Source organism: Drosophila novamexicana, unplaced genomic scaffold, assembly GCF_003285875.2.
Source record: "Drosophila novamexicana strain 15010-1031.04,08,12 unplaced genomic scaffold, DnovRS2.1 tig00000193-arrow-pilon, whole genome shotgun sequence".
Taxonomy (NCBI): Eukaryota; Metazoa; Arthropoda; class Insecta; order Diptera; family Drosophilidae; genus Drosophila; species Drosophila novamexicana.
Genome location: NW_020824787.1, coordinates 6,925,167 through 7,047,275, shown reverse-complemented (window position 1 = coordinate 7,047,275; position 122,109 = coordinate 6,925,167). Strand labels below are relative to the sequence as shown.

Here is a 122,109-nt window from a genome sequence, read left to right as displayed (position 1 = left end):
TGTTGTTAACTCCCGACTTTGCAATACTCTTACTTGTGATCAAAGAAGAGAGCTTATTCGCTCTCGATCATAAAATGCCTTCGGTTAGATTAACTGTTAATTAAATCTCTTAAGCTGTCGGCAACAGAGATTTGCGGCATTTGCAAGAGAACAAAATCTTTAACACTATCAAACGCACGAATATATTAAGAATATGAAGGCTCAAGCTGTTGCCAACTCCTGTCTTTGCAATACTCTTAACTTGTAATCAAAGAAGAGAGCTTTCGCTCTCGATCATCAAAGGCCTTCGGTTGGATTAACTGTTATTTAAATCTCTTAAACTGTGGGGCACAGAGATTTGCGGCATTTGCAAGAGAACAAAATCTTTAACACTATCAAACGCACGAATATATTAAGAATATGAAGGCTCCAGCTTGGAAAAACTCTTTCATTCGCGCTGTTAACAGCGTACACAAAGGAAAAGAAAACGAAAACACGCAACGCATAAAAAAAAATTCAAAAAGAACAAAAACTCGCGCAAAATGCCAAACAGTTATCCGTTTGCTACGCCGGCTGGCTAAGTGAGGGTGGGAGGGCGCGGGGTAAAACTACAATGAACGGGATCTTGCCAGCATAGCAGCCCCCAAACCACACACCCCCCTCCCACTCAACCAATTCACAAATTCAAACGTAAATTTGAATGTGCGTGGACGTCAGAACTGTTTCTTGTTTTGCCTACTTTGTTGTTGCTCGTCAAAGCCGCATTTGAGCAACAACAACAACAGCGAGAGTGGCACTCGAAACCGTTATTTCATAATCGCTAAGAAGCGATTTAGGTTAAGCCAATGCCACAACAACAGCAAAAACAACGATAAATGCTTGTTGTGACTTTTTAGCATAGCACACTTTTTAGCGCGTAACTGTATTGTTTTTTCTTAGCTCATTTATTTGTATTATTTATCAAATACCACAAAATGTTCTAATAATTATTTAATGCGCACGCGGTTCAACACTCGTTTGCACGCTGGAAAATGCCGTCAGAGACTGAAATGACACGCAAATGTTGAACGAAGCGATTTTTCAACACGGCTGCACAACGAAAAGAGAGTGTGGTGAGTTTCACATTTATTGATTTTGTTGCGTGCGTATGCGTGTGCGTCTATACAAAGCGAGAAGCAACACAGAAACGCAAAATTTGTGTCGCCTTTTTTGTTTTCATACACGCTCTATGACAGCTCCATCAGGGGCGGGGGCATGGGCAGCGTGTCCGTGTTAAGGGAGCGCGGCTGCAGCATGCAAAAAGCCGGCAGATAACAAAGCAAAGCACAGAGCAAAGCGCGCAAAGAGCAAAAGCAAGAGTAAAGTGAAAAGCATTGCGCCAGCCAAAAAGAGCAAACATATGATGACGACTTTGTTTGTGCTCTTCCCCTTTCACTGAAGCGTTCGTTAACTGTTAATTATAACTGTAGAAAGCAACTTGAATATATGAAGGTCTGGTTATTAAAACTAGCATAAAAAAAAAATTTAAAAAAAACATTAAAAAAAAAATTTTAAAAAAAAGTTTAAAAAAAATAAAAAAAAAATATAAAATGCAATTAAAACTTAAAGTTGTCTGTGTTTTTATTTAATTTTATATTAATAAAATCAAACGAAATGCACAAGATGATTAAATTTAATGAAATTAATAATTTGAATGCAACATTCATTATTTGCATTGCCAATACAAATTATATGTAACTCATATAATATTGTTTTACGTATATATCAATGTTTATATAAGATTTACATAAATTATCTTTGTTCGCGATGAATTTTGTTTTTGTATGAAGAAAGCACAATTGAAATATTTGATAGATTTGTTGGGTTTTTGGGTGTGAAATATGATGAAGATCTAGTCAAAGTGCTTTAAAAGTATATGCATATTATATAGAATACTAATTTAATTCCATTCCTCCTCTTCCTCCAAGTTGTCAATGTGCCCGTTTTTAGCCTGTGGAAGGGAAAAAAAAAATTAATTTTTAGCAAACTGAAATTGAATACCCTTACGGCTAGCTTGGAAGAAAGCATCTTAAAAAGCCATATAGTATATACATATATATATATATATATATATATATATAGGTATGGTATGTTAAGATCATGTCAGAGCTCGCAAATGCCAAGTTTGATTAAAATATCAAACATAAATTGTTTATAAAGAAACTTAACTTTCGATCGCTTATTCCCATGACATGATTTTACATATTCATTAGGCTATAGATACTGATCAAGAATATATATAGTCATGACGTCAGTTACCATAATCTCTCTACAGGTAATAACAATAGATATTATAAAATAAATACTAACACCGCCGCGAACATCAATGCCGCCAAACTTGGAGCTACAATAGCTGCTGCTGCCGCCGCCAATTTCCTTAAGAAACTCCGGCACCTCTTGGCCGGAACCCTCCAAGATCTTGATCAGATCAGCGGCAAGTGTGCGATCCTGTTCTGGATCAAAGAATGATGTGGCACGTCCACTATTGCCCACACGACCAGTGCGTCCAATGCGATGCACATAATCATCAATATTGGTGGGCATATCATAGTTGATAACATGCTTTACATTCTTAATATCTGCAAAAGGATGCAATACGATAAGTATATGTATATTTTTGGAAGGGTGTAAAAGCCGACTAACCAAGACCACGCGAGGCAACCGATGTGGCAATGAGCACCTTCATGGTGCCAGTCTTAAAGTCGCGCAAAGCCTGCTCGCGCTGACTCTGCAGGCGATCGCCGTGTATGGAGGTGGTCGGGAATTCGGTTTCCGAAAAGAACGAGGCGAGAAAATCAGCGCCACGCTTTGTCTCCACAAAGACAATGGTGCCATCGGCGCCTTCGCGTAATATTTCCTACAAAATAAAACCAGACTAGTTAAAAGAAACAAATAAAGAATGTATACATTTGACTTGCCATCAATTTGGAGCGTTTGTTAAACTTGTTGACCTCGTAGACGGTCTGCTGCACATCGGAGCAGGCGCCGCCGACAACGCCAATGGTAACAAAGACATAATTTTTTAAAAATTCACCAGCCATGCGCTGGATTTCCTCCGGGAACGTAGCCGAGAACATCAATGTCTGATGCTCCGCACGCATGGTCTGATGATGCATTATCTTGCGCATACTATCCGAGAAGCCCATGTCCAGCATGCGATCGGCCTCGTCGAGAACAATGAAACGTGTATCATCGAATGTTATGAATGTGCGATCCACAAAATCAAGAAGACGACCCGGTGTGGCAATCAGCACATGACAACCCTTGGTAATGCACTCGTTCTGATATTTGAACGAGGTGCCGCCATAAACGAGACTTATCTTCAGATATGTGGTAAACGAAAATTTTCGAGCCTCGTTAAAGATCTGTATGGCGAGCTCACGCGTCGGCGAGACAATCACCGCCTGCGGCTTGCCAATCTCTAGATCATGACTCTCATCCAGAATGTTGTTGAGTATGGGCAGCAAAAAGGCGGCCGTTTTGCCGGAGCCCGTCTGGGCGCAGGCCATCAAATCACGTCCTTCGGCAATTACAGGTATCGATACCTTCTGTATGGGCGTGGGCACCACATAGCCCGATTTGACCACATTCTCCAGCACAATGCCGCGCAATCGCGCGCTCTCAAAGTTCTTAATGGGTTGCGGCACATTTTCGCCAGTCACCTGAAATGCATATCATGATTTGTGAGTTAAGTTACAGCAATTGCTTGACTCGACATACCTTGACGGGAATATTATCGTATTTGGCAAAATTAATGCCCGACGAGATGCCGGTGCTAAACATTTCGGTCTCGTCATTGGTCGGCTCGGGTGGTATATAAAACTCCCTGGCCTTCTTTTCACAATCCTCGCCGCCATCCTCCTGATTGTTGTTCATGTCGCCGTCGTCGCGACGGCGACGTTCAAAGCCACCGCGTTCACGAACAAAGCCGCCACGACGATCTTCGCCTAATGGATTTCAAAATTAGAATTATAATTAAATAGAAATTCACAAAGTACAACTACAATGCGATATTTGTTAAACATGCAAGCAAACGAGACAACATTAATATACGTTATTTATTGCTATACTTCTTTTTATTTATAAACTAAAATATAAAATCCAGTCGAAATCGAATAAAGTATACTTTTTTTTTAGATTGATCATTTTGGAACTAACTGCAAATTAGATATGTATAGATATATATCTTCTTTGATATCTATGCAAGGCTCGTCTTACGCTCTTAATATTTTTTTGTTGTTTTCTTTTTTATATTTATAAACTATATATATGAAATCCAAAGTCAAAGGACGTCATTTCGGCGACTTAAAGTAGCGAGGCATACCGCGCATCGGGGCTTAGACTAATTATATTGGCTGCCTTCAGCTCGAGGAGCACACGAAAAGCAAATGCTGCCTCCATGCGCGTCTCGATGAATCCAGTCGCACGCATGTCAATCTGGTCGTTCCTGATCAGTGCTCCGAGCAGATTGTGCACAACACGAGGCTTCCACTCGGGCATTTCCAAGATCATTTGCGGATCGTATGTGTATATAGCAGGCAATGCAACATACCGAATGTTCTGTGCTTCCCCGCTCTCATCGGCCTCCACTGTGGGATGGGATCTGTTTGCGAGCGATTGATAATTTCGTAGCTGATCTTCCCGCTGCTGTTTATCACTCAAATGCTTAGTTTGATCCACCATGACACGCAGCAAGTGCTTGTGCTCCACTAAAAAGCTTAGGTCTTCACGAAGCTCACGTTCTACACGTTCCGATTTGGTGAATTGTCTCATTTCCGCACATTGATCAGCGTCCACCAAGATCGGGCTACCAGTGGTGCTTACTTCTGTCAGATTAACTAATTGTCCAGCATCTGAAATTGCACTGGGCGGTTTGCATATAACTTCAATGGCCGTCACAATCGGTCTTTCCGGCAAATCAGCCAAATTTATAGAGGTTGTTGCCAGCTTTATGGCTTCTGCCATTGCTGGTAGCTTTTCAGTCAGCCCATCCGTCTGCATTGGTAATACCTGCGGCTCTATGCCTTCTGCCGCTGCTGCTGACCTGTCGGGAAGCTCATCGGTCTGCATGGGTAATGCCGGCGGCTCCGTGCCAGCTGTTGGCTCAGTCGGCGGCGGCAGCGGCACTTCTGCTGGCATTTCATCCGCTTGATGCGGGACGACGTCGACTGCATTCGTTTGTTGCTCTATTTGTGACCATCTTTCCTGGAACATATTATTCAAAAATCCGAGCATAACCTCATCATCGCTGGGCGGCTGTGCTACCGTCGCTGGACGCCTGCGTCTGCGTCGGCGTCTGGGAGGAAGTTGAGGTGTTGTTGTTGTTGTTGAGCTAGGACTGAGTACATAATTTGGAAACTCTGTGCGTTGACGAAAAATTGAGGCCCAATCGCGAGTCAATGGTGGTGTAGTATTTGCTGGCGGCGCAAATGAAATTGGAGTATTGGGAGCAATTGCATCAGCTTGATCCGTTGTTGCTGCTGCTGCTGCTGCTACTGTTTCTGCTGTTGCTGTTTCTGCCGTGTAATCCTCATTCAATTCAAGCACACGCGGCGTTGTGACTCGTTTCTGATTCTGTTGCTCCTCATCGATGGCCGGCAACTGGGTGCGATACGCTTGCAATAGGGACGATGCGAGCGCATGACGTGAACGCAACGGCAGCGACGTTGAGGTATTGTTCTCCCCACCAGTAGCACCTCTCTCGCCCAACATAGGCGATACCACTGGCACTGGTGGGTACAAAGTATGCAGACCTTCGTCCGTTAAGCTGGCTGCCTGACTCTCGCCAGTCGGTATGGAAAGTAGGCTGTGAATTGTGTGAGTGTTTGTGAGTACCAATCATGAATATCAACATTGAAATAGAAATGTGAAGTTGAGCGAAAATAGATGAGCATGCGAGATATACAAATGGGAAGTATCAATTGTTAGATATAACTGATAGTTGAAGCGGTTTTTAAGGTATTCGTTTAAGCTCAATTTAAAGCTCTTCGCTTGAAGGCGTGAGCACCAAATGTTGGCATTAAAAGCTGGCAAAAAGAAAATTGTACTTTATACTTCTTATTTGAAGGCCGAAAATCTTAGTAAATGCCAAAGCGAGACTATGGGATTTGTGGGAATGGTTGTATCCAACTTTTTCTTACTCATTCCTCCAAACGGCTTACAGATCTTACAGAGAAAATAGAGTGTCACAAGACGTTCACTCGATAAGTTAAATGGCAAAACAGACTCAGCTTAGTATTCCCACGGGTGAAATATAAAATCCGAGCTTAGCCGGTTAATACCTGACAATATGTATATATATATATATATAGTAAGTGTTTCTGGCAATACACACAAACATAAACACATTTAATTCATTTTCAAGTTTGTCACAAATGTTTCGAGTGTATGTCAAAATTGTTAGTACCCAAAATAAAAGTTGTGTGTGTGTAAGAATATACCATTCCATCGAATTGGCTGTTGTTTCCATATCTAGACTAATGCAGGCAAGGCAGTTGGCATAAGGTAAGTGCAAAGAGACACACTGCCAGAGACAGAGATTGGGAGATACAATAGAAAGCGAGAGAAAAAGAGAGAGAGAAAGAGAGAGAGAGAGAGAGAGATAGCGAATTGTTTGCGTTGTATACCCAACATTGGAGATTAGTTGTGCGACATTTCTGGGTGCGAGTGGTGTGGCACCAGCTTGACTGTCCTGAACATCCGACAGCAATCTGTCCCGGTCTGGTGTGTACTGACTGTGCGATTGTAGAACCCGGCTCGGTAAAGGCGCTACACTGATTGCCTCATCTTGGTCCCGAACCAGCTCCAGCTGCTGCTGCTGCCGCATTTGCTGCTGCTCTGGCGCCGTTGGCACAAGCCAAGCTCTTGCTGATACCGGCGGCTGTTTGTTGTACATCCAGACCGGATTGTCTTCCAGATCCGGCCAGGGCAGCTCCTCGCACATTTCGCTGGGATTATAAGAGCGCAGCTTACGCATTTCGCGCAGCTGCATAAAATTCTCAGATAGCCACCGTACTGGAAATTCTTGTTGTCGCTGCTCGTCGCTTGGCATTGGTGTCATTGTTGGCATTGCCTCGTCCGTTGCAAGCTCCAGTTTGCCACCATTTAGTTCATACTCAGATGCGGCTCTCTTGAGCACTTTTCTGATGAGCTGTATGGCCTGATCCAAGCTTTTTTGGGGCGCAGCAACAGTTTCTTCGCGTCGTGCCCGTACATTGGACATTCTAACAGGCGTTCTTGTTTCTGATGCTCTTCTGTCAGGTGTTGCTGTTGTTGTTGTTTCTGGCGCTTTTGTTATTGGAATTGTTGACGCAGCCATTGACATTTCGCGTCTTTGCTGGGCGCACGGCACCACAATTGCGTCGTCAATGAACTGCTCGGCACGTGTTCCCCCTCCAAACGGCAAACCCCTAAACTGCTGCAGCTCTTTTTCGGATGCTTCCAGCAATTGAGCCACCTCTGCCATAACACGATCCGAACTGACGGCAGCTGCGGCGCACAACTTTTTAAACTTCTCCTGGCGCTGCTTACGCTCGGATTCCTGAACCGAATTCCATTCACTGTTCACCAGCGAACTGAAAGATTTTAGCAAATAGTCGCGCTGCTCACGCAGCTTGACCAGCGACTGGTTGGGTACATTTAGGTTGAGACTCTCAATATATTTAGACACCGTGTCCGCATCGTAGCTGTTCGGCACGCGCGGGCCATGGCCGGTTCCACTGAGCATCAGCTGAGCCACTGTTAGCGTTACAATAGTTGAGACGAGATACAAGAACAAACGACACACAAACATATAGTTCGACATATAGATATTCAGTTACATCACATGAGAAACTATCTTACGATAGTTGCTGCTTTTGCTAAATGCACAAAGACGAACAACAGCTACTAAAAGTATATCTACACCCTTACGGACCACATTGAAAATATTATTATCTTCTAAGCATATATTATCTTGAGTAGCAAACGGTCATTCATTTAGTATACCCCGACTACCTCTATGGAAGCTCCATGCATATGCTTATTTTGCTTATTTTATTCATTTTGTTTACCAATTACAAGACTTGATGATAGTAATTCGAATTCGAAGTTAATGACAAAATTTAAATACCCCCTACAAATACTGATAAATGTTCATGTAAGTTTCTATTATATGAAATCGAAACAAGGCTCCTTGAATTAGATAATTTCGTAAATTTCGAGACAAAACTTTAATAACCTTCAAAAGATCCATACTTTGTTGTTATGGTTCAAATGTAGAACACTATCTTAATAGTTGGTCTAAACCGTTCCCGAGTCAATTTGGAGTTAAACCCAAATTATTTCCTAGCCCTCATGGTTTTATGGAATATCATGTAGTTTACTCACCATCGTCGTTGTCACGTTTATCGCGGTAGCCACCTCCGTCGCCGTCATCCCGGCGTCCGCGATAGCCTCCGCCTTCGCCGTCGTCACGACGTCCACGATAGCCTCCTCCTTCGCCGTCGTCACGGCGTCCACGAAAGCCTCCTCCTTCGCCGCCATCACGTCGTCCACGATAGCCGCCTGCATCAGCGTCTTCACGCCGTCCTCGATAGCCGCCTCCTTGGCCATCATCGCGACGTCCGCGATAGCCACCTCCTTGGCCATCCCCACGATAGCCCTTGCCATTGCCATTGCCATCGGCACCTTGACGATTGTCAACAGCTACTTCTTCATCGCTCCATTCCGACACTGTCTTCTTATTGGATGATGCCTCCCCTTTGCTTTCCCACTTATCATCAACGTGGGGTTTGTGTATAGGCTGATTGGTGCAGTCAGGCTAAGCATTAATGTAAATTGTAACTATAGTACACTTTTTGTATTATGCCCTTCTTTTTAACTTACCTCATCATCCCAGTCGGACATGGTTTTAGTTCGTCGTTAACTGCTTTGGGAAGATAACATATATTAATATAATTATATTCAAATTGTAAATAAACGACAGCTTCAACAGTTTAGCAATAGTTTCAACTAAATTAGTCTATATGCAAATAAATGAATTGTAGAATTTGTATATCGCTCACTAAACACAGCAACATATATATCAGAGCGCAAAAATTCAAATGCAACGCTTTTAACAGCAATGCTAACAGTCTACTAAACACAACACTGCATTCTGTTTTTGCCATTCACAAACGCAAACGAGCGCAATGTTAAGCGCTGAGGCGCAATTATGTTAAACGAAAAACGTGAGTTGCTCTGTTCTGTGTATGTATACACAGCATGCTTGCGTTTTTTTTCGCCTTGCCTTCTTTTGGTAGTAGAACACATGTGCGTTTGAGTGGTATATGTATATGTGCACGTTAGTGTGTAGCAGCCAAAGCAGAAACGCAGAAAATTAAGGTTAGAGCGCAGCCAGGCAACCACACGACGACGAAGAAAAGAAAAAATAGCAAAAAGCAAGACTAAAAAAACGTATTTCTTCTATATTCTCACATACACCAACACACAACACACATACAGACACACACAAATACAGGCGCAGCAGCAGCGACCAAACACACACGAGTTTTTTCCTGACAGAAACACTCTTGAAATTCTGTGTGTGATTTTTGCATAAAATCAGTTGTGTGTGGAAAAATCAATTGGAAGATATATTGCCATACAATAATAACAGCAGCAGCAGCAACAGCAGCCCAACAACAACATGGATAGCGCCGGTAATAATCGTTATGAACTTTTGTTCATGGACGATGATGTTAGCGATCCATTAGATAATCTTGTCGCGGCCAAGAAGAAGCAGCAGCCAGCGACTGGCGCCGCAGCAGCCACCACAAAAACGGCGCCAACGGCAAAGGCACCAAAAGCAGCAGCGGCAACAGCAGCATCAGCAGCAGGAGCCAAAAAGCCAAATCAAGCCGAAAAGGAAAACAAACCAGGTGCATTGAACAAAAATGATGGCAAGAAGAATGCAGCTGGCAACAACAATGACAAACTTAACAACAACAAGCAAGGTGGGGCTGCTGTCGCTACGCGCAATGCTGGCAGCGCTGCTGCGGGCAAAACACGTGAAACTGGTCAAGGGCAGCAGCAGCAGCAACAGCGTAATGTCAATTTTCGTCAACAGAACGGAGGCGGCGGCGGGGGCAGCGAGGTAACGCGCGAGCAGCGCAACAATCGCCGCAATGTGCGCGAGAATGGCGCTCCAGGTGGCAACTCTGGCAACGCTGCTGCCGATGGCAATCCTAGATCATATCGCACACCCGGCGGCGCCGGCGGCAGCGGCGGCTTTGGCGGCGATCGTCCACCACGTCAGAATCGCAACTTTGATGGCGCCAATCGTAAACGTGAATTTGATCGTCAATCGGGCTCCGACAAAACTGGTGAGCATCCAATATATACATACATATATACACATGCATTTATGCTGGGGTTTACACCCTAACCCCAAAACAAAAGGTTGGCCACAAAATTAACTACTCGCTCTTCTACAAAATTAATATCTTTAGAAATGTATTAAAAAAAAAAATAATAATAAGAAACGAGTAGGCACCAACTAAATTGAGTGTTGCGCGCACATTTCATTAGTCTGATATGTTGTTGTATAGAAAAATATGTTTAAAAATAGTTTGATTCCTCTGCAGGCGCCCCCGTCCCTCTGCCCCACACTGCACTGAATGTAGGCAGGCCCACACAGTTTTCCACGCCATGGAACATTATGATTGAAGACAGGGGCGCACAGAAGGGGGGGCCCTTAGTGTGGGCGGGCAGCAGGGGGCGTGTGTTGCTAATATATACTCAACCACAACGTTACATGCTCTAAACTGGAATTTCTATTAACTATTTAAATACTTTTTCTAACATTTTAGATGATCTTACTTTAAAAAAAACCCTATTAAAACGAAAGCTACATTTGGTTACGGCGTAGATAAGAAAATCGAATAGCCCGTTCCTTATCTGAGATTTTCCAACACTATATCTACAAGTGTTGATTAGTTACATTTTTCACTTACCGATTTGTCGTAAGAAATTTCTGATAAAAAAAGCGAACTTTGCCAATGCTGTAAAAGAAAAGAAAAACAGAAATATTTTATTAGATTGAAAGTATAGTCCGAATTTAAAATAAAACCAAATTCGAATATTTCGTTAAAACAGGTGTAAAGTCAATCGACAAACGCGACGGAGCTGGCGCCCACAATTGGGGATCAGTTAAGGAAGCCATCGATGATGTGAACAAGAGCAACGAGGGCGGCGAGACCAATGCGAACAATACCAATGCCGATGGAAAGGCCGATGAGTCCGGCAATGAGCAAACCAATGAGCAGCAGACACCGCCAGAGGAGGAGACCAAAGAGCTAACCCTGGACGAATGGAAGGCACAGCAGCAGCAGCGCATTAAGCCCAAGTTCAACATACGCAAGGCGGGCGAAGGTGGGTAACATGACAACGAAATAGATCTAAGCATCTAATCTACCTTTTCATGAATGAAAATAAGGAATCGTGGGATCACCCCCTTTGACTATATCTAGCAAAATCGATCAATATCAAATTAATTTGTAGGAGATAAGCTAGAAAAGACAGTGCTGTGAAATAGAAAAATATATTTGCCCGTTAATTAGCAAGCTTTAATTCCATCCATTCCAGTGCTGTGAAATTTGTATATATAGAAATTTTTGTATATTTCAGACGTTTCCATTTTCTATTTCCATTTCTAAGCTAACAAATAAGCTAATGTATGAGTAGCATATGCCTTCTGAGAATTTCAAGTGTTTCAAAACGGTTAAAAAAAAGTTTGTCAAATGAATACGAATGTAAATTTTAAATATCCGAGCGCATCACATTTTGAGTTTATATTTCATCGATATTAAATTGGATTGAAAACTAAATGAACCTAAACGCTTTTACAGGTGAGGACACCTCGCAATGGAAGAAAATGATTGTGCTGAACAATAACAAAAAGAAGGAGAACGAAAGCGAAGAGGAACTTGAATACGATCCTGCCATGTATCCGCAGCGCGTGGGCCGCCAGCAGCGCGTCCTTGACATTCAGTTCAATTTCAATGACGGTCGTCGCGGCGGCGGCAGCGGTTTCGGTGGTCGCGGCCGTGGTGGACCACGTCCGGGCGGACCACGCAACGAGGGCAATCGCGGCGGACCACAAGGCGGCGGCGGCGGCGGTGGCGGCGCTGGCAATGCCGATGGCGGCAATATTGGCGGCGGCGGCGGCGGTCCATCGGCTCGTCTTGAGGGCGGCAGCCGGCCACCAATTGAACGTCGCGGCTTGGGCGGCGGCATTGGCGGTGGTCATGCTGGCAAGCGTTTTGGCAACGAGCGGCAACAGAATGCCGCACCCAAGGTCAACGATGAGCGCCAATTCCCAACGCTCGCCTAAGCAGCGCGATTGGAGATTAGGCTAGAGGAGGAGGAGGGCGCTTCTGCTTCTGTTGCTGCTGTGGCAGGCGCCGGGAGTGCATTCAATTTTAGAGTTGGTGTCTGTATTAGGAGCAGGAGGAGGAGAACAGTTTACCAATATATCAAACACACACACACACACACACCAACACACACACACCCACACACAAACATACGAATTGTAAGCGAGAGTTAAATTTTCATTATAAGGCGGCCGCAGCGCAGCCAAAGCCAAAAGCAAACAAAAAAATAAATAAATAAAAACAATAACAAAAAACAACAACACAGCAAATGAGAGAAATTAAATATATATATACACAATAAATTAAATATGGAGATAAAAAAAAAAAACTAACAAAAAGCAAACTGTAAATCTAAGCAAAGGCAATTTAGAGAGCAAAGTTTCTATTTCTATGATACATTGTAAATTTGTTGGTTCTCTTTTATATTTTTACCCCAACGCCGCCCCCTCCCCCACCCCTCTAACAATCATTTTCTTAACCCAACACAAGGTTCATTAAAACTCACCACACGCACACACAGACACAGTACACTTCCCGCTTTCCAGTGACAAAAAAAAGAGAGAATATTAATAACAAGAAGAAGAAGATAAACATCACGAGTTTCTCATTGTTGGAGGCAAAGTTTTTAGAAGCGCATTTTCATGCACACATACGCATACAAAACACTTACACATACATACATATATTTTTGTTAAACATTTTTATATGCCATGCCCTCATATAAAAATGCATTTTTTTTTTTAATTTTTACTGTGTTACACTTGTATTTTAAAAATTAATAAATGAACAAAAAAAACAATAATAAATAGAAAACGATGGAAAAAAACTATAAAAAAAAACGCGGTAGTACGGAAATTAAAACAAAATATGCTAAAAGAAAAAATAGAGGAAAAAAAAAACAAATGTGTTGAAAAACTTGTAATTTTGTTTCTTAAAAAAAAAAAAATAATGCTATATATATATATGCACACAAGTATATATATGTATATGTATACGTATACCGCTATGATGCATACTCTATTATATTAATTATAAATCCAATTATGTGCATCGTATATACTAAATTTAATCAAAGCACACACTGAAAATGAAACAATTTTAATTTAAGCATTATTCAAAACAACAAATCTATATTAACTATCGGAGAAAAACTATATAAAAACCTTATTAAGTAGAGTTGAACACACGCGACTTATGATAAAATCAGTTTGAAAAAAAATCGCTTAAAAAAAAATAAAAAAACAAGAAAAACATAATAAAACCAAATCCTGTAAAACCTGTAAAGTTTTATGCTATTACAATTAGAAATTGTATAAATAATCTATATATATATATATATTAACATATATATACTTCTATATATGTATGTGCATGCTCACGTATGTGTGCATGTATTTGCATGATAAAAAGTTGGTAACGAGAAAAAAAAACATGGAACGGCAACAAAATTTTACGACTAATCCATTTAGAGATGAACAAATCCAAAAAAAATACAACATACATTTTTTGACTAATATTGTATTGTATTTTGAGCCCAAAGAATGAAACAAAACACAAGCCCAATTCAACAAAATCGTTGAGAGAAACTCGTTTAAAATAACATGAAAAAAAAACACAAAACTTATTTGATAAAAATAAAGAAAAACACACAAAAAAAAACTCTCAATTGGTGTTTCGATTGACAATTAACAATTGATAAAAGCGTAGAACCGCTATTTTGATTGTATTTTGTTCGGAATTATACGAATTTTACTTTTTTTGAGGTTAGTTTTTTCTATTCTGTTGAAACGTTTTTGAATGGGAAAAACTTATTTATTTTTAGCAAGTGAAATTACACTAAACGATCCAAAAGCTGTTCAACTTAATTCGTTTATTGTCTTGGCCTTCTCTCTGAGCACTCTTCGCCAATTCACAATGCGCGCGCGTTTATCCTGAACGAATTTTGCTGGTTCACAATTGACTCAACTGCACAAGAACTGTTGCTCTCAAAATTAAGCAAACGTGAAAGCAAAAGGGAATGCCGAAATAGTACAATTAAAACGGAGCTCCAAAGAAGAAGAAAAGTATGCACAAGCGCGAATGCCAAAACATGTAGTAAAATCAAATTGAAGGTTACAATATGTAATTTCACATAATTCAACACACTTTAGTATTAATGTAATATAGCGTTATTTCACCGTTTTCTTTGCAATTTTAAATTCTTGTGTTAAGCACTCACCTCCTGTATGTATATTTGCAAGCTGTTAACGTCCAAGCTGGACGACTGAAAAATTAGAATGAAAGCCTTAGAGAGAAATATGAAACGACAGATCGGAGAGTAACCGATATATTTATTTGCAAAATTCAGTGTTGTCATCAGCTGCCGAGCTATGCAGAATTGTCAGAATACCAAGAAACATAGGCACTTCTGTCGTCGTTTGACAACCCTAATATATAACGGTGAAATACAAGCGAGACACGAGAATGCCGATTGGGATTAAAAGAAATTGAAAGAGAGCACTTCGGCAGCGATTGTGAAACGCATTTTAAGCCATGTATGTGCATGCATGCTTTAAGTTGTGCACTAATTTAAATACATACAAAAAACATATTTGCCGATTAACTAAGTAGGCTTGCTCATCACACGAAATGGTATTTTTGTAATTGACATTGGAGAACCACTTAATAAAATGAAACTTCATAATCCAAATTTATGATAATTCCAAATTTGGCTTAACCACAAGCGTATAAAAAGAAACCGAAAGAAATTTGAGTCTTTTTTGCCATCAATCATATGTTAACTTTAAATGCACTTTTAATAAACATTATGCACACTCACCAAAAGTTCAGAAATATATATTTTTGCAAACACCAGCGTAAATTGAATAATATATTAATGCTACCGCGCCCGTTCGAAACTTTACGTCCTTAATGGCTGTTGATGTTTAACAGAGTGTGGCAGTGCGACCGACGTTCAACGATCACAAAAATACCATACCGTTAACAGTAGGACAACTAATGTTAAACTCAAAATGGCACTCTTACGTGTGCAGAAAATGAGCAGTGTGTGCGACACTGGAACTAGCTCCGAAATAGAATCACGCAACTCTAGAGAATACATAAAAGAAAAATTAGTAAACAACATTTATTGGAGGGAAATAATGTAATAGACCAATTATGCCTATTTATTCTAGCCAAGCAACTAAAAAACAAAAGCCAATCAATTAACATAACCTCTGTTCTAACATACTCTCATATATAGATTCTATCCGCAGCGGCTGTCAAAATGAGCGTCGAGGATGAAGTGTTTCGAATTCAGAAAAAAATTGGCAAAATATCGACGTCCAGCGATGGCGCAGTGAGTAAATAAAATAATTCAAATGCAGCAATGTACAAGTGCAAGTTGCTTTTTGATTAATAAATTGATTGTGCAGGGCCAGGACCAGGCACTGGATCTCTTGAAGGCGCTGCAGACACTCAATATCAATCTGGAGATATTGACAAAGACGCGCATCGGCATGACGGTGAACGAGCTGCGCAAGAGCAGCAAGGACGACGAGGTGATTGCGCTGGCCAAGACGCTGATCAAGAATTGGAAACGTTTTCTAGCCAGCCCGGCGCCGCCCGGCACGCCCAAGGAGAGCGCCGCCAGCAAGGATAGCAGCAATAGCAATAGCGGCTCCAGCGCAACAAAATCCTCGAGTGCCAGCAAGTCGAATTCATCGAGTGGCAAGGACAAATCGAGCAGCAGCAGCAGCAACTCCACAAAGGATAAGCGCGAGGAGAAGAAGCCCGCCGCGGCACAAACATCATTTCCAGCGGGCGGCATGACGGACGCCGTGCGGCTCAAGTGCCGCGAGATGCTGGCGAATGCATTAAAAATTGGCGAAGTGCCGGACGGTTGTGCCGAGCCTGAAGAGATGGCCGCCGAGCTGGAGGAGGCCATCTACATGGAGTTCAAGAACACCGATATGAAGTACAAGAATCGCATACGATCGCGTGTCGCCAATCTGAAGGATCCAAAGAATCCCGGCTTGCGCAGCAATTTCATGTGCGGCGCCGTCTCGGCCAAGCAATTGGCCAAAATGACGCCCGAGGAAATGGCCAGCGATGAGATGAAGAAGCTGCGCGAAAAGTTCGTCAAGGAGGCAATCAACGATGCCCAATTGGCCACCGTTCAGGGCACCAAAACCGATCTGCTCAAGTGCGGCAAATGCAAAAAGCGCAACTGCACCTACAATCAGCTACAGACACGCTCTGCGGACGAGCCGATGACCACGTTTGTCATGTGCAACGAGTGCGGCAATCGTTGGAAGTTCTGCTAAGCTCGAGTCCGAGTCCCAGTCCTTCAATTCATTTACACCAAATTCTTACAAGCACACACCCCCCCCCCCCCCCCCCCCCCCCCGCGCGACCCCTTTAAGATTAATTCAAGATATTGCATGTGCGCACGAGAAGGAATACACTTTATATTTGAACGCATTCACTGACCACCTAAATTACAAAATTTCAATAAAAACAAAAATATATAAATATATAATATATAAATATGTTTTGTTTTTTTTTTATCAGTTTTAAGTCGCCTGCAGTTGGGGTACAGCATGCACGCCACCAGGGTTGTCAAACGTTTCTTTAGCGGCTAAAAATTGAATTTTATTGGAGTGTAATATGTGTATTTCGACCATTTATGTATCTCTTAACTTGAATAGCTGCCACATTAAATCAAGAATATGCATTTAAATTTTCTAGTTTGCTGCACTAACTTAATTGGAAATAATAAAACAGCTGCATGACGTCAGAAATTGTTGGTGCACTTGAGTAACAAGCAGTTCGGTCACATTGCTGCGCCGTTTTTACGCTAACCAAGTCCGGTCACATTGCCGACAGTCCACAATTTTTGTTTGCAGCGATCGGTCGTGTTCGGTTTTGTGCTCGGCTGGTTATTTTGGTTGTTGAGGTAACTACCGTTAAAAAAAAAGAAAGAAAAAAAAAATCACCCAAGCCAATAACAAATTAGCTAAGCGAATGTGTGAACGCGTGTGCTTGCGCTACCGAAAGTGGCAATAATTTAAGTTTAAGTTAAAGTCCAAACTGCCATTGTTAACCTGTTGCGCGCTGCACTCGATGGTGCGTGACCTATTTATGTAACCTGTTTTTAAAAGAATATACCGCTTTAACTAAGCTCCCAAAGCTACAAGTTTTGCCTGGTTCTGGTACCTGGGACTGTGCACCTCGAACTGGAACTGGTACTAATACGGGCTAAAAGTGTACAAAGTGTTAATTATATACGTTAATGGTCGCTAGCTGAGAACTTGGCAAAAATAAATTTATTATCGAGCGCTGTTTAAAAAATCAAAAGCTCTCTTCTAACTTTTCAACAGTGAAGAAAAAAAAATGAGTGCATTCACCCTGCAAGCCATGTGTTAGTGTGTGTGTGTGTGAGTGTGTGTATGATGTGTCTGTGTGAAACTAGAAAAGTGCGCTGAAAATCGAATAAGAGTATCAAAGCTTGCCAAGGGCGTAGTTATTTGTGTTTTTTTAAGGGTCACAAGTGAAACTGACACCCAACATGTTTTCATCTCTTTATATGCTGTATATGCGTCTGTGTGAGGGTGTGTGTGTGTGTGTCAACAGATGAGCTTTGGTCTGTGGCTGAGACGTGGCTGCATTCTGGCTAAGCCTCTGACCAAATTATGGTTAGCTACGCTTCAGGTTTCGTTGTCTAGAACGGTACTAATATGCGCACACACACACACATAGGCGCAGAGAGAGTACAGCAAACACCAATACACTAACTCATACACACACTTGCGCACCTGTTAAAGAGCCCATAAAAGAGAGAGCCGTGTACAAAGAGCGGCTCACATTGCAGCCGCCGCACATTCATATCCCATGGGTGCCCCTTGCTCCCCCTCTCTCTCTATGTCTTTCTCTTTTACTCACGCATTCAATTCATAGAAAAGAAAAAACTAGATAACTCGCTCGCAAGCCTTGAGCTTGCGCTTGAGCCGGGGCCAGAATTAAATTCAACGACAACAAAAACAACACTTGCTTGGCCGGTTTGTTGCACAACGGGATATTTTGTAGCTTGCAGCGCTGAGAACCCTTTTCAATAAAAACACCTAAAAGGCCCCACTTTGTATGTGTGTGTGTGTGTGTGTGTGTGTGTGTGTTTCTTTACGTTTCTGCTAACATAGTTATTGTTGTTGGCTGCGCAGCTTTCGCGACTTTGCAGCAGCAACAGCAGCCGCACACGCAGCCAGCGGCTGCGACTTTCTGTTTGTTTGGTGAAACTTTTTTTAAGGTCGGCATCGGCATAATAATAATAAAAAAAATAAAAAAAAAAACACACACACATATACATAACTCATACAACGCACTTTGTACATTTTGGAAGATTTAAAAGAGCAGCTGTAAATGCGCTCTGCACTGCAGTTTAACAGTTGAAGCGCTGTTAATGTCAAAGTGAAACAAAAACAACAACAACGAAATCGTAAAGTATGCAGATAGATATTATACTTAAAGCGTAATGTACGTGGCAGCGGCATACGAACTTTCACTAATGACTCTTGGTGAACTCTCACACACACGAGCACACACTTGCACACACTTGCACACGTGCATTTACCATACGTGCTAATATGTGATATAGCCCAATCAGATTTGTGCTTCTGCTAAAGTTAACATGCTTGTGCTTGCACTCTTTAAATCTGTCACCAAACTCTAATCAGAGAATTTATCACTGTCGCGTTAATGCATTCTTAGCGCAATTGAACATATCAAATTTCTTTCCTGTTATTGCTTACATGATTATACTTGTTTTGCACCGTTAAAAATGCTAATGCTTTCCAATCAGAGAGTGTATCGGTTTGGCTATCTTCTACTTAGAATTTTGTCTGTTGTTATGCATATCTCCAATTGAATCGTGCCTAAAACGAAAATTCAGTCAAGATGTCGCTGCGATGATAATGTTTTTATTATTTGTTTAGTTTTGATTATGCTCACTTTAACAGGCGTCGCTGCTTATCAGTTTTGTTTACTGATAAAATTGTTAGGCAATACATATTTTAAATAATGTTGAGCAGAGGGTCTGCTCAAAAGTTTGGGCACACTCTCTTTCAGTACTTCCCTCTCTCTCTCTCTCTCCACCCCTTCCACTCTTACCAGCCCCCTCTCTCTTCTTCTACCTCTACCTCTCTTCCTGCCCACATCTCTTTTCCTGCCCTCCTCTCTCTTCCTGCCCTCATCTCTCTTCCTGCCCTCCTCTCTCTTCCTGCCCTCCGCTCTCTTCCTGCACCCGTCTCTCTTCCTGCCCCCTTCTCTCTCACTCGCTCTATTATGTGTGGGAGCGGGGTGCTGTTGTGTGCATTGTATTTTGATCGTCAGAGCGTAACCAGACTGTTTAACGTACTTTTATACCTATGTTATGTGTGTATATGTATATGTATATGTTTATATGTGTGTATGTGCATGGCTCGAGTTTTCTGTGCCACAAAAAATGCTGCTTTAGTTATTTCGTCTGTCTGCAATTACATACCTAGACACACACACGCACACACACACACATACACACAGACATTCATATGGTATGCACATACATACATGCTTCTGCATATGTATGCGATTAGTATATCAGTTGCCAGAGACGCCTCCAACTGTGCAATTATCTTATGACGCATGTGCTTGGCTTAAGGCTTGGACTAGGTGAACAATTGTTTTTCGTATCTAAAGTATCAAGTTCGATAACTGATAGGAACAGGAATACATATGTGTAACTGCTTTACACGCAAGACAAAACATTTGTTTTTCAATTGAATACCAAACTGAGGACTTTTGCATACCTGTTCTATCAGTTTCCACTCATTTTCCGATCGTTGAACTAACGAACTTTGTATTTTTCGCAATTAACAAGGTTTTTTTCTTTCTGTAATTCTTTGTATTTAACTTAAAACTCCATTTACGAAGAGGAAAAACCTCAGGCAAGATTTTCGAAAAAAAAAAGTTAAAAAAAATTTTCAAAATTCTTAAAAACAACAGATTACAAACTTAGTTTTTGCTTAAAATTTTAAATGGAATTGAGGATTTAAATTGTTTTCTTCTTGCACTTAGTTTCTATTCGGATCAATCGCACCTGTAGATAGATAGACCCCCCCCCCCCGTCCCCTCCCTCGCACCCGTTAGCTATGAACAGGCGGCCTTTCATTTAGGCCACAAATTTCTATGGCCTAAATGAATCGCACAGTTTGCCGTATAAGTAATGAAAGTAAATTTTTTCAATGAAAACAAATCGAAAACAAAATAAAGAAAAGGAAAACGATATAAAATGATTATTTGCATAACAAACGCAAAAGTTGAGCTTCGCTTGCAACGGAACAAGCGAATGCCACTTGTTCTGATTGGAAGCAGCAGCAGAAGAAGAAGAAGACACAATAGTTTTGAAAAGTGAAATTGTGCCTGGGCCATTTTTGCATGTCTAAAGGTTTTGGCTTTTGTGGCCGTTCGATTTGGATTTGGGCAGCGGGTTTTCGGATTGGACTTTTGGTCACACACACACACACACACCCTGTGGTAACAACAATGACAACAAATTTGTCGTAGAGTGTTAAAAATGAAATGAGGAAATGGATAGAGACATTTGTACAACAGCTTGTGGCAGAGGAGGGGAAGACGGCGACAGCTTTGTAAATTCTTTCAATTTACCGTAAACTTCACCTTATTTTTTTATTTTTTTCCCCCAACTCTTATACTTGTTTGTTTTTTCTTCTTTCTTTAAGCCGGTTTTAAGCGCCTGCAGCAACTTGTTGTCTGTTTATGTCTAATATGTCCAAACAAAGAGCGACTCTTTCGACTCATCTCTCTTCTGCTCTCTTTCAACAGCTAAACGGGCTTTGCATTGGATGCCAGAGAGCCAGGAACAGTAAATGAAGGACGACGAATATGGTGATTGTAACACGTGTAAGTTAAGAGCACGCCAGAGAGAAAGAGTGAGAGCCATGAAAACTTTGTGGCCCAGCTCATTCCAAACGGAAGTCCACGCATACAAGCACACATGTATATACCCTGTAGCTATTAAGCAATGTTGGTGTAAAATGGCTATGATAGAGTTATGCATGCATATGTTACAGTCAGAATTGGATAAGAGACTTTATCTTGTGCCATCCATCTCAGCAGCAATACAAGCTAGGCTCAACAAATTAGCTATACACAATACAGGGTATCTTCATGTGCAGCACTTTGCTGCATTCTTTGCGTTTTGTATTTGTTTGTGTGGATAGCTCCCATGCCTCGTATATCTATCACGCCTGTCCCTGGCTGGCTTTTTGCGTTACGCTCAAGTGATTCTTTAAAATACAAAACAAAAAAAAAATGTTGTAAAAAAAAAACACATCACTGCGCAAAGTTTTATGGCCCTCGTCAAATGTCCATGGCAACCCCAATGGCTCGTAAACTGGAATATCAAATTGTAAGCACTTGTGTATATGTTGTAACAGGGTGACTACATCTGGATAGAACCCGCATCGGGGCGGGAATTCGATGTGGCCATTGGAGCACGTGTCATCTCCGCGGAGGGTCGTCGCATCCAGGTGCGCGATGATGATGGCGACGAGGTCTGGCTTGCACCGGAGCGTCGCATCAAGGCGATGCACGCCTCATCCGTCCAGGGTGTCGAGGATATGATATCTCTGGGAGATCTTCACGAAGCTGGCATCTTGCGTAATCTGCTCATACGCTACAAAGAGAATCTGATATATGTAAGTGGAGAAATTTTTGCGAATTATTTAACAAAAATAATCATTAGTAAATAGAAGTAAAAATAGATTGAAATAAAAAAAAAAAATAAACACTAAATTAAAATTAAAAAAAAAAGAATTAAATGAACATAAATTATAATAAATTAAAAATAAAGAAATATTAATTACAAAAATTATAAAAAAAAAAAATAAATTACCATAAATTATAATTTTTTATTAAAAAATAGACAAATCTGAATTACAAAAATTAATTATAATTACATTTTAACTAATTAATTTTACGAGAAAACTTTTTTTTGTTAACATTGGGAAATAATTTCTAATTGTTATATTCTGATTTTCGTTGAGAACTTTAAAAACTTTCAATTCGACAATTGACAAATATTTTCAAAGTATTTTACTTAAAATCAATCCAAATTTGATAATCAAATAGTTTCACTTGCAATTTTCTTTTTATTTATTTCTTTTTTTTCCTTTCGCTCAGTTTTTTCTAAACAAAAAGATATTAAAAAAAAGTATCTATTAGAACTTATAGATACATTTTAAATTAATAAAGAATACAATAAAAAGGATAAACAAATAAAAAACTTTTAAATTTAAGGCAAAAAAAAAAAAATTATTAAGTAATTTTTTTGTTTAATTTTTAATTATTTTTGTTTAAACAATTTAATCCGAAGCTTTCCAAAGAAACCAATCTTTACTTAAACCTGGCCTAAGCCTAAAGCCCAAAGTCAGCCTGCTTATCCTATATACCCTATAAACAGCTTATAAAGTTTAAACTATTTTTAAAATTTTAGACATACACCGGCTCCATATTGGTCGCCGTCAATCCGTATCAGATATTGCCCATCTACACGGGTGATCAGATCAAGCTGTATAAGGAGCGCAAAATTGGGGAACTGCCGCCGCATATTTTTGCGATTGGCGACAATGCGTATGCGCATATGAAACGTTATCGCCAGGATCAGTGCATTGTGATATCTGGCGAGTCGGGAGCTGGCAAAACGGAGAGCACAAAGCTGATACTACAATATTTGGCTGCGATCAGTGGCAAGCACTCGTGGATCGAGCAGCAAATTCTGGAGGCGAATCCCATACTGGAGGCCTTTGGCAATGCCAAAACGATACGCAACGATAATTCCTCGCGGTAAATAGCGCATTTAATTTGTATTTTAATTGATTAATTTGACTATTTTCTGGTTTTTGTAGTTTCGGCAAGTACATTGACATACACTTCAGCGCCAACGGGGTGATCGAGGGCGCCAAGATCGAGCAATATCTGTTGGAGAAGTCGCGCATTGTCTCGCAGAATCACAGCGAACGCAATTATCATGTCTTCTATTGCATATTGGCGGGTCTCTCCGCCGATGAGAAAAGTCGTCTGGAATTGGGCGCGGCTGCCGACTACAAGTGAGATTTTTATAGATTAAAGATAGAGTAGAGACCCTCCGTCTATCGACAACAGGGTCGATACAAGATATAAGATATTAGGTATTAGATATTACATATTAGATATTAGATATTAGATATAAGATATAAGATATAAGATATAAGATATAAGATATAAGATATAAGATATAAGATATAAGATATAAGATATAAGATATAAGATATAAGATATAAGATATTAGATATAAGATATAAGATATAAGATATAAGATATAAGATATAAGATATAAGATATAAGATATAAAATATAAGAAATAAGACGCAAGCTACAAGATACAAGATACAAGATACAAATTTAAGATGATATAAGATATAGGATAAGCTAAAAATATCTTATTATTTAAACTCCTTACACCATTGTATCTTAAACCAGAATATCATATTTATAAAATATTTTTTTTACCAGATACTTGACTGGCGGCAATAGCATCACGTGCGAGGGACGCGACGATGCCGCCGAATTCTCGGACATACGATCGGCGATGAAGGTGCTGCTGTTCTCGGATCAGGAGATTTGGGAAATAATCAAGCTGCTGGCGGCGCTATTGCATTGCGGCAATATTAAATACAAAGCGACCGTTGTGGATAATCTGGATGCAACGGAAATACCCGAGCATATTAATGTGGAGCGTGTGGCCGGACTGCTTGGCCTGCCCATACAGCCATTAATTGATGCACTGACACGCCGGACGCTGTTCGCGCACGGAGAGACGGTCGTCTCTACGCTGTCCAGGGACCAGTCGGTCGACGTGCGTGACGCCTTCGTCAAGGGCATCTATGGACGTCTCTTTGTGCATATTGTGCGTAAAATAAACACGGCCATATTTAAACCGAAGGCAACATCACGCAACGCCATCGGCGTCCTGGACATATTTGGCTTCGAGAACTTCGATCAGAATAGTTTCGAGCAGTTTTGTATCAACTATGCGAACGAGAATCTGCAGCAATTCTTTGTACAGCACATTTTCAAATTGGAACAGGAGGAATACAATCACGAGGCGATCAACTGGCAGCACATTGAGTTTGTGGACAATCAGGATGCGCTCGATCTGATTGCGATTAAACAGTTGAACATAATGGCACTGATCGATGAGGAGGCGCGCTTCCCCAAGGGCACCGATCAGACGATGCTCGCCAAGCTGCACAAAACGCATGGGGCGCACAAGAATTATTTGAAACCCAAATCGGATATCAATACAAGTTTCGGCTTAAATCATTTTGCTGGCATTGTTTTCTACGATACGCGCGGCTTTCTCGATAAGAATCGTGATACGTTCAGTCCCGATCTATTGCATTTGGTCAGCCAGAGTGGCAATAAATTCTTGCGTCAAATATTCGCACAGGACATTGAAATGGGCGCCGAGACGCGCAAACGTACGCCCACATTGTCGACACAATTCCGAAAGAGTCTCGATGCCCTAATGAAGACATTGAGCAGCTGCCAGCCGTTCTTTATACGCTGCATTAAGCCCAACGAACTGAAAAAGCCAATGATGTTCGATCGTGGCCTCTGCTGTCGCCAATTGCGCTACTCTGGCATGATGGAGACGATACGGATCCGACGTGCCGGCTATCCCATACGACACGGTTTTCGGGAATTCGTTGAACGCTATCGTTTCCTTATTGCCGGCGTACCGCCCGCACATCGTACCGACTGTCTGGCGGCCACGTCACGCATTTGCGGCATGGTGCTGGGCAAATCTGATTACCAATTGGGCCACACCAAGGTCTTTCTGAAGGATGCGCACGACTTGTATTTGGAGCAGGAACGCGATCGTGTGCTCACACGCAAAATACTAATACTGCAGCGCAGCATACGCGGCTGGGTCTATAGGCGTCGCTATCTAAGGCTGCGCGCCGCTGCGATCAGTGTCCAGCGCGTGTGGAAGGGCTATGCCCAGCGGAAACGCTATCGAAGCATGCGTGTGGGCTATATGCGTCTGCAGGCGCTGATACGTTCGCGCGTCCTCTCGCATCGCTTCCGTCATCTGCGCGGCCATATTGTGGGGCTGCAGGCGCACGCTCGCGGCTATCTGGTTCGCCGCGAATATGGTCACAAGATGTGGGCGGTCATTAAGATACAATCGCATGTGCGTCGCATGATTGCAGTGCGTCGATATCGCAAGCTGCGGCTGGAGCATAAACAGTTTGCCGAAGTGTTGCAGCTGCGCAAACTGGAGGAGCAGGAGCTGCTGCATCGCGGCAATAAGCATGCACGCGAAATAGCCGAACAGCATTATCGGGATCGATTGCATGAGCTGGAGCGTCGGGAGCTGCAGGAGCAGCTCGAGGATCGTCGCCGCGTTGAGGTCAAAATGAATATTATCAATGATGCGGCCCGCAAGCAGGAGGAGCCCGTCGACGATGGCAAACTGGTTGAGGCCATGTTCGATTTTCTGCCCGATTCAAGCAGCGATGCACCGACACCACATGGCGGCCGTGAGACGTCCGTTTTCAATGATCTGCCGCATGCACAGGCCGTCAATCAGGAGGACATCATTGCGCCCATGCATATCTCCGAGGATGAGGAGGATCTCTCCGAATATAAATTCCAGAAATTTGCGGCCACCTATTTCCAGGGCAATGTGAATCATCAGTATGCTAAGAAGGCATTGAAGCATCCGCTCTTGCCGCTTCACACGCAAGGCGATCAACTGGCCGCGCAGGCGTTATGGATAACCATATTACGTTTTACGGGCGACATGCAGGAACCCAAATATCATACCATGGATCGCATGGACACCACATCGGTCATGTCCAAGGTGACGGCAACACTCGGACGCAATTTCATCAGAAGCAAGGTAAGTGTGAATTATAAATAATTTGTATTACTCTTTCATTTGGCATTCTATTGACAGGAATTCCAAGAGGCTCAATTGATGGGCCTCGATCCGGAGGCGTTTCTCAAGCAAAAACCACGCTCGATCCGCCACAAGCTGGTCTCGCTCACATTGAAACGAAAGAACAAACTGGGCGAGGATGTGCGCCGGCGCTTGCAAGATGATGAGTATACGGCGGATAGCTATCAGTCGTGGCTGCAATCGCGTCCGACATCGAATCTGGAGAAGCTGCACTTCATCATTGGCCATGGCATATTGCGGGCGGAGCTGCGCGATGAGATTTACTGCCAGATATGCAAGCAGCTGACCAACAATCCATTAAAATCATCCCATGCACGCGGCTGGATATTGTTGTCGCTATGCGTCGGCTGCTTTGCGCCATCGGAGAAGTTTGTTAATTATTTGAGGGCGTTCATTAGGGAGGGTCCGCCCGGTTATGCGCCGTATTGTGAGGAGCGTCTGAAGCGCACATTCAACAATGGTACACGTAATCAGCCGCCCTCGTGGCTGGAACTGCAGGCAACCAAATCCAAGAAGCCCATCATGCTGCCCATCACATTTATGGACGGCAATACGAAAACGTTGCTGGCGGATTCGGCGACAACGGCGCGCGAGCTATGCAATCAGCTCTCGGATAAGATAACGCTCAAGGATCAGTTCGGCTTCTCGCTCTACATTGCGCTCTTCGACAAGGTCAGCTCGCTGGGCAGCGGCGGTGATCATGTGATGGACGCCATATCACAATGCGAACAGTATGCCAAGGAGCAGGGCGCCCAGGAGCGCAATGCGCCGTGGCGTCTATTCTTTCGCAAGGAGATCTTTGCGCCATGGCATGAGCCAACCAATGATCAGGTAGCCACAAATCTCATCTATCAGCAGGTTGTGCGTGGCGTTAAATTTGGCGAATATCGCTGCGACAAGGAGGAGGATCTGGCTATGATTGCCGCCCAGCAATATTTCATTGAATACGGCACAGACATGTCCATGGAGCGGCTGTTCACGCTGTTGCCCAATTTCATACCCGATTTCTGTCTTAGTGGCATTGATAAGGCCATTGAGCGCTGGGCAGCGCTGGTGCTGCAGGCCTACAAGAAGTCCTACTATGTCAAGGATAAGATAGCATCGCTCAAGATTAAGGAGGATATCGTTAGCTATGCAAAGTATAAGTGGCCGCTACTTTTCTCGCGCTTCTATGAGGCCTATCGCAATTCGGGCCCCAATTTGCCCAAGAACGATGTGATCATAGCGGTCAATTGGACGGGCGTCTATGTGGTCGACGATCAGGAGCAAGTGCTGCTCGAGCTTAGTTTTCCCGAGATCACAGCTGTTTCCAGCCAGAAGACAAATAAGGTCTTCACCCAGACCTTCAGCCTGTCCACGGTACGGGGCGAGGAGTTCACATTCCAGAGTCCCAATGCGGAGGATATACGCGATCTGGTCGTGTATTTCTTGGATGGACTCAAGAAGCGGTAAGTGAACCACACAACCAATCAATAGCTATTGCTAATCGATTTCTTCCACACACCATTTGCAGATCGAAATATGTGATTGCGCTGCAGGATTATCGCGCACCCTCGGACGGCACCAGTTTCTTGTCGTTCTTCAAGGGCGATCTCATCATACTGGAGGATGAGTCGTGCGGCGAGTCGGTGCTCAACAATGGCTGGTGCATTGGACGCTGCGATCGGACACAAGACCGTGGCGATTTTCCCGCCGAGACGGTCTATGTGCTGCCAACGCTGAGTAAACCGCCACAGGACATATTGGCATTGTTTAACATCGAGGAGGCGCATCATGGCCGGCGCCTCAGCATGGTATCAAATGGCGGCGTGGTGGAGCCGCGCGATCGTCCGCATACGCTTATGGAATATGCATTGGATCATTTCCGTTTGCCACCAAAGCGCACCATGTCCAAAACTCTGACGCTCGGTTCGAAGCGCAGCGAGGAGTTGTGGCGGTATGCCAGGGATCCGATCAAGGCGCCGCTGTTGCGCAAGCTGCAGAGCAAGGAGGAGCTGGTCGAGGAGGCGTGCTTCGCCTTTGCTGCCATACTCAAATATATGGGCGATTTGCCATCAAAGCGACCACGCATGGGCAACGAGATAACCGATCATATATTCGATGGTCCACTCAAGCATGAGATATTGCGCGACGAGATCTATTGCCAGCTGATGAAGCAGCTGACTGACAATCGCAATCGGATGTCCGAGGAGCGTGGCTGGGAGCTAATGTGGCTGGCAACCGGACTGTTTGCCTGTTCGCAGGGCTTGCTGAAGGAACTGTTGCTGTTTCTGCGCACACGCCGTCATCCCATCTCACAGGACTCAATGCATCGCCTGCAGAAAACCATACGCCATGGACAGCGCAAATATCCGCCGCATCAAGTCGAAGTGGAGGCCATACAGCACAAGACAACGCAAATCTTTCACAAGGTCTATTTCCCGGACGACACCGATGAGGCCTTCGAAGTGGACTCATCCACGCGTGCCAAAGACTTTTGCAACAATATCTCGCAACGTCTTTCGCTGCGCACCAGCGAGGGCTTCTCCCTGTTTGTTAAAATCGCCGACAAGGTGATTTCGGTGCCGGAGGGCGATTTCTTCTTTGACTTTGTCCGCCATCTGACCGATTGGATAAAGAAGGCGCGACCCATACGCGAGGGCGCCAATCCGCAGTTCACCTATCAGGTATTTTTCATGAAGAAACTATGGACGAATACGGTGCCAGGCAAGGATCGCAATGCCGATCTCATCTTCCACTATCACCAGGAGCTGCCAAAGCTCTTGCGCGGTTATCATAAGTGCTCGCGCGAGGAGGCCGCCAAGTTGGCCGCACTTGTCTTTCGTGTACGCTTTGGCGAGAACAAACAGGAGCTGCAGGCCATACCGTGAGTGTCATTTATTTATATTTTCTAAACAAATATATCTGAACGCTATTAATATTGTAGACAAATGCTGCGCGAACTGATACCCTCGGATATTATGAAGATGCAGAGCACCAGCGAATGGAAGCGCTCCATTGTTGCCTCATATAATCAGGATGGCGGCATGAGCTCCGAGGATGCCAAAGTAGCATTCCTAAAGATCGTTTACAGGTATGTGCGAGCGTGTATTTTTCTATTTCTTTGTTTTCGTTTAAATAACATCCTTTCCTTTTCTCAATCGCAGATGGCCCACCTTTGGCTCTGCCTTTTTTGAAGTGAAGCAAACCACCGAGCCGAACTATCCCGAAATGCTGCTCATTGCCATTAACAAGCACGGCGTGAGTCTCATACATCCAGTAACAAAGGTATGAGCAGCACAAAACAACTATAATCGCAATAGCATATTATATTAACAAATATTTAATACGATTGCAGGATATACTGGTTACGCATCCCTTTACACGCATCTCGAACTGGTCATCAGGAAATACGTACTTCCATATGACAATTGGGAATCTGGTGCGTGGCTCGAAGCTGCTCTGCGAGACATCTCTCGGCTATAAGATGGACGATCTGCTAACTTCATATATATCTTTGATGTTGACCAATATGAACAAAAATCGAACAATACGAGCTAACTAGTAAAGCTATCTAAAAAGACTCCCACACACACACACACATATATATATATATAAATATCTATATATATATATTTATAATAATTATAAATTATAAATGCAATAATTTATATAACTAGGACCTATAGTCAATTACCTATTGTGCATCCCTACTTTGATAACACATTCGTTTTTGGCTTATTTAGCTGCTATAATTTATACCAAACCCTGTTTCATATTTATATAATGCATTTCTTTTGTAAAAATATGCAAACTTTTGTTTTTAGTATCTTAGCTCACATTCCGTTTACTTAAATTATTGATTTAACATATCAAGTTGAAGGTCTTACATATTATCCTTATAGATAAGCAATATTATCTATGCATTTTGCACTCTATATAACTTTATGTATATCTCAACTGCATATCTGTACTGATGACGTTTTGTATCAAATACATAGAAATGTTCAATTATTTAATAAATTATATATATACACAAGATGTGTTACATGTTTATTTATTCTGCATAGAGACATTGCAGAATTATTTATTTTGATTATGTCTTGATACTAAAATTCGCGCATATATGTTATGCACTATTAATATTTTGACTGTGTAAAAAATCATTTAACTTTTCTGTTAAATCATTTTTTCCAGTTTCAAGCGGTTTTCGTTAGTGTAACAATATTTTTGGCAACTGTTTTATTCACTGCCATCACTGTATCTATTGTGAATGAAACAACAATCGATAACGATTGTCGTGTTTTAAGCCTCTGTTATAGCTCTGTTCACAATTTTTAGTCCCGTTATATGTGAAAATTAGTGCGCGTTTTTGTGTACGTAATAATAAAATTGTGTTTTAAAGTGCAAATTAAACTAAAAAAGTGCAAAAACTCCATTTAATTGCAACAATAAACAGTTGGGTAAGTGTGCATTTGTTACAATTATGTGGGAATAGCCAAGAAATTTACTTCTCAAAATGCCCAATCGAATTTTTCAATGGCCGCAACAATGGGCAACATTTTTAATCATAAATAAATCCCAAATGCAATGCAATTAAAAAAGTGCGCCTGCAGTCATTGAATGCGCGTAGGCGGTCTTTATATTAGAAACCTTTAAATAAGATACAACTTGCGGCAGGGACTGCCACTGCCACTGCCAGCGCCGACGCCGGCGCCTGCGCTGACGCCTGCGTCACTGCCCAAAGCGCCCCACAGACTGCACGGCGCTCTGCGCAGACTGTTGTGCAAAATGTTAGCAAGTTCTAGCTGTGCACGCGGTTTGTGTACAGGCTAAAAAGGTTCAACTTCTCGATAGACTTGTGGTGCGTGGCAAAACTTGGCGGCACTCTTTCTCTGTTTAACATGTTTTTTATGGGAAAGTTTTGAGGCTTTTGATCAAATTATTGATGTAATTTTGTTTTGATTATTATATTATTTATTAAATTATTTTCGCTTGACAAATATAAACTCTTTAATAGGTAAAACCTGAATAGTTGCCCCGAAAATATTATATATTTTGTGACTTTACAAGCATATAGTGATACACCCTAAAATACGAATCCACAATGGAATTTGCTCCAAAGCATGTTTGTTTACATATATCTGGAGATTCGAATAATCTTCAGGCATATTGCTTAGATGAAATAAATGAGTGTAATATTAATTATGGGCTCTGATTGGAATATCAAACAATGGAACATCATTAGGTTGATTGTTTTTTATAGTTGATTTTGTTTCAGTTTTTTTAATCGCAGTTCGGTTTATTTATGTTACTCAGTAGTGGGCGTTTGACCTCAACAAATTTTAGTACTTACTCCAAGATTCTGGCGTGCCATCTCCTCCCAGAGAACAATGCCAAAGCTGCAAATGTCGCATTTCTTCGTATGCTTCTCGATAAACTACTCTTTCGATCATGCCATACAGCTTTATAGAGCTTGCCATAGCTATCGTAGTCTCTTTCCTTACAGATGCACAAATTTACCTACAATTTAATTGAATATCATAATACTGACACACATATATACAGAAATATCTATACATATATATACATATGTAACCTTCTTATATATAGGATGTAGACGTTTCTGTTCTGACCAACTGTACTTATGCAATTTTCTAGACTCTTATCAATTATAAACTGATAATAGTATCTAATATTAATAAGAGCTTTACAAAATGTTTAGCTCCATAAAATAGTTGCGGAATTCTTAAGCCCTTTCATATTTGTTCCTTTTTACGCTGATAATTACAGCGTTCTGTTATCAATAACATAGCGAATAACAGGCTGTTATGGTCCTGTTATAATTTTAACAATTCCAATCAGGGTATCACAGAATGGCTTTAATGCCTCGTATACCTGCCTAAACTAAACACCTAATATAATTTTGAATCGCATCAGCCATGTACAGGAATACGTGTCTTGTTCTTGGAAAATATACAATTTCATTTAACTGTGTAAAATGTGATTTGCAACAATATGCATTGCATAAAACCGATTGCTTGGTTGGAAATTGGTTGCGTTCTTTGAAGAACATTTCAGTTAATGATTGCAATTGGTCCCAACTGCTACTTCAACTAATTCAAATATAAATATATGTACTATAACTTAATATATGTATTTATTATTCTTTTTATATATCTGCTTTGATTGCATGCAACCCCTTTTGGCTCCCACACAACCGGCTGGCAATTCCCACGCATTGTATGGTTAGAATTTTCACAGCGTGTGAAAACCGGCAGCCGGCTTAAAAGTCAAGACTCAGATTTTTCAAGATAATTAGTGCAGTGGAAGCTCCTGAGAATTTTTTTTCTTTTTAACGATTCTCCCCTTGTACCTGTAACACCCATCTGTCCAACCAGACACAGCGAGGGGCAAAAATTATGCACTCGAAATGTGAATGTTCATTAAAAATTCAGCTAATTTCATATTCAGCTTCTTATAAGATGTCGTGCGCGGCAACGCGGCAACGGCCTTAAAGAAGTTGCAGTTCCAATTACAAAACTTGGTGGTGGTTTTTACAACTTGACCCCTTAGGCCCCTTTGGTTCAGTTCATCTCTCACGCAACGTAGGCGACGACGCCAAGTTTGTCGTTTGAGTCTTTCGTTTGCCATCTCCAGAAATTCCCATCAACTTGGGGGTGAGTTGCATTTGTTGCAACTGACTGACTCTTACAACTTGCTGACTCTGATAAGAATTGAGTCTCAGCTACACAAATTCTAATTAAAACAACTAAGAGTGTTTAAGTCGGGTGTGCCAGAATATGAGATACTCTGCAAAACGCTGCGAGCTGCAGTACAGAATGGTAAATTCACTTCTTCGTAACTTTTGTGTTTACAGTCCGATTTTTTGTACAATTTTCTTGATTGAAATACATCATGCCCATTAAATTAAAGCACATTACCCAAAATACTGCTAAAACGACATCCGAAATGAAGCATACTTTATTTGAATAAGGACTTTATTAAAAATAGAAAACTCTTGAGGGAGACTTAGCCACTTGCACGTCTACCATTAAATTTGTTTTTAATAGAACGGACAATTGGAAATTGAATTGTTGCATTAGAATTTAGAAAATACATGTTAAAACAAGCTGCGAACCAAATCTTGGGCTGATGGTTCGGAAAAACTGGAATATCTTATAATAAGGTCTCGTGAGATGTTCCTTGCTTGTCTTCGACACTTCTTCTTCTGTTTGCGATATATATATTTGAGTAACATTATGTTACCCATTTTAGATAAGTTCATGTGTATAGAGTATTAGGCGTAAACTTCAAGTTCGATGCTGTGATTAGTTTGGCAAACCCAAAACGGAAGCGCGATAATTAATGCAAAACTGCGATTGTTAATTTGTAAATCTGTAAAATAACAAAGCTAGCAACAATAACAGGTAGTCTGTCAAATAATGCATAAATATTAAACAAAGATAAAAAAAAAAAAACAGAAAAAGATTCTCAGCGCTGGGCCGCTTATTGTCAACGCCTTGTGGGGCTGTGTGAATATTCTGTTCCTTCAGCGCCAAACGGAAACAATGCCGCGTTATATATGTATATATATATATATATATATATTTCTTGACTTTGCGTTTTTCGTAATGGCAGCTAAAAATTCAAATCGACCAACCAACTGTAATTAAAGTTGAAGAGGCAGCCCACCGTGGGAAGTGCTGCACTTGTTTTGTTTTAGTCTCAAAAATGTTCACACGACATGGCAACATTTTCCCATGCCGATTTAAATCGACTATTCGCCTTACCAAAAGGGGCTGTTGGCGGGATTTGTACCTATTTTTTTTTTTGTTTTTGTATCTTTAGCTGGTAGGTCATTTAAAGCAAAGCAAAAAGAAAATGTTAAATCATGACAAATTCATATTGTTAGCTGACATAGTTGATGTTTGTTCTGGTATTTATTTAGATTTAGGGGTTTCTCTTAGGCTTACAACTTTCTTCATTCAGTTATCTTACAAAATTATATGCTTTGTAATATATATATATATATATATATATATATATATATATATACTTATTTATATATATATGTATATGGTCTAATGCTGGGCTTATGTTGCGCTTGATATAAATTGTTCTCAAGTGTGCCTGTTGACTGTAGCTTTTTAAAGTGGAATGTTGTACAAGATGTTCAGCAAACAGTTGTTATATATATAAATATATGGGCGATCCAATTGAGTTGGCACAACGCATAGGCCCAGCATATAGATCAAATGTTCTATATACTATATAAATGTATATTTAACTAGAGTTACATTTAATTCTTTATGTCAGTGAGCTCTTTCGAGTTATTTACAAATATATATTTTGCATTTATACATCTATTGGTACCGGCTAGCACTACAAAATGATAATATTGGTCAACTTGAAATTGGTTTTTCGTTTTGTTCGCCTCGCATTCAGAGAGTGAGAGTGAGTGGAGAGTGAACAACTTAAGAACTAAGCATGTGTTTAAAAACTAAATATGTGCTAGACGAACTTTAAATAACTTGGCATAAATAAATGTATATGAAATTGCAAATAATAGCAATACTGCCGCACTCAAGACAAGCCGCTCCCATGACTATTCCATTGCACTTCCGAGATGGAGGGTAGCGTTTGATGCGTTTGCTGTTGCATGCTCTGCTGTAAGCTGGAGCCGCCAGCTGGTGAATTGCTGCTGTTGTTGTTGTTGTTGTTGTTATTGTTGTTGTTGTTGCTATTGTTATTATTGTTGCTAATGCTTGTGATGTTATTGTTGTTGTGACGCGTACGCATAACATCGTCAGCCTGATTACAATGCGATCGCGGACCCGGCTCCGGCGTATAAGTGAATGTGAGCCCAGTGGCATAAATGATGCCATCGTTGCGTACCAGCGATATTGGCACCTGCGTTGGCTGTCGCACCTGAGCGGAATTCAAAGACAAAAAACTGTTTAAATATCAGAATTCACGTGCATTTCAACCGAAACATACCCAAAGCCATTCGCCGCGAAATTGTGAGATTTCAGGCACCACACAGAGCAGCGTTTCGGCGCAGCGATACATGGTCTCCGCCTCGACATCGCCAAACCAGACCTGCAAATGCGGCGTAAAATTGTCGCCGCTCAGCTCCAGCATGGCCACATCGCCGCCGCCATTAAGATTCAGCGAATTGACAATTGGCACTGGCGTCACCGGTGAGCTAAGGAGCCAAGCAAAGATTATAAACAATAAAAAAGGAATATGGATTCTGATTTGAAGCACTTACGCAACGGGACCCATGCCCTCGTAGAACTGATATTCGGCCTTGTCGGTGGATATGATTGTCCAGCAGGCGCCATCGTTGATCATTTCCTTGTTGGGCTCCTTTGGGCAGGGCGTGGCCTGAAATTGTATGATCTTCTCCTGGGACAGGCACAGATACATGCGATCCGTGTCCTTCATGTAGAAGGCGCACTTGTGCAGCTGCGAGACCGGATCATCGGCCTCCAGCAGCGCCATCTGTTTATCCACTTTGCGTATGATTAGACGCGGCAGCGCCATGCCCGTAACAGAGCATACCAGCTTAACGGTGGCACCATAGTGTATATAACCATCGCGCACCTGAAACTCCTCCGATTCGGATTCATTATCATCGAGCAGATGTATCGTGAAGGCGCCCCACTGTGTCGATGAGGCATGGAAATGCCCGTTCTCCACGTGCAGATACCGAGTCGAGACAGTTTGGGAGCGCAGGCGATTGAAGAGGGCGACATTGGTGCCGCTGGCTATGCACAGGTCGGCATTCTTGAGCGATTGCTTCTTTTTGGACGGCTTCGAGATGACCTTGATGCGCTTGGAATTGAATACGCCAATGTCGTGGCCATTGCCATAGAACATTTTCACCGATAGCATGAAATGCTTGCGCTTATCCGAATCCGATATAAACAACGTCTTCGCTGCACAATACTGTTTGCCATTGAGATCTAGCTGCTGCATATCCTGATCGCTGCTGCCAATGCCAATGAATGCGCATAGCTGTGCCCCCTGCTCGCCCTCGCCCTGCTGCAGCATCTCCTCGTAGCGTCGACGCCAGCCGCTGCCAAACAGATAGATGCACGGTGGCGGGCAGAAGAAACGCTTCTCATTGCCATAGGATTTCTGTGCCACCTGCAGGAGTAGCAAAAATTCTCAATTAGCCAACTAGCCGGGTAAATCTAACAAATAACTTATAATAATAATAATAATATTAGTAATAATAATAAAAATCAGTGCTTCGATTATCGACAGAGACAAATCGTAACAAACTGTAACCGCAGCAATGCAGCTGTTAAATTTGTCGTATAATTAATTTCAATTATTTTATTGTGGCCGCCGTTTGCTTAATTTGGGTGCACTCAAGTGTGAAGGATGCGATGCCTGGACGGCGGCCGATGCTTGAAGATAGCCGCGTCAAACCGCAACAAATGCCCGCACTGGAGCAGCCATTCGCTGTGGAATTGCAAGTGGAGCCCACACATTAACCCAAGCCTACCAATAAATAAATAAATTCACATATAAAGCTGTTCACAAGCTCTTGTCAAATCTGTGGATGACGTCACCTCCGGAATATTTGGAATATATATATAAATATATATATTTTTATGTATATATAAAAAGGAGTAGGAAAAGAAATGCAGTCCAAGTATTTTGAAATATTCCCAATGTAAGGACGTATTTACGCACCTTTCCTACGGTCTTCTATTATTCTTGTCTTGGATTATTCAAATACATCCTTTATCCATATAACTTTATACGTTCAATGTAACCTTTTTTTTTATTAATTTCATTTTCATTTTTTTTTTAGATTTTTTTTTTTTTTTAGATACTAATAAGATTATTGAGATATGCAAAATATTTATATAATCATTGGAAAACCCCGTAAAAAAATATCTGCACTAATTTCAAGAAAATTTCTATTTTCTCGGGCAACTTTTCATAAAAGTCATTATTTTTGGGAGTACTGCAGATAAAAAACTGTTGAAGATTTAAAATCCTTTGAAAGCTATATATATATATTATTACAGTCATATTCAAAGTTCCATAGATCTTATAGAAGCTAAAGGATTTACTAACTCGATATTACCAAAACTTCCAAAATATTAGATGCTAGCTAAATCTTGAATTTGCTAAATTTGCTTAAAATATATTTTTATATATATTTTAACACATTTTTCTAACAAACATTTCTTTCACAACAAGTCAAAGCTGAGCCTGATTTATATTTATACTTAATAGTTCAATAGACTATGCACACATATAAATTGTATGTATTTGTGACGTCACGCTGTCATGTTAATCCTCTCTCTCTTTGTTGTTGTTTCACACTAAACCCACCTTGGCGTGCAGTATGACGATGACCATGTCGTTGCGCTCGCGCATGTACTTCTCCATGGCATCGCGCGTCAGCTTCTTTTCCTCAATGTGCGACCGGTATGGACCTGGCACAGCTACCGGCAGCATGGACAGTTGCATTTGTTGTTGTTGTTGTTGTTGCTGCTGCTGTTGTTGTTGTTGTTGTTGTTGTTGTTGTTGATGATGCACTTGTAGCTGCTGCTGCTGTGGCGGCGGCGCACTGCCCAGTCCAAAGTGCGGCATATCCTGGCTGTGAGTGTGCAGCTGAGTATGCTCCAAGGAGTTGCTATTGCTGCCGGCTGCTACTGCTGCGGCTGCGTTCTCGTAGACAATGGCGGGCGGTGCGGCGGCAACAGCGTTTAAATTAAATTGGCTGTAGCTCTTCATTTAAGCACATGCTGTTTTAATGTCGTCTATTATTGTTGTTCTTTTTTTTTTTGGTTTTTTTTTTTTTTTTTTTTTGGCAACTTGTTTAACACTTTGGCACTACTTGCACTTACACTTGTACTTTGTTTGTGTTTTGCTTTTTTCGTCTTTCAAGTCGTTGTATCCTGGCACAACACACGCAGCAGCAGCTGTCGTTTCTCACGGTTTCGCTTTCGATGTTGTTGTTGTTTTTTTTTATTTTTGTTTTAGAATGCCCGCCTGGCCACAATTAACAAGTGTAGACTTGGGAGCGCGAGTGCGACTACGACTGAAGCTCGTTGCGGCTAGCTGCTGTTTAAACTAGCAACTAAACTGTGGTAACTGATTTATAATAAATAAAAACGAAACCAAACCCCACTAGCAAGCAGCAGCTACCAAACAAACTAGGGTTGTTGTTATCGTATCGATATCTGCAAATATGCAACTATCGATAGGTGGATAAGCGTATGCGATATGCGTATGCTCTATCGATAGCTTATAAAATCTGTGACGTCAGTTCTTCAATACTTTTCACTTTAGGTGTGCCGGTGACATCGCTAGAGGCCTGCTTGCATAAATTCATTTTAAAACATTTATTATATTTATTGCGTACATTTAAAAAAATAAAATAATTTAAATCGTAGTTTGCCGGCGACCTTTTTCGAAAATATTCATCACATTAATACGCCTTCGCTGTGACTATATAAAATGACGATTCACAAGCAAGTTGGCAGCTCCTAGTCAGTTTACAGTCAAGTTGGCAGCAACACAACCTGTGTGCGCTTAAAAGTATTATAAAATTCTAGAATCAACCGCACAAACAATGGAACAGTTTAAGGGCTTGCAAAAATCCCTATATATATGGACTGATAGCGCTGAGCTGGATAAACGCGTAGAGACACTGAAGGCGGCCACCGGCGGCGAGGTGGCTGTCGAAAATGTGCATCGCCTGTCATTTTGTAAGTGTTAACATAGTGTGAGTCAGCATGTTTATTGCCAATTGCATGCATTTTAGCTTCTTACGCCAATTCGAGTTTTGATCTAATTGTGATTGAATGCGCCCAATTGACTGACAATTATGTAAAGCTGCTCCACATGCTAAAACCGAGCGGCATACTGCATTTGTTTGCCTACATTGGACCGGCCGGCAGTCTGTTGCAGGAAATCAAGCTGTCTGGTTTCATCAATTGCCGTGAGGATGCCGTTGCCAATACGCTGACCGCAGAGAAGCCTGGCTATGAGACGGGCTCCTCGGCCCGGCTATCGTTTGCCAAGAAAGCCTCTAGCGTGAATGTATGGAAAATAAGCGGCGATGATGAGGAGCTTATCGATGAGGAGGAACTGCTCGATGAGGAGGATAAACAAAAGCCAGATCCAGCTGGGCTGCGCGTCTGCAGCACCACTGGCAAACGTAAGGCATGCAAGAATTGTTCCTGTGGCCTGGCCGAGGAGCTAGAGAGCGAGAAGACAACCAAAACGGTTACCGAGAATGCAAAGTCCAGCTGCGGCAATGTATGTAGTAACGTCTATGTTTACGTGTGAAAAGGCAAAACCCATACAATAACGTGCTCTTGGAAATTAGAACTATTAGTAATTGGAATCGTCACCATACCCTTATAGCAGGCATTTCAATTTTCTCATGATGTTCGTAACGCCTGGCAGACATCTGCGACCTCACAAAGCACTTGGGAATTGGAACGTTTAGTAATTTGAGCCGTCATTATGCCCTTACAATGGGCGTTCTGATTATATCGCGACGTTCGTAACGCCAGGCAGTCATCGCCGATCTCAGATAGTGTAAATTTATAATCCATATTCGTCTGACTGTCTTTTATATAGATGAATCTTTGCACATGTCTATTGCAGGCAGTGCTTCGATGTTTATTTCGGATCACTTTATAATATAATTGAAGTAGGGACCATCTGAGTTCTTGCAACTACAATCTTATTGTTTTTCAAGGTGTCGATTGCTGTGTTATAGTATATCTCTCACGATATCTTAGCCAATTTGTTAGAAGTTAACTACATATTGGAAAAATTTGTGTTGTTTATGTTCAAGACTTACGTGGACCTAAAATAGTCTTTGTAAAAGTTTCTAAAAACCCTGTGCTTATGTTGTTTTATAAATTACATATAACATTGGGGCAATTTAAAATTTGTTTATATAGAAAACTAGAACTTACATCAATTTAGAGTTAATTTCCAATTAGCATCATTTAAGTAACCGACGCGTACTAATTTTCTCATGTTTTTGTTTTTTCTTCTATTATTTTGCAGTGTTATCTGGGTGACGCGTTTAGGTGCTCCACGTGCCCATATCTGGGTATGCCAGCCTTTAAGCCGGGCGAGAAGGTGCAGCTGGCTGATAATTTGCTGAAATCGGACATTTAGGCTAGGACGCAATGCAGCACATATAGACTTGGACACTTTATTAAGTGAATATAATTTCATAATTAAATATAAAATTAATTAATGAGAAAACAAATTAACTGCGCACAATCAAAGGCTCACTGTTCGCATGGTGTACCCTTGATAAGATCACGATTCTTGCCGGTCAATATGCGATAGTTGACGGCCGTGTGATCCAGCTCCTTGTATAAGAAGGTGGGCAGCCTGTCGGATAGCACCCAGAGTGAGCCAGTGCTGTCGACTTTTAGATCGTTGGGAAAGACCAAAGTATGCGAATCGGAATCAATAAGTCCCTGTGTATCCGCTGTATATGGACGATTGATATTCCAGCAAGCGATGGCATCCTTGTTCACCTGCGTGTAGAACAATACGCCTGTCTCCTTGTCGTACGCCTCGGACGTCGACTGTCCGTTCATGCCGCGGTCGCCGACAAGTTTAAAATCATTATAGGAATGGCCGCCATTGACATAACTCTCGTTTTGGAGCACGCGATTGGAGACCTTGAACTCCTTGGTGCTGGCCAGCGCATGGAAGTATATGTCCTTGGTGTGATCGGGTTTCAGTGGGCCAACGGCCAAGGCGAAAACGCCATCGGTCCATTGGAAATTCACGCCTCCCACATTGAAATCACCCTGCAGCGGATCAAAATGGAAGTAATTGTGGTTAACACGATAGGATTTGTTATCCCGATAGGAATAGACAATGACGCCATATGCGCCCAAATCTGGGACATATGCAAACGCATCATCGCACTGTTCACGTTCCACATCGACCACCTATACAACATGAGGGGAGGAGAAAACTTATTAAGTAAAAACCTTAATTGACTTGGCCAAGTGTACTCACAATATTAGCAAGGAACGTCTGATCCTTGGTCTGTTCGGCGGGTATGGCAAAGCGGCGCAGCAGCTGATCCGTTTTCAGATCAAACACCAAAATCGAATTGGGTGTAATCTGCTTGGGACTGCCCAAAATATCGGCGAGACCCGTGTCCATCACCCACAGACGGTCGCAGGCATCCACCTGAATGCGGAAGGTGGAAATAATGGTTGCATTGTCCTGTAATTGTATACCCGCATCTTGCGCCTTCTCCGCATCCAAGCGGCCACCGGCTGGCGTCTTCTGCTCTTGTGGCTGCACATCAATTGGCAGCTTGTTGGCCTCCCAGCTGGGATAGGGACGCAGTTTCGGTGATTTCTCACTGGTCGACAGATCAATGTAGTTCAGTGTAGCCGCTACGCCTGCCTTCCATCTAAGAGAGTGTATTAAAAAAGCAATATCGGTAAGTCTCAGACATTTTACCCATTTTCTATACTCTTGTGGGGTGTTTGAAAATGTCATAAAATAAATGATGCATAGTTGGCGACATCTCCGACCCCATGGAGTGTATATATTCTAGATCAGCATCAAGTCGGGTTAAGTCCGTCTGTCCTTTCTATGCAAACTAGTCTCAGTTTAAAAGCTATCGTATTGAAACTTTTGCATAGGTCCGTCTTTCTGTTGCTGTCAAAACCAGCTGGATCGGACTACTATATCATATATGTAACTGCAATAGGAACGATTGGTCGAAAACTGACTTCTTTTAGCAAAAGCTTTTTGTTTATGAAGATGTTTTGACCAAACTTGGCAATTACTAGTTTCACCAAGCTTTCAAAATATGAGCCAAATATTATTAATGTCGGACTACTATAATACTGTATAATATATATACTATATACTATATATAACTATACTAAAATGTAGCTGAAAACAATTGCCTGTTTTCTCAAGGTGCAATTACGATGTATACAATTCTCTACAGCTATCTGCAAAACCATAAGCCTACAAGGGTATTTAATCTTCGGCGTGCCGAAAATAGCCATTCTTTCATATTTAATGTTAAAAGGGTTTTGCTTGTGCTCATATTTTATAGAGTGTAGTTACTCATTTTAAACATGTTAAGCCCAAAAACACTTTTATCCTGAATCGATAAATATCGAGATCTTGAGATTATTCGGGTTAGAGGCATCGAAATTCGGCACAAATGTTCTCTTAGAGCACACTTCAATTGAAGTATATTCACTTTTTTATAACAATTTCTTCCGGACTTTTAAATTTAAAAAAAATAGCAACAAATAACCGGATTATATGAGTCTTTTTTTGGTAAGGGCATAAATTTGAATGTCTCATGACCTGATAACATAAAAGCAATCGCAGACAAAAGTTGTTTAAAACTAATTTTTGAAAAGGGGAAAGCGGTGAATAAATCAGTTTATTTGGAATATTGCTCACTCAGCCTTTTTCTGACAAATTAAGCTGCATTGTTCAGAACAATATATTTGGGTTTTTTTTTTTTGCTTTTGTTGACATCAAACCTGATTTCATTCATATTTTCGGTCATATTTTCGGTCTACATACTATTGAAATAGGTAAACCACCGCGCAGCGATGACGTCATCGCAACTAGATGGGCAATTCGAAATAGTCAAAGATCAAATGTGATAAGGGTGCGTATATATATGCCACCTGTTCACGATCACGAATTGTTTTGTCTGTGCATTCATATAATTAATTATCAATTTGCATAACAGTTATTACAAATGCAAATAGTTGTATACACTAGGGAAGAGAAAAAGAGCAAAAACTAAAGAAACAACAACGAATAACCGGTTTTTCCTCAAGCCAAATGGGTTTTCGCAACACGATTAAAAATATATATATATATATATATATATAAAGTATACAAAGAGGTAATCGCAGTGGTAATTGCAATTTTTGGCTGCCTACGCTTACCTTGGCACAGTGACAAACAGTTTGTTTTCCCAGCGCTCGACGCCGAGCGGTAAATTGTTCTCCGCAATGTAATGGCCGCTGGTTTTGGCCTCCGTCTCGGCCTCTGCGCTGGGCCAGTCGAAGGTCAGCTGTGTCCATGAGAATCTTTCCTGCAGCTTGGCATTGATGCCCAAACAACAGCAACAGCTGATCACGCACAAAGCCAGAACTTTAACTGAATACATGTTTCTGTTTCTTTTACGGTTTTCTTTGTATTTTTTTTTTCTTTTCGATTTTCTCAAAATTGCCGTCTACCGCGTTCAAACTGGGGCTTCCGTTGCGTTCAAGCTGAGCGCGCCTACTGCAATACTTGAGCTCCGTTCAGAGCTTAATATGCTGGCGAAAGCTTAAAGCTTTTGCGAAGCTCTCCAACGGCTAACGGCTTAAAGCCCTACTGCAGCCCGAGGCACAGCAGGCAACAGCTGCCTTCTTTTGAGGGTGGGTCGCTGCCAAATTAGCATAGGCGGAAGGGAATAATAAGGTATGGTAAAAATAAATGTTGCGTTAAGAAGTCTATAAATGGACTGCATTCATTTAACTGTTAATTGCAATTTATGCGTAACTCATCGGGTCAGATGCTATTGTGTGTGTGTGTGTGTGTGTGTGGATACTGCTCTGAGCTGAATCCAATTGGAAACTAGTTTACAGTTGAAACGAGTTCTCATAGGATTGTGTCAATTCAGCTGAAAACATGGAAAACTACGAGTAAAAGTTAACAGAAAGCCGGTTCCACTATAATTGGCCGTTTAATTCAACCAAAGCCTAACAATTCTAGCTATGGCCAAATAATTTTGGCTCTTACGCTATTGAATATAGTTAAAAAAAATAGCTGAAGAATTTATAAAAGAGCTACAGCCAAACATTTTAGCCATGATTATTATACAGCTTGTAGCTTTATGCATTTAAAAATAGCTATAAAAAGCTGAAAAATGTTGTAAAGAGCTTGGGCCAAGCATTTTGGCTATGGCTATTATGCCCATAGCTATAGCTCAACATTTTGTTTAGCTTCAAAATGCCAACTCTAGCCAAAAATGCAGCTAAGAGCTAAAGCTAAACACAGGTCCAAGCAATTAAGCTGCAGCTATTGTAAATTTTAACATAGCTTTGGCTAAAAAAACAGTAAATCCGAGTCTTAACAAAAAGTTTTAGCTACATATAGCTGGCTATATGGAAAAAATTGTATTCGCCTGTCAATTAATAATAAATACATAATAAAAGCATAACTTACGCAAGAAGAGATATTTTAATCCGTTGCTGGGTGAATACTTGCATAAAGTATATAGAAATTTCCTTAATAACTCTTAAAACACGATTCATTTGAAACAAAAAAAAGTAAATTATCATACCCGTTGACAAACACGGCATTTGAGTATAAAACAATTGACTCAGGAGCGGGGCATATGGTAATTGCATTAATCACAATATCAGCATCCAGATGTTTGTATGATGCATATGAGTTTTGGTTGCCGGGCTGAAGGTGAAAAAATAAACGAGATTTGTTTTGCTCTTTCCTAAAGTACACAATATCTTTGCCAATTGAATTTGTTTGCTTTTTTTTATTTGGTTTTTTTTTTTTTTTTTGTTGTTTTTTGTTTGTGTTTATTCAGTAAAATTCTCATATTCCGTTAATTAGACTTTAAATGAATTCGTTAATGTTACTTTCATAAGAACATACCGAGTTTTCTTTGCTTCATATTGCTACAATTGTATTTGTATTTGCTTTCACTAACATTAGGTTTGGAAAATCAATTTGAATGCGGTTTATTTACTCGTGTTTTTTTTTTTGACAACAATTAGCTTTGCTAAAGTTATTTATTAACTTTTTGGTTGTAGGTGTCCGGCTGCAGTTAGAGTTATGGCTGTGTTTGTGATAAACGATGGAAAAGCAAAGAACCAAAATCAAATTAACATTTGAGTTTCGAGTAAATCTTGCAATTGTCGCTTAGTTTTTAGCTTAACACGCTATATACAATATACATGTTTTTTAAATTACGTCTACCCTAACAGCATTCCCTATATATGAATTACAATCCAATTAAACTACAAATTCCAACGATCCTTAACAATATATTAAAGGTGTTTTTCTTGCTTTCTTCATTTGACTTTGGTTTTTATATACTAGAGATGTCATTTTTGCAATGTGTAAATTTTCTTATGCGCTTCTTCAATTCGGCTTCTTCTATTCAAATACTCGTATATATATATATATATATATATATTGATAGATGTACATATAAATATATATATATATATCATGCATGTTTGTGTAAGTAATTTGTTCATCATCGTTAATTGTGTGTGTGTATAGTTTTATTTCATTTAACGGCTTAGATTTTAAAGTCTTTCATTTCGTAGGAATTTGATGTTGTTTATGTTTTGGTTTTTTTTCATTTCTTTTTTTATAGCACTTTTCGTGATGAATAAGAGTGATTGAATTTAAAAAAGGTTCCATTTCAATTTATTTTATGTGTATATATATTTGAGAAATTTCTCCAATAGGTTTCAGTTATCGTTTGTTTTTTGTTTTTTAAATAAATGTCAATTCCTATTTAAATAACGACGCATTTATTTTCACATTATACATTATTCTCCGATTTGTTTGCTTTGTCTATATGTATATATACATATGTATATATATTTTATAAATGCAATTTTAGAACTTACAGTATGTTCAAAAATTTTACTTTGCTTTTAGATTTCCCATCATCAATTTCTATGTGTATAATAACAGTACAAATAAATTAAAGTGTTGCTTGAGCACATAACCCCGCCCCCAAATATAATAATATAATTTTACCTTGATACTACACTAGATTATGCTATATGTTTATATTATTTATCTAAGATTTGCTATGCTTTCCTTACGATTTGTGCTACTTACGACTCACAGAAATTTAAACTATTTAAAATATTATATTCGTGTGCATAATAAATGTCAAGTACGATAATTATTGGACAGGCGCCAAAAATTTATACACGCGTACACAACATGACTCATACAAAAAACTAACACTAACTTAGGCTAAACTACGAGTTAAATAGGCCAAAGTTTGTAAGAGTCTGGTAGTGGAGTCTAGGAGCTCGTATTGCCACGGCATTAGTCAGGACTAGGAGTCCTGCTGCTCAACATAAACATGAAATGGAAAAGGCCGCCTTGGGAGGGGAAACAAACAGCATGAATGTGTGTGAGTGTGTGCGTGCGTGTGTTTCTAGCTCTAGGAGATAGCGCTGAGCAAAATAGGTTCATATGGGGAAAATACTCGTTATACAAGAACATATGTATTAAACACAACAATTGGTTTTCGTTTGCATTTAAAAATTACTTTAACTTTAACATGATTTCGCTTATAATTATTGCTATTTTTGTTGTTCTTTATTTTCTGTATTAGTTTAATGACGTCTATGTTGGGTTTGTGTGTTCAACTTTAAAGCCTAACAATTTTGTTTAGTTCACATTCTAATGTCGTTAATTATTTGTAAGTAATTTAAGAGTATTTCGTTTTAATTTAAGTACTTGCTAAACACGTTTAAGGTACAATACATATTTCAGTTAATCTACAAAATTGCTGCTACCAATTTTCAATAGTTAGCTCAGCTTAAAGTTGATACAAAGTTTATTAAGTACATACACATATTTATTAAGTTAGCGTTTAGCTTCATTTTTTTTGTATAATTCACCTATCACGCAAAGGAAATTGACAAGTTTTTTCATGTACGATGCTCATGAGTATCTGCAAGAGAAATAAATACGGCATATTTTCAGTTGATTTACGTTTGAATTTATATTTTAAATAAAAATTGACAGCGCCGAATGGTACATATATCGATATATCGATAACGCTAACAGTGACTATCGGGCTGCCGGAGACGATCACGATTGGTGCGAAAACAAGGTGTAAACAATTGTGAAACATTAACAGTCGATAGCTAGTATCGTATGTTATATTCATGTTAAGGCTCGTTATTGCTAGAACCGTTATATGTGAAAATTTGTGCGCGTTTTTGTGTACGCAAAAAGAAAAGTGTAATTAAAAGTGAAAATTGAATGAACTTAACGTTAAATTGCAATAACAAATAGCTGGGTGAGTTTGCATTTGATGCTGATAAACGGAAATACCCTTTAAACTCCTTTTGATAAGTGATCAATCGAATTTGTCAATGCCCGCAAAAAGAGCTAAAATTTCTAAAGATGTCAAATGTTGAGATTATATAAAGCTCGTCAAACAACTACCGCTACATTAGCTGCATTCAGATATATATTTTTTTTATCGTGCACTTACCTTGTGTGATTGCGAGTGTGGCTGCGGGCGTGGGATGCGCTGAGGCGGCTGTACTGATGATAGCAGCAGCCTGTGACTGGACTGCCAGCGAGGTTGTTGCCGTGCCGCCGTTGCCGTTGCTCCCGCCAACCGCGATGCCGGCACCCGATGCGCCATTCAGTTCTGTGCTCTTCGTATTGACGTCCCGCTCGACCAACCGCTGCCGTAGAACTCGTATCTTTTCCTCTTTCTGTCGGTGCACACAATTAGCGTTATTTTGGGGAATTTTGAAAATTCGTTCAATTATCATTCTATACCTGTGTTATCAATCGTTGTAGTTCCTCGTTTTCGGTTACCAGTTTTTGATAGCGTTCCTCGTCCTCCTTCGATATGGCCGAGTCTGGATTGTACTTTGATTCGGCCTTATCTTTTGGATGTCGTATGACCTCAATCACCTAAAGATCGTAGATGTTAAAAAGGGTGAAATTTAACGAAAACACTCAGGGATACATAGATACAAATTATCTTTAAAGAACAGTTTTGAAGCTGATCAAGAAAGTTTCGTATAGGCGTTTCTCACCAGTTTTTCACACTTGCGGGTGAATTTGATAAAAACGCTGTGTTAGTGTACAAAAACAATCAAAAATGCCATTTACCTTTGGCACAAATATCAGCAACATGCTTAGGAAACAACAGAATATCACAGCTAGTGCAACAAAGGCAAAAGACGCGTCCTGCTGCGATGCAATGACCATGCCCACTGGCGCCGTAATCAGGCAGAGCACAACCACATTATAGATGCTCATGCCCACATAGCGCGAATCATTAATCTGTTTGACTTTGATCGAACGCGTCTCATAGGCCAAGAACAGACCGAATACAAGTATCAGACCCTTAACGCCATAGACAAGCCCTGAAAAAAATATGTTAAATCATCAGTGTAATATTAAAAGATACAAATATATAGCTGGCGAGCATACCTAACCACATGGAATTGCGTTCACTTTCGCAATGCTCAAGCTCTGGACGTATTTTAATATCATCAGTTGTAGATACTGGATCTTCGAGTGGGAATGTTTCGAGTATACGCTGCAGCGGATCAAAGATCTGCCAACACAGTAATATCACTAAATCTATTGATAAGAGCCCCGAAACCATGGTGTATAGCTTCCAAGGTTCCACTTTTTTCTATTGAAAAGAAACACAGGAAAAACGTATACATTATTGAAGAATTGTAGTAATGTTTTCATGGAATACTTACCTTTGGGTCAGTTTTCGCTTTTGTTGTAAATCGATGCACACGCCAGACTTTGCTGAACATAGCACCATATGCTAATGTAAAACCGGTGGATAATAGCCAAGCTCGAGCCTGACAAATCTGTGTGAAGATAAGGAGAGTAATTAATGAGTGCTATATAAAATCCTAATAAATGGTTCTGGATGGAAGCCAACCATCCATCGAGATATATTTACTATATTTTGTAGTTCATACCTTTGGATATTCGTGCGGGCTGACAAATCGTCCATCTATGCCCAGTAATATGACTGATATAAGGCAGATGATGACGCCGAATAGCATGATGGTATTGCATACAGGATGCGAGGATTGTATTACTCTAAAATAGAAATACGCATTAGCCATGAGTTATATTATTGGATTGCCATTTCGTGAATTACCTTCTATGCTTATTCCATATGTTGAAGATGATCAGAGCAAAGGCCACAAAGATGCCGCAGCAGGAGATGGTGCACATGCAGACAAATAGCGGCAAGGAAACCGTGCGAAGCACATGGGTAACAATTGTGCGATCCTGAGGCACCTAATAATTATTAAAACAGAATTTAGTTTGTTGAGCATTCATCATATTTAGTAATAAAATTCATATTTTCTAAGATATAGTTAAGAATGTAATTGAAATGTATTCATTTTTGCTCAATTTGAACAATATTTCAAAAGAAAATTAATGTTAATGCACAATTCGTGAGCAGTTGTTGCACAACTTGACTCCTTCGATCAGCATATGGAATTCAGTCTGTCCAAAATCTTTGCGATGTTTTATATTGTATGCCCAAATTTTGCAAGTGAAACGATTCCTTTTGTTTAGCTGCAAATTCTTCAATTTGAGTGCAACGAGTCGATTCATATCCATTTTGCTCTGAAATTTGATTACCTCATTTTGTATTTTAATATCTTTAAATTTCTCAGCATCAACATATTTTGTTTTAAATGCCGCCTCCGGATAGAAATCAACGTATGCATCCGTACTTGGCGATGTGCATGTTATCCAAATGCGATCCTTACGGTTCTCTTCGTTCGGTATACTCAATAGTAAACGCATGAGGGCCGTGTAATCGACCTGCTCGAAACTCGATCTAACCACTTCACTATCATACTTATAGGGTTTGGTTTTGAAGCCAATCAGACGATTGATCTTTAAAAATACACACGGCTCGCTGGTGCTATAGCCAAAGTTATTATCCTCTTGGCAGGGCCCGAAACGCTTGATCTGCCCCTTGCTGCGTCCATGACGACTCAGAAAATCCGATAGCCTATTTCTCATGTGTCCACCATGTGTGTCATTTCGGGGCGTATACCGGATTAGCTTGTGTTCGGTTTTGCTGCCGGTTGGTGCGAATATTAAAAATGGTTGCGACATCTGAATCACAGGAGTGGTCATGTTCAAATTATCTGTTAGGCGTCGAAATATTGCCGTATTAAAGAATAGCATAAAAATTATAAAACCAGCTACATAAATTGCCGAGTAACGCCAATTTCGAGCATGACGCGAAAAATATTTATTTTGCTTGCCATCATACCAAATATTTTGCCAACGATTGGCGCTCGGAAAATGGTATTCACAATCGGCATAGTTTTGACGAGAACGATTATCCAGAACGTAATCGTCGTTTATATTCGGTAATTTTACAATACCCTTGTGTCCAATTGGTTGCCCAGTTAATTTCTTACGTTTATTGGTAGTTACAGTTTGATTATGGACAATGTTTTCCCTACGACGTGTACTTATACCAATACCACGGCTTGTGGACGTAAGTTCTGTTTTTGAGATACTTTGTTTGTATCTGATCTTAGTGTTAGCCTTACTGTCGGCATCGAGAATTGGATTCACCGGCTCGTTATTGCTTATGGAATCTTTACGAGCGGCATTATTGGGACTTTCATTTAGCTCTGCGGTGGCATACGATCTGGCATCTTGAAAAACCTTTGTGGATGTTGCTTCGCTTTCAATACTGCCTGTGGCTGGAGGATTGTCCGCTAACTTCTCAGAAACTCTGTCGCTGCTAGCTGCATCAGTTTTCTTCTCGTCCTCATCTTCTTTATCTTTATCTTTTTTATCCATTTCACTCTCGTCTTTATCTTTATCTTTTTTATCCACTTCACCCACGTCCTCATCTTCTTTATCTTTATCTTTTTTATTAATTTCACCCTCGTCCTCATCTTCTTTATCTTTATCTTTTTTATCCATTTCACCCAGCTGCTTTAACGTTTTCTATGACTAGTCAGTTACTAAATGTGATTTGAATTTAAGCTTGTGGCATAGCCTATTTGGTTTACCTTGCCCCCGATCCATTGCTCCGTATTTAGCCAGGTTAGATTATCCAGCTGAGTATCGTAATAGCCCAGTTTCTCGTATTTGCCATTTACCATTTGCTCAATTTGTGTGAGCGCAATACGATCGCCCTGGGAGCTGAATGCAACCACGCCCTGTGAACAATTTATACAGAGAAAGTATGTAAATATTTCAACATTTGAATGGAGCTAATTTGCGCCTACCGATACACCCAAGAATTGCGTAGAATTCATTGCCGAATATATATCATCGGCAATTTCCTTGTCTGTATAGGTAAAATCACGCAGCGATTTTTTTCTGGTTGTTAAACGTTCCATTGTCTTGTTAAAGGCCAATGCCACACTCCAGACAGCATCATAGGCCAGCGGCGCCTCCTGATAGCCCTCCGGATAGCGATCGTGGTTAATATCATAGCCCTCCTCAATTAGCGCGTGATTCAGTCGATGTCTAAATGCAAATTCGCAATTAACTAGATGTGCTTGGATTAAACAATTTAAAAAAATTCACCGAAACTCCTCAGCAGTCATGCCGGATATTGTTGTCTGATTGTTTTGATTCCACATAAGCGCCTCGGTTGTCAGATGTCCCTCGGCCGCTTTACGCATTTGCTCCACTGTGCAGGTAATGCCCTCATTTTCCAGATTTGCCTCATACCAATTATCCTCATACCAGCCTGTCGATAAGGTTTTTTTGGGAATAAATTGTTATGAAAATTGATTTGAAATGTATTAAAATTTCTATGCACTGCTCGTTTTGCCATGTTTGTGTTACAGTTAACAAGCACTTTGACATGTTGTTAGGTGAATAGAACTGCAGTGTTGCCACCTTGTTGCAGCTTTCTGGCAGCATCAAAATAGTGTTGAAAGTGATTGTAAATCAACGTTAGCTATTCTAACTAATTGAATAATCATCAAAACAAGTATCACATAATCTCGAATATTACTCTTGAAACTTATCAAAAACCGCGGCGTTGCCACATTTTTAACCAAATGTGTGCGTTTAATTTACAAGTGTTATGAAGTGCAGATGAGAGAGCTACATATGTCTGTTTGTGGATACATCAAGAAACTCTATTGTACCAATTGCCGATTGCCTTACCTATGAAAAACCAGACATGGGCACGTCCATAAAGCTGCTGTTTGTACATCTCGCAGAGAACACGTCTTGCTGCTACCACATAGAAGAGGCCCACAATGATGCGGGCATCCTGGCGTCTTAGGTTGCGTACGGCGTCTGTTGGATCGGATAGAAATGATTGTCTAGTTACGATTTCGACGCCAGCTTCCATGCAGCGATTCTCAAGATCCTCCACAGTCTGCAAATAATATCATATTTGTTGTTGTTTGGCATCATACATATGTATATAATAATAATATAATATAATAATAAAATGGGGTTTACCTACCGATATGAATACTTCCTCGGCTTGTTGGAGAATGGCAACGCGAGACCAGCCGAACTTTTTCATCAGCTTGATGCGTGTTGGATTGTGCACCGTTGCCGAGGGATGTGTGCGAAATAGTGTTGGAAAACGCTTGCGATCGGATAGAGCGGGACTTGAGGCGCCATAACAAAGCTACAGTGTGACCAGATTCAATTATATAAATGCATATTTATATTTTTGTATTATATGATTTTCAATTTGCTTACCACAATTAGATTCCACATTTTGGCTGCCTCTGCCACAGTGGTGCAGACTGTGCTGCAGCCCGCCAACAGCATCAGCTTTTGTGGCTTATTATATAATAGATTGTACATCACACTGGCGCCCAAACCGGGTTCGCACTGTACCAACGAGAAAGTCAATTACACATGTGTACAAACGCCATTTGGCAAAGGGCATGACCCAGTTTGGCAGCTGCCAACAAACGGGTCTTCAATGCAAGTTTACATAATGCAAAAAAACAAATAAATTAAAAAATAATACAAATACAGTGAGTCCGACCAAGAGAGCACCTGCATCATCAAATCACCTGCTAAACCTAAAAAGAACTGATTGATGATTTTATTCATGGAAATATCAAAACACTCTCTTTGAATATATTTTAAGTTTTAAAAATATCGCACAAGGGGCAAGATAATAAAACAGAACATATTTTATCTAAAATTGGGTGTGCAAAAAAGACTTGAGTACAGAGGCGTCATCGGGCAAAGAGACTAGAAATTTTAACAGACAGGCTAAGTAGGTAGCAAATGCTTATTTCGAAAAAGTCCTTATACTCTTTTACCCATTTAGATATATAAATATATATTTTTGATATACATTCCGGACAAAAACTTGGGCCAGAATTGTGTTTAGCTACATTACTGCATTGTTTTTTTATACTCTTGTAGAGGGTATTATAATTTTGTCATGAAATGTGCAACGCATAGAAGGAGACATCTAGATCAGCATCAACAGCCGAGTTAATATAGCCATGTCCGTCTGTCAGTCTCTGCGAACAAGTCTCTCAGTCTTTACCGATCCTTTAAAACTTTACATAGGTCCATCTTTCTATTGCAGGCAGCACATATATCGGAACCGGTCGGATCGAACCTTGTCTGTCTGTTCATATGCAAACTAGGCCTAACTTGCTGGATTGTACTATTATTTAAGCTCAAACGTTCAAATATTGAATGTTAATTTTAAAAAATCCCAGTTGCTCAATAAAGCAATATATTGCAAATATGCTATTTGTCTGCAAGTTAATTAAATTTCTGACAAGTCAATGAAAGCTTCTTTCTACTTGATTTCTAATTAATTCATGCCAAAAACTCGTCGACTTCTCGCCGAGAGTTAGAGTGCGTCTGTGTAACTAAATGCAATGAATAATTGATGTGCTTAGTTGAATAGCCAACTGTTTGTGGCACTCATAAGGCATGCACTCATTTGCATTTGCTGCATGATGATGAATCATTAAATTCATGCCTTTAATGAAAAACTCATTTACGCTTTGTTTAACTTGACTTTGCGTGTAAACAACCTTTGTAATTGTTTAGCTTCGTGTCCAGTCCAATTGTTGTTTGTGTGCGTGTTTTTTTTTTATAATATCCTGTGGCATTGCGAGAGCATATTCCAGTATTTATATATATATATATATATAAATCCGAGGCTCGCCGCATTATGGGCGCACTTGTTTAATCGCTTCGGTGTGTGCGAGCGCCTTCCTTGGGACAATTCACACATCAAAGTAGGTCAAGCAAAAGGCGCAGGCAAAGCCAAAGCCAGCGTTGAGCATTGCGTGCGACCTTTGTCGCTTGTCGCCTGCTGATGATGCTGCTGCTGATGATGTTGATGATGATGATGGGCATGTGGCACGTAGATGGTGCAGAGATGCGAACTAATTATGCAGCATTTAACGGAAGCTGTTTGCCAAAGCCAGAGACACTAGCCAGCATAATACAGACCGTACATACCAAAGCCCAGCGAAGCGAACCAAACTGAACTCAATTCAAGCTGCTTTTGAACATACTCCCCTGCATACACTATATAGTATGCCCCATATATATGTATATGTATGTGGAAAGGTTTGGCTGACAGCCTTGAATAAAAATAAACTCAAATGATGAGACGAGCGCGCCAAAGTGACCTCATTCAAAACTCAAAACAAGTTTGTTAAGCTTTCGCTCACTTAAAACTAATGAGCTGCGCCTATAAATAGGCATATTCCACTTCTACAACCCACAGTTGGTCCGCTACTATCCTGCTGTAACAATATAGATGTAACTGTTACTGTAACTGTAACTGTTCGGCCAGTCCTTTTGCCGCTATTCAAAAGCATAACTGTTCGTTCGCCCGGAGCATTGATAACATTTCGTGCGAGCCTGCGACAGCAACTAGCCATTAATTATGACATATGACATTTATGCGAGTAAATATATTTATATAAATATCTACATGCATATGCTTCTGCTTCCTATTCCTCTTCGTGCTGTTCTCAAAAACCTTTTCGCCACAAATTCAATACATTTTTGCTATTATATCAATTATACAAATGACTTTTTATGGATAAAGTTAAATCGGATTAGGGTAAATAAAATCAAATTTATAAAGTGAAAAATATACAATGCAGATAAAATTTGTACGAAAATTGTGTGTTCATTTTCAAAAAGAATATAGAAAAGAAATGAAAGATATATAGTAAAGTAAAGAATATATTAAAGAATATTAAAATATTAACTTAGGTTAGATTCTTATTCTCTCATCGAATGAAACACGAAGTTTACAAAGAAAGTTAAACATAATTTTTCAAGAACTAATAGAAAAAGAAAAACTTAAACATAACTGAGGTTAAAAGATTAAGCGGCTCCATAATAATAATGTTAAAGAATCTTTTAGTTTTAATTGAGATAAAAAGCTTAAGTTTCTTCTAACACAGCTAGAAGGAAGCTTTTAATTATAATTGAGTTAATAATATTCCGCGTCTACTTAATGAGAAAGATAACAGGAATCTGTTAGTTTTAATTGAGCCTAAAAGCAGTTAAAAATAAGCTTTTTGCTTTTATAGCTCTTCAGTTATATACCAAAAAATATGCTTCAAATATATTAGAAAAATCAGACTTTGCTATTTGGTATCTTATAACGTAATTTCAACTGAATATTGAGTAAATTAGGCTAAAAGTTGTACGAAATCGAGTTGAAATTGATTTGAAGAACACTTAATACCCTTTATGCGCAATATAACAAAAGCATAATAAAACGCTACTGTGTGTGGCCCCCAAGAGAAATATGCTAATGAATGCCAAGTTACCCGCACCCACCAATCGCTCCACCCCCAATGTGCCAATCCCACCCAACTTGCCAACCCCAACCAGCTCTTGCTACCCTTGTACCGCCCTGGAAACGTGCCGTTGCGGTAGAGCCCGACAAAAACGACAATACGTAAAACGGTTGCAAAAAAAAAAGGAAGAAAAAAAATAAAACGCAAAAACAAAACGAAACGAAATAAGTGAGACCCAAGGGTTCAAAACTAGACGCACTTACACACAACTATATATCTCTACTCTATCTTTATTGTGGCGCTGGCGGAGGGAGGGATGTCTGGGTCAGCTGGCTTATGATAGTGTTAGTTGATATGGAAAATGAACTCACCTCGCTGTCATTGCTGTGCAGGATGAGCTTGAAGCCGGGCAAAAGATTTGGCTCCTTGTTGACATCATCCAATGCCAGTCTTGCGGCCGGCATGCACGCCTGCCCACCCTGCCATCCTCCTTTGCCGGCAATTGGAAAGATGCCGCCTATATGCAGCTCATCCGGCCTGCCCGCCTCGCTGCCCTCCAGCTGCGGTGTGCCGATCAAACAAAGCAAAAATATCCAAAACGCAACAGCACCATCACTTGTCATATCCTGCAGTAAATGATGTACCAAATGTGATTACCGCATACCAAAATCCAAATCCAACAAATATAAATACAAATACAAATACAAATAGAAAATTAGACAATACGACTAACGCGAAATGGGAAATGGGAAACCAAAACGTGCCTCAAGCGCCTTTTTTTTATGTGTCCAGAGCAATTTTTTGTTGTTTTGTTTTTACGACTCGCCTCGGTTCTGTTTACAGCTAACGCAAGCAATTTCGTACACTCCCTTGTTATGAGGTGGGGCATCATTTGCTATAAAATTATTTTGGACTCTTTCATATTTTCTGCTTAACAGATTTGTTGCCTCGACGCGTTTGCCGAGAACAGGATTTTCAGAGCCGAGCTATGCTTTAAATTTAAATGTTCAAGCGTTGGCTGAAAACCTAAGCCTTAACCTTATTCAGGGCTGCAAACACAAAAAGCCTTTAGCTTCGGCTCGTGAATCCAGGTTTGAATCTATGTGCTGGTTCAAAACTTAGCATGTCTTATATTTTAATTTTTAAAAATTATCATCTTTCGGATATGGCTTTGAGTTTTGGTTCAGCTGTTTATTCGAGCAGCTGCTTTAGCTTAAGTTTCGATACATTCAAATTCATTCAATTCATTCGATTCAATTGATATTTAAATATAAATTGGAAGTTCAGCTCGGTTCGAACAAACGTTTAGTAAACTTGGTTAAGTAGATTGTTTATAGTTTAAAAATTGCATTATATTGTAGTATATTATTATATTCTATAGAAACTGAACAAAAATTTGTTATATTTACTCAGAAATCTTCCATCAAATCAACCGAACTAAACACGACTTTCTTTTATTTATAGCGTGGGTTCTTGGGTTGATCCCTCGTACATATTCGACAAGCCGTTTAGTTTTAATACTTCGACTATACTTAGAAACTTTTGATTTTAAGTCGAGATTAAAAGTTAACAAATTAAAGTAGCTAACGCATAAAAACATTCCCAACAATACCCATTAAAAATGGGTATAAGGGTATATTGTATTTGTGCAAAATCCAAATGTATGTAACAGGCAGAAGGAAGCATTTCCGACCCCATAAAGTATATATATTCTTGATCAGCACCGTCTGTCTGTCAATCCGTCTGTCCGTCTGTGCATCTGTCCGTCCTTCCGTCTGTCCGTATGTATGAACGCAAGGATCTCAGAACCTATAAGAGCTAGAGACAAATGAAATTTTAGATTAGATGCTCCTAGTTCCCGCGCAGATCGAGTTTGTTTCCGATAATCGATAACTTACTCCGTTTCCAAGCAATTGATAAAAATCAAAATCGATATCCTGTTTTTTGGGCAATTTTGGTAAATAATAAGAGCTAGAGTCACCAAACTTGACATATAGCTTCTAAAATAGAATATATATATGCATTTGATGTTGGAAGAAGACGGTTCAGGGTATCCCCTAGTCGGGAGCTTTCGACTAGAACCTCTTACTTGTTATAATTTGTCTCGTCTTCTTGTCTGCTTCTTGCAGTTGCGAAATTATTTTGTTAAAAATGTCTTCTGTTTTTGCGGCAATGCACCAAAGTGGATCGGATTATATATATACAAAGCTGCCCTCTGTTTGCCACAGGGCAAACAGACAAAGAATATCTATGTAATATGAACTATCTATACTATATGACTATTTTACTTTTATATATTATATATTTCTGTTTGTCATATATTTCTGCATCTAATATATGCCACAAGCTATTCTCAATTTGCAATAGGATTATCTTTTAAGAACACCGTGAGAAAGATCTATATTATAAGATCTATCTATGCTACATGGCTGTACTATTTCCACTGTCTGTCATATATTTTTGTATCAAATTCAGAAATCAATATATTCCACATGCTATCCTCAATATTATTTCCCATTTGCATTACAATTGGAACAACAAATTCGTTTTTCCACTTACAGCCGAATACTATATATTGCTTTCTGTTGTGTCTCATTCTTTTAGTCATGATGTTCTATTTTATCTTAAGGTCAACGTAAGTTGAGACCAATTTGCTTTGTCCTTAAATAGTTCTGATTTGATTGCCAGTTTTCTATTTTAGTGTTGATTTGGAAGCTTTTAAGCTTTAGTTCAACTGACATTTGTGGCAACAAATAAATAAATAATTAGATTCTATTTCTTCTTCATAGATATTTGCTTTTGCTTTGTTTCTTTTCTTTTCTGCTTCTTTTTCTTTATATCAATTGCTCGCTCCCTCGTTCAGCAAGGTCATTTTGTTTGGCGTTTCGTTTTTATAGCTTTAACCTCCACACAAACACACACACACACACACACCGCAATCGTCCTGTTCTAAACTTCACCAAGCGCTTGCTTATGAGAAAAGCAAAAAAAAAATCAACTAAATAAAAAAAAAATCAACTAAATAAAAAAAAATGTTTTTCACAGCCTCATGAGGCGGCTGCTGTCGAATCAGTTGCGAGGCTACGCTCATTGCGCGCTCGTGTGCGTACGTGCGGGTGTGTGTGTGTGTGTGAGCGAGGTAGATACAGATAGGCACATAAACACACACACACACACATACACGCGCACAAGAAGCACGCGTGTAGCCAATACAGTGAACGCTCGAAAATTAAAATATTTGGCATCTAGAATTTTCGAGAAATTAAATTCAATTAATAAATGCGTTGCAATTTGAAATAAATATTTAGGGAATCTCTTGTTTTTGTTGGCTATTTTCTTTTATATAAACAAAATCAATAGTTTCAAAATATAGCAGTAAACTCTTCATTCAACTCTTCAACTTTTCATAGGACAATTGTAAATTATTATTAAAAAATATTAAAATTGAATTTTAATTGTTCATTTAATTTAGAATGTGATCTGTTACAAGCATAAACTTTTAATTTTGTATAAGCAAATTTTAAATTATTTAAAAAATTTTAATATAGTTAGAACACAATACTTTTGTATAAAAAATAGAAAATGGTATATATAATATATATACGAAAATAGTTATATTTTCTGGTATACAAAACTCGACAAACTTCCACCTTTATTTTATTGTTGACGAACAGAAAATTGCTTTGAGCAAAATCGTTAACTATAGCAAATGTTGTGAGCATAAGCTTTCAAATCTTTTTGATAAAATAAATATTATTGTCAGTAGTTATGACAAATAATGATATGCGAGCGTTCACTGTACAGGTGCTGTGTGTGTGTAATGTGAATAACACCGGGCTCAAAGGCAGTGAACATTATTTTGCAACGCCTGCTCTGAAATGTAGGCAACATTATTTTGTTGCGCCGTTCAAAGCGTGCCCACAAATGTAGGCAATATTATTTGGCACAGCAATTCGACGCGTGCCCTGAAAGGTAGGCAACATTATTTTGCGCGGCGATTATCGGCAACTGCGACCGAAGCGTTAATCAGCAAAGCGGCAAACGCATTGCTTGACACCTTTGTTGAGTTGAGTGTCGTTGCTCCTGTTCTTGTTCTTGTTGTTGTTGTTGCCGTGTTGTGCCTGGCTTGGCTGCTGGTGGGCAACTTCCGCTGACCTAGTTTCAGGACACACACGCGTTGAATAATTACGCGAGCACTGCGATTGTGACTGAGACCGCTTTTTGCCACTTAAACACTTGAGTGCACCAAGCAACAAAAAAAAAGAAACGAAAGGATGAAAACCAACCCTGCCCCTCAACCCTGCGCGTCGCACGCCCTCGCTGCACACCTCGTCACGCTTCAGTTCACACTTGATTTAATTTCACTTACTTTGCGTATGCCGTTCAAAAATGTGATGCGATTTTGTTGATTGTTGTTGGTGTTGGTGTTGATCTTGCTGCTGCTGCTGCTGACTTGGCCGGCGCTTCAATTGTTTCATAAGACACACAAGAACTCTTTTGGGGGCCAAAACTCAATGTTTGTTGTTGCTGTTGCGGCGGCTTTGTTGCTGTTCCTGTTCTTGTTGTTGTTGTTGTTGCATTGTTTGATGACTGCGCATTACAATCGATAATCCCATGCACAAATGCAGCTCAACGCAACGGCATTGGCGCAAATCCATTTTAATGAAATGCCGTAAGCCGCACAGATTATCCTTTAAATGATGATTATTAGTTGCTCTAGCGCTATTTGTTGTTCCTGCTGCTGCTGCTGCTGCTGCTGCACTTTCAGCCACAACAACAACAGCCGTCGGGGCGTGGAGCTTTACCAAAAAAAAAAAAAAAAGCTTCAAGTTGAATTTTAAATTTCGTAAAGCGACGTTTTTTTGTACTTTTCGTATGCCTTGGCTTTTATTTTTTTTTTTTAATTTTATTTTCTTAAACTTTTTCTTAACTTTCCACAGCAGTTATTAGCTTTGAGTTTTTTTTATGTTTTATTTCTTGTTTGTTTCATGCATAAATTTTGTAGAATTTTTGCAACGTTTCGCACACTGGCACGTGTTTAGTAAACATTTTTAAATTTCTAGCGAATTAAATGTGCAGACACACACACATGCACACACACACGCACTGGGGTGTAGTTAAGTTGGCTTGTTTTATACACAATTTTTGTAAAAAACTTTTTCGCATTGTATTTGGGGGCGAGGCGCACTGTTTTGTATTCGCTGCGTTCCACATGTATCCGACGACTGGAACTCCATGACTGACATTCACACACAGCCGACATTTGGCTTGAGCCAAGCGCAAACAGACACCAGCAGCAGGCAGCGGGCATCAGGAGCTTTCCTGAGCAGCAAGCTTTCAATTGAGCGACTGGAAGGCGTCGCTGCCAACTGCTTCAGTTCCAGCTAGGCAAATGCGTGAGTGTTGGTAAAGTTTGATTTTTAGTGGGCGCGAAGTTGATAACTGTCAATTGTGTGTGCACCGCAATTATGACTAGAGGCCACTTGGCCAGCAGGCTCTGGGCGTTTGAGTCCTTTCGCCTGTGTGACCGGCGTTTTTCTTTTCTTTTTTTTTTGGTTTGCCTCTTTCTATGGAGTTATCAAATGGCCGCTAAAATTGAAGAACAGAGCGCGTTATGGCCAAGGACGATTGGCTTTAACTTATGGCCAATGTCAGGCGGCGTTTGTTTTGAAAGCGAAAGCCATTATTATTGGCCTGGCCTGGCCGGGCCTGGCATGGTCGGGCCTGGCCTGGCCTGGCGTGGCATTGCATGCCAAAGTTTTGGGGTCGTAATACAGTCAAACATGCAAACACGCACAGGCAACAATGTTGCCGCTGCCAGGCACGCGGCTATACACACACACACACACACACCCATACATACACACACGTACCCACACGGACATGGACAAGGTGAGGTCCTTGTCATTTAACTCACTTGCCAAGTTGACCTTTTGTCGTGTGTGCACTTCACAACAACCAAAGAAGAAAACAACTTTATGGTTTGCCAGCTAATACCCAAGTGCCACGCCTTGAGCCAAAAAAAAAGAAGGAAATAAAGGAAAGGAAGAGGGACCCCCAACTACACACGGGCACGTGCATATTTGATGAGCTTATCAAGGGCTCAAAGTTATTGAATTTTAAATCGATACGTTTCCGGTGTAGCCAATTAGTTTTGCTAATTGCACTGAATAAATCATAAGCAACTCTGTGTGTAATTACAGAACGTACACGTATGCCAAAGCAAAGCATTACGTATACGCATGCACAATTGAAATTCCGCAAGGAATCACAACTGGATTGTGACTGGCACATTTGCATAATAAATAAGCGACACGGGCCGAAAGCAAATCAATGCAAACTCTCATCTTATGCATTATTTAGCCAAAGTTATCGCATGGCGAAATGCAACTGAGAAATGAATGACAAATTGTGCATCTATTTATTTCGTATTCCACAAAAAAACGAGCCATATAAGAACTTGCATTATGATTTAGTAGTTCGAACCGGCCGGTGCCGACAGAACACGAACCTCAACAAACTTTCGAGTTCATATATGAGAGACAGACGAACCGCATATAAAATATATAGATTTAATTGGGTCGGATATGCTTCCTTCTACACATTTACGCATTTTATGACAAAATATAGATAGTGAGAACTTAGGCCTTGTTAGATACAGTAAATATTTAAGATATCGACCTAAAAGATCTTGAGGGTAGAGATAAAAGAAAAACTTGACTTAGATTATTAATTGTATAAGAATAAATATTATATATTTTATTTTAATTATAAGTATTACTATAAATATAAATGTTTATTCTTATAAACTTCTAATTTACTTTGGCCAACGGGCTAAGTTAATAATATTGTTGTATTATGGAGTCATTATTATATGGAGTTTTCGTAATACATCTAATATGTACATATGCATACACAGATAGTTATGCATATACATATGTACATGTACATACATATCAGAAGAAAGCATGTATTCCTATAAGGAACTCCTCTTTTGATTGCAAAAAAAACCTTCAACATTTTCTATTGAAAGTCATTTAAAGGGGTGCAAAGCTTAATTTCGAATACTAGAATATAAATATAAAAGCATTTGATTTGACATATGACATCATAAGCTGCTCAGATAACTGATTGTTTTCTTAAAACTTTCCGAAAGTTTCTTCTTTTTCTTTTGCGAACGTCACTGTTATTATTCATATCAATCATGAATGGAATGAATCATTCATACATTGATGGCAAAGTTCAAGTTTGCTTTTTGGACAAGAACCACAAAAGATTAACATGCGCTCAGCTCGGATCGGCTCATTCTTCTAGTCCCTGTGCACACCCACAAACCTACACACGCACACACACATTCGCATATCTTTTTAAATTGTTGCACGCCTTGTGCCTAAGCAGCGCCCCCTTGAGCCCTTGCCCTGGGGGCAATCCTTGTGAAAAGTTTAGCATAGCGTTCAGGGGCCATAAGAGGCAGCGGCGGCTAAAGGGGGTACAACAAAGGCAAATGCCTGGCATGCGTTTTTCACATTGTTCCATGCGGTTGAATAAACACAAGCCGTTACACACACACACACACCCATACACATGCATTTTATGAGTTGCACACACACGCAGTGACACACAGACACTTATTCGCTCGCTTGCCTCGACAGGCTTGCAAAATAAACATTGCGGTGTGTATTTTGTTTGTACACACTGCGTATACGTAATGTAAGGCCACTCATTTTGCCTACCCACCTGGCTGACTGTCAGTGGCCAACGACACACAAAAGATACACACGCACACACACACACACACACACACACACACACACACACACACACACAATGCACGTCACACATATTGCAGCAGAGCTCAGCAGCCCGACAAGCCATTGTGGCAAAATGATTTAACCCATATCCTAGTTGCTGTCAGCTGCAGCTTCAGTGTGTTTTATGTTATTCCAACTTAAGAAAATGTTATTCCAGCTTGAGAAAATGTTATTCCAATTTCATGAAAAAGTCAGGAAATTGATTAGACAAACATAGTACATCAGTTAATTGATATTTAAGTTTATCTAGACCTTAAAATGATTAAAAATAGATTTCACACAAGTTTGTTTTTAAATTGAATGTAATATTATTTATTATTGTTAAGTTTATATTTCTGTTAAAGAATTTTCCTTCTTTTTAACATTTCTTCAATAACAATTTTGTTGAATTTTTGCATTATATAGTTAGTTTCCACCTATATTTCGAACGTAAGTGAATTAGTCCTGCACTGCAAATTCGTATTTTATCTTGATCCCAAGTCCAATTAGTTCAATATTTTTTATAAAATGAATATAAAATTAATTAAAAATTAAAATTTTATCTAATTGGCGCCTCGCTTAAAACACACAGAAGTTATTAATTAATTAATAACCCGCTTATTCCATTCGAGGGTTATTTTTCTGGATAGGATAGTATAGGGATTTTTAAATACAGATTAAATGGTTCTTTTGTATTAAACAAAGATGCTGATAATTTAATATAATATAAAATTCATAAAAAATGTAATATATATAAAATGTGTGTAGTGTATTTAACAAAATAGATCTCTTGTTAATTGAAATACGCTTTGAAAATCAAAAGAATCCAAATTTGACGATCAAATATTTTAATTTTTAATTATAAACTTTTTTTTTAATATTTGCTGATTTTGACCATAAACCTAGGGCTTTCGCTTCTTAAATTCATTTATTCACAACCATTTGGGCTTTTTAATCATTTGGGTAGATTTCATCAGGTGCAAATGTTTTGTGCAACCTGGTGGCGAGCATTTGGGTTAAAAGTGAACTAATTTGCATAGACCGCATGGAACAATGCGCAGGCGGCTGCACGAGGAGGTAACAAAAAGATTCATTAGGGCCAATCAGTGCACAGCGCGTCGTGGCGAGGGGTAGCAGGTGCCCAGAGGCAAGGGGGAGCCAATGCTGCGCCACGAGCCGTGCTGTGTGCCTCTGTGTGTGTGTAAACAGTTTTGTTGTTTGCCTTCTAAATACGCACGTTCTACTTTAAACAAAGCGTAGCGGACACACACACACACACTCACACAAGTGCTGCTCTGTTGTAAACAACATGCAGGTATGTGTGGGTATGGGTGTGCGCTTGCATATGTGTGCAAAACAAATTTAAACTTTACGCCCAAAGTTTATTTTTATGAGCAAAACTTTAAATAATGAAATTATCTGACAAGAACTTGAAGATGGGCAAAGCACTACACAAAGAGAAGCAAACGGACAAAGAGAGGAAGAGACGGAGTGAGAGAGAGAGAGCGAGAGAAAAATAACCAAGAGCGTAAGTTGTGTGTGTGTGTGTGTGTGTTTCTGAGATCCTTGTCTCTCTCACACACATTTATCCGTTTTGCTGCCTTCAGCAACCAATCAATGGGCGTAATTTATGCCTTTATTTGCCTCATACTCATTTGTACCTACTCGTTTTTGTTATCAAATATTTATTTACACTTGAGCTATAATAATTCATTGATGCATTGAATGCCAGGCACGGGCTCGCACACTTGGTAATCGGTCTCGGGCACGACCCGGCGACGTAAACGTCAGGACTAACCTTTGCCCGTTGTCCTTCAATGGCGCCGTCGCTGTGAAAGCAACAGCTGTGCGCTCTCTTTCTCTTTACTCTCGCGCTCTCTTCCACTCTCGGATGGTCCGTGTCCATATACCCCTCGTACTTCCATTGAGCTTTCGGTAATGGCCCAAAGACTTCCAGTTTCGAAATTCGTTGGCCGAAAGCTTCGTTATCAAAGCTGGTCAAATGTAGAGAGCATGGCGCAGGTATTGTCTATGTGACGTGGGTTGAACAATAGATTTTCGCAAATTCGAAGTTGAAATGTATAACAAAAGCAATTTTATTTAATGTTTTCAAATATATATAAACGTTCTAAGAAATTCTATAAAGATTTAAAGAAAAATATGTAAAAAAAAAATAGTTTTATACGATTTCAAATATCATTTTATTATTGTCCCAAAATAAGAAGTTGGTATAAAATCTCTTTCAAATCTGACAAATATTAGATGTAGAATCAATTCTAGAGATCAAATCAAATTGCAAATTGCTATTCCGCACGATAATCAGGCCACTGTTGATAAAATTATGGGAAAGAGCGGGATCTGGCCCTTAACAAGTCAACATTTTTTTTTTTTATAAACCCTACTATATAACGATTTCACCAGATATGAATGGATATATAAATTCTACATATTTTTCAATCTGTTTCTTTGTCAACTAGTTTCTGATTTAAAGTTGCGATGTTTCGTAGTCAGCCGGATCGAATTACTATATCGTATAATCTATAGCCGAAAAAAAAGTTCTTGTGTAAATAACTATTTTAATTTTCCAAATATTTTAATTAAACTCAGCAATTCCGATATTATTATGATGTTCCTTAAATGTTATTTAATATTTTTAACGTGGAAGTACCGAAAATTTCGATACTCTCTTGTACATTCGAACTTTTGCTAATCATTTTAATACTTTTGTAATGTTTTCGTTGTTTAACTGCAACTTTTTAATATTAACGTTAAAAGCTTCCAAATACACTCTTCAACTTAAAATAGATGCTCCGATTATGCTGAGTATGTTCTAAATTCAAACCATTACAAAAAAAAACCCGGTATTTGAACGAAACATATGATGCGATTAGTATATATATATATATATATATGTATATATATAAGTATAGATATACGCGCGTCTTATGGGAATCATCAGTCGTCAAACTCGAACAGAGGCTTGCCGTTGGCATCCCAGCTGTTTTTGCATTTCTTGAAGGCACAAACCAGATAAAGTGCTGAAAATAAATATGTATATATGAGTAGTTGGATCGCTGCGATATTTGTTAAGTACTCACTTGTTGCTTCCCATTCGGATTTGGAGAGCGTGCCCACGGGTCGAGAGCGCTGTGTGCCAAGGACTCGGCGCACATGCTCGAATTGGTCATCGCTGCCACAGCGATGGGGTTGGACCGATTCCAAGCCAGACATGCGCTGCAGCAGCTGGCGGCCCTGGGACATCGTTTCCCTAAAATAGTCGGCAAATGTGCTGCGCCTGACCAGCTGCAGTCCATGCCGGCGACCCAGTTTGACCAGAGTTGGAAAATGTACCAAGAACTCGGGACAATCGACAACGCCCTCCATATGGAACTGATATTTGGCACCGAAAAGCGGCAACGACTCCGTATCGCATTCAAATTCAATGCTATAGACATCGTTGCCAAATCGACGTGCATTCGGTCCGGCCGCTTTTAATCTCCTAATAATCTCATAGGCATCCGGTATGGTAGCTATAAAATAGCCACCCGGCTGCAGGCACTCGGCTGCGTTGCGCATCATGCAGTCGGCCTGCATGAGCGACTCGAAGCAATAGTGAAAGGCAAACTGGCACGAGACCAGATTCAATTGCAAAGACGCATCCTTATAGCGTTCACGCAGACGAACCATTGTCGAGTCGCAGGCAAAAAATTCGGCTGTGAACTTGTGCGCATACTTTGATCTCTCCGCACGCTGCAATATGTCCTGATAGCGACGCTGGCATTGCTCCACCGATACCTCGGCGATGTCTGTGCATATTAAATGCGATATTTGGGCTTTATCCCATTTGAGCAGATCCCCGCCTTTGCCGCAGCACATGTCCAGGACGCGCAGTGCATCGCCAACGCGCTGCTGTTGCTTAATTAATGCCATAAACTCGTTGATCAACTGGCTCTTGATCCAGTTGTTAAAGTTGCGCATAAAATAGATTTTCGACTTGTGGCGCTCCTTGCGTCCGGCCTCCTTCAGCTCGTTGTAGTGATGCGCAACAACATGTGTGTTGGCGGCGCCACCGATTGAATGCCTCCCTCCATCGCCATCATCGGCAGCTGTTGCCTCTGCATCGTCGTTGTCCGAGCTGTTTTGTGTAGTCGCTGGCTGTTTTGTAGCTGCCGTTGCCGCATTTGGTTCTGTGTTGGCATTACCTTCGCTTTCCTCATCGTCTGATAATTTGACTGGCGCAAATTCTTCGTCCATCACATTTTTTTCATAATTAACACTCATTTTATTATAACACAATGCAATTTTGTGCGGCCGCCGCTGAATAGTGGAAAATCTGGCCGCGATACTCTGCAACAGCTGTTCAAATATTGAGGCTGCCTATCGATTGTTATCGTCTCTGCTAGTGTTGCACAACGGTCTAGATTGCTTCAGGAGCCTAAAAAAGTAAAGATAGTAAACAAAACATACAAGTAATTGAAGAGATGAAAAAGTACAACATTTACATCTCGATTATACGAGAGGCTCGGTTTTGAGCAAACTATGATCAGCACACTTATTTTTCCCGTTCGTTATTTCAATCTATGAATTCTATGTTGATTTTAAAACATTTAAAGCACCAGGAACTTGTTTAAATGAGCATTTGTACTTAACATGTTTGTGGTCGTGGTCGTGACGTCACAACAGTTCAGCTAACATGCGTTACCTTGTACATTGCCAACACCTGTTTCACATGCGGCAAAAGTAAATAATTTAAATGCATTTCCGTGCATTTAATCGCGCTGTGCTCAAACTTTTGCTTACGAATAAACGCGGAATAGCGCTCGACAAACGCAGCATGGCCTGCAGCAGATATGAATACGTTAAGTCCTACGAACAGGACGACAGAATATTGCCAAATGTGTGGATTGTGATACGCATCGATGGCAAGAAATTTCACAAGTTTGCCAATGCGCACAAATTCGAAAAGCCCAACGATGAGAATGGTGAGCACACTACCCGAATTGAATTGCAAAATAAAAATAAGAACAAATAATGGAATGAAAATGTAACCACGTGCAGCGCTGAATGTGATGAATGCCGCCGGGATTGCAGTCATGCAGGAGTTCCGGGACATTGTGCTGGGCTACGGCCAGAGCGATGAATATTCGTTTGTCTTTCGCAAGGATACGACAGCCTTTAAGCGACGCGCCGCCAAGCTGCTGAGCTACGTGACGAGCATGTTCTCCAGCAGCTATGTGCTCAGCTGGCCACAATGGATGCAGCAGCCGCTGTGCTATGCGCCCTGCTTCGATGGCCGTATTGTGCTCTATCCGTCGGATGAGAATCTGCGCGACTATCTGAGCTGGCGGCAGGCGGATGTCCATGTGAATAATCTGTATAATACGGCATTTTGGAAACTAGTGCTAGAGTCGGGTCTGACCAATCAACAGGCGGAGGAGCGGCTACGCGGCACACTCTCCGCCGACAAAAATGAGCTACTCTTCCAGCAGTTTGGCATTAACTACAACAATTTGCCGGCCATGTATCGCAAGGGTACGATCTTGCTGCGCAAGCGGCTGCTGCTGCAGGATGGAGAGCAGGAGAAGGGCAGGCAGGCGATAGTGCCCATACATGAGGATCTGATTGGCGCCGCGTTCTGGCAAAAGCACACCGAAATACTGGGCAAATATGTGCCGGGCACACATGTGCCGTCAAGTTTGTGCAGACAGCTTGAAGCTCAGCTGCAGGAGAAGGCCACAATCAGCTGAGTTTGGACTTATGACAATAGTTTAATAACAAATTATTACAAATACATTAAGAGCAAAGCAAATAAACTCGTTGCAACCACATGCTGTGTTTAGTAGTCATCGTCGTCATCATCTTCGTCATCCTCACTGGGTTTGCTGACGAAGCCAGCACTGCTGCCCCCGCCGCCACCGGCGGCATCCGTCTGCTGTCGCTGGATTAGCGCATTGCTCTGCTGCACGGCGGCTGCCTGCATGCTCATCCATTGTTGTTGCTCTTCGCGTGCCTGCTCCTCGCGCGCCTTGGCGAACAGCTCCTGCTGCTGCCGCAGCAGTTCCTCCTCGGGTATGCCCAGGTTTTCCAGGCGTGTGCTCTGTCTGCGCCGTTTGGCGGCCACCTCCTTGCAATCGTGCAGCACCGCCTCGGCCTCCTGTTTGTAATCGCGAAAGCCGAGCCGATCGAGTGCCTCGAGCACATGCTCGGCATTGATTGTTTTCTTGCTGCGCTGATTGCACACCTCGTTCGCCTCGGAGCTGATCAGGTGTATGAATTCGGAACAGCAATTGAGTATCAGTTCGCGACTTTCGTTGGCCACGCGCACCGTGGGCACCAGCTCTTTAATTATTTTATTGATGCTGGCCCTGGGCAGTGTTAGCTCGTCGTCTTCGGCATTGGGTGGCAAAAGCTCCTCCTGTGGATTGGACATTGCGCGCACGAACAAAATGTAAACAAAAGGCGTTGATAGAAAAATAAATAACAACGATGCTGCTGCTTCTTGCTGCTAGCATTTGCAGTGCTGCAAAATCACAGAGAAACATAGATATATCGATAGTACGATGATTTCAACATGCTATCGATAGCAAAACATCTGTTTCAAAGGCAACATTTATTAATTGGAAAGTAACAAATCGGCATTTAAAAAATAAAGTTTCAGTATTATGGGCGACTACGATTCAGATGATGAAAAATCACAAGTGGAGAAGCTGCGCTATGCCAAGGTGCCGCGCGGCATGTTTGTTAGCGGCTGGGACGATGACACCGACGAGCTCATCGAGGAGGACAAAAATCCACAAGGTACAAATAAACAGTATACATAAAAGAAAAATATAACGAAATGATTAACATGCAGCCAGCATTGAACGCATGATATTGTGGGCCGTCGGTGAGAATCGCATTAGCGAGGTTCGCGAAATCCTACAACTGGACGCGGACAGTGTCCACTCGCGCGACAACGATGGTTACACGCCCCTGCATCGCGCCTGCTACAACAACTTCGTCGACATGGCCAAGCTGTTGCTGCAGCATCAGGCAGATCCAAACGCACGCACAGCACTCGGCTGGACACCGTTGCATTCGGCCTGCAAATGGAACAATGCCGATTGCGCCCTGCTGTTGCTGCAATTTGGCGCCGATGTGAACGCCGAGTCGGATGGCCAGCAGACGCCTTTGCATATTACGGCAACCGTTTCCAATTGCCGCAATACAGCCACTGTGCTGCTCCTGGATCGCAATTTGCAGGCGCGCAAGGAGAATAACTCGGAGGAGACAGCCGCTGTGATTGCACGTCGGACTGGCATGAGCTATGTGATCTTTGAAATTGCCGACGAGGCCTACGACTGCGATACGGGATTGATTGACTAAAATGTCGTTTATTTTATGAAATATAATACTTAATATTAGTTTGGTTTTATGAGTGCAAAATTATGTGTTTCATTGTGCTTAACTGGCCGGTGCCGGTGTGCGCACAAAATGCTCATAGAATGACTTCGTATAGTTGACCATCTCATCGTGCATGGCGGCGGGCACAAAATATGGATTACCCTGACCGCCCTCAATGGTGCCCTTGGCCGTGTAGCGCATATAGCTGGACACTGTTGTTTCTGGCGGCAGCACGGCGCCATCCTCAATAACACAGCAATCCTTGAGCGTGCAGCGGCGACCCTGGAATCAATCAAAACCCATTTAATATACGTGTTATAAAACTTGTTAAAGCTTAAGCTGTCCACTTACGATGATGGCATTCTTGCCAATGTACACAAAGGAACCAATTATGGCCGCAGAGACCACAGCGCCCTCGCCTATAAAGACATGATCGCCAATGTGCATGGGAAAGAAGGCGATGCCTTTGCTAAACTGTTTATAGGGCGGTCGTATCACAGAGTTTTTGCTAATCACACAATACCGTCCGGTACGCACATTGGCCAAATCGCCGCGTATTATGGCCCCGCTCTGTACAATCACCTTGCCATTGAGCACAATATTCTGGGAGCCGCAGAGCACCGTGTGGCGGCTCACCTTATTGCCGGATGCCTGGAAGCAACAATTGATGAGGTCATCGGAGCGAAACAAATTGATTAGTTTCAGTTTATATTTATGGCACATAATTACTACGCACCGTTTCAACGTATTCATCTTTGCTGTAATAGGTATCCGCAATTTCCATTATTTGCAATATGTGTGAATTAGCTTAATTTTATTTGCAATTTATTGTTTGCGTTTGCAGTCTCACCAGCTCAGCTGTTTCGATAACAATTATATAGACATTGCGGCTGCTCAGTGTGTATTTGGCGTTGCCAGACTGTGTGCCTGCGCGTTGCCAACCACTGCTAGAACACTGTTAAGGCAGAACTGACTGTTACAGCAGCTGCATTAATAAAACAATTTAGTTATGCATATATTTATATACATTTTAATTGAGAGCTATATTTTTGTTTTTAATTAGGCGCATGCTGCTGTTTGCTTACAATTATAAAATGCGGGTGCATGGCAAATGCAGGTGTTTAGCCCATGTTAACCCTGAACTTTGCATGCAGTTGGCAACTGAGCAGCGCTGATTAGAACAACAATTATGCTTACTCTCGTTGTTGTTGTTGTTGTTGCAGCTGCTGCACATTGATTAGATCGTCTGCTAAAAATATTTTTAAAAAAATAGACATGTACATAGATTTCTAGATAAATAATTGCACAATAACTAACAGCTGAAAGTGACCTCAGGCATGCCACATACAAAGTTTCATTTGAAACTTTTGTTTTTGTTATTATTTTTGTACGCGCTTCAATGATGCTCCAATTAAATTGGTCTTTGTATAATCGGGTCTGCCCGGCCCCATTCGGCCTTCGGCACTCGGACTACACGCTCGAATGCCCAATGCCCTCCAGCTGGCCACATTCGCTAATTGGCAGTCCGACTCTAATGCCAGGTTCTGCATGCCAAAGAACATTCATAACCATATTTATGGTAATCCATTATGATATGCCCACCTTTAATAATACGACGTATTGTTGTGCATGTAAATGAATTTGTTTTGCCATTTCGTTATGGGTTCTGCGTTTTAAGCCATTCGATATTCAACTGAGTCGCGACCTTACCAATAATTCATTTGGTCAAGCAAATTGCCAGTTGACCATTTGAACTTTTGGCCAATTCATTTACAGCAGCCACACAAGAAAAAACAAAAAGGAGGTAATTACCAACTGGCAATTGATACTAAATCTGGCTGATCTTTGTAGTTAAGCCGCCAGTTGAAGGCTTCGGGGCTTGCCACCTTTGGCCTAAGGTTATTAAACTTCAACTTGAAACCTGCTAAAGGTTAGAAGCTGTTCATGTTCAGCTTTTAATTGAAAAGCAAATGCAAGCAAACAAACAAACACACAATTGAACAATGATCAAACAAATAAACACCACGAATCAAATTTGTTTGGCACTCGAAAGTGTGTGTTTGCTTTTCTTCAACTTGAGTTGATCTATTCAGAATTGCCGATGTTAGGTATTATACAGAGAGTCTGTGGAAGCCCATAGAATAAATTGTTTTTATTTTTTATATATATTATTAATATTTTTAAATTATTACTTAGTCATTTAAACCCTTACAGTATAGAAATTAAGAGTAAAATCTTACACATCCTTTTTCTAATTGTGTTGTAAATCGTATAAACCTTTAAGAATAACAGACAAAGCATAATCGAAAGAGAAACAGAGTGCGTAAATCGTCATAGTAGGCGGACGATGAAAGACAGTCAAAAGAAGCAGAGGAAGATAGAGAAAGAGTGATAAAGTCATACGTTTAAAAATTACAGAAAATGCAGAATATAAATTGGAAATACTGAATAGTTTTTGCTTCAAAGGCTCGCCTTAAGCCAATCGTTTAAGGAAGAGGCTCAAAAAGGAATTGAGCATTTTTAATTGGCAGATTTAACGAAATGTTGTGTGTGTATAGAGAGAGGAATGGAGAGGGAGAACAAGTGAGTAAGGTAGAGTGTGGGAGGAATAAAAAGTGGGGGAGAGAGAGAATGAAGAAATTGAAATTTAGTCGACAAATAAAATGAAGATAAAATGATGAGAGATAGAGATAGAAGTAGTGTGAGAGGGAAAAAGAGAGAGAAACGGATAAATAGACAGAAAGAGAGAGTGAGAGGAAGAGATAGAGAGAGAGAGAAAGAGAGAGAGAGAGAGAGAGAGAGAGAGGGAGAGGGAGAGATTAAAGGAGAGTCAGGAATAAGTAAAGAGAGAGGGAGAGAAAAACAGTTTAGTTAGTACCCATATGAAATATTTACTTATCTAAAAATAACCATATATACTTTTAATGTACATCGTTTCGTCAATTGCTATTATCTTGAAGACAAATTCTGGCTCATCTACAGCTGCTGAAACCCAACAAAATAAATATCAATTGATGGCTGCCACAAGCCGACCTTGACCATGCCGCAGCAGGCATTGAGCGCTGCCAATCTCCCTGGTGGCATCTATGTAAATATTTACAAAGCTACATCAACGATGGCCTTGATGATAGCGCTTGCTGTTGTTGTTGTTGTTGTTGTTCGTGTTGTTGTTGCTTCTTCTGCTTTTATCCATATTATTAAGAGCCCAAAAGCCCAAAGCTAATCAAGTTTTAAATACACGCACTGCACATCCGCCTGGGCAGACATCATCCAATTCTTCCAATCTCACGATCTATTTGCCATTAAAGTTGATTTTTACTATTATTATTATTTCTGTTGTTGTTGCTGTTGTTGTAGCGAGCGTGCGCACAGCTTCAGTTTGTTTGTTGTTATTGTTTTAGTTGTTGATTTTGAGCGTTTTAATCGTTTTTCAAGTTGCTGCGAGGCAAAAACTGAAGTGTGCCCAGGGGCAAAAACACAAAAAAAAAAATCGCTAACTTAAAACAATCATAAATAAGCGCATAATTAATAAAGACCGCAATTGAAGTAATGCTTAAGAGATACAGTGAAAGCTCTCTGGCGCGGATTACAGATTCTTTGGCCCGAAAGAGATGCCAACAAAAATGGCAAAAAAGTATAAAAATGAATTGTTTTTATAAAACAATTAGTTTGGCTTAAAATTGGCGCGTATTGTAGATAATTTTAAATTTCTTGCAGCCTTTTAAATTTTAAGAGAAAGTTTCCTTTAAAACTGATATTAATAAATCAAAGAAATAAACATAAAAAAATTAACTAATTAGTGCTCAAAAAAATGCTGATTTTTTGTTAAGCTGCCTAAACCGTGCTCAGAATCCATCTAAGCTGTCCGTTCGCAGAGCTTTCACTGTATATCTATATATATATATAACGATTTGAGTCGATGTCGCGCCGAGAACAATGCAAAATTTGTAATAACAACAAATCAAATTGACTCGTAGCTGCAATTAAAAATTAAGAAAATTGTTTCATTGAATTCTATTGCGCACAAGGTGAGGCGCGGCATGGAAAGGTGAGCTGCGATACGGACGGAGGCAGACAACAATTGCACATAATATTTTCACCTTTTTGCATGCAGCAAGTAACAAGTTTTTTGCTCAAGTCTTTTGTTTTAATGCAGCATTGAAAATCGATAAATCGTTGCCTGTAATTGACATTCGCTCAATACAGAGTATTGTGGATATTCTGAGTATTTTGATTGGCATAAGTAAAGCCCAGCAATGGCCCAGCTATCTATAATAATAAATAAATAAAACCCTAAAGATCTTGACTTGTGTTTTGTAAGATTGATAATACGAATAAAACTGTTCCGAACTACGGTTTTTACTTGATTTTTAAAGAGATTTTCACGGAACTTTTTTGAATTTTAGAAATGAAATAAATTTTAAATAAATCAGTAAATAAAATAATATATTAATAAATAAAAAATTATAGATAAAGAATAAATATGAAAACGTAAATAAGTAGATAAATAAATAGGTAGATAAATAAATATTTAATAAATGAATAAATTAAAATTTAAGAAACAAATAAATAAATACATAAATAAATAAATTATTAAATTATTCAAAAAATTAAGTAAATAAACAAAAAACCAACGAAATAAATAGATAATTAAATAAATTCATAAATTAAATATTTTAATTGGGGATTAAAGTCCGACATAAATAAAATGTCTAATTTGTTAAAATAATAATAATACAAACAGTATTTATATCGACTCAATATATTTTCGTGTCCAATTAGAAAAATTTTCTCTTTTCAAATACGTGACTAGAAATGTTCTTATATTCAAGTGTTTTCCACTCACTTTTGCCTTCAAGTCTAGCAAAATCCAAAAGTATTCAGAATATGCGTCAGTCGGGGCCGCCAAATAAGGAAGTAATCAGTGCGAATGTCAATTACACGCAACGCGTGGTATACGTCATAAATAAGCAAGAGATTGCGTATACGCCATGTAAGTGTCGTATCTGTTCGCCTTGGGTTTTCAGCTCGTATCAAATTCGTCGAGTGCGTATGCGCAGCCGCGTCGCGCACACATTAAATTCATGAAGTTCAAATACGGACAGTAAATGAAACTCGAAATTGAATTGAAAATCGAAATCGAAATCAAAATCAAATGTTGCTAGCGAATTACGCGGCATGCATGCGACGAGGACAGGCCCCTACGCCTTCCCTCGCATGCCACAGCGGCTGCCCCCTGAGTCTAAACGCCCCTAACAGCATATTGTGCATGCTATATAATACTGTTCCTCAATAGTATATTAGCTGTGTTATGAGACTTAACGTGGTTAAAGATAAATTTATAAAATTTTCAGATAAATATTGAGGGTAAACTATTTGGAATAAATTAAATAAAAGTAAATAATAAACTTTTGCTTCATCTTAAAATTTTTGATTTTTTTTTTAAAGAATATTTATAATATATATATTGAAAACATTTTAATAGTATTAGGATAAGTTTATATATATATAAATAAAAATATATAATAAATAAAAGGAAATATTAAAAAATTATGAACAATAATAAAAAATACTAAAAAATAAATCATAAAAAATAATAAACAATATCAAAATAAGTGCATCATTTAATTTAAATTTATTAACAAAATAAAAAACATATATACATGTATATATATATATATATACATATTTATAGTTTAAATCTGTTTATTATTTTCATTATTTCATTATTTTTTATTTTATTTATTATTGTTTATAATTTTTTAATATTTTTTTATTTATTATTTATTTTATTATTTATTATTTTTTATTTTTATTTTTTAATTTTTATTTATTTTTCATATTTTAAAAATTGTTTTCTAATATGATAAATATCCTTATGTTTTCAATCAAAAATGTATTCTGGCTTAGATCAGATCGCGCTAAGAGTGTATATATGTTCAGCTGACATGCTATACATCATTCTGCAATTCGGTATTATTACGTTTTGATTGAACGTTAGTGTATACGCAATTCGTTCTGCGAATTGTTGACTTTCAACAACATTCTCCTGGCTTAGATCAGATCACGCTAAGAATACTAATCTAGTTGACAAGCAATGTAAATATTAAGTTTTTAACAAAAGTTAGTGTATACGCAGTTCGTTATGCGCATTGTTGAATTTGCCGCTTGTGTATTTTGATTTGGATTTCGCTTGTTTTGGCTTTGGCCGCGCCGCTTCGTGCCGCTCGCCCAAGGTCAAGTGCACGATAAATGTGTTTTATATATATTGTTTCTTACATTAGTAGCCAAGTTTTTGTTTAATTAATTTTTAATATTTTCGCCGTGCAAGTCACTCGCTTCGGTTTGTTGTTGATGTGACAAGCGGCACGCAATTTGGGCGTTGCTCGGCTAATTGCTCCGCCTGAGCTTTGACTTAGGTGTCGCCCCTTCACACACACCTGGGAGGTGTCTGAAATGTGTGTGGCCATGATGGCGTTTGGGGTACGGGGGGTGGGCTGCAAGTTGCTCATCTAATTTATTAGGCTGTTTCATAACTCTTAGCTTGAATGTTATGTGTGGCTTTATAGGGCCTGCTAGGGGCAAGTGCTTGAACTCTTTTATTTTTAGCTATTTAACTAGTTTTTACACCTTTTTTTTTTTAAATTGAATATTAATTTAATTAATTTTTTACATTTTTTTGTTTGAGTTTTATTTGTATTTTAAAAATATTACTTTTAAATTAGTTATTTTTTCCTTAAAAAATATACTATATTTACACATAAAATATATTTCCTGTTTCCTATTGATCCTAGAAAAAATTCTAAAAAATCATTAAACAAATTATAAACATTTTAAACAGTAGCCATTAAATCTGGTTTTCTAGACAAATCGACCTTCATATTGATTTGATGCCCTTGCTTGTGAATAAAGAAAATCCCATTGCTGCTCGTCTTATCCGAATATCAAATCGCACGTCGCGTATTGCAAAAATTGTTTTCCAATTAAGCACCCACAATGGGCAACTAACAACTTCCTAGCCAAATGCGGTGCACACTTTGAGCCAACCTTCGCGCCGGCTGGCCATAATAAGCCGGGCCAATGCTCCACATAAATGGTAGCTATTTTATGAGCTATACCAACTGAAGCGTGTTTGGTGTGTGTGTGTTTTTTTTCTGGTGTATTATAAGACCTGACACATACGCAACTTAATGGTCAATCATTGTCAATCAGACAGTGGACCACCCAGGCAACCAAGCATCATTTCGACAATGACACTGAGAGCGCCAAAGAGAAACCTTTAAAGTTCACTCAACTTCAGAGCTCAAGAGATTTAATTGGCAGCGGAGATATTATATACATATAGAAAAGCATTCTTAGCGGACAACTTGATCTTGAAGAACCTCTAAATGCATTTAATCAAGGCAAAAGCTGCACCCAGAAAACTGGAGAATTCTTAGCTATCTATTCCTGATCTATCTTAGCTTCCAACTCATCTATGCCAAAAATTCGTAAAATACCATAGTTATTTGGAGCATAATATGCTCTAGAACTTTTTTGCAGGGTAACTGCTAATCGAGCACTTTCGGCTTTGCAAAATTCTGATTTGTTAATTAACGCTTATCAAAGTCGTTGAAATGGTCAAGGCAAGAAAGTCAACCTTTAGTCCATTTAATCTCATAATTTGCAAAAGCTCTAATTGACGGCCTGCCAAAATAGAGACCCTGCCCAAAAATGCCAAGACTTGGCGCAGCCTTGCCCCTGGCATACAAATGGACAAAGCATTTTAACTCAAAAAAAAAAATAAAAAAAAATACAGTTTCAGGTTCAAAGCTATTAGCGCCCGCATGCAAATTCGATAAACCGATCAAAATTGGAACAATCTGCCTGCATGTTCAACACATAAAATAATCAATAAACAATTGGCTGACTTGTTGTTGCTGTTGTTGTTGTTGTAGTTTTTGTTTTTGTAGTGGTTGTCGTGCGTCGTCAGTCTCTTAAATGATACCCTTGCCAGGGGGTATTATAAATATATCTATCTGATAGTTCCTAAACAAACGCATCAAAATTGATTTGATGTAAAACTTAAAAAATGGTTACTTTTTTTCATTTAAAACAAAGTTTCTTAAAATCAGATAGATCAAAATTTATTCACAAGGATAAGTCCGCCTAAAATGTATCTTTGAATTTACATTTTTAATTTGATGTAGGTGCTCCTAGTTCCCGCGCAGATCGAGTTTGCTTCCGATAATCGATAGCTTACTCCATTTCCGAGCAATCGATAAAAATCGATATCGATATCCTGTTTTTTGGTAAATAATAAGAGCTAGAGTCACCAAACTTGACATATAACTTCTAAGATAGAATATATATATGCATTTGATGTTGGAAGAAGAGGGTTCAGGGTATCCCCTAGTCGGGAGCTCCCGACTAGAACCTCTTTATATCTTTGATTTTTATCTTTGATTTTGTTTTCTAAAACCAAGTTTGTTCTACATTAAATTGGACTTCTCTTTACTGAAAATTTTCGTAGATCCCACATATATATTATATTTAAGCAAGTTTTTAGTAGACACATTTATATTATATGCAAGCGAATTCTTAGTAGACGAATGAAGCAAAAAATAAGTATAAGTACACTTAGCTTACAAACATTGAAAAAAATCAAATTTGCGCAAGGGCATTTAAAATTCGTCAATTTATATTTAACGCATTGTTTTTCATTTGAGTTTGTTGTTTTTGTTATTATTTTATGACAGCTGACAACTGTTGCCTACCGTTTTTTAAATAGTTTTTATTTTGTAGTTGTTTTTTTTGGGGCCATTTCGTCTGTCGATTTAGGCTTCTATTGATCGATTCGCATGTGCCGCATGCGAAATCAGCCTCGGGGCATGGTTAGCGGCAAAAAATAATGATAATAATGTTTTAATTAGCAGCGCGAAACATTGAATGGAACTGAGGTCGACACGAACGCGGTTCTAGCCAAAGCCAGCCACGCCCCGGCGAAGAGCACAAAATATAATACACAGTGCACAGTGCGATTATTATTATTATTATAAAAATAATTATAAACAGCCAGCTGGGCGCATTCATTATTCAAGTTTCACACAATAATTTCGCGCATTTATTATTAGTTTTTTTTTTGTTTTGTTTTTAATTTGTTGCTGTGCGACGTTAAGCGCGCACATTAACAATAAACCAAACGAAAGGAAAATCTTAAGATTGTGAGGGGCAGCCCAATGAATGCCTCAGTGAGCAGAACCCCCTCGCCTTGCCCCCCATCCCCCTACTTTTTGCACAGTTAATGCTGGCGATGAGCGCGTGACACGAGTTTCCAAATAGTTACGAATTTTTGGAGCTTTAAATATTTCAAATATTTGTACTGTATTTTTTATAAGATTTTTGTGTTCGGCCAGCTCTATTTGATAAACTTAATTTTATACGTTAAGAGTTTTGTTTAAGAGCTGACGAAGTGGAAGATGATTTTTGTCCCTTTTATGATTCTCGAGGAGAAGCGAAATATATTTGAGAAATTGGAAAATTGTGCTATTGAAAGCTCAACAACTCTAGATTCTAACCAATTTAAAAACATAAAAAAAATTTAAACAAATGCCAAATAACTATAAATATTGTATTTCACATTATTTTTCTATATAATGTGTTTACCTCTTTAGTATTATTAATTTTTTTTTTTGATTATAATATCATTTGATTGAATGTTATATGAGTTATATATAATATATTTATATATTTTTATACCTTGAACCCATCTAAAATGGGTATAAGGGTATATTGTATTTGTGCAAAATGCAAATGTATGTAACAGGCAGATGGAAGCTTCTCCGACCCCATAAAGTATATATGTATATTCTTGATCAGCATGAATAGCCGAGTCGATCTAGCCATGTCCGTCTGTCCGTCCATCCGTCCGTCCGTCCGTCCGTCCGTATGTATGAACGCAAGGATCTTAGAACCTATAAGACTTGAAATTTTAGATGTAGGTGCTCCTAGTGAATGCGCAGATCGAGTTTGTTTCCGATAATCGATAGCTTACTCCATTTCCGAGCAATCGATAAAAATCGATATCGATATCCTGTTTTTTGGGCAATTTTGGTAAATAATAAGAGCTAGAGTCACCAAACTTGACATATAGCTTCTAAAATAGAATATATATATGCATTTGATTTGGAAGAAGAGGGTTCAGGGTATCCCCAATTCTATTTGTTGTGTTTGAGTTTTATAAATATAATATATCATTTATTTTTAATATGAATAATATATATTTTTTTAAATTTACATTAATTTTATAATATGTTTGAATTTAATATGTGTCATATATTTTGTAAATTTTTTTTAATCTTCATTATTTCTTCGTATCTATCTACCTTTATTATTTTTTTAAGTTTTATATGACCTATATGTTTTTTAAATTTATTATAATATTTATTAAGTACTATCTCACTATACTATCTCACGCATTCATCGCTAGTGAAAACCACAGAACTGACGTAACTATTTTCATTGTTTGGTATTGTGTGTGCAGCTCTCCAGTTAATAATGTTTTAATACAATCGTTAGTTAGTTAGTTCTTGAACCCTGGGGGGCTTGAACGTTGGCGCACAACCATAACTAATCTGTGCTAGTCGATTCGTGTTGCATAGAATCTTGACATGAGGAAGCCATTTGGGTCGCTTTTGTGTAATGGCAGTAATTAGTGGCATATTAAATGCCATTAGTGTGAGTGAGATGGCATTTCTGATCATTAAAACTATACAGATTTGTAGAAGAAGAAGCAGAGTTACAAATGTTAACAGATTGTTTTGCAAGCCGTTGGGAATTCAGGTGCGTCCCGAGAACTATAATTATGCAACTGAAATTGGCCTTGAGTTGGGCTTAAATAAATGTTTAAATGTTATTAAATATGAGTATATAACATGTTAAGGAATCAAACGACAACAATGCAAATAAATAAATAAGTTAATGTTTAAATGTATCAAATGATAATTAGCTGAAATTAAAAAAAAATAACATGAATTAAATGAATAAAAATATTAGTATATTTTGTTCAAGTAGTAGGAAGCGTATTTAGTTTTTATAATTTAATATATATTTATTATGAGTTTGTTAAATGTTTTTTTTTTTTTTATTTATTTATATATATTTGTTCTGTAGAAGTTTTTGTGCCTGACTCACTTTTGTGTCTTATTGTATTTTGTTCTTAATTTATTTTCTAGTAGAAAGTATCCCTGACTCATTTTATATATATTTTTTTTATATTTAAATATATATTTACCATTAACTTATTTAGTTATAGTTATTTTCTGGTAACTCTTAGGCCTGACTCTTTGTATGTCTTGTTACATTTTAGTTTAAAAATTTATTATATATAATTTGTGCCTGACTCACTTTTCGTCCAGCTAAACGTGTAATGTTTTTTTTTTCCACAGATTTTCTTTATAATAAATGTCAATAACAACCAGTTCACTTTGGCTACAAAAACTATATCACAATTACAGTCGACTTTCATAGCATAAAACTCACAATCATTATTGTTATTATTATTATTGTCATAATTACCTGTTGCCCTTCCCGAATGCCCCACTGACCGGTGTGTATGCGCTCGACGCTCACCTTGAACTTGAGCAAAGTGCATTTAGTTATAAATATAGTAGTGCCACGATTCCCTTTCCCTTTTTTTCTATTTTTTGATTTTGTTACATGTATTTTAAACGTATGTTCCCCCTTTGAGTTGACTTATGAGTCACATTGAGCTTCAGCTTCTGGATAAAAGTAATCCGAGGCAATCGTAACAGTTGGCGCGTGCGATGAATTCTGAACATGAACACGTAGCTTGATATGTATACACTGTATTTATACATAATATATTTGTTTCAGCTATTAGTTTTGGGTCTGGACGGACCAACGACCGTCCTCGGCATGTTTTGTGCGCATTCCAAGTCTCGACAAAAAATTAAACTGGCGACACATCCGTATGGCATTTATTTCACGTTCTTTTTATTTTGTTTCGTATCTTGTCGCAGTTAACATGAACTCCGGTAGCCGCTTTTGCGTAGCTCAGAAGTTTTTTAATCTTTTAATGATTCATTTACTTTGATGTTTGCACACATCAACAATATTAATTTTAACAAATTTTCAAAAAGGGCATTCAAAGTCGTGGCTGCCCCAAACCAACCCATACAGTTGCCACTCTGCTCTTCTGCTTGGGCTCCAGTCACTGACCGTGGGCGACCTTGTGCGCCAATTTAGTTAAATTATTTTGTGGTAGCAGCAGCTGAGATTTTTCATGGACCTGGAACTGCTGGCGTCTTTTATTATTGATTATTGGAGTTCAAGTTGTTTTATGCTGCTCTCAAGGCAATCATTTAGCATGGAAATGCTGCTAGAACAAAAGACTTAGGCTACGAACTTGACGCAAAGGCATCGATACTTTCATGATGGGCTTCTTTTCTGGTTCCTATTGAACAATTTTTGTTAGTTTAGCAATAAATATTAAATTGTCCAGAACATGATCATAAATTTAGTCGACTGTCGGTGGTATATTATGAATATTGGTCTTTAATCTTAAATCTTGTGGTCGCAGCCAGAAACGAGTTTTTTTATAGGAAAAAGGCCCAAATAAGATGATCAGCTGATACAGATTTTGTTTTTATTTTAACATTATATTTGGTTGACTTAAATCTTTCTTTAGGAAAATCAGCTGATAAGACTTGATTTAATTGAATATTTTTTACAAAATTTAAATAAATTTATAAGGCCAAAGACTCAATATGATATTATAATACAAATATATTCCTTAGATAAATCTTTAGATGAAAACATATATTCATTAGATAAATATTTAAGTAAATTATACAATTATTCACTAATATTTTTCAGAAAATTTAAATAAGTTTATAACTTACTTAAAATCAATATTTTATATGACATAGAAAAAAAAATTTTAGGTAAATTCATTAGATAAATATTTATATTAAATACATTTATTGGGCTTTAAACTCAATATTATATATTCGATTCATAAAACATGTATATATATATTAGATAATGTATTTTCTATACAAAAAAATAGTTTTACTAACTAGATAATTGACAATAATTTTTCTCTTACATTGTTTTATTATTTAATTCTTTATACAATGTTTCACAAAATACATTTTTTTTATTCGGGAAATATTATAAACTATCTCACCTTATCTTAGCTTATATTAGCTTATTTTAAAGGAAAATTCATATGATATAATGAGAGTACATATTCCAATTGAATAAATAACATATGCATATATACTTTTAATTAACAACTAATGCCCATGCACTTAGTCACTTTGTCAAACAAACTTTTATTTCTTTGCTAATCTTATGAGAGTTCGATCTTCACTGAGTTCGACTACAACTGGAGTTAGACTACTAAAATATTTAATGTACTTATTTATACTTTAAGATTTGTGTGTGTGTGTGTGTGTGTATTTTATGGCTAATTTGGCACATCATAAAAGTTGCATCATGCGCTCGTCGGGGCCTGCGTCTGCCTCCTCTGTGTAGTTCTGCCTGGTTTTGTGTTTGCCTACCAAATTTGCGACTGTCAAGATCTCTAATGACATCGACATATATGTATACATATATATATATATATATATATATATATATAGATATTCGAGCAGAGATCAAAGAGGCTGACACTGTGATTGCTGCACGGTAGCCGGCACTAAAAATTCAATTAGCAAATTAAATATTAATTATATGCAATGCATTGGGATGCTAATTCAATTAGCAGACGGTTCCAACATGTCAGCGATTATCAGCGTTACTCTATTTGGTATTTTAGTGACAGCTGAGTATTTTTTTTGTTTTTAATATTATTACTATTTATTTTGAATTAATTGCTAGTTCTTGACTTGATTATTAGTTTTGAATTGTGTGCGTGAGGTCGCCTCAAAGTGAGCGAGTTTTTCTTTTAGCTAAATAGGCTGGCAAGGCCCCAGCAGCGGCAGCGGCAGCAGCAGCAGCAGCGGCAGCGGCAGCAGCAGCAGCAGCAGCAGGAGCAGCAGCCCTCGTGCCTGTCCAGTTTTATTAGAGCATAAATTCACACACTCACTTTGGCGGCGGGGCTAAAGAGCTTTCAAGTGTCAAAGCTTTTGGCGCTCTCGCGTGCGCGCGCTCTCTCTGTGTGTGTTTTGTCTTGCGCTCAGCGCTTAACGACGCTCAGTTAGCCAACGACAGGCGTTTGATGCGGACGCGACGGCGCAAGTAAATAGCAACGAGACGCGAACGTTGCGCGCAGGCGCAGCCAACAATCACGTACGTCGATAAAGTGTGCTTTTTGGTTCGTTTGCATTTGTTTTCTGCTTTTGTGTTTTGTGCTATGCGCCGGGCGCTCAGTTAAATTTAAAACAGCAAAAAAATATAAAAACCAACACTTCACGCTAAAGTTGGCAACAACAAAATATATATATATATGTATAGAAATCGGTAAACAATTACCGCAAAACGGCAGCTAAAATTGTAATAGTTTGACGAAAAATAAAGAAGACGGTAACGTAACGGTACAATTTATGCTCGTCTTTCTAGCAATTTGTATTTATGATTTGTGCTCGTCTTTTCTTACATACACATATTTCAAATAAAATAAAATAGATGCTCGTGAAAAAAATGAGCACAAAAAAGTGTGCAAACGGCAATAAAATAAAATACACATAATTAGAGCTAATAAAAAATTGAGCAAAATATTCGCGTAGTAATGAAAAATATAAAAATAAACACAAAATGCATTGAAGCGTATTTCGCAGTTGTAGTTATTGTGTTGTAATATTGTTTGCACAAGTTGCGCGTATAATAAAAAAGTTACTATAAAAATTAAAAAAAAACTCGACAGTCATCATCAAAATTTCCCACTAAAACAAACAAAATTCAATAACGATTCATAATTTATTTATTTATTCTCTAACGAAATCTATCAAAACGTTGCGAAAAAGAAACGACAAAAATTTCAGAAATTAATAAATTAAAAACTCATAAAGATAAACGAATAAACACCAAAAAAAAAAAATCAATGCGAGAATTTGGAAGCTTCTGTCTGCTTATATGCATATACATTGCTGCTCACTCGCTCTCTCTCTCCCTCTCGCTCTACATGCATTGTATTTCTTATGCACGTTTTCCCTTTGCCTTTGTGTCGTTTATACAACGCGCGCTCATTTTTTTGAGAAGGTGGTGGGGCTTCTGTATTGTAGACTTTACCGTTTGATCGCTCTATATGTGTATGTGTGTGTGTGCCTATGCGTCAAGTGACGACAGACGCCCATTTGTGCTATTGTTGTTGCTGCTTTTTTTTTTGTCTGACGTTTTCTTAAGGTGCGTTGCTGCAGCCGCGTGTTGCTGTTATTTTCATTTTTCTGTCGATTACTTCATCTGTTGTTTATTTCCTATATGCTGTGTGGCCGCATGTAACTGACCCACGCCAAAACTGACCAGCGCAAAAAGCGCAGTAAAGCAAGAAGCCAAAAACTATCCGCACAAACAGCAGCCAAAAAGAAAAAAAAAATTGTAAAAAAAAAATCGCACAAAAAGCCGGTTGAAGGCGACTCTTACATATTTACACGCACCACTGCTCATTGAACACACACAGCAACAACAGGCAGGCAGCAAACAGAAAGCAAAAGCGGCACAACACAAAAACCTGTAACGCAGTCAGCGACGCGACGTCGACAGAGCTTTTAAAACATTTGCAGTCGGCGCCGCGTCTTGATTATGTCAATTTCATGTTTACTTCATTTCCTCAACCAAAAAAAAAAAAAAAAAAAAAAACAAAAACCAAGAAGTAAGCGTCAGCCAGAAGGAGAGAGCAATAGCAATTTCACTTTCGTTGGACTTGAAAAGCTGCAGCGGGCTGCGAGAGTGAGAGTCAGAGAGTGAGCGAACGCGTCAGCTGCATTGGATGCTGCTGCTGTTGTTGTTGCTGCTGCTGCTGGTTTAGTGGGGCGTTGCTTCTGCTGTTTCGATGTGTTTTGTTTTTGCTCTTTGCTCTGCCATCGCATAGTTTCGGTTTCATTTTGTAACTGTAATGCCTGTGCCATTGTTGTTGTTTGCTGCTTGACAGACGCACGCAAAGCTTTTTATTTTTATTTATTTTTTTCTTTCGTTGAGTCGTTGTGTATGTAGTAAGTAACGTAATAACGTAATGCGCTTTAAGGTTTCCACATGCAATGCGACGTCGTCGCGTGTTACGTTTTGGTGCCAAGTCCAGCGTCGACGCCAGCAGCAACAGCGGCAGCGGCAGCGGCAGAAACAGTTGCATTGTTTTTGTTGTTGTTAGGTAATCGGGGCTAATAATGCGCTCATATCAGTGCGACGACTGCGACAGCGACGGCGACTGCGACAGCGACAGCTCCTGCAGCAACTATGCGAAGGTCAGCAGCAACAACAACAACAACAACAACGACCAATGAGATTTTCGATTTCATGTTTATTCTCCATTTTATTTTTGTGTTTTACACATTTTTTGCTATTAAAATTTGCGTGCTTTTCGCGCTGTCAGTTTGTGAAAAATTCTAATTATAAATGAAACAATTTATTACCGGGTTTTAAAAATAAAATGCAATTTATGTGCAAAGTCTGGTTGCGTTGACTAGTTAAAGACAAAAACCGGTTTCTGGCAGCACCAAAAGCAGCGGCAACAAAAAAAACAACAACAACAATAGCCAGTCGGTAGGTGCAACAAAAAATAAACAAAAAGCCAAAAAATAATAAATAAAAAGTGAACAACTCAAATTTTACGTAAAAAAAAAAGAGTTTAGAAAAATAAGCTTTTGCAAACACATGTAAAAATCTGCGAAAACAATGAATTAAAATTTACAAAATACAACAAATATAAACAACTTAATAATTTTATATGCATCGTTTTGCAATTTGTGGGCTTGTGCGTGTGTGTGTGTGTGTGTGTGTAACGTACTTCATTAATCAAAAATAATCAATTAATCAATTGATAACAATAATAATAAATGCTAATTTTATTGCTCAGATATTATTTAGCGGCTGCTGCGTCTTTAAACTGCATCAAAAATTAGACGAAATTGTGAATACAATTAACGAGATCAAAACAAAAGAAAAAGAAAAAAACAAATCAACGAGTTAAAATAAAATTTTTTATGCCGGTTTTTTACTGACAAGTTTGGTAAGTGAACTTTGCTAGAAGAAATGTTTAAGAATTTGATTTTTAATACTGAAAGTAAACTGATTTGCATAAATAAAAGAAGAATTTTAAGAACTCAACATTCAAAATGATTTGGTTAAATATTAAAACCAAAATCAAACCTCGCATTACTCACAATTTAAATGCTCGGCCTATATTCTGTCTCTCTATCTGTCTCTCTCTCTCTCTCTCTCGCTCTCTCTCTCCCTCTCTCTCTCTCTCTCTCTCTCTCTCTCTCTCTCTCTCTCTCTCTCTCTCACTCACACACGCACACACACACTCTCTATCTCTATCTCTATCTCTATCTCTATCTCTATCTCTATCTATCTCTATCTCTATCTCTATCTCTATCTCTATCTCTATCTCTATCTCTATCTCTATCTCTATCTCTATCTCTATCTCTATCTCTATCTCTATCTCTATCTCTATCTCTATCTCTATCTCTATCTCTATCTCTATCTCTATCTCTATCTCTATCTCTATCTCTATCTATCTCTATCTCTATCTCTATCTCTATCTCTATCTCTATCTCTATCTCTATCTCTATCTCTATCTCTATCTCTATCTCTATCTCTATCTCTATCTCTATCTCTATCTCTATCTCTATCTCTATCTCTATCTCTATCTCTATCTCTATCTCTATCTCTATCTCTATTTCTATCTATATCTATATCTCTATATATATATATATCTCTATCTTTATCTCTCTCCCTCTCTCACTCTTTTTCTCCCTTTAATTGTATAAGCTTCAAAGTTTCCGTGTGAACGAACTAGGGATTCCAGGATTTTAAAATATATAATTCATTTTGATTATCTGTGTAGTTAATGTTCTTAGTTCCATATCAATATCGACAGAAAATTCAATATTGAAATGAAATGTTCTACTCTGAGTAAAAAAAGTAAGATCTTTTCGGCCTCATTATACTCCGTTCACAGTACAGTAAAAGCTGGCTTATACTTACGTATTTAATTGCAATTTTACCTCTTTCCCAATTAAGAACCAGGCATAACAATTCTAGAGGGCCTCACACAGAGAAGCATAGGACTTAGGCTGTAATATTTTGTAGCTTCATTAAATCTCTTTTAGTGGCACAGACACTGATTGCCCCTTCGGGGCTCGTCAACTTTCACAAAGTCAGAACTTGTTGTATTCGGTGTTGGGGGAAAACCCCGTTGTGCGGATACTTAAACATTTCAATGCCTCAACAATACCCAAAGACTCAGTTACATCCGCGTGCCAGCGTACGTAACAAGTTGCGTATGCGCAATTCTCTTACTTCTTTTTTTTCTCTTTAGGCACCCTGTGTCCGTTTAAATGATTAAAAAGGGTATACCAAAGGCGAGCAAGCGTATGCAGCATTGTTTATTGTAATAATAATTCGAGTAAAATATTGGGTGGAATTTTTGGAGAATTTGCCTAGAAATAAAATTCCAGTTAATATTCATATTTTGTATTTATACGTTACGGTACTCGCAGTTTCCTTTTTTAAGTCGAAACGCCTTTCTTTGCGATTCTCATGAATTCAAGTAATGACTGCAAGATAATAATAATTTAGTTTGTTCCCTTATAGTAATTCGAATTCGCTCTATTTCTCTGCCCCAAATATATTTCTTCAATTACTTTTGAATAATATTCATATTTCTTTATCTATTTAGTAAAAATCTACTCGATAGCTGCTCAACCGCGCGAGAAAACGAAACCAGCTAAACTTTAAACTTTAAACTATGCACCACAAGCTAAAGTATCGTTTTCTTAATATCTGGTTTATTGAATTTAACGAAACAACGCCTTGACGTTAAAATTTTAATGGGGTTTATTGCAATAAATTAAAGAAGAAATAAGAAACCGGATTTTCAAAATACACGAAAAACTACAAGATTCAGCTGGTCAGCTGTGGCAGATTATGTGTTTAGCGTATTTTGTATAGGCCACATTTCGGCTAGGGTATTTAACTATTCGTCACGCTTAAGCTATTATTAATTCTCACTTATTCAATTTGATCGGCACTTAATTATAACTTTTGCCTACGTCATTCTAACAACAAACAGCTGATGATGATGATTGTTGCCGTTGCTATTTCCATTGCTGCTGCTGCTATTGTTGTTGTTGTTGTTGTTGTTGTTGTTGTTGTTGCTGTTGTTGTTGTTGCCACCACATCGAGCCCTCCTTTGAGGGGCTTTGTTTTGCTTGAATCCGGTTCTAAGTTTTAAGCATTTCTGGTTTTTTTTTTTAATATTTTCAATCTTTCATTTTGTCGAGTGCTGAAAATTCAATTCCTTTGTTCAACTTCATTTTGCTGGGTTATTAAAGTTTTTTATTTAGTTTTTTTTCTGTATTTCTATCTTTACATTTCCGATTAGCAGTGAGGGGGGGGGGGGGGGGGGGGGTCTTAAAATCGAAATCAACCTCAGCTTCTTAGTTGCCCTGTGTTTATCCAACTAATTTAGCGCTCAGATTCAGATTGGTTGCATTGAGCTGCCTGCTGCCTGTCACTTGTCTATAGCTCAGCTCAGCTTTAGTTGGAGCCGCCGTCTCCAGCTCAGTTTATATTTTTAGGAGTCTATCTGCAACCTAAACGCTTAGTCACGAACCGTACCGATCCGTACCGAGGCGCAAAAGTGCACATCCATCTGCCACTTGGCCACAGCTGGCATCTGTTTAACTCGTATACCCTAGCAAAGGGTGTTATATGTTGGCACGAAGTGTGTAACACAGTGAAGTTTATATAGAAATATCAATAAATATGAATAAAATAAATAGAAAACACGCTCGCAAATTTAAATAAATATATATGTATGCAAATATTCCATTCCTATGTTCTTAAAAAAAGACAATTATTCTTTATGCTTGGAATATGTAACATTTTGAAGTATTTTTTATAAGATTTTATTTTCTCAATAATTTGCATTAAATAAAAACTTATAAGAACCTCGAAAGATCGTCAGCATTAAAAACTTATCGAGTATGATTTCTAAAGAATTTCAATTTCTTTATTTTCCTATTCCCTTTGAAAAATGATTTATTCAAAAAGTCTGGTAATAATTTCTCAACTATTCCAATTTCTTAAATGGGGCTAAATCCTATGAAAAATTATTTGAAAATTTTGATAATAATTTCTGAACTGTTTCAAATCTTAAAAGTTACAAATTCATATGAAAAGCTTTTGAAAGTATAATATGAAAATCTTGTTTGTTTATCAAGATATTCGCCGTAAATTAAAGATCTATTTAATGTGCCATATTAAAGTAGTATTTTTTCGAGTTCGAAATACTTCTAAAGGTAAGCGAAATTTGATTTGCTATTTTAAGTATTTTTTCTGTTAGAGTATTTCTCGAAATCGAAATACTAATGAAATCAAACGGAACTTGAATTCTCCCTTAAAGTACGTACTGACAGAGCAATTTTTTTGAGAATAATTAGACTAAACTTGAATTGTTGTGCTCAAAAACGAATAGCGTATTTCTTTTGTCAGGGTATTAAAACTTCGGCTGCCTTAATTGAACTGTCCTCGTTATTTATTTGTATACTTTGATGTTGCTGCTATTGCATATAGTAAGATCTATCTGCCCACGATCTGCTCGGCTGTGGTTTTAGTTTTTGGTCTTGGCTTAATTAAGCATCGTTTGTTTTAAGCACGCACATGAAGTATGAAAATCTGTTTTTTTAATTAAGTCTTGGGGCTCGCATCTAAATCCATTGCAAAATCTTTGGCTGACATTTCAATTAATATTTTGTTTATTTATACAATTTGTTGCAGCTACCACCGACATATACAGAATATATAACTAGCATGAAGGGCTGGTTCGACGCATTTCGAGACGATGGCGGTCCAACGCTTTATTCATTCTCAAATCGCACACCCGTCACGGGCGATGTGTCCATTGTGGCTGTATCTGTGCTGTTTGCCACATTCTATGTGGCATTTCTTGTCATATTTCCGGGTGTACGTAAACAGGTGAGTTTGGAAAGATTTTGAACGAAAGTATTTCTCTAGATAAAACTACAGCATGCCTTATATGAAGAAAAACCTATCCATTCTTATTTTTTGTCTGCTTTACATTAACCTAAAGAAGTTAGCAGTCTCTGCTTTGTATGCTAAATAAAGCGATGATGTTTATATCAATTTAACTATATAAAGACTTGGACTTGGACTGCAAACGAACATATGAAAAAGTAAAACCCATTAGCTTTCTAAGCCTTAGATTGGCATTATCAAACCTGTTGTACAGGAAATTGTGGCTTAGAGTTTTTTATTTTTATATTTGTTTTTTTTATTTAGACCTTTAAAAAATGTAACTTCTCATTCTAGTTCCTCGAACTAGTTTACGTTCAGGTCAAGGATTTGCAGTATTGTTTAACTACCACATTACAATGCCAAATAACCTGTTATATAGTAGATTTACATATGCATATCATGTATATTATATGTTTTCGCTTAATGTTTTCATATCCACTTACCATATTACTTTTTAATTAGCTTAATGATATCTCCAGTTGGGTCTGGCTCTCTGGTCTGGTCTGAGGTCTGGTCTGGGTCTGGGTCTGGGCTCTGGCCAGGTACAAGTTCTCACGCTGTTGCCGGCTTGTCTGTCTACGTCTCGTAGTTAAACTGACAACTGTAATCATAATCATAATCGTTGGCACGTTTTCAATAGATGTCAGATATAAATCTATAACCTGTTTGCGTGGCGCGCCCTTTTCTTGCTCTTCTCACTCTCTCTCGATTTGCCCAGTTACCTAGTTTGGCCAATTGAGTGGCTTATTCAATTAGCCAGCCAATTGGCCAACTTGTTGGCCATAACTGGCTTTAAAACGCTTACGTCTTATATAATTGCATTTACGAATTGACACACACACAAACACGTACACACACAGGCACACCCAGTGCCAAGGCAATCAAATAGCTTTAACATCTTGTTATAATCTGCATCTCGATTTCAAATTCACAGAAGTTCACAACATTCTCGACGGTCACACTTAGCCTCTTTGTGGGTCTAGTCATACTGAGTGAGTATACCCCGCTGCTCTAAGCTGCGCCAGCTTTTTTTAATACATATACCTCTACTCTTGCCCCGCTTGCAGTCACCCGCCTGGGCTCGGCGTGGCATGTGGCACATGCAACCATCATTGCACCATACAAAGCTTTCTCACGCGAGAAGCTGCCCGCCCGCATCGGCACCCACATCGGCTTGATGCACGTCAATGTGACACTCACGGGTGAGTTGATATACAAAAATATCTATATATATAATATTATTATTTGACTAAAGGGTTTATACATAGTATACATACATATGCAAAATAGAAAAAAAAGAAAATACATAACGTAATATTTTTAACTGAGATTGATAATTAATATTGAGTATACCTTTTAATATATATATATATATATATATAAATATATAAATATATATAAGAAATGTATGTTATTAAATGTTATTTGTTTACCTAAAAAAGAAAGTCATTATAATTTCACATTTCATATATTCTGGAAATTATGTGTTTAAAAAAGGCTGTTGATTCAAATTCTGTTAAGTGTACAATGTTATCAAATGTTATCAAAATATATGTAAACCGTTAAACTGTTAAATTTTGAAATATTTTTATTAAGTAAGAACTTCTCATGAGAACTTCTTATATTTTCAAAACATTTTTGTAAGTGCCGACGTAAATGAAAGTTTGTCCATAGCTTCCATCTTTTAAATAATTTATCATATAAACCTATTTTATATATTATCTAAAATATATACATTTTAATATGTATTCATCTCTATGTAATTGTTTCAATTTGGAAGTGTCTGATGCAAAGCATTTCTTCTTTCTTTGAACTGCCCTCGTCACATCTGTGTTGATTGGCTGTCGTTATGAGTTTTATAAAAATGTATTTGATGTGTGTTGTTGTTAAATCAGACACGTTAACATCATCAACAAACACAACAACTAAAGCAACAGCAGCCGCATAACTTCCATGCGGCCCGCCCCCTTTCGTGCGGTTGATTGAATGGCTTTTGTTGCCAACAGGCTCAAGATTATGAATGTATTACCAAAAATAGTTTTTTTTAGTTCATTAGCAGAGATGTATATATGCCCAGCTAGGGTGCTGTTGTCGTGCCCCTTTGCCAACTGATGCCAGGCGGAAGATAAACGACTCCGCGGCAGCTATCGGCAGCGGCTTGAAAATGTCGCAAGCCGCAACAATTGAGCAATTTTTGTTCAAGATTTTAATCGGCACTCAAAATGATTTTAATTAAATTTTCGGTTAGGGTAAAGAGCAACTGTTGCAGTTGCAATTTGGCCTTTTGTCTAGTTCGTCTGGGCCTGGCTAATTGATTAGCCTCTGTGGAAGTCGTAAAAAAGATATATATATAAAACCGACCTGAAATATATTTAGCCCACTGAGAAAGTGACGTCAGCAGCGCGGCTTTTGGATTTGTGTGCTCTGTGGCCAAGTGCCAAGTCAAGCTGCATGTCACGATTCCCGCATTGACTTCAACAAAAACAGCAGCAACAACAACAATAAACAAACAACAACAACAACAATCGTATAAAATGCCACTCAACACCTGCGGAAATATTCGCACAAGTGACTGCTGACGCGCTGCCTCTCAACTTGGCTTGCGCACATGTATGTTATGTATATGTATAATACTCGTAGTCGCACTCGCACTCGCACCCATACTCATGCGTAGTCGCATTTGTTTGTTTGCTTCACTCATTCACTCACTCAATCGCACATTTGTTCATTCATTGATTCGTGCACTCGACAAAACAACAACAGGAAAGACACAATAGAAAAAGGTGAAATGGTTGCTTCGAGCTGCCGCAGTAAATCAATTGAAATGCCAACCCAGTCGAAGTAATCCTAGCCAAATGTTAAATCAACCAGTCAGCCAATAGCTGCAACTACAGCTTATAAATAACATATAACAATAAACGTATAAGTTTAGTAATTTGACTAAGTGAAGATTAAATGCTCTATTTGGCATGGATATAGGAAATGGACAAATGCAAATATTTATGGATTTTTGCTAAGTCTAAGGCTTTATTAAAAAACATATAGGAGCTTCACATTTTTTTGGCTCTTTTTCATACTCGTATTTCACAAATATGAGTGAAATTCAACAGTCCTTGGTGAGATGCTCTATTTGTCAGAGTTTTACATAAGAACATATAGATATAATACGGATATATATAGCTACGTCTATAAATATATCTATAGATACATATATGCTAAGCCCAAGTATTTATTTTCCATATTTTCCAAGCTTTGAATCTTTAGATATGAATATATATATATATTTGTCGGGTTCGAGAAATGATTTTTCACCTATATTTCGGCTGTGTTTCTCACGCATATTTCACACATATGGGTGATATTCAACAGTCCTTAGTGAAATACACTGTTTGTTACAGAAACACAGAAACACATTAAAATATATTATATGTAGACATAGATGCGGCTATAATTATATTTCTCGATACAAATATATATTGGCCAGGATCAAGGAGTTTTTTGGTAATATTTTCTAAAATTTTTAACCGTTTTTCGGCTGCTTTTCACACATATGTCTAAAATTCGACAGTCCTTGGTTTATTTGTGAGCACTTTGTATACATACAAATGCATACTTCCAATTCTATAAAAATTTCGTTAGACCCTCTTCCGTATGCTCTACTATTCTGTCTGCTGCTGGAGTATGTTTCTGCTTCTGTTTTTTCCTGTTAAAAACCGAAAGCTCTTTGGCTCTCATAACTGCAAGCAATTGGCCTGCCCAGCGATTATGTCGGTTACCATATTGGTTTTGAACTATAACAGATTCTTACCTATTGCCCCGAATCGCCAACTTCTCTTACCCCTTTGGTTCACCTCTCTGCCCCCGCAGCCATCACAATGTTTCAGTAGCAGTTAACAAACTGACGCTGATGCCAAAAGTGCTTCATGTTCATTTCAAACTGCTTCGAGTTGCCATTGTTATTGCGCTTGTTGTGGCTGCCGTTGTTGTTGTGCATGGGTGTGTGTGTGTGTGTGTGTGTACGTGTGTGTTATTGTGGGCGTGTGTCAGCTTGTGGGCGTTGCTTACCAAAAGGGCAAACGTAGCTGCGCTCAAGTTGACTGGCAAAAGGCAGCAATGTTGTTGAAGTATTTTATGTAGTTGGTTTAGTGATACCCTATATTTGTTGAGAATGGGCATATTAGTTGTGCAAATGTGATATAATGAGGGTATATATAACATATCTAATTATTGGAATCGAGGATATCAGATATCAGATATGTTTTCTCGTTTCTTAAAAGTTCAAGGAAAAACAAACTATTGTCAGAGACGAGGTCTTCATATCTGATTTATTCACAAGATCAAGTGCTCTTTTATAGTTGAAAAACTTTTAAATTTCGTCAAAAAATTAAACAGACGTTCTTTAAGAATAAACTTTATTCGTTGTATGGGACTAAGTAGGCACAGCTGTTCGCAGGGTATCTGCTAGTCTCACATTTGCGCCTAATACCTTTTTGAGCATATTTGAATATGATAATTGCGTGTGTCAATCCGTGGCAGGATGATTATATTGAGTAGCAGCATAGTCCAAAGCTGACAACTTAATTGTTGCCCCTCGAATTGAATTCAAATTGAAGCGCTTTGAAGCAATGCCAAATGGAAAGACTACAGAAAAGTATCAAATGTCTAGGTGTAATAATTGGGAATGCGGCTAAAGCATTATTATTGCTACTATGATAAACGCCATAATAATAATGATAATGATAATGATGATGTTGCTGGTATTTATGATGATTGTGCGGCCAATTTGCTTGCCACTTGGCCAAAGGTATTTGTTGTTGTTTTTTATTTCTGCCATTTTGTTCCACTGCATTTTATGATATATGTTTATGATATTGCTGCTATATGGATTTATATAGCTAGGCCTTGCATATCGTGCCGCAATGTTGTGGGTGTGTGTCACGCTCCATAAGCTGCCACATTTAGAGGCATTTGGTTTGGTTAGAACTCGATTCTTTTCGTTTTGCTTTATTATAGCACACCTGGCTTGGATTCAGTTGCAGTGGCTCCAATCAGGCGCCTGCGAATTGCTCAGACCTTATATAGCCAGGCTATTGATTGCGCCGTGTGATGCCAAGCTGCAGTCAAATGACTAAGCAAACAAGTTTCTGTTTTTCGGCTTTATTATTCTTTGAGTTCAACATAATAATGCATGAAAATGGACAATGGAAGTCGTCTGACGTTTTGGGTAAATTTACGATATTTCATTGCAATTTTGATTGAAGTTAATTGCACAAAAGATTTTGGAATTTTTTGTTGTACATTTTGAAGATTTTATGCAATTAAAACAAATGAACAAATAAAAATAAAAATAGGCACCTATTATTTTTATTTGTTTCAAATTACCAATAACATTAATAGTAATTTTCCTCAAATAACAAATAAAATTTAATAAGTTTTTAGTATTAGAATGAATATTAGAATCTAATAGAATTATTAGAATATTAGTTTTAAATTTTAAGAAATTATTTGCAATTTGTTTCGCCTAAATATAATTTAATAAATAAAGTTAGTGAGCCCATAAAGTAAATTTCGAACTGTTTTTAATTGAATTACAAATATATTTAAAAAATAGAGTTGGCAAGTGCAGAAATTTCAAAATGAAATGTGGAAATAAATAATATTTGATAATATTTGTGCCAAACTTTTATATTATAAGTATGATATTTCATAGGTTATTTATTTATATATTATATTTATAGTAATCTGACATACGGAGGCCATATAGAACATATAGAAATGCTGATAAGTTCTAGAGGGTTTTTTCTATAAAGTATATATATTCTGGATCAGCATCAACAGCCGAGCTAATATAGCCATGTCCGTCTCTCCGTCTGTTCTTCTGTCTGTTTCTATCATCAAACTCAGCATCTACTCTCCGATATCTGCAAAGCCGTAAGGCAAATGTCTACGGGTGTTATATCTTCCGCGTGCCGAATATATCCTTACGTTCTTGCCTGATTCTGATTGCATTTTATGTAAATATTTATATATATGAAATGCATTAGGCAAATTTCATGGATATAAATTATAAAGCATTGTACTTTTTGTGGTATTTTTTTTTTTAAATATTGTTAATTATTTTTGTAAAATTCCAAATTTGGAATAAATTAAGCTAAACAATTGGGTTATATTTATTAGCTTGCGTTTTTCCGAATCACCGCCCACTCGTGCAATGCTAAATATTATATTAATATTATTCAGATGTTGTATGCATATATTTATTTCTTTTTTGTGCGACTTTTTCAAAAGCTATTTTTAAAATACGTCAAGTTCTATTTTGCTGGCTTTTGTAATGAATTTGGACATGCGGCACTCGAGAGTTGTCAAAATGATGACAGATGCGGAACATACATTTATTTTTACACACATTTGTTTTTATAAAGAGACGTGTGCGGGGGGGGGGGGGGGGGGGGGGGGGGGGGGGGGGGGGGGTTTGGTTTTAAACAGTTTTTAGTGTGCTTGTTGTTGTTGTTGCTTTGTCGTGTGCCTCCGGTCTATTGTCAAAAAATGATTATTAATTCATTTTTGCTGCCGCTGCCAAATTATGTGTGTTGTCTCCTCCTCCGCCCGGCCCATCCCCTTCCCGCTAACCAAGCTCTTCTGCCATTTGCTTGCCACTTTGCGGGGCAGCTAAGTCAACATACAGAAATCAGCATAATCATCACTTCAATTTATGAAAAGTCATAACAAAAAAATATATATATATATATATCTAAATTTTTTTCCCCTTTATTTACAATTGTTGTTGCTATGCGTGTATTTTATTTTTGTCGTTTATGTACTTAAGCGCGAGCTGCCTCGTTGCCTGTGCCTCGAGTATCAAATAGGAAAACATCAATTTTATTCCGCAGATATGGTAATTTTTGTATTCTGTGTTATTCTACATAATGCTGTTGCTTGTTACTGTCGCTATTCTTTCGTCTTTAATTATTTTTTGGTGTCTACTTTTTTGTCTTTTTATAATCTGCTTAAGTTCATGTACGACAAGTTTCAGGAAGTTTTGCGTAGCTGTTCGTTATTAATGAGGGCGGTGAATAAAGCAGTTTCTGCTTATTGGTTGACAAAAATACTTTGGAAATACAAATAAAACTGTATTTAGATTTGTAAAAAAGTATAACTGGGAAATACCTTAAAAAAAAGATGAATAAGGGTAATGCATAGAAAAGACAATAAAAAATGAATAATACTATATTATAACGAGCTTTTCAATCGTTTGTGTTTTGATCCATCTTGTATCAAAGATTATCCCGAATTTCAATATAATAAATATTACAAATTAATAAAATTTGTATATATATAGTAACTATTATTACTCTTCACAGTGGTATTAAAACAAATTTTACAAACGTACGTATTCGATTAATCGTGAGAATTATCGATTGTGAAAGACAGTAATGAGCCCACAATTGACATAATGATAGACATTATATATATAGATATATACCTCGATTTACACTGCCCGATACATACTTGAAAGTATATATAATATAAAACAATTAAACCTGTCATTACTTATTAAGAATTTTAGGACATTCACGTTTAAAAGCGTATTTAATGCTTATATTGTAATTATTATAACACCCCTTACAAGGTTTTACAAACAAAATTTGCCTGAACAAGCTCTTTAAAAATTCTTTAAATATGTAATATACTCATAATCGAACATTTTTAAAAATGATCGATTGTGAAAGACATCAATTAGTGCACACCTATCGATTAAAGTATATTATGTGTGCTCGCAAAATCGTTTTTTATTTTATTTGGCTTTGCCTTTGTTATTTGTAAAATTTAAAAATCAAGGCTAACTGGCTATATATATATATTTTATATTATATATTTACTCATGTAGGATAATTTGTGAAGATTATCCATTGAATCGATTAAAGTAACTCGCAAAATCGATTTATTAATTATCTTTATCTCTCTAATTTGCCAAAAATATTTAACCTAGCCTAGCTTGTTCTAGTTACTCAGCATTTAAGCCTGATCAAGAATATATATCTATATATATATCCGACTTATACATTTACAAGGGTATAATGATATTTTGAGTCAGATTGTGTTAATCATTTTGTATACACCTGTCGATGAATTTCAACATTTTATAGTAATTCCCACGCTTATAATAAACGTATACTGAATTTGATTTCTTACATGACTCATACGCCACGTAAGCCGCTTATACGTTGTGTCTGAAATTGATGCCCAAATTGAAAGCTGAAATGTATAAAGCAAAACTGAACATTGTTTATATTTGACAGCCTATGCTCAAGTCTGTTTAAATTGACAATTACATAAATACATCAAATCAGCAGCTGTAAAATGTGTGGTGACAATTCACATTTCGGCCTTAAACTCGACCCAAGGTTGTGTCTCGGCGCCCAATAAGGAAAAACAAAAACACGATTTAAAAAAAAAACCAATCGAATAAAAATGCGTTAAATGTCTACGCAGTGTCTGCGATCGATCATAAAAAGTCATTAAACTGCCGAATTGATATGATTTCCCAGTTGGCGGCTGCTCGAAAATCAGCACCTTTTTTTTGGGCTTGGCTTGGTTTTTTTATATATCGCTTTTTTCGAACCGGTTCAATTTGCTGAGCTATTTGGAATGCCAATTGTAAGTGGGGATTAAAGCTTTTATAAGGCAGCTATTCAGCCGATGTGAAGGGCAAGCCAATAATTCAGAGAATGTGAAAGGCTTATAGGAAAGAGAACGGCTATGATAAAATCAAGAAAGTGGGAAGAATTAATACTCTGTAAGACATTTGCCCTACGTTTTGTGAGAATAGTGAAGCTTGTAAATGATGAGTTTGATGAAAATGTTATTCGACCGATCGTTCCTATGGTAGCTATATAATATAGTGGTCCGATGTTGATAAGATTTTACATATCTGTTAGGAACGTAGTGAAACTTGTAAATATCGAGTTTGGGTAAGATATTTTCATAAAACGTTTACTGTACGTTCCTATGGCAGCTATAGCTGTACGATCCGGCCGCCTGCAACAGGAAGACGGACATATGCAAAGTGTCAAGGCGATGAGAGACTAGCTCGAGTAGAAACCGACAGACGGACAGATGGACATGGCTATATAAACTCGGCTGTTGATGCTTATCTAGAGTATATGGGATCGGAGATGCTTCCTTCTGCCTTTAAAGGAGAGTTCACTCTTATTATTGAGAAATAAGCGATGGAAAATGTTCTGTTCGAACTGAGTATAAGTTATGTAAAAGCTTACAATTCAATTAAGCTTTTATTAAAATTGCGCCAAGTGTAGCCTCTAAATAACTCATTAATGCAATACATTATGAGACGCAATCTAACGGCTGCCGGCTCTTGATAAACAACCAATTCAACGGTTGATTTGACAGGCTCGTAACATGAGCGGAACCCTGGCCCAAACGCGTGGCAAGCAATTTTATGCAACTGCAACACCATCCACAACGGCAGCAACAAATTGGCAACCTTCGCAGTTATGAAAAGCAATTGAAAAATCACTTCCTGTCGCAGCCGGAAATTGTTGCAGCTGCAAACGCGTCAAACTGACGGCCACGCGGCGTATGCGTAACGTGTGCATGTGCATAGGCAACGCACCTTGCCGCTGTCTGCAACCTGCACACGTTGCACGCTGTTCGCACTTGCAATTCATTGTCAATGGCTCGACGCTAACTCGCGCTAACCTTACATAACTGCAACAACAATATTTACTAGCCAAGTCGAGTGAACGGCTCAAAAGTGCAACAACTACAACAACCACAACAACAACAACATCGCATAATCAATTGCAGTTGCTGCTCAACAACAACAACAAAAACATGAAGTGTTTGCATATTTTGTTAACATTCGTCAACATTTTCCGGTTTACAACAGCGCACGCGCTTTCGGTCCAGCTTACAATTTAGCATGCGTGTGTGTGTGTGTGTGTGTGTGTGTGTGTATATGTGCGAGGGTCATTTCAAACATTCTTGTATATCAAAATAGAAAGTAAATCATATTTTAGTTTATAAATCTTAGTTAGACGTGCAAAGATAAAAAATAAAATAAATAAAAATAAAAACTAGAATATACCCTGTGTACACTTTCGCTATTTTTATATCATTATTAGTATTATTATTTTGTAATTATAACTTAAGATATGAGATTATTTATTTGAAACTAAGAACAACTTTTTTACTAGCGATTTTCTTAGGTTAAGCAAACTTTTTTTCCAACAGACTAATTAAAATGTTGTCGTTGGTAATATTCATGCTCGTACTCCATATTGGCTCTTAGGGATTGTACCCAGGGTATAAATTATAATATGTATTAAATAAATTAGGCTTAAAAAATAGTTAATATAATAATTTAATAAAAAACTCACGCTTGTTAAGATTCGTCTGAAAGCAAAAAATCTAAACTAATTTATTCACTTATATTTTAGTTTTTCATATTATATATATTTTTTGCATGCTCTTCTCTCTCTCTTCTGTTCTCTCGCTTCTCTTCTCTTCTCTTAACTAGTTTGACATTAAATTTGCATAATTTATGCACATTTTTTTTGTATTAATTTTGTGCGCCTCTCAAGCGATCAAAAAGCTTGCTTAAAAAGATTCCGCAGTCGTACTCTCTCAAAAACTCTTGCACTCTTTAGTTAATGAAACATGTGTGTATATATATGTTTATATGAAGCTTCTTAGTGCGTCATAAGCTGACTAATCGGTTAAAGCTAAAACACAAGAAATTTGTATATTTCGAGCAGGAGAAACCTAATCAAAATGGACTTGCAAATTGTTGAATGCCTTTCGAATATAAACAACAAATTTTGAAAAGATCTTTTGGCATCAACCCACGCTCTTAATTCTCAGCCGATGTTTGCTTTCAATTCTAAAAGCCATCCATTAATCTTATTTTTTCCGCTTTGGTTTTTTGTTTTTTTTTTTTTTGGTGTTACTTTTTAACAGTTAAAAGGGGTCTTCATCAACAAAAACTTAAAACTCAAATGATATATGATTGTTGTTGTTGTTGACTGTTCACAGTGGAGTCGCGCATGTTGCCAAAGTGTCTGGCACCGAGTGACAAAATATGCAAAAAAATAAAAATTAAATAAAAACAAAGAATGAGCTAAGAAAAAGACCTGGTAAAACAAAACATATGCTGAGCGACGATCTCTTTTGGCGGCATAAAGTAAAAGGCATTATATTCTTATTTATTTTTCGAAAGTCAACAAGAAAACGTAAGCGTAATATCCGAAGAACAAAAATTATTTGCGTGAGTTCTAAGCGAACAAATCGTAGTTTTTAATCAAACTCTTCAAACGAAATATATAAAATAACATATTAAAGATACACATTTAAATTATATTTTTTTTACTTTAAAATACTCTCTAAGTAGCACAAAAGCTACTTCTCACCATCTAATTTAAGCCATGGAAAATTTTCAAAAAGCCAGCCAAATATGAATATTTATTAACATATTTTTGTTAACTGTGAATTGCTTAACAGCTGTTAAAAAGAAGGCGCGCTACTTTTATAGATAGTTTTCAAGTGAAACCAATTAATTAAATGGTTATAGAAGTATTTAAGACGCTGTAAAGGATTGAAAAGCGCGCTGTTAACAGCATTATGTTATGTCCATTTTAACATTTGTTCAGTAACAGGAGAAACCGCTGTTATAGATAGAAGCTTACCAGCGCAATGTTATAGAACAATTTTCAATTAGGCTTAACAGCGTACTGTTAATAGCTCGCTGTTAGTCTTACTTTAACATAAACCCAAAAGATTGTTATTTTATTCTCTTTCTTTTTCTGCCTCGCTCTTGCAGCCATTCCCATTGGCAACTGGACACCGCCGGATATTGATTACAACGAACGCTTCTCATGGGAGGGCGCCACCGATATGAGCGCCAACTATCGGCTGGCTCTGCAGCGTGGCCTGCCCTTTCCCATACTCACCGTGGCCGAGTATTTTAGCTTGGGTCGCGAGGGTTTCTCCTGGGGTGGCCAGTATCGCGCCGCGGGCTACTTTGCCAGCATCATGCTGTGGGCCTCGCTTGCCTCGTGGCTGCTGATGAATCTGCTGCTGTTGGCGGTGCCGCGCTATGGCGCCTACCTCAAGGCACTAACCGGCGCGCTGCTCGTCTGCACCGCTGTGGGCTATCATTGCCTGTTGCCGCAACGGCCGTTGTGCATATTTCTGGAGGGCGGCCGCCTGGAGTTTCACTTTGGCTGGTGCTACTGGCTGGTCCTGGTTGCGGGTGAGCTCACAGTTAGGCCTCTGGCATGCCCGCCGCTTATGTGTTTTGTATTTTTAGGCATACTCTGCTTTATTGCCGGCGTGCTGATCTCGATTATTGATCTGGTCTGGCCGCACACATTCTCCACGGTGCTGGAGGTGTACTATGGCACACCTTACGATCGCCATGTCATCTTGGAGGAGTCGAGCGATGTGCGCTATCGCAAGCCGCGCAATAGTCGCGGCCTCGAGGATCCGCCGGGACTCGGTTCGCGCATATTGCGTCGCCTGAGCTCCAAGGCGCGCGATATGCAGCATGCCACAGCGCCGCGACGCAACAGTCCCCCCGGCGTCTCCAGCAGCGGCGTCGAGAATAAGGCATTTCAGGGCGATGCGCCCAAGAGTCCTTGGCGCCATCCCTTTCGACGCGCCCAACAGCTGCCGCACAGCGCACAGCACCCGCACTCATCGCACGCGTCGCTGCATCATGCCCAGCAGCCGCATCAGCATCATCATCAGCAGCAGCTGCAGTTTGTGGGCGGCGGTCCGGTGGTGACACATCCCATGCACCATATGCAGCGCACCCTGTCGCAGGACTCGGGCTCCAGCATAGCCTCGGCTGCGGTGCAAATTTCGCCGCTGCATAAACATGCGATGGCGCGAATGTTGCCGTAAGTAGCATATGAATTGATCGTCATATAGATACCCTAACAAAATCATCACCTTATATTTCCTCAGTAATCCGCCCGTGGAGCGCGTCCGCGACATGGATCACTGGTGAAGTCCAGTGGGAGCACACTGAATAGCTCCTTGAACGAATTCTTGACAATTCAACAAACTTTTATTGACAACAACAAAAACAAAACAAAAAAATGCTACAAAACAATTTGTGATAATTTCTTAATTTAAAAGCAAAGAAAAGGAAACTTAAAAATTGACAAGATCGCATAATTTACCTGACGTACTTATAAAAGAAAATCAAATGCACTTAACTTTAATTAAATTATTTTAAATATATAAGTTAAACAAAATTTAATTTGTAAACCTATCGATAAATTTATCTGAGACGTGATGTTCACTTGTGATAGGATAAGATAAATCTGCCACACGACGGACACAGAATGCGTGCATTTTAGTTATGTTATTATAAATCAATACGATTCGGATAAATTCAATTATGTCTTAAATGAATTCCATGCCAGTCTATGTAACGATTAGCTTAAAAACAAAGGCAAAACAACTATTATAAAATGCGTGTAAACTAAGTTTTTAAGTTATGACAATGTTTTAAAATATATCTATATGTATAGCAGCAAATGCAACGAACTAAATTCAAGCTATTATATAAAAACCTAGACTTTTAAACAGAGTCTGTGCCTAGCTTAAGTCGCTGGCCCTATATGTATATATGCAGTCAACAAATCTAGTCCACGTGAAAAGATTTATGTATATACCGTTTATATATATCTAAATGCTCAACCATCTCTGAACCCGCCCACAAGCTGTTCTCTTAATCCATGTTTAAACTTCGTATTTGTGCAGGTAAGCATCTTACTTTGATCCAAGTTTAACGTCCCCCTAATACACTAACAAAATAAAAATAAATTAATTTTATAACTTTAGAAAAACTCACTTTAAACACAATTTTTAAGCATTTAAAAAATATAAATATATTTTACTTCACAAATCTAAAACTCATTTCAAAATTTCAGCATGTAAAACTAAAAGCATTTGGAAAATCAAAAAATCAAAGTCATTGGAAACATTTTCATCAAAACTAATTAAACAATATACAAATCATTATTATCATAAATCAACATTATATGGGGTGAGTCATACATTATAGTTATTATTTTAATATAAAGAAGAAGATCGATTGCAGACTTCAATTTGTATGCCCTTGTTAAGGGTATTAACATTTGGTCATGAGACGCATAGCGCATAGAACCCCATAAAGATATCTTGACTCAAGATTTATTAGTTATTCTATTTGATTTCTATTATTAACCAAATCTTCTTAATATTAAGGTCCTTTTTGATATACTTTGCTCCTTTCATATATGCAAAATCTTATCAACATCGGACAACTATATATATATAATAGCGGCAGCTATATATAGGAACAATCAGCCGAAAAATAGGTTCTTATACCCTTGCAGAGGGTATTAAATTTTTTTTCTTTTTTATTAAGATACCCGACCAAACTCGGGATTTATTGGTTCCACTATTGCTTCCATATATATGCAAAATCGTTTAAACAGCGGACAACTATATATAATAGGTAATGCCATAGGAAAAATCGTTCGACAAGTAGGTTCCTTTAAGGCAAGATACTCTCTTTTCCAAGATATTTTCATTAAATTCAGCATTTACGAGCTTCACTATTCTCACATATCAGCAGAATCGTAAGGCAAATGTCTACAAGGGTATTATATCTTCGGCGTCCCCCATTTATTCCTACTTTCTCGTTTATTATACATATTTCCACTATAATTATATGCACCGATAACCTCTTTTTAATTTCTTTCTTCTTTTAATTACACTCAAAATTGATCATTGGGTTTTTTTTAAAAAAACAATTATATTGTTATCGACTTATCAACTGATATGCCAAATAGCCGAAGCGAAGTCCAAAAACCCACACCTGAAATAGTCTAAAATATAGGAATAAACAGATATATAATTTCTTTGGTAACATTTGACAACATATAACGGCAAAGATATTGTACAACTTGGGTAAAATCTTCCGCAGTTTGAAAGTAACTGTATTTTATTCACAATTTTAGAGTCCCTTAGAATCAAGTACTTTTTCTTGATATTTCGATTGAACAATTTTTATTAATTTTTTTTATTTACTTTTTCATGTTCTTTATAACTCCGCATAGATATTACATAATTTCGATGCACTTATCGATGTTTGGCAAAAAGTCATTATAGCTCTGCTCCACCTCTTTGGTGGCATTGAGAAAACAGCTTTCCGTTTCGGCTGGCAGCTTGGCGATCAGCTTCAGGGTGGTGTTTATCTTATAGGTCAGTTTCATGATGGCCTCAAACAGACCCAAGAAGCACTTGCCTGAGGTCATTTTGCCATCCTCCTCATCAGCGCAAATTGTGCTATTCAGATGTATGATATCCTCGCATAGGGCTATAATGCTCTTGCAGCTCTTGACAATTTTGGCAATATCCTTGGGTATAGCCGTGCCGCAGGCATCGATGGCATCCACATAGTTGGTCGTCGCAAGCAGCACCTCAATCACCTCTTTGATGGTGCAATTAACGCCACGCAACGTGGTCAGCGCCTTCTTCAGGGCCTTCTCCACGGACTTGATGAAGCCATAGGCCTCCACCTCCTCAAAGTCAAACGAATCGGCATCGCTGGCCTAAAATTAACCAGAGAGTTACTCGGGTAAACCCAATATTAACTGCTAGATTCCACTGACCGATGAGCCCAGAAGACAGCTGCCGGAGACGAGCAGCAACAGGCAAAGAGTTGTAGTTCTCATACTGGGTATATCACGTTGAATGTCTGTTGGGCAACGACATTTTTCGCTTTTAAAGAACTTGTCTATCTCTCGAGTGGTTTCATTGTTCACTCTGGTTTGTTCTATTTTTGGTTTATTCAAATTTAGTTATTTCTTCTTTGATAAGATTCCCAAATTAATTAGGCAAGCTTATGAGCAGCCGCAGCAAGAGAATTTCCTTTATTTGTTGTTTGCTTATCAAGAAAAGAGCAATAATAGCTCAATTTTCGCTGGTTTAATTTGAATAAATTGCAATCTACAAATAATTTAACAAATATAAAATAAATAACTGGTTTAGTCGGGAGCTCCCGACCAGGGGATACCCTGAACTCTCTTATTCCAACATCAATTGCAGAGAAAAAAAAGCGAATTAAAATAGCAGCACAGAAAACAATACAATCGAAATTGCAATGCTGTTGCTAGAATTCTATGAAGACGCGCAGAACTTGTGTGTGTAAATGTATACAGACATTCTTGGAACTTGCGCTTGCTGCCGCTGATACGAGGAATAGGTTTTGTATTTCTTAACCAATGTTGATGAAATTTTCTGCAGTACATTTTAATGTGCCATAGAATATTTGTGTATTCTCAAAAAGTCAATTGCATTAAAATTGTGGCTTAAATTGGTGGCCTATACAAGTTGGTTTATTAGTTTGGTTTATAGCTATGAGGTGGTAGCGGGGAGGGGTGATAGCTATAAAATGAAATATTCTTGGTATACATACTATTCTAGAAGCTATGTGTCAATTTTGGTGGCCCTAGCTCTTATTATTTACCAAAATTGCTCAAAAAACTGGATTTCGATATCGTTTTAAATCGATTGCGTGGAAACGGAGTAAGTTTTCGATTATCGGAAACAAACTCGTACTGCGCATGGATTAGGAGCACCTACAGCTAGGTCCTAGTCTCTAGCTCTTATAGGTTCTGAGAACCTTGCGTTCATACGTACGAGCAGACAGACGGGCATGGCTAGATCGGTTCGGCTGTTGATGCTGATCAAGAATATATGTACATATGTACCTTATGGGGTCGGAGATGCTTCCTTCTGCCTGTTACATACATTTGCACAAATACATAATACCCTTTTTACCCACTTTCAATGGGTTCAGGGTATAAAAATAAACAGATATCAACTATTTTAGTTGCATTTTATATATTTGCTCTTGAAAATATATTTTTGACTAGTATAAAGTAATACTCGGTTAACAAAGTATACAAATTATTCAACTTCGATAAAATCTCCCACAGTTTGAAAGTACCTGTCTCTTGTTTACAGTTTTAGATTCCCTTAAAATCAAGTGTCGATTGTAATATTTTCATGTTCTTTATAATTCCGCTCATATATTACATTTCCTCGATACACTTATCGATGTTTGGCAAAAAGTCATTATAGCTCTGCTCCACCTCTTTGGTGGCATCGAGAAAACAGCTTTCCGTATCGGCTGGCAGCTTGGCGATCAGCTTCAGGGTGGTGTTTATCTTATAGGTCAGTTTCATGATGGCCTCAAACAGACCCAAGAAGCACTTGCCTGAGGTCATTTTGCCATCCTCCTCATCAGCGCAAATTGTGCTGTTCAGATGAATGATATCCTCGCATAGGGCTATAATGCTCTTGCAGTTCTTGACAATTTTGGCAATATCCTTGGGTATAGCCGTGCCGCAGGCATCGATGGCATCCACATAGTTGGTCGTCGCAAGCAGCACCTCAATCACCTCTTTGATGGTGCAATTAACGCCACGCACCGTGGTCAGCGCCTTCTTGAGGGCCTTCTCCACAGACTTGATGAAGCCATAGGCCTCCACCTCCTCAAAGTCAAACGAATCGGCATCGCTGGCCTGAAATTTATCAGAGAGTTACTCGGATAAACCCAATATTAAGTGCTAGAATCCACTGACCGATGAGCCCAGAAGACAGCTGCCGGAGACGAGCAGCAACAGGCAAAGAGTTGTAGTTCTCATACTGGGTATATCACGTTGAATGTCTGTTGGGCAACGACATTTTCCGCTTTTAAAGAACTCGTATATCTCTCTGCGGGATCTATCAGTCGAGTGGTTTCATTGTTCACTCTGATTTGTTATATTTTTGTTCCATTAAAATTTAATTTCTTTGATTAGATTTCTAAAATAATCAGCCAAGTTTATGAGCACCCGCAGCAAGACATACAAGTGTCTCAATTTCTTTTGCTAGTTATTTGCTTATCAAGAAAAGAGCTCAATATTAACTCAATTGTCGCTGGTTTAATTTTGCTGAATTGCAATCTAAAAATAGTTAGGGAATACCCTGAACCCTCTTTTAACAACACCAAACTTTAGCAGTAAAAAAAAAAATTAAAAAAAAAAGTGCCCGCGATAGGACTCGAACTCGTAACAGACCACACCGCCTGCAACCGCCACTACTGAGCAGGCACATTAACAACTCAGCCTTGATGAGAAAAAAACGAATAAGGAAAGCAGCACAGAAAACATTGCAACCGCAGTTGCTGCATTGCACAGAAATTGTTGCAATTTGCGCTTGCTGGCCCAAATTTCAAGTACCTTTTATAGGTTCTGAGATCCTTGCGTTCATACATACGAACGGACGGACAGACACACGCACATGGCAAGATCGACTCGGCTATTGATGCTGATCAAGAATATATATACTTACTTTATGAGGTCGGAGATGCTTTCTTCTGCCTGTTCCATACATTTGCACAAATACATCGTACTCCTTTAACCCATTTTAAATGGGTTCAGGGTATACATACTTTATAAAAAGAATTTTACAAATGTTGAATATTTTTGACAAGTTAGTTAATGAAGTACTTAGTCTCAAAGAAAGATATCTTGCGATTGGATCGAAACCATATGTATATCATACGGCTGGCATAGACACTATAACATTTAGTATTATCCGAAAAACCATTTTGTTGTTGCTGATATTGCTTGCAAGGGTATTTAAACTTCGGCTACATTTTACCCACACAGCAGATTAACGTTAGAATCCCATATACTTGTCTCACTTTCCAGCCAAGTTTCCAAATTCCAGCGGATCAGCTGCGCTCTTCTCTCCACAGCGCTGCTGCAGCGCGCCGCTCTCTCCCTCTCTCCCTCTCTCTCTCTCTCATATTCACATTCCGTACGCAACTGCAGCGCTCGCAAGTGTGAATGCAGCGAAAGCTCTCCAAGCGCTTAATGTTGTTCAGGTGCGAGCTTTCATCTAAAGGCAATAAAAGCTTTGCTCTTGAAGATATTGTTCTGCGTTTCCTTTGAAAAAAAAAAAAAAAAACAAACATGAATATAAATCAATTATGTTCAAGCGTGTGCAAATAAATAAAAGCAAATAAAATGTACTTCATATGCACAACTGTAAATAGACAGTTATATTGCCAGACGTAAGCACACACACACACACACACACACTCCAATACACAAGCACACACACGGGCATACACTCCTGTTTTTATCGCACGCTTTTTGGTTTAGTTCCAGAAATCAAGATTTATGACATTTTTATTACAAAAACGAGCGTCGTTTGTTGTGGGCGACTGTAAAAATAATACACAGAACAATGCTGCTGCGGGGGTGTGGAGGTGGGGGGGGGGGGGGGGGGGTGGCAGTCAGCCCCGCCCGTTGACTTTAAAAATATGCAGCCAGGCGCATCAGAGCCTTAGTTGGACTCTCGCTCTCTCTCTCGCTCGCGCTCTCTCGCGCTCTCTCGCTCTCTCTTGCTGGCTGCCAGCCTTGGCTCCGGTTTCTGATGCCGCCGCATGCAACGGAAGGCGCATAATTCACAAAACAGCAGGCCTGGCCAGGATGGGGCAGGGTATAAGTGTGCTGGAGAGGATGGCGGGGGAGGGGCAGCTGGCATTTGGCAATGCAATGCAGAAATCTGTGTACAGGACCTTAGGACGCGTTTTTGACTCTCCATTTTAATATAAACAAATTGCAGCGCCTCTTATTTATGATATTTTTTACCAAGCTGTTTCTGCTTCTTCCTCCCTTCTGCTACTGCTTCTTCTTCTTCTTCATGTTATGGACAACTGTCGTCTGTTGTTGTTGTTGTTGTTGTTGTTGTTGTTGCAGCAACTGCTGCACTTTTTGGCCCGCTTTGATGTTTTTGCTGCTTCAATAAATTTGCTAAAAAAAAAAATGTGGAAAAAAACGCACATAAAAATAAACTTTTTTCAATTGAAATTTGAAGAAGTTTTGTTTTTTTTAAGTCAAAAGCTTTAAATTTTTGTACGGTAGCTTTAAGCTTTCCTTAAAGCTTTCCTTAAAGCTTTCCTTAAAGCTTTCCTTATCTGCGAATATACTCAGTTATTGAGAAAGTAAACATTTAGTTACAATCCCATCAAGCTAATGAACAATATTGTGTAAAATGATAAGATTAATTACAAGGATAACACTTTTTTTTTTAGAAACTTTTATCAAAGATAAAATAGGAATCTATCCTTTTCGACGGAAGTTGTAGATACGTCTTCGTCATGAACCCTCTTATGTTTGATCCCAAAAGCAGCCTATAAATATGGTTGTATTTCAGGCGTTTGGAAGAAAGGTTTCCTGGATATCAACAAAGATCTTAAGATCCTTGTTACGAACGAGATACGGAATAAGTGGAAACATTTGATTGAAAGAAATATATTTAAGCAAATGTAATATTAATATTACATGTGCTTGATTGAAACATTGCTATTTATTATTATCTTTGTAAAATGATATTAGGCCTTGATTTATCGTTTGAGGCGATTCCACTCTTTTCGGTGGAATTGGGGGTTTCAGGTAGAAGGTGTGAAAATATACATTTTATTAAGTTTTATGTAATATTTTACTATTCGATTGACTTCAAATGATTTGAGTAGAATCCACTTCTCAACATTTTTAGATAGTTGGGGCTTGAAAATATGTATATATATATATTTGTATTATATTCATATTACATTCAGATACGAAACATTCCTATTTTCTCATCAGATCTGCCTCAAACTTATTTGCAGAGAACTTTCTAAAATGAGATTAAGACACGTTCCACTGTTCAAGGCGAATCCACTCATCTGGGCGGAAATGAAGTTTTCAGTTAGTAGGGCTGAACAAATATACATGTCATATTATAATATACTTTATTCAGTATTCAGTTTTTCAACTTTAAACTTATTTTCAAAGAAGTTTTTGAAATGCAATTGAGGCATGTTTCACCGTTTTAGGCGAATTCACTGCTCCTTGTGGAAATAGGGACTTAAGATAGTAGGGGTATAAAAAGAAACCAATTCTATTATTATATGTTATTGGTACACGTTTATTTTCCATTCGATAGGCTTCAAGCTCAAATTCAAAGATCTTTCTAAAATGATCTTTCGCATTTTAATTCGAATTCACTCCTCTGCGTGAAAATGAAAGTTTTGTCAATTTGAATTGCTTCAGACTTGCGAATGGACTGGAAAATTCTTGAAACAAGTGCATTTCCCCATACATTAAAACTGTCGATTGCTATTATTGCTACTATGAATATTATATATAAGTCAAAAAATAAATTCCAATTGCAAGTCGTCGAGTTTTACAGTTTTTTTTTGGAATTTCTGCCCACTTTTTGGGTTGTTTCGCAGCAGCTCTTCAGATGGCATTAACAATACGCATCAATTTGCATCGATCACTGGGCTAACAATATGTCCAAAAGCGAAACAGAAAGGGTGGAGGGGGGGGGGGTGTGGGAAGGAGGGGTGGGGCTAGGAGAAAAAACGTATAAAATGGCGAGTGCCAGGAAAAATAAGATAAATTCCAATGGCAGCTGCGCTAACGAGCGTCTCAGCAAAGGTGGCGACTCCTGGGAGGGTGTGCCCGCAAGGGGGGGGGGGGGGGGGGGGGGGGGGGAGTTAGGGGTTAGGGGGGGGCGAGTGCAATTTTTAGTTTTCTTGTCAAGCGTGGAGCGAACTGTGCGCTGAGTAATGCGGCCCGCATTGCATTGTCTGAGCGAGACACAGTGCCTGCGAAAAGTTGACGCCACTTTTGGCTTTTCGCTTAATACAAATGAAAATGGATGAGCTACTAAATGTTGTCATTGTTGTTCTTGTTGTTCTTGTTGTTCCAGCACTCTGCGCATTGACTGCATCAAATGAAATGCGAATGCTGCAAACAAGCCAGTTGCAAATACTCTGCCTCGACCCGAACCGCCCCTCCCCGCCCCGCCCCACCCCTTTCGCTATACTCTAAGCCCGCCTCTGGCCATTTCTTGGCTGTAAATTTTCTTTTGCATTGCTGCTTGGCACATGTGTGTGTGTGTGTGTGTATGGGTGTGTGTGCGTGTGTGTGTGTGAGCTACCCTCTATCTTTATCATCCCCCTGCCCTTGATGTCTGCTCGAAGTGCATGTGTTTGTCTTTGTTTTTATGTCATTTATTTATTTAAGTCAATTTCGTTGAGTGTGTTTGAGCATTTTGTTGCAATTCGTTTTTTGGGTTTTGCTGCTGCTGCTTTCTTTTGCATACCCTGTAATTAGAATGCTGGCCATGGGGTAGCCTAACTCTTTGCCTGTGCTAAGCATGCAAAGTAGGAAAATATTATTCACAAATAATTAATTAACAATAATACATTGTAATAGATAAAGAATCTGGGTTTTCTTTAAAAGATTTTTGTATCTTAAATATCTAAAATAATAAATTAAAATAATATTATTAAGGCGCAGTTCTTATGAGCCAAGCCTTAGTGCAACAAATCAACAGAAAGTACAGGGTATTTGAGAGAAACTGTCTACACATGCGACCACTTCCCCCTACATACAGGGTATTTAGCAGTCGCGCACGCGCCGCAAGTCGTATTTATAGTCTCTTCTTGTGACATTTTTTAGCATCTTCTGTGAGAAACTTGATGACAATTTGTACTTTGAGTGATTGCAGCCGCATCGACTGCAGCTGGAACCAAGTGTGAGAGAGATAGGGACAGCAATTTCGGGTGTGGGTTCGTCGAGGGGGGAGTGGGTGTGTGTCAGTTCGCTAAGGCAATAAACAAGTGCACTTGTGAGACACGCATACATATGTGCCACACATGTGCATACATGTGTAAGCATGTGTTATTTAAGTGTGTGTGTTCAGTGTTGAGAAACACTCAAGTTAATTGGCTAACAGTTGAGTGCATTGATTTTAAGTGTGCGAAAACTGATTGTGAGCAGTGTTCAAATTGAAAGCACAACCGGGTTTGCTAACAAAAGTATCGGATATTATTTTATCTATTCTATTTTTATTTTATTATTTATTCATTTGGTTAATTCTTTTCTTATTTATTTTATTTGTTAATGCATAAAAATGTAACAGCATATTTTAACAGAAGCTATTAACATAGCTTTAGCTAAGACGACAACCATTTATGCCTAATACCTTCTCTCTCTTATACACGCAAAACACTAAGTATTTCACACAGAGGGCGCTTTTGTGTGCTGTTAGTTGCGAGTCTCAGAGAGCAAAATGTGACACAACACAGCGACGTCTTATGCGGAGCGCAACAAGCATTATGTTAATCAACAGTCCGCTGTTAAAATGTGCAAATTAAGAGATCTGCACAACAATTAGATAAACGAACGTATGTAAATGCATGCATATATATGTATATATATATATATATGTATGTACATATACGCGTACCTCGACCTATAGGTGTTTGTCTCTTAAGCTACGTACTTTCCAATAAGGAAGTAACTCGGCGGAACTGGCATTGTCTAGGAATCAAAAACATGTTTATAAAATGTTGTACAAACTGATATAATTTAATTTACAATTTGATATATTGTGTTAATTATTACTAAGCTAAACAATATATCCGATCGCATCCTGTTGCTTCTATTCTGTGTTCGGGGCTCAAGCGATGCTAATAGCCGAGAGCTTTAGCTGTGTCCAATTGCCACTGGTTGTGCGCTGTATTTGGCTTGCTCTCGCTCTCCTTCGTTCGTTTCACTCATTCACTCGTATTCAGCATCACGAATGTTCGTCTATGCACGTCGTATTGTTGTGCCCGTTTTCGCTTCGTGCGCTGTCGTCCTCTCGCACGGTCGTTTACAGCGTCGCTTCGCACGCTTCGTGCCTGGCCTGACGATGCTTAACGAAGCGGTTGTTGTCCGTTGTAGCTTTAGTTGAAGCTCAGCCGTCGGAGTGTTTTGAACGTATGCAAAAATGCTGACGCTTGTCTCGCGCATAAATCGCGTCTACTCGTAAACGGGAATTCGGTAAAACGACGATAAACGCAGCGTAAATCGAAGACAAACAAAAAAGAAGAAAAAAATAAATACATAGAATAAAACTAAAGGCAGGCAATATAAAATATATAAAAATGCAAATGATGCATATCGTGTACGCGCAAATAACGGTAAATGTCGCGTGTGTCTAAAGCGCCAATCAAATGTTGAGAATTTCGAACGCGCCACGTTAACTGTTTTAGTAAAGTTAAGAAACGCACATCCCCCCACCGCCCCCCCCCCCCCCCCCCCCCCCCCCCTCAACCGCAATACTCGTCAAATGCTTTAATTGCTGCGCTCTGCTTTTTGGGCATACATTAAAACGTGTAAACAACAACAACAACCGTGTCTTGTGAGTGTGTCTGTGTGCGTGTGTTTGTATCGTGGCATTGTAGTTGTAGTCCCGGTTTAACTCCTCGGTCACGTGGCCAAAAGTTTGGGCCATGTTTTGTGCACGCCCAAGCCACTGTTGCCATTGTGCGTGACACAGTCTAGCGGCAATAGCAGCAACAACAATAACAGCCACAACTAAAGGATTAACACTTCGCAAGGCCAAAACTCAATTTGTTGGCCAGGTGAGTTTTCGCCTAGCTCTCACCTAATTCCAGCAGCTGCTTTAAAGCATCAGCTAAAGCTCAATTTTTGTTTGCGGCTGTATTTGTTTCGTTCAGTTTCAGTCGCTGTGAAATTGCGGTACTTTAAGCTCTTGTCTCGCTGCGCCAGTTTTTCACTTTCGCACTGTCGTCCCCGCCTCTTTCGCTCGTTTCCTTTATACCCAAATGGCACTCCGCCGCCGCCCCCGCTCTCGCTTCCTCCCATCGGCCCGTCGTGTCGATTGCCGTAACTTAAAATGCGCCAACTGACTGCCAAAAAGTTGCCAAAACTTTTGCCTAAAGTTTATTTACTTGTTTTATTATTTTATTCTTTTTTTAATATATGTATATAGATATATATATTTTCTTACATATTGTCTAGCAAGAGGAAGCATGCAAGTTGCCGTTAGATAACCGGCCGTAAGCCCGTATACAAATGCTCTTCCTCTTTTTGCCTCTCGCTTGTGTTGTGAAATTTTTACATTAGACTAAAAACATCTTAAGTTTGTCGGAAATACTTAAAAAATACATTTTAGACTAGGGCGCTTTAAAGCTGTTGTTTTATCAATTAAATATTATTTTGTCATGAAGAAAATATTCTGAACTGTTAAAAAAATATATATATACAAAAGTTCTAATACAAGTGAAACAAACAAAGAAATTGTAGGAAGAAAAGAAATTGTACTTAAAATTGGATGTAAAGAGGAACTCTTCAACAGATCTCAGTTCAAGCTAATGTAGTATCAGTCGGATATTTTTGTAATAAAAATCCTAATCGATATTTTGAGTGCATTAAAAGTATTTTTGTATTGTGCAACACTATAGAATATAGAATATACGTAAGTTCGATGAATCGAAAATTGTCTGTTGTTTTTTCGAAATACGTTTAGAGCGTTAAAATATGTGAGGTGTTACATAAAGTATTCCAAATAGGATGATGTTGATCGAAATAATAAAAAACTTTTTTAATAAGAAAATATATTTTTTATATTTATATTTATTTATTTTCTCAACAAGTAAATTGAAATAATTCAAACATAAAAGTAGGCAAGTTGGGTTCTCCAAATATTCTTTAGTTAGTATAATCAGGCCTGTGCCCAGTGTTGATTAATTTTTGGGCTAAATCTTGTTGCCAACTGTTTTGTTAAGGCAAGCGAGTTGGCAACACTCTCAAGACTGCGACACGCAGCACTCGACTCTCCCAGGACGTTGTTCCTTAAATTTGTATGTAGCCTTTCATTAGATACACGAAGGGCAGCTGCTGCTTCTTACTTTCGGCTGTCTTCTGCAGGTGCCTGTCTGACAGGGCCTTTTGCTCGAGTTAGTTAAAGTTGAATATAAATAAATTAGTTAAATAAATAAAAGGCAGCTTCTGTTGTGCTCTACTCTGGGTGGACAATTGAAATATGCAAATGACGCTGGGCATAAAAGTGCGAAGGGAGGGGGGGAGAGGTGTGTGTGTTAGCCAATACAGTTAAAAACTTTGTAGGCTGCATTTTTTGATAAGCTGCTTGTGTCGCACAAATGTCCACAACATTTTGACAATTTACTCACACACACACACACACACCCCTAGCTAACCCCTGCACACCCACAAACACACGCACGCGGAATTTAAGCCCAATGTCCCTGCGGGGGCTTGCCATGGGTTTGCATGCGCGATGTTGCCAAACAATTGTTGAAATTTATAGCGAAAAGCCAATTACGTCTGCCAGTTGATGGAACAGACAGTCGAGGGCTTTAAGTGCCGCCCACACAAAGGGTTGCTGCGGGTGTTTAGTTGACACATATATATCTACATATACATATATATATATATATATGTATATTACATACCATATATGCGTATAGTCATTGGCTTATCAAAGTTTTGAGCAAAGCGAAAAACCAATTTGCGTGTGCTTCGTGTACTTCAGCAGGGCATTAAGCAAAACGCATAAACAAAAGTTACGTATACGCAGTGTTAACCGTTGACGGGTTAATGTGATTTTAATGTACTTTTTAGGCAGCTCCCAACTCCCAACTGAGCACGTGTGTGTGTGTGTGTGTGTGAGTGTGTGTGTGGCGAGGAAGGGGGAGGGAGGGGTGTGTATTGTTTGTAGGTGTAACTGCCAAAGTTTTATGCAATTTCACATTTAATATACAGACATTAAGGTTGGATTTCATTTTAATTTAACCTTTAGAATTTATTTAGAACATTATTTTAGTAGAAGAATTAGCTATAGTTACATTTAGAGTTTGTTTGTTTGCAAAAATTATTCCAATTTTTTATTGGTTTGCATGTGATAAACTTTCTTGGCGTTTTACCAAAGTTTTGATCTTTAGTTTTATAATGAAAAATGAAAGCTGCTAAGTAATTTAATTTTCTTTTGAACTGTTTTCCTAGTTGTCTTTGAATATAAATAAAAATATAAAAAAAATTGTAAGCAAATTTTGTTGTATATGAAATGCTTGAATTTAAAGAATATAGCAAATGAAGAGTTGTTATAAACCTTCACATAAAAATAATATATATATTTTATCGGAACGCCAGAAAATCATAAAAATATTATATGTGCCTTATATGAAATGAAAAGCATTAAACTTGTATTTACCTGGCCATAACAAACAATAACAAAAGAACGCACAGCAAATATAATCAAAAATGATCTCCGCTCGACAGAACAAAACCAAATCAAATGATGGGGTTGAGCGCGGGGCGTTGCCTGGTTTAGCAGACGGCGGAGGGGCGAGGGGCGAGGGGCAGACAGTATTCAGTATTTTTAGTATTTCATTTTGGCTTTGCGTGCTGCGCGGTTGCCACAACAATGCTGGAAAAATGCGGCACGCTTTGAAATCAATCTTCCTAATGACAGACGGGCAACAATAAAGGGGGAGGGGGAGGGGGGGCACCTGTAGACACGTGCGCTTGCGTTTTCATGCTCAAGTATCTGGCACTTGTAACGGTAATCGATCTGAGCAACAGCCACGCCCACAACAACAGCGGCTAGCATGAGTTGGCGGAAAAACAAAACAAAAAAATGAAATAAGAAAAAAACAAATGTAAGCAACAGTCCGTGTGCACCCTTTTTTTAGGGGGCGGGGAGGGGTAAAAAGTAGCCCCAACCCGAGGAGAATGCGAGGCTTTCACTTGAAATTGTGATAATTTCAAGGGTTTTCATGAAAGGTGTGTGTGTTTATGTGTGAGAATGTGCGCGTTTACGGATTGTACAAAAAATGCTCGAAATATTTTAAGCCCAAGTTTATAAATATATTATTTTGTTTAATTCCAATATCTCTGTATAAGACAAAATTTGCTTGAACATGAAAAAAGCTTTCTTCTGCTTGTTTATTAAAAATATTAAAATATTAATATAAAAGAAAATTGCCAGTACAATTTTTTATATAAGTTAAAATTTCTCGAAACAAAAGGAAGCATCTCCGACCCCATAAAGTATATATATTCTTGATCAGCATCAATAGCCGAGTCGATCTAGCCATGTAGGTCTGCAATATTTTACAATATTAGCTTGAAGAATAAACACTTTATGTTAATTACTGCATTGTTGTTAAATTTGCACGGTTTTGTTTTTATAATAATAATTGTTAAATAGGGATTTTTTGTAAGAAATAAATAAGAGAAAGTAATTCCTTTCTGTCTGATATTCCCATTAAGTTTTACTGTGAATACATATTCACACAGAGAATAAATTCATTCTCTTAAATGTAGGAAAAAACACGAAATTTCTTAGATTATGTATTTGGCGGACCTCATACTTAAATAAGCAAATTACCTAAAAATACATGCATAATATCAAATTTGAAATACGTTTAACGACAAATTGTAAAGAGCGAAAAAAACGAGCTCGTAAATGATATTTTTCGTTAATTTATTTTGCCTGGCCAACAAATCGAAACAGCCAAAAGAATCAATCAGGCGAAAACCTTCAATATCAAATACACCAAATCAAACAGATGCCGCACACAAAGAAGGCGCAAATATATACCTGTGCGCACCTTCGCCTTCATACACACACACACACACACACACACACACACAGAGTGAGGATTTAATGTGAAGTTCGCCTGTTTCAATAAACTTATGCAAATATTCAATTTGAAGAATTCGTTTTTTCTTGCCTTTTCTTGACAAATGATAAGGCCAAACAAAAGGCAGCCAGGCAAACAAACTTTTCACGCCCAGGACATGCGGCCAGAAGGACGAAGAAGAAGCAGCAGCAGCAGCAGCAGACAGAGACAGAAAGGATGTGCCGCATTTGCTTATCAAAATTAAAATGAAACCACAAAAAATCGAGATCCAAACTGAATGGGGGGAAGTCATAAAGGCGGAAATGCAGAGGTCTAAAAGTTTTCAGCAGGTTTCCATCATGCAGCACACATATACACATACACACACACATATATATATATATATGTATATGTATATGTATAAATTGCGATAGGACTGCGTGTCCTGGCTGGGCGCTTTCTTTAAAAAGGAACCCATCGCTGTGCACAAAGTAAATTTCAATTTAACCTTCATCGAGCAAAACTCATTTATATTTATAAATGCGCCGACAACGCAGCGGCGAAAACACAGGAAACGAATATAAATAAATGCCAAACTGAAGAAAACGAAACCAACGAGCAGACAGAGGCAGCGAGAGAGAGAGGGGGAGAGAGAGACAGAGAGAGAGAGAGAGCGGCTGAGACAGAGAACTCAAAATGGTCATAAGAAAATACAGGCACAATAAATAAACTGCGTGTGTCTGCTGCCATAATAAAAATACGCACAAAAATACAAAAAAATAAATACAAATGCAGCAAAGCAACGCAAATAAACACGAAGAAGGCGTACGAGAGAAAGGGAGAGCAGAGAGCGAGGAGAGCGAGGAGAGCGCACTGAGCACAGGCATAATAATAAAAATACAGAAGCAGGCGTCCCTGCGCTCCCTCGAAATGAGCGACAGGCCAAAAGGATAAAAATCCATCAAACTTGCAGATAAGCCAAAATACGAGATGAGTTCCGAACAACGCCACGCCCGCCGCCCCCTTTCCTGTGGCACCTGACCACCCCGACTGCGTCTACGTCCGCCCAGCAGCAGTTCCAGCTCAGCAAACTTAACTCATAAAAGGCGCAAATATTCGCAACATTCCCCTCTCCACATCCTAGCAAAAAAAAAAAAGATGTTTCATTTCGTTAATATACGAG

At 38.7% G+C, this 122,109-nt stretch overlaps 15 protein-coding genes across 22 annotated transcripts; 7 read left to right on the top strand and 8 right to left on the bottom strand.

Annotated features, from left to right (window-relative positions):
- Positions 1-1,650: 1,650 nt before the first annotated feature.
- LOC115759206 (ATP-dependent RNA helicase vasa) lies at positions 1,651-15,311 on the bottom strand. Of its 4 annotated transcripts, none has more exons than XM_030700097.1 (9): positions 15,232-15,311; positions 10,992-11,039; positions 8,884-8,926; positions 8,386-8,818; positions 3,739-3,965; positions 2,937-3,680; positions 2,662-2,875; positions 2,329-2,597; positions 1,651-1,969 (listed from the first exon to the last, which is right to left on the bottom strand). In XM_030700097.1, the coding sequence occupies exons 3-9, from the start codon at positions 8,902-8,904 to the stop codon at positions 1,919-1,921; spliced, it is 1,959 nt and encodes a 652-aa protein (XP_030555957.1). In that variant the 5' UTR covers positions 8,905-8,926; positions 10,992-11,039; positions 15,232-15,311; the 3' UTR covers positions 1,651-1,918. The 4 variants fall into 4 exon arrangements, with proteins under 4 accessions (XP_030555957.1, XP_030555954.1, XP_030555955.1 ...); XM_030700094.1 differs by having other exon boundaries at positions 8,884-8,923; XM_030700095.1 differs by lacking the exon at positions 15,232-15,311 and adding an exon at positions 14,632-14,688.
- LOC115759207 (RNA-binding protein FUS) lies at positions 6,365-12,547 on the top strand. Its single transcript, XM_030700098.1, has 4 exons — positions 6,365-6,522; positions 9,502-10,361; positions 11,134-11,409; positions 11,886-12,547. The coding sequence occupies exons 2-4, from the start codon at positions 9,686-9,688 to the stop codon at positions 12,368-12,370; spliced, it is 1,437 nt and encodes a 478-aa protein (XP_030555958.1). The 5' UTR covers positions 6,365-6,522; positions 9,502-9,685; the 3' UTR covers positions 12,371-12,547.
- A 161-nt stretch (positions 15,312-15,472) lies between the features above and the next one.
- On the top strand, positions 15,473-16,788 carry LOC115759208 (transcription elongation factor S-II). The gene is made up of 3 exons (XM_030700099.1): positions 15,473-15,555; positions 15,655-15,750; positions 15,827-16,788. The coding sequence occupies exons 2-3, from the start codon at positions 15,679-15,681 to the stop codon at positions 16,715-16,717; spliced, it is 963 nt and encodes a 320-aa protein (XP_030555959.1). The 5' UTR covers positions 15,473-15,555; positions 15,655-15,678; the 3' UTR covers positions 16,718-16,788.
- A 498-nt stretch (positions 16,789-17,286) lies between these two features.
- On the top strand, positions 17,287-30,453 carry LOC115758507 (myosin-VIIa). Its single transcript, XM_030699197.1, has 11 exons — positions 17,287-17,349; positions 21,270-21,347; positions 21,884-22,144; positions 22,942-23,291; positions 23,354-23,554; positions 24,000-26,394; positions 26,452-27,902; positions 27,968-29,320; positions 29,381-29,527; positions 29,601-29,721; positions 29,792-30,453. The coding sequence occupies exons 2-11, from the start codon at positions 21,330-21,332 to the stop codon at positions 29,996-29,998; spliced, it is 6,504 nt and encodes a 2,167-aa protein (XP_030555057.1). The 5' UTR covers positions 17,287-17,349; positions 21,270-21,329; the 3' UTR covers positions 29,999-30,453.
- A 4,040-nt stretch (positions 30,454-34,493) lies between these two features.
- On the bottom strand, positions 34,494-38,624 carry LOC115759052 (suppressor of hairless protein). The gene is made up of 4 exons (XM_030699876.1): positions 37,795-38,624; positions 35,708-36,588; positions 35,434-35,641; positions 34,494-35,364 (listed from the first exon to the last, which is right to left on the bottom strand). Exons 1-4 carry the CDS (start codon positions 38,197-38,199, stop codon positions 35,020-35,022), a joined length of 1,839 nt encoding a protein of 612 aa, XP_030555736.1. The 5' UTR covers positions 38,200-38,624; the 3' UTR covers positions 34,494-35,019.
- Positions 38,625-38,882: 258 nt separating this feature from the next.
- Positions 38,883-40,702, top strand: LOC115758452 (anamorsin homolog). Its single transcript, XM_030699120.1, has 3 exons — positions 38,883-39,176; positions 39,233-39,729; positions 40,495-40,702. The coding sequence occupies exons 1-3, from the start codon at positions 39,041-39,043 to the stop codon at positions 40,606-40,608; spliced, it is 747 nt and encodes a 248-aa protein (XP_030554980.1). The 5' UTR covers positions 38,883-39,040; the 3' UTR covers positions 40,609-40,702.
- Positions 40,699-43,719, bottom strand: LOC115758451 (protein yellow). Its single transcript, XM_030699119.1, has 3 exons — positions 43,398-43,719; positions 41,473-41,878; positions 40,699-41,402 (listed from the first exon to the last, which is right to left on the bottom strand). The coding sequence occupies exons 1-3, from the start codon at positions 43,619-43,621 to the stop codon at positions 40,725-40,727; spliced, it is 1,308 nt and encodes a 435-aa protein (XP_030554979.1). The 5' UTR covers positions 43,622-43,719; the 3' UTR covers positions 40,699-40,724.
- Positions 43,720-45,043: 1,324 nt separating this feature from the next.
- On the bottom strand, positions 45,044-60,509 carry LOC115758995 (gamma-aminobutyric acid type B receptor subunit 1-like). Of its 2 annotated transcripts, XM_030699798.1 has the most exons (16): positions 60,355-60,509; positions 56,357-56,611; positions 52,936-53,070; positions 52,691-52,861; positions 52,384-52,600; positions 51,793-51,958; positions 51,489-51,732; positions 51,270-51,419; positions 49,373-49,515; positions 49,188-49,311; positions 48,957-49,073; positions 48,676-48,883; positions 48,352-48,608; positions 48,013-48,150; positions 47,717-47,945; positions 45,044-47,167 (listed from the first exon to the last, which is right to left on the bottom strand). In XM_030699798.1, the coding sequence occupies exons 2-16, from the start codon at positions 56,606-56,608 to the stop codon at positions 47,145-47,147; spliced, it is 2,574 nt and encodes an 857-aa protein (XP_030555658.1). In that variant the 5' UTR covers positions 56,609-56,611; positions 60,355-60,509; the 3' UTR covers positions 45,044-47,144. The 2 variants fall into 2 exon arrangements, with proteins under 2 accessions (XP_030555658.1, XP_030555657.1); XM_030699797.1 differs by lacking the exons at positions 51,489-51,732; positions 51,793-51,958; positions 52,384-52,600; ... (2 more) ...; positions 56,357-56,611; positions 60,355-60,509 and adding an exon at positions 49,867-51,210 and having other exon boundaries at positions 51,270-51,318.
- Positions 60,510-65,957: 5,448 nt separating this feature from the next.
- LOC115758349 (mRNA cap guanine-N7 methyltransferase) lies at positions 65,958-68,366 on the bottom strand. Of its 2 annotated transcripts, XM_030698931.1 has the most exons (3): positions 68,278-68,366; positions 66,874-68,210; positions 65,958-66,813 (listed from the first exon to the last, which is right to left on the bottom strand). In XM_030698931.1, exons 2-3 carry the CDS (start codon positions 68,054-68,056, stop codon positions 66,731-66,733), a joined length of 1,266 nt encoding a protein of 421 aa, XP_030554791.1. In that variant the 5' UTR covers positions 68,057-68,210; positions 68,278-68,366; the 3' UTR covers positions 65,958-66,730. The 2 variants fall into 2 exon arrangements, with proteins under 2 accessions (XP_030554791.1, XP_030554790.1); XM_030698930.1 differs by having other exon boundaries at positions 66,874-68,294.
- Positions 68,367-68,500: 134 nt separating this feature from the next.
- Positions 68,501-69,586, top strand: LOC115758350 (probable tRNA(His) guanylyltransferase). The gene is made up of 2 exons (XM_030698932.1): positions 68,501-68,757; positions 68,834-69,586. The coding sequence occupies exons 1-2, from the start codon at positions 68,529-68,531 to the stop codon at positions 69,520-69,522; spliced, it is 918 nt and encodes a 305-aa protein (XP_030554792.1). The 5' UTR covers positions 68,501-68,528; the 3' UTR covers positions 69,523-69,586.
- LOC115758352 (protein Dr1) lies at positions 69,534-70,328 on the bottom strand. The gene has a single exon (XM_030698935.1). The coding sequence runs from the start codon at positions 70,203-70,205 to the stop codon at positions 69,612-69,614; it is 594 nt and encodes a 197-aa protein (XP_030554795.1). The 5' UTR covers positions 70,206-70,328; the 3' UTR covers positions 69,534-69,611.
- A 44-nt stretch (positions 70,329-70,372) lies between these two features.
- Positions 70,373-71,178, top strand: LOC115758351 (ankyrin repeat domain-containing protein 49). The gene is made up of 2 exons (XM_030698933.1): positions 70,373-70,573; positions 70,629-71,178. Exons 1-2 carry the CDS (start codon positions 70,438-70,440, stop codon positions 71,138-71,140), a joined length of 648 nt encoding a protein of 215 aa, XP_030554793.1. The 5' UTR covers positions 70,373-70,437; the 3' UTR covers positions 71,141-71,178.
- An 8-nt stretch (positions 71,179-71,186) lies between these two features.
- LOC115758353 (dynactin subunit 5) lies at positions 71,187-72,040 on the bottom strand. The gene is made up of 3 exons (XM_030698936.1): positions 71,895-72,040; positions 71,510-71,809; positions 71,187-71,440 (listed from the first exon to the last, which is right to left on the bottom strand). The coding sequence occupies exons 1-3, from the start codon at positions 71,940-71,942 to the stop codon at positions 71,219-71,221; spliced, it is 570 nt and encodes a 189-aa protein (XP_030554796.1). The 5' UTR covers positions 71,943-72,040; the 3' UTR covers positions 71,187-71,218.
- Positions 72,041-85,376: 13,336 nt separating this feature from the next.
- LOC115759077 (dual oxidase maturation factor 1) lies at positions 85,377-105,930 on the top strand. 3 transcript variants are annotated; one of them, XM_030699908.1, is made up of 8 exons: positions 85,377-85,453; positions 88,173-88,325; positions 92,102-92,299; positions 93,294-93,351; positions 93,427-93,561; positions 104,199-104,630; positions 104,688-105,279; positions 105,347-105,930. In XM_030699908.1, exons 3-8 carry the CDS (start codon positions 92,135-92,137, stop codon positions 105,387-105,389), a joined length of 1,425 nt encoding a protein of 474 aa, XP_030555768.1. In that variant the 5' UTR covers positions 85,377-85,453; positions 88,173-88,325; positions 92,102-92,134; the 3' UTR covers positions 105,390-105,930. The 3 variants fall into 3 exon arrangements, with proteins under 3 accessions (XP_030555768.1, XP_030555769.1, XP_030555770.1); XM_030699909.1 differs by having other exon boundaries at positions 85,385-85,478; XM_030699910.1 differs by having other exon boundaries at positions 85,436-85,453; positions 88,184-88,325.
- A 3,378-nt stretch (positions 105,931-109,308) lies between these two features.
- LOC115758921 lies at positions 109,309-110,791 on the bottom strand. The gene is made up of 3 exons (XM_030699720.1): positions 110,777-110,791; positions 110,026-110,167; positions 109,309-109,965 (listed from the first exon to the last, which is right to left on the bottom strand). Exons 2-3 carry the CDS (start codon positions 110,086-110,088, stop codon positions 109,474-109,476), a joined length of 555 nt encoding a protein of 184 aa, XP_030555580.1. The 5' UTR covers positions 110,089-110,167; positions 110,777-110,791; the 3' UTR covers positions 109,309-109,473.
- Positions 110,792-122,109: the final 11,318 nt, after the last annotated feature.

What these genes read in the sequence shown, in the direction of transcription:
- LOC115759077 (XM_030699908.1), top strand. Translation starts at nt 92,135, where the DNA reads ATGAAGGGCTGGTTCGACGCATTTCGAGACGATGGCGGTCCAACGCTT. An exon ending in TGTGGGTCTAGTCATACTGA is followed by an intron (nt 93,352 to 93,426) that starts GTGAGTATACCC and finishes CCCCGCTTGCAG; the next exon opens with TCACCCGCCTGGGCTCGGCG. An exon ending in CGTCAATGTGACACTCACGG is followed by an intron (nt 93,562 to 104,198) that starts GTGAGTTGATAT and finishes TCGCTCTTGCAG; the next exon opens with CCATTCCCATTGGCAACTGG.
- LOC115759206 (XM_030700097.1), bottom strand. Translation starts at nt 8,904, where the DNA reads ATGTCCGACTGGGATGATGAG. An exon ending in TAAACGTGACAACGACGATG is followed by an intron (nt 3,966 to 8,385) that starts GTGAGTAAACTA and finishes GAAATCCATTAG; the next exon opens with GCGAAGATCGTCGTGGCGGC. An exon ending in ACAAACGCTCCAAATTGATG is followed by an intron (nt 2,876 to 2,936) that starts GCAAGTCAAATG and finishes TTTATTTTGTAG; the next exon opens with GAAATATTACGCGAAGGCGC.
- LOC115758921 (XM_030699720.1), bottom strand. Translation starts at nt 110,088, where the DNA reads ATGAGAACTACAACTCTTTGCCTGTTGCTGCTCGTCTCCGGCAGCTGT. An exon ending in GCTGTCTTCTGGGCTCATCG is followed by an intron (nt 109,966 to 110,025) that starts GTCAGTGGATTC and finishes GATAAATTTCAG; the next exon opens with GCCAGCGATGCCGATTCGTT.
- LOC115758351 (XM_030698933.1), top strand. Translation starts at nt 70,438, where the DNA reads ATGGGCGACTACGATTCAGATGATGAAAAATCACAAGTGGAGAAGCTG. An exon ending in GGAGGACAAAAATCCACAAG is followed by an intron (nt 70,574 to 70,628) that starts GTACAAATAAAC and finishes ATTAACATGCAG; the next exon opens with CCAGCATTGAACGCATGATA.
- LOC115758451 (XM_030699119.1), bottom strand. Translation starts at nt 43,621, where the DNA reads ATGTATTCAGTTAAAGTTCTGGCTTTGTGCGTGATCAGCTGTTGCTGT. An exon ending in CTGTTTGTCACTGTGCCAAG is followed by an intron (nt 41,879 to 43,397) that starts GTAAGCGTAGGC and finishes ACACTCTCTTAG; the next exon opens with ATGGAAGGCAGGCGTAGCGG. An exon ending in AGACGTTCCTTGCTAATATT is followed by an intron (nt 41,403 to 41,472) that starts GTGAGTACACTT and finishes CATGTTGTATAG; the next exon opens with GTGGTCGATGTGGAACGTGA.
- LOC115758349 (XM_030698931.1), bottom strand. Translation starts at nt 68,056, where the DNA reads ATGAGTGTTAATTATGAAAAAAATGTGATGGACGAAGAATTTGCGCCA. An exon ending in ATCCGAATGGGAAGCAACAA is followed by an intron (nt 66,814 to 66,873) that starts GTGAGTACTTAA and finishes ATTTATTTTCAG; the next exon opens with CACTTTATCTGGTTTGTGCC.
- LOC115758352 (XM_030698935.1), bottom strand. Translation starts at nt 70,205, where the DNA reads ATGTCCAATCCACAGGAGGAGCTTTTGCCACCCAATGCCGAAGACGAC.
- LOC115758452 (XM_030699120.1), top strand. Translation starts at nt 39,041, where the DNA reads ATGGAACAGTTTAAGGGCTTGCAAAAATCCCTATATATATGGACTGAT. An exon ending in TGTGCATCGCCTGTCATTTT is followed by an intron (nt 39,177 to 39,232) that starts GTAAGTGTTAAC and finishes CATGCATTTTAG; the next exon opens with CTTCTTACGCCAATTCGAGT. An exon ending in CAAAGTCCAGCTGCGGCAAT is followed by an intron (nt 39,730 to 40,494) that starts GTATGTAGTAAC and finishes ATTATTTTGCAG; the next exon opens with TGTTATCTGGGTGACGCGTT.
- LOC115758353 (XM_030698936.1), bottom strand. Translation starts at nt 71,942, where the DNA reads ATGGAAATTGCGGATACCTATTACAGCAAAGATGAATACGTTGAAACG. An exon ending in AAGATGAATACGTTGAAACG is followed by an intron (nt 71,810 to 71,894) that starts GTGCGTAGTAAT and finishes TGTTGCTTCCAG; the next exon opens with GCATCCGGCAATAAGGTGAG. An exon ending in TTGGCAAGAATGCCATCATC is followed by an intron (nt 71,441 to 71,509) that starts GTAAGTGGACAG and finishes GATTGATTCCAG; the next exon opens with GGTCGCCGCTGCACGCTCAA.
- LOC115759208 (XM_030700099.1), top strand. Translation starts at nt 15,679, where the DNA reads ATGAGCGTCGAGGATGAAGTGTTTCGAATTCAGAAAAAAATTGGCAAA. An exon ending in CGACGTCCAGCGATGGCGCA is followed by an intron (nt 15,751 to 15,826) that starts GTGAGTAAATAA and finishes TTGATTGTGCAG; the next exon opens with GGCCAGGACCAGGCACTGGA.
- LOC115758995 (XM_030699798.1), bottom strand. Translation starts at nt 56,608, where the DNA reads ATGACAAGTGATGGTGCTGTTGCGTTTTGGATATTTTTGCTTTGTTTG. An exon ending in ATGACTGCTGAGGAGTTTCG is followed by an intron (nt 51,733 to 51,792) that starts GTGAATTTTTTT and finishes ATTTGCATTTAG; the next exon opens with ACATCGACTGAATCACGCGC. An exon ending in ATATGGAATAAGCATAGAAG is followed by an intron (nt 49,312 to 49,372) that starts GTAATTCACGAA and finishes TTTCTATTTTAG; the next exon opens with AGTAATACAATCCTCGCATC.
- LOC115758507 (XM_030699197.1), top strand. An exon ending in CAGGAGCTGCAGGCCATACC is followed by an intron (nt 29,321 to 29,380) that starts GTGAGTGTCATT and finishes TTAATATTGTAG; the next exon opens with ACAAATGCTGCGCGAACTGA. An exon ending in TTCCTAAAGATCGTTTACAG is followed by an intron (nt 29,528 to 29,600) that starts GTATGTGCGAGC and finishes TCTCAATCGCAG; the next exon opens with ATGGCCCACCTTTGGCTCTG.
- LOC115759052 (XM_030699876.1), bottom strand. Translation starts at nt 38,199, where the DNA reads ATGAAGAGCTACAGCCAATTTAATTTAAACGCTGTTGCCGCCGCACCG. An exon ending in TCGTCATACTGCACGCCAAG is followed by an intron (nt 36,589 to 37,794) that starts GTGGGTTTAGTG and finishes CTACTCCTGCAG; the next exon opens with GTGGCACAGAAATCCTATGG. An exon ending in GAGGGCATGGGTCCCGTTGC is followed by an intron (nt 35,642 to 35,707) that starts GTAAGTGCTTCA and finishes TTGGCTCCTTAG; the next exon opens with CTCACCGGTGACGCCAGTGC.
- LOC115758350 (XM_030698932.1), top strand. Translation starts at nt 68,529, where the DNA reads ATGCATTTCCGTGCATTTAATCGCGCTGTGCTCAAACTTTTGCTTACG. An exon ending in AAAGCCCAACGATGAGAATG is followed by an intron (nt 68,758 to 68,833) that starts GTGAGCACACTA and finishes AACCACGTGCAG; the next exon opens with CGCTGAATGTGATGAATGCC.
- LOC115759207 (XM_030700098.1), top strand. Translation starts at nt 9,686, where the DNA reads ATGGATAGCGCCGGTAATAATCGTTATGAACTTTTGTTCATGGACGAT. An exon ending in ATCGGGCTCCGACAAAACTG is followed by an intron (nt 10,362 to 11,133) that starts GTGAGCATCCAA and finishes TCGTTAAAACAG; the next exon opens with GTGTAAAGTCAATCGACAAA. An exon ending in CATACGCAAGGCGGGCGAAG is followed by an intron (nt 11,410 to 11,885) that starts GTGGGTAACATG and finishes ACGCTTTTACAG; the next exon opens with GTGAGGACACCTCGCAATGG.